General features: G+C 43.4%; 2 protein-coding genes across 2 annotated transcripts; one reads left to right on the plus strand and one right to left on the minus strand.

The window, feature by feature from the left end:
• Positions 1-4214: 4214 nt before the first annotated feature.
• On the minus strand, positions 4215-72608 carry PLRG1 (pleiotropic regulator 1). Its single transcript, XM_040331991.1, has 15 exons — positions 72487-72608; positions 49611-49717; positions 45376-45509; positions 43176-43229; positions 42459-42552; positions 36345-36435; positions 33611-33709; positions 31713-31805; positions 26017-26166; positions 23626-23727; positions 23407-23509; positions 14461-14569; positions 8596-8735; positions 8292-8485; positions 4215-4797 (listed from the first exon to the last, which is right to left on the minus strand). The coding sequence occupies exons 1-15, from the start codon at positions 72514-72516 to the stop codon at positions 4738-4740; spliced, it is 1560 nt and encodes a 519-aa protein (XP_040187925.1). The 5' UTR covers positions 72517-72608; the 3' UTR covers positions 4215-4737.
• Positions 72609-123857: 51249 nt separating this feature from the next.
• On the plus strand, positions 123858-139675 carry FGB (fibrinogen beta chain). The gene is made up of 9 exons (XM_040332001.1): positions 123858-123970; positions 124102-124119; positions 129217-129417; positions 130469-130652; positions 131931-132158; positions 133406-133519; positions 135147-135269; positions 137442-137727; positions 139203-139675. Exons 1-9 carry the CDS (start codon positions 123884-123886, stop codon positions 139426-139428), a joined length of 1467 nt encoding a protein of 488 aa, XP_040187935.1. The 5' UTR covers positions 123858-123883; the 3' UTR covers positions 139429-139675.
• Positions 139676-144179: the final 4504 nt, after the last annotated feature.

Below are 144179 nucleotides of genomic sequence, written 5' to 3' on the forward strand. Positions count from 1 at the left end.
CTTGTATCAATTGATATTTATGGATGCATTGGGAGTGGACTAGCAGTGGGAGTGCACTGCGTCACCCAATGCCGAGATCTCCTGGCTGGTATTCACTTCGGGTGGCATGTTAGCGTGGCTCTGCTAGGGGATATGAGAGAAGGCAAAGTCTTACCATTTGTATTTGGGAGTAGGTTTTTATTGCAATAAAACTTTATTTACAGAATTACACTATTGGGTTCTCTTTTTTTTGTATACCCTCCCAATGAGAGCTCTTGTGTAAGATGGCTTAAGAGAATAAAGAGCAACCTGTAAAGATCAGCTCATCATCCACGAGGAGTTAAAAAGAGAAGCATATATTTATTTTTTTATTTGCCCATTATACTTACCTACCGTAGGAGGATGCAGCATTGGAACAATGCTGCACCTGTCACCTGTTCCCTCTGCACCGAGAACAGAGGCACCGAACACAGATCCACGAGTGGAGAGCTGCTGTCCGTCAGTAGCTCTCCTCTCTGCTCCTCCATACTCATTGGAGCACTGAGCTGTGGAGGGGCGGGGGAGCGCCGTCTCAGTCTCTCAGCAACTTGCTGAGAGGCTGAGACAAGCATCAGTTCAGGCACCCAGCAGATCCAGACTTCATTATGGTGATGATGCTGTTCACACTGCTCTCTGCTGAAAACTAGTCACAGAAGTGCGAAACAAATTGAACTCCTGTGACCCGTATGAGAAGCCAAGTCAAAATGAGCTCAGGCTGGACTTCTCCTTTAAAGTGATTGTAAGCGATCACCTTGTAAAGCAACCCATTCAGTATAAAATTAAAATGAAAGGCAAAATATTTGTGTATAGATATAAAAGAACAAATACCTTTTTTGCTCTTTTCATAAATGATCACATTCCCTCTGTTTTTAGCAGCATAAGAGCTGGGGGTAGGGGAGAGAAGAAGCAAGAGCACACTGACCTTCCCAGTAAAAGGCTGGGGGGGCCATGCCAGGACAAGTCTGACCGTTGGAGGAGAGCAGGCCAAGTAAAAGTCTGCGTGCGCTTGTTGGCCAAGGTCTGCATGCGTCGCCAACTACTGGATCTAGATTATCGACCTCTCACCCAGTCCGGCCGTTGATTAAAGATCTCCACAGTAAAACTAGGTGGGAACTAGGTCCTTACTCCTGAAACACTAGACAGAAATAGCTGGTTTTCCTATAGCAAAGAGGGTGGTTTATACCAGCTAGGACTGTACATAGGCAGTGCGAAATTACTTTTTTGCCCAGTGTACTACTTCTGTAGGTGGGGTTATAAACCCTATGGTCGAGAATTAGAAGAAGCTGCGTCCATCAATGAACAAAACAAATACGTTTATTTAATGAACTTTGTGTCGTATCACAAGGATTTTATTATACAATTGGTTAAGAACATAAGCACATTACAATATTGGCTTTATTACTTATATCAATTGATATTTATGGATGTATTTATGGATTCATTTGCATAGGTTTTTGCACATTTCATTTATTATCTTGTAGCACTGCAATTTGTATTTGTTTAATTTTATTGTGTGAATTGCTGGAATTCTTATTTCAGCTGTTGAAGTTTAAAATTAGTTTACTATTGAAGCACAGAATACTGACTTCACCCACTTTGAATGGGCATACCACCGAGAGGGTCTTCATGGACTGGACTACCATAATAGATCGCCACTGTCCTGGACGTGCATCGCAATTTGCGGTCAACGCCACAAATTACGCCAATGAAGAGCGCCAAACAAGTCCAGAGTCTGCAGCAACATAACAAGCTAGTTTGCAATCTATCTTCTGGCAGGATCCAGGTACGGGTCCCAGAAAAATGCATAGGGTACCAACCCAGAAACTGAGCCATTAGTCTGGATGGGTGGCGTGCAATTGCCTACCCCGAAGATGGAATGTACACAGGAAAATCCCAAGTAAAAAACAGTAATCTCCCTCAATAGGACATTAGAAAAAAAAAACTGAGGATTGCTGGGAGTGGTAGAGGTTATATGGGGGTTCTTAGAGCCCCGTTTTACTAGTGTCCAATCACCTGATGGTGAAAGCATATAACCCAGTTGATCAAGACATAACTATGTCCCATGCTGTACGTGAATAAAAAGGACATGCATAATTTTCTCTAATGTAGAACACCACAATTCACAAAAGTGAATTACTCTGCATTGCATGCATGTTCCAGCAACACACCCTATGGGTCTAAATACTTATTATACCTATAATTGCTATTCATTTTTCTTAAAGCAATCTGAATAACTCACTAGTGAAGTATGGCTTTAACACATGGGTCTTCAAACTATGGCCCTCCAGTTGTTCAGGAACTACAATTCCCATCATGCCTAGTCATGTCTGTGAATGTCAGAGTTTTACAATGCCTCATGGGATGTGTAGTTCCGCAACAGCTGGAGGGCCGTAGTTTGAGGATCCCTGCTTTAACATATTATATTAGCTACTCCAAGCTCTTAAAAACTGTCTAAGAAATGATGCAGAAGCAGACAATTTATTCCAGGATAACAGTAATGAAGACCACGTGCCAGCTTTGCAAAGTCTTGATTGTGCGGCTTTCACTGGCATCCGCTGCCACACATTCTTCCACTTGGCTGATGGAAGCATAATTGGACTTGTGATATTCCCATTGATGTGCATGCTTCACAGACCTCAGTCTTAATCCATCCAAGTGCCTAAGCTGTAAATATCCTTTCTGGACTACTGAGCAGAATTAACAAAAAAAAAAATCAACTGTTTTGTTTAATGTTTTAAAGTCTAACCGCCTTTAGTGTTGCATCATTTTCCATTTAGGTTTTGGCCAGGAGAACAGGAATCATTGATTGTTTCCTGAAGATATAGTCTCGAATAAGGAACCCTGGCACTCTTCTACCAGCTACTGTCTCTTGTATTCAGATGTCTCAAGGTTTTAACCACTTAAGACCCAGACCATTATGCAGGTTAAGGACCTTGCCCCTTTTTGCGATTCGGCACCGCGTCGCTTGAACTGACAATTGCACGGTCGTGCGACTTGGCTCTCAAACAAAATTGGCATTCCTTTTTTCCCCACAAATAAAGCTTTCTTTTGGTGGTATTTGATCACCTCTGCGTTTATTTTTTGCGCTATAAACAAAAATAGAGCGACAATTTTGAAAACAAATGCAATATTTTTTACTTTTTGCTATAATAAATATCCCCAAAAAAGATATAAAAAAAAAACAAGTTTTCCTCAATTTAGGCCGATATGTATTCTTCCATCTATTTTTGGTTAAAAAAAATAAACGCAATAAGCGTTTAACGATTGGTTTGCGCAAAATGTATAGCATTTACAAAATAGGGAATAGTTTTATGGCATTTTTATTAATATTTTTTTTTTTTTTACTAGTAATGGCGGCGATCAGCAATTTTTTTTCATGACTGCGACATTATGGCGGACACATCGGACACTTGACACATTTTTGGGACCGTTGTCATTTTCACAGGGAAAAGTGCTATACAAATGCACTGATTACTGTGAAAATGACACTGGCAGTGAAGGGGTTAACCACTAGGGGGCGCTAAAGGGTTAAGTGTGCCCTAAGGGAGTGATTCTTACTGTAGGCGTGACGTCACTGATTGTCATTCCCTATATCAGGGAACAGACGATCAGTGCCACTGCCACACAGAAGAACGGGGAAAGTGTGTTTACACACACACACACACACCTCTCCCCGTTCTTCAGGTCCTGTGGCCGATCACGGAACACCGGCGGCGATCAAGTCCGTGGGTCCCGCGGGAGCGGTCACAAAGTTTTGGACCGGGTCACAAGCGCGCCGGTGACCCCGCGGCTGGGCTCTTAAAGGCAACATACAGGTACATGCCTGTGCCCAGTCGTGCCCTTCTGCCGACTTATATCGGCGTGAAGAGGTCCTTAAGTGGTTAAAGGGGACCTTTCATTTTCCGTGAACGCTAACAAAATATAAAAACCCACATACAAGCGAAGAGAGTGCGGGACTCCTGCTAATACCCATTCTACAAGCATCAGTCTGACTTTCAACCTACAGTCATTTTTCATACAACATTTTCTCGCTGTCTGATATAATACACTCACAAACATTCATTATATCAGATTGTAGGAGCTGCTAGAATATACAAACCTTCCACTTAGGAATCAACAAACTGGATTTGAAAATCATCTTGTTACCTACAAAAAAAATAAATAAAAAAACTGCTTATGTCAGCACCAAACCAAAGTTGTGTTCATGTCTCTATTTTATTGGGATAGAGAGGGAAATATAAAACATTTACGGAGAAAACTTCTGGGTGGCAGCAACCAAAGATTGGTCTTCATCTTTTGAAAAATAAAAAAAGTAATCTCTTCACCTGCTGGTGTATGAATTTTGTACAATAGAGGAATATTTGAATATGCCGAAAAAGCACTGTTACAAAGCTGGTTTACTTTGTATGCTAGAGAGCTTTCTTTGTTAATAAGTTCTCTTTAATGAGCTCAGATCTTCAAAATCCAGAAAGGAGGACACAAGCATTTCTTTCTATGTTGGGACATCTCGGACTTTTACACGTTTTCTTCATGGAAAAAAATTGTGACGGCTTCCAGGGATCACAGAACAAATAGCCATAACAGGATGTATTTTAATATAATGATGAAAGACAAAAGCCGCAGCCAAAATTATGCTGAATGTTTGAAACAGAATCCATGCTTGTCAAACTGCGATAAACAAAAAAAGTAAAACGTAAAAAAAAAAACAGATGCAGTTTATTAAAATCTTTTCCTTTTCATAATTTCAGGTTTCCAGTTCACTGGATGAGTTTCTTCAGTCTGAAAGAGGGAGAAACAAATTGTCAGGTTGAGTTTTCACAATGATTAATTTAGAAAAACTTTTTAATAGTGTTAAAGGAAAAAGCATTGTGGCATATGAACGGGTTTACAGACACTAAGTGGACCCATTCATAAAATCCACGTCTCATGAACAGAATACTTAGAATTACCAAAATATTTTAAGTACATGCATCTCTTGTTTGCCATGAATGAGAAAACAATGGTCCTGAGCAATCTGGCTCAGGACCATTAAATGGTTCTGATATCTCTCTGATATCAGGAGAATTAAGTGCATTTAACATCCTTTGAGACTATAATCATTTTTTTTCAACCAGACAAACCCTGTCTGGTAGACTTCCACTGCAGTAAGAAGTTCACAAGGTAAACACTGTGCAGCACTACTAAGCAGAAGGCAGCAACTGCAAATGTAAGGAGAAGTGTACCTGTCTCCTAGATATAGGCAGACTATATGACCAAAAACATTGGGACACTCATCCAAATTTAGAGTTCATGTGCATTCAGTAAAGGGTACTGCTAACTCAACAGCTCTCAAAATACATTTTAGACAACTGTATGCTGCTATCCTTGTGGCAACAGTTTGGGGAAGGCCCCTTTAGGTTCCAGCATGACTGTGCAAAAATCTAGGTTCAGAAAAATATGGTGTAACACGTTTGGTGTTGAGAAACCTGAGTGGCCTGCACAGAGCCTTAGCTCAAAACTAAGGATGCTGCGCTAATCACAGGCAGTGAGACATTTCCCGATCTCTGCAGCCGCGCATCGGGACAATGTCTCACTGCCTGTGATTAGCGCAGCGCCGACTTCCTGGCGGGTTCTGCACATGGGCTTTGTGAACACGCCGGAGCTCATCCTTACTTAAAACATACTCAACACGGTTGTGTGTCCTACATCAGTGCCTGGTGCTCTTTTCCTAAAAGAACACCCTTTCCTACATACACTCCCCAAAAGACAAACAGCAGAGAGAGTGAGCGCAACTACATATTAATATACATGGTAGAGAGATTAGGAACCATGAATATATTGTTCAGAATTCTGGTGAAACCTAACCTGGTAAAGTAAGAACAGTAAATTTTAGGCCCACTGACTACCAGGTTCATGGTGGTAACTGTCAAGATCTGGATCGAAAGGCTTATTTTTCCGGGGCAGCTATCACATTGGATTTTTTTAATATTACATTATGAATCGCAAGCTAAAAGAGGAGGTTTAGTGCCGATTATAACATGCTAGGATTTTGTGTTCATATCGTGCAACAGGCTGCACAGGAAATAATGCCATGTAATATCTTACATTTAAAAGGTGCTTTCTGGCATTAAATGCTTCTAAGTAAGAACCACAAAAGTTCGAGGGAATCATTTATTCATCTGGTTATAAAGCGGTTTCAATAATTTATCTGACTACTCAAATGAAAAACTTCCTCAATGTGATCTTTCTATCGGATGACAGCAGCACCCCATGAATCTAATTAAAAAGAAAGACTGCTGAGCAGAGTCCCATTAGAGACCTGCAGACACACTATGGACAAAAGTATGAAAGAAAAATGAAGACATTCAGAAAAAAAAAATTCAACACATGCCCTGATAACCAAAGATCTACAGATCTCTCCCCACAGTAAATGCCCCAAATACTTTCACACTCCAGTGCAGATCAAATGCGGTTAGATGCTTGTTTCTGTCTAGGGTACCAGTAAAAGGGACTTTGACTTAATGCCTCACTCCCATAGACTTCTTTCATGCTATAAGACTGGTTCCTGTAGCCTCTTCTCTAAAGTGCTCCAGTGGTCACATGTAGTTTGACCAATAGCCCTGCATTGTAAGGATCCAGAGGGACTGCTCATGAACCGGAGAATTAGGACAACAAGGACATCGGACATTTGAGAGCAAAGGATTATAGAAGTTTTTTTTTTTTTTTTTACTGGGCATTAATGAGCATCTAATTCATTGCATTGGAGGGCTTTTTCCTGGAGTTTGGGTTTAATAAAGCCTCATGCAGAAACTACAAATCTACTTTATGTGCTATCCCAATGCAAAACAGACCCCTTAGGTTGGACACAAGCACTGAAACATCAGGAAGTTCAGGAGTGATTGCTTCCTTTTGTTAGATGGGAATCCCGCCTTTTGCAATAGAAATGCTGAATACAACCTTTACGATTTGGCTATTAAAGTAACAAATATGTCATACTTTCCTACAGTGGTTTTGCACAGAGCCGCCCTGATCCTAATTTTCTCATGTCTCCTGCCGATACTCTGGGCCCCGCCCCTTTGCCGAGTGCCCCCATAGCAAGCTGCTTGCCGTAGGGGAACGTGTGTGTCAGCTCTCTGTGTCCATAAGAGATGGATCGCAGTTCATCCCTTGCCTCACTGGCTGTGATTGAGCCAATGGCTCCCGCTGCTGCAACTCAGCCAATCAGGAGGGAGAGACTCACATCGCTGGTTTGGACAAGTATTGGAGGGAGATGCATAGAATGCATGAAGGTAAATAACCTTCAGCTATTACAACCACATAGATTCTATGCATGAAATGAAAAAAAAAAACCACACCTTTTGTGTGCAACAGCCCCCCTAATACCAGAGCCCCATCTCGATCCAGCGATGTTGCACGTGAGCCTTGGCTGTCCGGGACTCTCCCTCCTGATTGCGCCATTGGCTATCGCTGCTGTCAAAGTCAGTGAGCCAATGAGGAGAGCGAGGGGGTGGGGCGCCAAGTGGCAGCTCCGTGTATGACTGGACACACAGCAGCAGCTAGGGTGCCCCCCCTCAGCTGGAGATATACAAAAGTAATCTCTATATACTTGGACACTCAATGCTTTGGACCTGAAACATTAGTCATGTCTATATCATAGTGTAACACTGAGGCACCCAGCTCATTTACGTTCATACAGGGCTCGACAAACCCCGGGCGCCAGGTCGTATTTGCGACTAGAATTAGCGACCTGGTGCGGCACAGCTGTGGTATCCCGTCTCAAAAACGTGCTAAAAGCCAAATTGAAAAACTGTATTCACATAGCCTTGATAATCCATACTCGCAGGCTTATGGTATAACTAGCTCACCTTAAAGTAAAGCTACTGGCACGTATAAAATGCAGGCAGTTAGCAGTGTCTGCACATACAGCTTTTACTGTTTGTTCAAAGACCAAATGTCGGGCTGTTCGAGCGTCCCCGTTCCCCGATAACCCTAACAATCCTTTTTGCCCATCAAGCAGGAAGTGCTAGAGCTTTGCCTAGTCAGAATGGGCAGGTACCGCTAGATGCCTGCAGTTATTTATTAGGTAAAGGAATGTACAAGTTTGTGTTAACTCTACAAGTCCTGTAATGATTGGAGGCCTACAAGATGCATGCTAGTTTTGGTGCAAGATGACAGATGCAGTAAAATGGGACTTGGTTTCTCTTCATATAATAAAAGCTTATAAAAACACAAAACTAAAAGTAAATGGGCTAAAGATGCTCAGCCGATGGTCTTATAGCAAAATGAACACATACCGCAGTGTCATCCTCTCTGTAGACTTTGATAGTTTTGTCAGCTTCAGCAGTGATCAATCTGCTCTCGGACTGGTCAAATGTGCATGCAAATATACCAGATTCACTGTCTAGAGAGCCTGGCTGGACAGCAGCATGAATTCTTTGGAAATTATAACCCGTCCTCCAGTCCCATAAGTGCATTGTTCCATTATCAGCTGTAGGGCAGAAATGAGAGGTGTCATACACAAACCACACCTAGCTCAGTCAATGAGCGTTGCTAAAATGTATTTTCTCTAAAGGAAAATCAGCAGAAATACTTTCTTACCTCCTGACACCAACACACCATCAGAGTTCACTGCCAAAGTGTTGATTATAGCATTGTGGCCAGAAAGGTTCTGGATAAAGTTTCCATCAGGGAATTTCCACTGCTTAATATTATCCGGTGACCCAGATGCAAATGTGTACCTAGAATAAAAGCCAAGATGGTGAAGCGTACAAACGTAACAGATAATTTTGGAACTGACTGTGCGGCACAAAACACAGTTGTGCTGACTTTAGCGACAAGCTGAGAACTGCAGCAGTGGCACTTATTGTATCACGTAACTAGATTCTGTGAACATAAATCTATTTTGGGCTCCTCTGAAGGCCAGTTGTCAGGATACTCAGGAAAAAACGTTTCAGTAAAGAACACTATTACTGGTCTTTCAGCTATCTTTCTTCTGCTTTTTGCCTTTCAGTCACACTTCATTACAGCCCAGGCAAACAAAATATTTCATTATCGACTACCAAGTACTCGATTCTCTCAAGCTCTGAGGTTACTGACCACAAATCTTGTTCCTTGGAAAAAAAGAAACCAACACCATAATGTTTCACTACGCTTTCAGAGGGTCACTGAATACAAGCTGGTGTAACAGAGCACTACACCCTGAACATTCCCAAGAACATCTGTATAATGGGAGAATATGGGATGCTTGACTTCTGATCTTAGCGGAGAGTTGGATGATGCATCGTTAGAACAATAAGGAATAGGGTGGGACTTTAAATGAGGCATGCACCCCAGGAGAGTGACAATAACAGTGGGATTTGGACAGGTACGTGATCCAGCAGAACCGAGCAAATAACATGAAAGCATTGCACGGATACAAAAAACAGTCAGTTATTTAATAGTATAAAAATTATATATACAGTAGATACAATAGTAGCATGGTAGATCTGTTACAATAATCAAAGAAAATTGCATACATTTCAACAGTTCATGGTAACAATGGTAGGAATAAATAAGTATAATAGGTTCATGCTGGAAACGATATCAAAAGAGGCCAAATCACTGGAAAGTATCTCCATGATAAATGAATATTGATACGTTGGTACACTCCACTGGTATAAAGAGGAAATTAATTGGTAAAAGATATCATATATAAACCAGAGGGGCTTCTAATGGCTCCTAACAGTAAAAGTTAATGCATAGTATAAACATTAAATGAGATCAAATTCGTTGGAATAACTCCACAGTAATAGTGACCACAATCGATCATATAGTCGATGTGTATGATAATGATTAGTACATTGGCAACGGGCATGGGGGGGGGGGCATCTGGTGGCTCCTCCATAGTAATAACACCCATAGTTGAGAAGTATATAAAATACAATCGATCTGTAGAACGTTGGTAAAGGTGTAATGGCAACGAATGAGAGGGGGGGGCGTCTATTGGCTCAACGCGTTTCGTGGCAAGTGCCACTCTTCAGGAGCAGAGTATGAGGTAGATGTCTGTAAATATCAAAAACCATGATTTAAAAAAAGGGTATATATAATAGATCCAGTTATGGAGAGAAGGGGAAAAAAGGGATCATAGTAGTAACTAATCCCCAAAGTACTTACGGGTGTGTCAAAACCGAAGGTACAGACTAGGAGGGCAGAAACGTAGCCGGGAAGGTAAAAGCCCACGGGAGCTGAGGTGGGCCAACCCCACCACAAGGATGTAAAACGATCCAGTAAAAAGCTCAGCTCCCGTGGGCTTTTATCCTTCCCGGCTACGTTTCTGCCCTCCTAGTCTGTACCTTCGGTTTTGACACACCCGTAAGTACTTTGGGGATTAGTTACTACTATGATCCCTTTTTTCCCCTTCTCTCCATAACTGGATCTATTATATATACCCTTTTTTTAAATCATGGTTTTTGATATTTACAGACATCTACCTCATACTCTGCTCCTGAAGAGTGGCACTAGCCACGAAACGCGTTGAGCCAATAGACGCCCCCCCTCTCATTCGTTGCCATTACACCTTTACCAACGTTCTACAGATCGATTGTATTTTATATACTTCTCAACTATGGGTGTTATTACTATGGAGGAGCCACCAGATGCCCCCCCCCCCCATGCCCGTTGCCAATGTACTAATCATTATCATACACATCGACTATATGATCGATTGTGGTCACTATTACTGTGGAGTTATTCCAACGAATTTGATCTCATTTAATGTTTATACTATGCATTAACTTTTACTGTTAGGAGCCATTAGAAGCCCCTCTGGTTTATATATGATATCTTTTACCAATTAATTTCCTCTTTATACCAGTGGAGTGTACCAACGTATCAATATTCATTTATCATGGAGATACTTTCCAGTGATTTGGCCTCTTTTGATATCGTTTCCAGCATGAACCTATTATACTTATTTATTCCTACCATTGTTACCATGAACTGTTGAAATGTATGCAATTTTCTTTGATTATTGTAACAGATCTACCATGCTACTATTGTATCTACTGTATATATAATTTTTATACTATTAAATAACTGACTGTTTTTTGTATCCGTGCAATGCTTTCATGTTATTTGCTCGGTTCTGCTGGATCACGTACCTGTCCAAATCCCACTGTTATTGTCACTCTCCTGGGGTGCATGCCTCATTTAAAGTCCCACCCTATTCCTTATTGTTCAAAATATCGGGGATGGAAGCGCTTGGCTCTATGCCTTGCGCCTCATTTAAAGTCCCACCCATTTAGTTTGATGCATCGTTAGAGTTAAATTTGGCTCTTTATGACAGGCTTTTAGGCTCATTCACACCATGCAGAGATCAGTTTTTCTGCATGCGCTCTGCAAGGGCATAACAAAAATCATTGTTCTCTATGTGCCCTGTTCACACCACAACACTGGTATTACGTGTGGATTTTTTCTGCGCAGGAATCTGCAACATGTATGCAGTTTTCTGCACTGAAAAAAAAAAAAACTGACATGACATCAACATTGGTGAGAATAGGGCACATAACTGATGCTTATGAAAACGGATGTCAGCGTGCATGAAAACTGATGTCAGCGTGCATGAAAACTGATGTCAGCGTGCATGAAAACTGATGTCAGCGTGCATGAAAACTGATGTCAGCGTGCATGAAAACTGATGTCAGCGTGCATGAAAACTGATGTCAGCGTGCATGAAAACTGATGTCAGCGTGCATGAAAACTGATGTCAGCGTGCATGAAAACTGATGTCAGCGTGCATTAAAACTGATGTCAGCGTGCATGAAAACTGATGTCAGCGTGCATGAAAACTGATGTCAGCGTGCATGAAAACTGATGTCAGCGTGCATGAAAACTGATGTCAGCGTGCATGAAAATGGATTTGAAGCTGTCGTCTCTGTGTGAAATCTGCACAGCTTCCCATCAGTTTTCATGCATGTAAGGTGTGAACGAGCCCAATGATGAACATGGAAAAGGCACATGATCAGCAGCTAAGAGCAGATTTGTTTTCGATAGAAAGCTTAATATTTTTGTATGCACAACATAAAACAAAAAAGCAACAAACATAATTGCAAAGGCCCTGATTTTCAGGCAGGGCTTGACAAATCCCAAGCGTCAGGTCGCCATGGCAACTAGAAATTACGTCCCAGCGTCCAGGTTCACATATCTGTGTACTTAAATCGCAATGTCATTCCAGTTTGTGTGATTTTAGTACTGGTGCGATTTTGGCTCTCTGCCCTCAATCCAGAATCGCATGTGTGGGAACCAAAGAGGCTCTTTTTACATCTGGGCATTTTGGGATTGCAAGAGAAGTGATTGCCGCACCACATTTTAGGAGCCCTTGAAAATAATGGCACCTGAACCTGCATTTTGCGATTGTAGAGCGTTTGAAATTGTGGGCAGAATCGCAGTGATTCTGCTGCAATCCCAAAATGCCCAGGTGTGACCGCGGCCTAATGGATCGGCGCTCCCCCATGACAGGTTTTTGTCATTCTTTCCAAACAGCCTATAACCCTGACGTAACGGCGTTACACTGGGGTTTTTGGATGGCCACTTTGCTGCAAGTGGGTTAGGGGGTGCAAATTACTTGCCTTGCCCCAGGTGCCAATAACCCGCACTAGGCTAAAAAAAAAACTGTTTAACTTTTCAAGCTGGCTCCTAGATTTAAAAGCAAATTTGTAAAGCCCTGATTTAAAAAAGCATTTTCTGACATTGTATAAAGAAAAGATAAACCGCTATGGGACCTGTATGTGTGCTCTTGAAAAGTCAGCAAGGAAAGGTTTAGTGCATAAGAACATGAGGTTATACCTCAATTCTAATTTATATAAGACTTTAGTGGTTGCTGTGATAACACCAAGGGGTGCTTCTAATTAAACTGAGCAGTTGCCGATAGTTCCCTAGATTCTGTGGAAGTCCCACTGAATCACAACACATCAAGCAGAGTTGGTCCTTGGCATCAGCATGCTACTAGGAGTTTTAGCAAAGCCAAATGCCAGATGGGGGAGAGAATGCACAGGTGCCATTACAAGTTTTGTTTATGTGAGTAATATTTTGAGGTCAATAAACTTTGTTTTGTACAGGGAGAATTGGAGATGATTTTGAGGAATTTCTGTATGTAGTAAAGGCAGCATTATCAAGCAGGGTATAGTGCCCTAAAAGGAGGGTTGTGTGCATTGGCTGGCATTCCACAATGACAGTGTGATGGAGGGCCTGGTTATAATGTCTATATGATGTGTTTATTGACTTACTATATGTTTGGGGGTCAAAATCCTGATGGTGAGAAAATCTCTTAAAATGTGTGTGGTGATCACAGGGTGACGCTGAATATTTAATGCTTTGATTTCTGTAGACACTTTAATGTACTTTTAAGAGCTTATAATCGCATATTATTGGAGCACATATGTTTGTGACATTTTAGTGCCATTTACATTTTTTTTCCTCCATTAATTTTGCACCACAAATGTTATAGCGATTTGTTTGATGTAAATGTTTTTTAGTTGAGAGATTTACAATATTTTTGGTGCATATATACTGTATGGTCATATTTTGATTTCATTACTATAAGTGGAATGCTACACTGTTTTATTATATAAAAAGGAGAGATTTTTTTTTTTTAAATAAAATAAAATGCTGAAAGGGGTTGTAAAGGTAAAAAAATAAAAAATTCCCCAAATAGCTTCCTTTACCTTAGTGCAGTCCTCCTTCACTTACCTCATCCTTCCATTTTGCTTTTAAATGTCCTTATTTCTTCTGAGAAATCCTCACTTCCTGTTCTTCTGTCTGTAACTCTACACAGTAATGCGAGGCTTTCTCCCTGGTGTGGATAAAGCCTCCTGTGGGGGGAGGGGGCGAGCAGGAGTGTCAGGACGCCCACTAACACACAGCTCCTTTCTATATCTGCAAAGTAGAGAGTGTCCTGACCCTCCTGCTCGCCCCCTCCCCCCTCAAGAGGCTTTCTCCACACCATGGAGAAAGTGTTGCATTACTGTGTGTAGTTACAGACAGAAGAACAGGAAGTGAGGATTTCTCAGAAGAAATAAGGACATTTAAAAGCAAAATGGAAGGATGAGGTAAGTGAAGGAGGACTGCACCAAGGTAAAGGAAGGTACTTAGGGAATTTTTTTTTTACCTTTACAACCCCTTGAACAAAATAAAACGCTTACTGCGATAACTTAATTTCATCATGTATGTACAAAAGCCCTAGAGAAGCACATTCAATCATATGTAGGCAGTAGATATATTATTGTCAACTGGAATGGGAAAGGAGGGCAGAGATCATTTTAAAGGGGAGAAGAAGAGTATCTTCTAAAGAAATCCCCACAATAGAATGAATATGTAAGCTGACAATGAAGGTGTTTTAGTTAGAGCAATGAGTAAAGCGAATTTTAAAAATGATATTGTGAAGTATGATATGTTGTACAAGATTAGATACTAAAGAAATACACTTACTGTCGTGGATGTAATACAACAGCTCTGACAGACTTTTTGTGGTTTGTCAATGTGACACGAGTCTTTCCAGCCACCATATCCCAAAGCCGAATGGTGGTATCGTGGCTTCCTGAAAAGGCAAAATTAAAAATGCAATTAGGAACCAAATAAAAATAAAAAGATTAATACTAAATTCAGTTTAAACGGTATATACACTTCCTAAAAAAAAAAAATTGAAAAAAAACCCAGTAAATCACATGACGAAGTAAAACAAAAAAACAAACAAACATGACCAAAAAAAAATAATCAGTAGTAGAGATAGTTTTAAATATACAGATACATTTGCATGCATATTTCCATTACTAACAAAAACGGTCCCTTTCCCACATCCCAGCAACAACATCTTATACGCAATCAGAGATTTAGACCCCTTTCACACCAAGGTGATTTTAATGCGTTTTAGCGCTAGAAATAGCATCTAAACAGCGCCTGAAAATCGCCTCCCATTCATTTCAGTGCATCTTTTCACACTGGGGCGGTGCGCCTGCAGGACGTTAGGAAAAGTTCTGCCAGCAGCATCCTTGGGGCAGTTTGGCAACGCTGTATACAGCACTCGCAAAACACACTGCCCACTGGACTGAACGGGCAGTGGTTCGGAAACGCCGCAACACGATTTTTAACCTCTTTTTGGTTTTAAAAATCGCCCCGCTAGCGGGCAAAAAGTGGTGCAAAAGCGCCGCTTAAAGAGCGGTAAAGCAGCCTTAGGAAAATGATCAAACAGCTCCTCAGAACTGCTGTGTGTTCAAAGCTCCAAAGCAGCCTGTGATGACCATAGAGGTGCTCAGCCATAAATGAACAGCCATACAGCATTTAATTCATGTCAGACTGTCAGCACTGCCCTAGGCAATGAACATCCGGCTTAAAAGATCCGGCACCTTTATTCATAAAGGAATACGTTTGCGTGTAAACTTTGATTAGATCCAGATAAAACCAGCAGACTCACTAAAGACAGCAGTGGAAAAAAGCAATAATAATATGGAATTTTCAGTACCTTATAGCAGCCACATTTTATGTTACCATAGTTTGATCAGCAAAAAGTAAAATCTGGTTGCTATGGGTTGCTGTATCTAGTATATCACTGAACCTCACTATTTCTTACTAAAGTCCACTGGATCGCTTGCATGAAAGCCATGCTGCAGAAAGCATAAAAACAACCCCTCCAAACCACTTCACGTCTGCCATACATTTAGGAACAGCAGAGTACGAACCATGTATTTGTGGAGCGCTGTATTTTAAGCCCGACTTCTCTCTTGTACATCTCATCTGTATGCTGTATCTATGTGACGTGTATATCAACACCTTCACCTCCCCTGTACTGCACATCAACCCCCTAATTCCAGCATCCCACTGTACATGACTTGTACATTAACCCCTTCATCACCTCTTTCCTCTGTATGACTTATACACTTTAATACCAGTATGTTTTTTTCATTTGTCGCAAAAAAAGAACACCTTAGGGCATGGGTGTCAAACTGGCGGCCCTCCAGCTGTTGCAAAACTAAAAGTCCCATCATCCCTCTGCCTGTGGGAGTCATGCTTGCAACGGTCAGCACTGCAATGCCTCGAGACTTGTAGTCATGCAACAGCTGGAGGACCGCCAGTTTGAAACCTGTGCCTTAGGGCTATGTACTTTGCAAAAAGAGGTCATGTTGGGGGTTTTTGAATGGTATTGACATTTTTATTTGACACAGTTCAGAAATTATGAAAACATTTTTTTTATATATTAATTATTTCCCCTTTATGCTGAAAACAAACAAAAAAAAAAAAAACAACTAGTGGTTAATACAACCAATAGTACCACCCAAAGAAAGCTATCTGTATCCAATTCAATTTGATGTCATTTCATGAGACAATGTTGCATGACAGAGCAATTGTCCAACTATTACAGTACTGAAAACAGATAATGAAATGGGTGGAACGCATTGGTACTCATGTGGTTAAAGAAAGGCGTAATATAATGAGAAGACCGAGAACTCTAACAAACCTATCCTGGTAACAGGAGCTACAAAAATATGTACAGCAGATGCAAAGACCAAACATGACGTGCCAGCAAACTTCACAGAGTAACACCTTCACAGGCGCACAGCACCAGAAACTACAGAGGCACTTGCACACAAATAAGCCATCAGCTTGAATTAACAATTTCTCTTACAAGAGTACATATTGTACGATGTATCTTTCATCAAGGTCAGCCTGCTTCCTTTATTTTATATCATTAGATTTGTGTTTCAGTAGAGGCATTAGCTTTGCCATAACCAATGGCAAAACTATGTGACTGTAATTTAGAAAGGCTATACTCAATCACTTTAGTAGGAAAACTCTTTCCTTACAACGGTTTTTCAAAAATGTGTTTTGTTTTTAGATATACATGAAAAAGATCAGCTGGGTTTAATGTATATGCACATGAAAGCAGACAGATATACATATTATATATGCATATACTGCTTTGCAATGCTATACAACAGTTGGGCTTACTGTTCCTTCTCATAATACAAGTCTTTGGAGTCCATATACGCAATGGTACTGAAAAACTATAAAGCCACATTGGTAAGCTTTACAAAATGTTCATAGCACACTGTTGGCTTTGGAACTGATACAACTTTGCGGGACAGGCGGACAAGTTAAACATCCGACTTACAAATGGCTCCTACTTACAAACGGAGGGAGACAACAGGAAGCAAGAGGAAATATACCCCTAGAAAGGGAAATTTTCTCCTGTAAGAATTATGGGAAAAAGGCGTCTCCACCAAGCCTATCACCAAGGCTCATTTTCACAACAACCCAAAATTTTCTAAATCCAATTGTCATTGGGACAGAAAGTGGTGTAAAATCTTCTGACCAGGGGCAGAGACAGAAAAACAAATGTTACAGGGGTGATAACCCTTCCCTATGCGATCTAAAAGATTTTTTGGGATAGAGCTGCACTTAATTTTTTTTTACCTGTTCCGACTTGCAAACAGATTCAACTTAAGAACACACCTACAGACCCTATCTTGTTTGTAACCCGGGGGCCGCCTAAACACTGTATAAAATACAAAACATGCACAATCGAGTATAATGAAGGTTCATCTATAACAAAATAAAAACGACTTTCAGCTACCACATGACTGCATAAAGAAAAATGAACATGTACAGACAAAAGTCAGACTACTGTGCCTCTGACTGATCCTAGCTTTTTCTCCTAGAAAGTTCTCAGTACAGCAACATGCTGCCTGTACCAGCAACTCTTCTACCCCGAGCGTCTCCCTCCTCTGAAGTTAGCTTCAAAACAAGTTTAACTTAGCCCCTTGCAAACAGATCTTTCTCCAATGCTGGTTAGACAGATGCTTTTTATAGTTAAACTATCCTATTCGATGTAATGATGAAGGCTAAGCAAGGCAGGGAATAGGCAAAACTCCTATAGGCCACAGCTGGAGAGAAAGTAGAACCACCTAGTGGTTATGTGCATTTGAAGAGCAAACGAAAAATGGATACCTTCCAGAACCAAGGGATAAGACCTAGAGAAGGAAAAGCAGAATGGCTGCTTTAGCCTGGAAATTGGCAAGTTGGCAATCTAGTTGTGGCATTAACAGGTAAGGGCGTGTCAGGGCCCAGGACAAGACCTGAGGGTTAAAGCCAGGGAGGACATGTCATAGCAAAACAGAAAGTCACAAAATCATTGTAGTATGGATCAGGCATAGCCTAAAAAGTCATGTGGAGGAAGGATGTCAGGAAGGAGACCTTGGCACCTAGACAATAAAAGGTTGGGGTAAACCATCCTAGTATGACAAAGGCAGAGGTTGGCAATAAAGGTTATTTGTGTACCTCCTGAAAAAGGGTAGAATAAAGAAATGTCAGTAGACTACTCCTTCAACTCCACAATGAGGGTGAACCACTAGCATGAGAAGTGCTTTTTAGCAGCTGTGGAGAGCTTAGCGTGGGAATGTTTACCACGGACAGTAGGACCCAAATTAGATAACAATTGCTTCTGAATAGATTCCGAATGGGTCTAATCAGTAAAAGTATGGGATACAATGTCTAAAAGAAATTGTGAACTCTGCTAATGGGTTCTGAACCCAGAAAAGAACTTATGGTGGAAATGTTCAAGATGACCGCCAATTTCAAATAGTTAAACATTATAATAATGATACCCATTAAGCTGTATAAAAAGACAATAAAGTTAGGGGAAAACACGAGAAGTGCAAGTCGCCCTACACCGTGCCCTATGAATCGCTTGTCACATAGTGCTGCAATATGTTTTGTAGGACACGGATGTAATCTATACTACAGAGCCATCAAGATATGAATACCAGGAAAAGGTATACAAGGTTACAGGTTCAATCATCACGGCACCGTGCTTGAAGCACATTATTTCTATTACATTGTAGTATTAACTACTAGCCGACCAGCCCACCGTCATTATAACGGGCGGCAGGTCGGCTCTCCTAGGCGAGAGCCCGTAGCTATACGTCCTCTCGTTTAGCCGCCACTAGGCGCTGCTCGCCCCCGACTCCCGTGCGTGTGCCCCGCGGGCGCTATCGCCGCCCGGGCACATGCGATCGCTCGGTACAGAGCAGGGAACGGGAGCTGTGTGTGTAAACACACAGCTCCCGGTCCTGTCAGCGGGGGAAATGCTGATCTTCCGTTCATACAATGTATGAACCGAGGATCAGTGTTTCCCCTAGTGAGGCCACCCCCCCCCCACAGCAAGAACACACAGAGGGAACATACTTAACCCCTTCCCCGCCCCCCTAGTGTTAACCCCTTCCCTGCCAGTGGCATTTTTATAGTAATCCAATGCATTTTTATAGCACTGATCGCTATAAAAATGCCAATGGCCCCAAAAATGTGTCAAAAGTGTCCGAAGTGTCCGCCATAATGTCGCAGTACCGAAAAAAAAAATCGCTGATCGCCGCCATTACTAGTAAAAAAAATATATTAAGAAAAATTACATAAAAATACCCCCTATTTTGTAAACGCTATAACTTTTGCGCAAACCAAACGCTTATTGCGATTTTTTTTACGAAAAATAGGTAGAAGAATACGTATCGGCCTAAACTGAGGAAAAAAAATGTTTTTTTATATATTTTTGGGGGATATTTATTACAGCAAAAGGTAAAAAATATTTTTTTTTTTCAAAATTGTCGCTCTATTTTTGTTTATAGCGCAAAAAATAAAAACCGCAGAGGTGACCAAATACCATCAAAAGAAAGCTCTATTTGTGGGGGAAAAAAGGACGCCAATTTTGTTTGGGAGCCACGTCGCACGACCGCGCAATTGTCAGTTAAAGCGACGCAGTCCAGAATCACAAAAAGTACTCTGGTCTTTGGGCAGCAATATGGTCCAGGGGGTAAGTGGTTAATGAAATAGTTCAACTTGCCATAATACAGAATCTGTGGGAGCCCTAGGCATGTCAGTTGCCACGCTGCCTGCCACCAGATGCGGAATGTCAGTTGCCACGCTGCCTGCCACCAGATGCGGAATGTCAGTTGCCACGCTGCCTGCCACCAGATGCGGAATGTCAGTTGCCACGCTGCCTGCCACCAGATGCGGAATGTCAGTTGCCACGCTGCCTGCCACCAGATGCGGAATGTCAGTTGCCACGCTGCCTGCCACCAGATGCGGAATGTCAGTTGCCACCAGATGCGGACTGATACTTTTTCTAATGCTGCCTGCTACCAGATGTGAATTGTCACTTGCCATGCTGCCTGCCACCAGATGCGGAATGTCACTTGCCACGTCGCCGGCCACCAGATGTGTATTGTCACTTCCAGAAGATATGGATTGTCACTTGCAACGTTGCCTGCCACCAGATGTGGAATGTCACTTGTCATGATGCCTGCCACCAGATGTGAATTGTCACTGCATTGGTGTCAGCACTGGTCCATTTAGCACAGAGGCAGGACTCTGCAGTGGTGGGTTCTGAGTGAAAGCAGGAGAGCGGTGAGAAATTACGTCATCTCTATGCTCCCAGCCACACCTACGACATTGAGGCTGACGGAACAATGGCTGTGAAGGAGGAAGAGCGGTGATGCGGTAGGGGAGAGAGATGTCATCTCTGCTTGCCCAACCGCCCGCTTCTCATATGCTGGTCCCCCGCCTGTCTCATGCCACCGGACTGGCGCTTTTATGCCGGCCACCCACAGAAAGGCCTCAGCCTGGTGGTTGACGAGTCCTGATCCAGAGTAATGCTTTCCCAAAAAGTTCAGAAACAGCGAGGCAAGGTTCAAAATGTGGCTTCATAAGTTAGATTTAAAATTTGACTCTTCCTTGGTGGCTACTCAATAGATGGACAGACTGCAAATAACAGCTAAATCCCCCATTCAAACCTCTGCTGCCTGACAAGTGTTCTCTGCTTGGGTGACCTTCGAAAGCTGCCTACTTTGTACTGCCTAAAGGCAGGTAAGTATTGTTTTCAGATGCTACTTCACTTGTTGATCTACTCTGGTTGTGCTACTGAATTCCTTCTGATAAGTACCTGGTAGTTCTTGTATGCTGGCATGAGTCACTGCCACACTGAAAAGTCATATTTTAAAGAATTATGGATTGCATTTGTGATGTTACTTGGTTAGAAATAGTCAAGTCAAAGTAAGTATCACAAAGAAATATACAAATATAAGAAACTAAAGGTGACCTTTCCAGACTACCCATTACTTATTTTTTTTTTTTTTTAACCCCCCCCCCCCCCCCTTTTTGTTTTATTATATCCACATACAGAAAGAACAAATTCCATAAATGCTGACATGATTACATTTAAAAGTATATTTTGCAACCCCTCCGTGAATCCTCTTCCTTCACTTCCTCGTCAACCGTCTGATTTTTCTCTGCCTTTCTCCCAATTCCCCCCATCTTATTCTCTGACGGCCTCCACGTATCTCATTGTTTTCTTGAACAACTTTCAGTCTTTCCATCTATTTATCATTCCTTCCATTCGCTCCTCTCCCCTTGCTAGCCAATCCTTTATTGTGGGGGTTTCTATTGCTTGCCAATGTCTTGGTTTCCGACTTTTGGCTGCATTGATCAGATGAGGGATCAGAGATTCTTTATATCGTTTTATTGAACTTTCTGTCCCGTGAAACAGGCACGTCCACGGATCTTCTGGTATTTCTCTATTAGTAATTTCGTAATTACTTTTGTTAGCTGTAAAATCTCTCTCCAGTAGCTTTTTATTTTTGGACAATCCAACCAAATGTATGCCATTGTTCCCAAAACTTTACATCGCCTCCAACAGTGTGGCGATTTCCCTACTTGATATTTACTTATTTTGTCTGGGTTTATATACCACCGTGTAAGGCATTTGTAGTTCATCTCAGCTGCGTTGGTGTCTACTGCAGAGCTATGCACCAGTCTCAATATTTTTTCTAATTTTTGTTTCCTTGTGCTCAATTCTTTTTCCCATTTTTTTATGTATGGCGGGACCTCAAGTTCTTCCGTCTCCATCAGACTATTATAAATCCGTGATATACCATTTTTTGTGTTTGTTGCCATACTCAAGCTCTCAAGAGGCCTTAAGTCTTCCGCTGATCTTAATGGTTGTGGCAACGTTGTGACAAAGTGCTTCAACTGGAGGTTTTTTCCCTAAGGATGGTGTTAATCCTATTTCCAAATATTTAAATTCTGTCTTCCATGTGAATTTAAATTTTTGCTGTAAGCAACGTTCTTCCTGTTTATTTACGTTTAAAATTTCCGATTTAGAGAGGTTTATATTTAAGTTTGTTAATTCTCCGTAATGTTTCATTGTAATCCTAGGGTTAGAGATATAGAATAGTACATCATCAGCGTAAGCTGCTATTTTATGTTCCTCCCCTCCTATCTTAATCCCTCCTATGTCAGATATGTTCCTTATTGGTGCCAGGAGGGGTTCTAGTGATAGTACAAACAGCAGGGGAGATATGGGGCACCCTGTCTCGTTCTATTAAACATTTTGAAAGGGTGGGGGGATAGATTTCCATTGACCTTCACGTTTGCAGCATGGTGCTTATATAATACTTTGATCCATTGGACTATGCTTGGGCCCAGCCCCATAGCTTCCAGGGTACTTGAAAGAAAATCCCCAGTCCACCCTGTCAAATGCTTTTTCTGCATCAATCGACAGGTGTAGACCTGGGGTATTTTCCTCTCTGATTTTCTGAAGCTAGAGCAATGTTCTGACTCCATTGTCTCTCCCTTCTCAACCAGGGATGAGCCACACTTGGTCCGCTCGTGCCAAGTCGGTCATCAGGTCCTTCATCCTGGTAGCCAATACTTTTGCAAATAATTTCATGTCAGTGTTCAATAGGGATATTGGTCTCTAAATTGAACATAAGGTATCATATTTTCCCTTCTTTGGAATGATTGTGATTTTGGGGGATATTTATTATAGCAAAAAGTAAAAAATATTGATTTTTTTTTCAAAATTGTCGCTCTATTTTTGTTTATAGTGCAAAAAATAAAAACCGCAGAGGTGATCAAATACCACCAAAAGAAAGCTCTATTTGTGGGGAAAAAAGGACGCCAATTTTGTTTGGGAGCCACGTCGCACGACCGCGCAATTATCAGTTAAAGCGACGCAGTGCCGAATCGCAAAAAGGGGCCTGGTCCTTTACCTGCATTTTGGTCTGGGGCTTAAGTGGTTAAGGTAATCTGGCACTTTAAGAACTCTTATCTTTTCCAGTCTTGTTGACCCTTTTGTTTTATTGAGCATAATGACCCTTAATCATTTTGGAACACTTTCGCTATTTCTGTTGTTGAAATTACCATCTCTCCCAATTCTAGTCTGTATTTTTTCTATATAGTTTAATGTTTTTTTTCTTCAATATTTTCGCCAGGTGTTTCCCCGCTTTGTTTCTCCATACATATCTCTCTTTGCGATCAGACTACCCATTATAACTCCAATGCATAAGAATCTTCTCTTTACCAAATAAAACAAAGGTTTTTGCCATGACTTACCTGTGATGATCTGTGGTTCTGCTGCCTGACACCTTACTGTTGCAACAGCATTTGTGTGTCCAACAAGGGTGTGAACCCCAGCTTTTGTTCTTATGTCCCATATCTGTCCAATGAAAGAAAAAATAGTAAGTTCATAATGTGCAGCGAGACAATAAAAGACATATCTGCAGTAACCACAAAGTTTTCATGTAATACAAAAGATAAACAACCACTACTTACACGAGCAGTTGAGTCTCTGCTACAAGTCACAAGCACATCAATGGTTGGATGCAAATCTAAACCATACACTGCACTCAGATGACCGTGGTAATGCCTTATGACCTAATATGAACAAAATACAATACATGTTAATATATAAAATGCATGCAATTGTAAAGATCTGTAGGGTAAATTGTTTATTATATTAAAGCAGGTTTTCAAGTTACAAAAACAAAGGGTACAGCCAACATGTCACAGTAACCTATCGTACATAGCAGGGTAGTAGGGCCCCAATTTTACACAAGCATGCCATCTGTCCATTTTGCAGGCCATCTGTTTGATTGCCAATTTACCCCATACAAGGCGGCAAAAACACAATATAATTTGTATTGTTTTTCACATAAAAATGTTTACATTACTTTACAGAATCATTTGCCATTCATATCTTAAAAATACAAAACATTCTCAGATACAATAATACATGTATAGGTACATAGAAGGATCCAGCCTCTAAACATGTGCCTAAAAATAGATCTATCTACACCCCAGCACATGCTCTTTATTTTCCGAGGGCCTCTAGGAGACCGAGGGGAACAGAAAAGAAGAGGTCCCGAGCAAAGGACCCACCCCCCCTCTGGATATGCCGCTGAGCATGTGCACTCAACTTCTTTGGTCAACCACGGCAAGGCCTGTTCTGAGTGGAACAAGTCCTGTTAAAGAGAAAGTAAACCCTGGTGGGTTTTACTTCCTCTTTATTTCCCTGCAAAGGTATTGCATATTAGCCCATTTTGTGTCAATTACCGGAAACTGAAGCCTGCAACGTTATCGCTGTCCCCTCCGGCACAAGCGTCACCCCCTTTCCTTCCGGGGCTGCGAAACTCCAGCTCTGTGGCTGGCTGGAGTCGTGTGACGTCACTTCCGTGCATACGCATGGGAGCCGCCAGTCACGGCATGATTCCTTTAGAAAGGGCACGATCGTGCCCTTTCTAAAGCATGCATGCGCCGATTAGATTACACACTCGTACATTACATTATCTCCTAAACCGTGAAGGTTTAGGAGATAATTTACAGCTCCACCAAGGGGACACAGCCATCACAATTTTTCTCGATGCATGCTCGCAGGGAGCGTGCAAAGGGAAGGACGTCTATTGACAGCAACTCACCAATTAAGGCTCCTGCTGTAGCAGTCATTCGGCTATAGTGTGGGCGCAAACTGGTTTAAGGCTTGCCATTGTGGGAAACGCTAGATGGTGTGCTGCTATTTACAGTATGTATGGTTGATGCATCTCCTCGCATAGAAAAATAACTGTCTTACCCAGTTTCACGTTTCAATCTATAACAAGTTCATCTATCAGTTCAAACATGAAGAGACACCACAATTAATCACAATTTCGCTTTTCTGCTGTGCTTAAATGACATGAAAGCCAAGAGCTCTACACCTCAAAAACATGCAATATTGCCCTATATTAAATTATAGTAATTACTGCCTCACTTCATGATTGATTCAATAAAAACAAATGTTTAAAAATAAATTTCTCTTAAATAATTGACAAAACAGAGAAAGGAATATTGAGTTGTCTTGTCTTGATACACAGAAGCTAGGAACTTCTAGAATAATATTCGCATGATGTCCTATCATTGATATCAACCAAATGGTATGGTTCACGAGAATATCATGACAACCAATCATAGAGGTCACACGGGTTTGCTTACAAAACCGCTAGATTCAGCTGTCACTATGCATCACAAGTCAGCAGCTACAAATACTGGATACTTACCTGTCCAAGGCGCCCGCGATGTCGGCACCCAAGGCCGACCCATCGCTCGGTCCTCGGATGCTGCCGCCTCTATCTCCAGTAAGGGAATCAGAAGGGAAGCCTTACGGCTTAACTTTGTGGTTCCCTACGTCGCTTGCGCAATCCGCATGGTCCCTACTGTCCTCTGGGACCCGTGTGTCCCGGAAGACAGCGGGGGGGGTGACGTAGACCACCTGCAGATTCTGCGAGTGGGTGCAAGTATCTGTATTATACAGGTATGTGCACCCCTCTGAAAGGTGCCAAATGTTACACCGGAGAGGGGGAGGGTTCCGAAAAATGGAGGTTCCGTTTTTGTGTGGACCTCCGATTTAATGTCAAGTCAACCGATTAATACAGACACCACTTTCCTTTTGTATAGTCACATTTTCTGTAAATTTTCCCCCTCCCCGTGACACCCTAATAAGACAGAAAGGCATTGTCAGCAGCTCCAACTCCTACAACCTCTATTAAATAAATTTGTTTTTCTCTTTTTGTGTTACTATTGAAAATATGTGTCCCGACCTTTTCGATCCAATACAAAAATTAACTTTACTTGTGACAACTAAATATATATATATATTACACATACATACACACACATTATATATAAACACACCTTATTGTATTCCAGATCCCAGCATTTCACCTGCTTGTCCTCACCACAAGAAAACAAATATGGACTCCTGTTGCTTACAATCACTCCCCGGACAGTGCTTATGTGTCCAGTCAAGGACAGCTTTAATTTACCGCTTGCCAGATCCCAGATCTCAAGAAAAGACAGAAGAGACATTAGGCTATATGCAGCACATTCTTAATATTTTATGATAAAAAATACTTTCCGTAAACAAAGAATCTTATTAAAACTATGGCTTGAAGCTCACTTTAGAATTATTCAATGTGCTAACAATATATTTCCCCCGGGACTTCTATTACTGGACGGAGTTGTGCTGTTCAATTCAGGCACAGAAAGCAATGCAAACTTCAAGTAGAAAAAAAAAAATAAAGAAATAGTTTGGTCATATGTCTTATGTTTAAAATTTCAATTCATGATTGATAAAAAATATATTACGGTGGAAATGTCACATTTCTAAAGTGCCCTGTATCACGAGGCTAGATTTCTTAAGATTTGTTATTTCTCTCTGCTAGAAGAAAGTCAGAAACTGGAATTCCAAAACTATACTTTAGAGCCAGGACACTTTATCCTTGTTTTAACATGTGCAGCAACCTGGAGTCGTGAAAGTCAAGTTTGGAAGACCAAACACTTTATTACATGAAGCTGTACAATGCTCTATGTCCTTTTCTGTTCTGAATGATAATCTTTATGATGTAGGAAAATGCAGAGATTCAGTCTGCAAGCCAAGGTAGACATATGCATCAGAACGTGTGACATGACCTTTTTGGAACCAGCCTTGACAATGCAATATACAACTTTTAGAACGATTCTGCAAGGTTTTTCATTGTTCCCCTCCTGAGGTTATATATACATTTATCGTACATAACGGGACACAGAGCAACCATAATAATGACCATAACGGTTTAGGTGAACCTTATGATGTGAATGGACACTGGCAGACAGTCAAAAAGGAAGTCCTCCCCTATATAACCCCTTCTACACAGGAAGTACCTCAGTTTTTTCGCCAGTGACTTTAAGGCGGTGGTCACTGATGCGATACATGTGCTCTTCGAGCATTCCTGGAGGTCTGGGAAGGTTCTACTGAGAATCAAGGACTTAAAAATCGGATCCAATCAAAAAAGCTGTCAGCCAAAATGGATGGTACCCAACCCTTATGGGAAGGAGAGAAGATTCCTTGAGGTTTGCCTGTAATGCAGCCTTACGGCGCTGGACCCTGTGTAATGGAGCCCTGTGCAGTGTTTGTTCTGACCAAGGCGCTTTCCTGCAGGGTGCTATACAGGTCCAGGGGAGTGGACCCCCTCCTGTTATGCTCAGAGTCCTGCAGCAGGAGCTGCAAGTTTCCTTTTTTTTTTTGCAGTTTCTAAAAAACTTGAACTGCATACATGTTTTTTTTTTTTTTGCATTAAATTGCATAAATATGTGCTTATTACATTAAACTGTATATATATGCATTTATTTCCATTATACTGCATACATAAATGCATAAACAGCAAGAATACTTGTATACCTGCATGTTTGCATACCTAGGTACCTGCATACTTACAGGGTTGTATAGCGGTAGACCAACATTGTCTAGGCCTGCATACTTGTGGAATGGCGTATGAGTTTCTCTGAACGGCAAGACGCCACCAGAACCATTGATCTATGAGTAATATTTCATCAACAGACACTTCTCGGGAGAAACCCTGGAGTACTGATATACTGTTTGTTTAATCTTTTAAACAGGATTTATTTTTGTCTTTTTATGTGTAATAAATTACATTTTTATCTAAACAATTGTATGTTCCTATATGAGTACTGAGACAGTCCACCACAAAAAGTGTGGGTTTGAGCTTGTGTTTGGGGAGTCTCAGCAAACAGCCTTATGCTCTTACCTCCCCCTGTTCTCCTGGAGTGTCAAAGTTTCCGGCTCTTTCACGCAAGGAGCAGTTCTTGGTCTCACATCATGATAAGGTGATGTTGCGTCCTTATTCATTTTTTGCCTTTTTGAGTGATGTCTAGTTTTCACTTGAATCAAGACAATGTCTTGCCTTTTTTTCTGATCCTCAGTTGGCAGGAGCAAGATCACTGCATACTCGAGGTATTTCAGGCAGTCAGAATTACTTGGTCAGGTCAGGAATCCTGGTTTGTGCTGACGGTAGAGCCCAGGATGTGCAGGAGGCATCCAAGTTAACTATTTTCATTGGATTTATCAGTTAATTATTCAAGCCTATGGCTTGAAAGGGCAAAGTTCCCACCCTTTTTTGTGGTAAGACTGCTTGCTACCAGGTGTGTAGGGGCATCTTGGGCCATCCGCCATCAGGTGTCAGTGGCTCAAGATTTTAAGGTCATTACATGGTCTTTTGTTTATACATTCACAGAATTTTACCAGATAAATATTCAAGCTAGAAAAGAGTAAATGGATGACAGTCAGGAAGGGTAGAGGGGAAAGTGCCAGGGAGGACGATCCTGGGCTGGAACATCCCAATAAGTAGGCCTGTTGAGTGACATTGGTGAAACCAGTCAGGGACCAGCACTGCTGGAGCTGAGGGACTCCCCTAGCTGCCAGAGGAAGAACTCCTCCACTGAGAGTGGGGGGAAAGGAAAGACAGATTCTAGTGGTAGGGGACTCTTAGAAGGACAGAGAGGGCAATCTGTAACAAAGACCTGAAGCGCCAAACTGTAAGTTGTCTACCAGGCGCTCGGGTTCGGCACATCACGGATCTGGTGCACAGATTACTGTGAGGGGCTGCGGAAGACCCGGCTGACATTGTGCACGTTGGCACCAATGAAAGTCAAAGGAAGATGGAGAGGTCGAGATGGTCAGCGCGGAACATATTCCAGAGGGTAGTATTGGGGGCATTAGTGGTAGGTTGACTAAAGCACATAAATCCAAGGTTAGTATAGTAACAAGTCATATTTGAAACCTTGGAACACCCAAGAAGACAGTATGCCGGTCTAAACTACGTGGCATGTTCACCAATGGATAAGATGGGAGAACTAGAGATACTGTTGTACGAGGAGGATTTCGATTTTGTGGGATTTTCAGAGACTTAGTTCAACAGCTCTCATGATTGGCTGGCAACCATTCAAGGGTATTCCCTTTATCACAGGACTAGAGAGGGTAAAAAAGGGGGAGGGGTATGCCTGTATATCAAGAATAATGTACAAGTGAATGTGAGAGATTAAATCACTAAGGGAGCTAGGGAGGAGGTGAAATCCTCATGGGTAGATCTCCAAAGGGATGAAACCAAGGGGTTAGTAATACTGGAAGTATGCCATTGGCCACCTAACCTGGGGGGAGGAGGGGGAGACGGACCTCATATCACAATTTGGATTGGCGGCAAGGATGGGAAGTGTCATCATAATGGGGGATTTTAACTATCCAGACATAGATTGGGCGTAAGGAACTGCACATTCGTCTAAAGCTCGCCAGTTCATAAATATCTTGCAGGACAATTTCATGGGTCAGATGGTAGACGCGCCAACTAGAAACAAAGTGTTACTAGACCTACTGATTACCAGCAATACAGACCTGATCATGGATGTGGAAATACGGGGCAATTTAAGAAACAGCGATCACAGGTCAATTAGCTTCAGTATAAATCACACAAATATGAAACATAAGGGGATTACAAAGACACTCAATTTCAAGACAGCCAACTTCCCTAAACTGCGAACCTTGCTAGAAGATATAAATTGGGATCAAATCTTAGGAACAAAGAACACACCCAAAAACGTAATTTTTAACATTAGATTGAGGCTCATTTTGTCAAGGGGAATCGGGTGTTTTTTTTTAAATCGAAGCAGTACTTACCGTTTTAGGGATAGATCTTCTCCGCCGCTTCCGGGTATGGGCTGCGGGACTAGGCGTCCCTATTTGATTGACAGGCTTCCTACAGGCTTCAGACAGTCGCATACATCGCGTCACGATTTTCCGAAAGTAGCCGAACGTCGGTGCGCAGGCGCCGTATAGAGCCGCACCGACGTTCGGCTTCTCGTGACGCGATGTATGTGACCGTCGGAAGCCTGTCAATCAAATAGGAACGCCCAGTCCCGAAGACCATACCCGGAAGCAGCGGAGAAGATCTCTCTCTAAAACGGTAAGTACTGCTTCGATTTAAAAAAAAAAACACCCGATTCCCCTTGACAAAATGAGCCTCAGTCTAATGTTAAAAATAGTTTTTCGGGTGAACTCCCGCTTTAAGCTGTCAGATTGGATGGAGAGCATCTATGAACAGCAATTTTCAAGTCTTGCCACAGATTCCCAATTGGATTTAGGTCTGTCTGGACTTTGACTGGACCAGTCTAACACATATGGTAATGGTTTGATCTTCTAAACCATTCTATTGTAGCTCTAGCTATATAATTAGGGTCATTGCCCTGCTGGAAGGTGAACCTGAGCCCCAGTCTCAAGTCTTTCGCAGACAGGTTTTCTTTAAAGATTTCCCTGTATTTGGCTCCATCCATCTTCCCATCAACTCTGACCAGCTTCCCTGACCCTGCTGAAGAAGCATCCCCACAACATGATGCTGCCACCATGTTTCGCTGTGGAGATGGTGTTTTGAGGGTTATGTGCAGTGTTAGTTTTCCGCCACACGTAGCGTTTTGCTTTTAGGCCAAAAAGTTACATTTTGGTCTCATCTGACCAGAGCACCTTCATCCACATGTTTGCTGTGATCCCCACATGGCTTCTCGCAAACTGCAAAAGAGACTTCTTATGGCTTTCTTTCAACAATGGCTTTCTTCTTGCCATGCCTACATAAAGGCCCGATTTGTGGACATATTCTCCTATCTGAGCTGTGGATCTCTGCAGCTCCTACAGAATTACCATGGGCCTCTTGGCAGCTTTTCTAAATAAATGCTCTCCTTGCCTGGCCTGTCAGTTTAGGTGGATGGCCATGTCTTGGTAGGTTTGCAGTTGTGCCATACTCTTTCCATTTTCAATTTGATGGATTGAAGAGTGCTCCGTGAGGTGTTCAAAGCTTGGGATATCTTGTTATAACATAACCCTGCTTTAAAGTTCTCCACATCTTTATCCCTGACCTGTCTGGTGTGTTCCTTGGCCTTCACAATGCCGTTTGTTCAATAAGGTTCTCCAAAAAACCTCTGAGAGCCCCACAGAACAGCTGTATTTATACTGAGATAAAATTACAAACAGGTGGACTTTATTTACCAATTAGGTGACTTCTGAAGGCAATTGGTTTTATTAGATTTTAGTTAGGAATAGCAGGGTAAAGGGGGCTGAATACAAATGCACACCACTTTTCAGATATTTATTTGTAAAAAATGATGAACCTTTTATCATTTTCTTTCCACTTTATAAATATGTGTCACTTTGTGTTGGTCTATCACATAAAATCCTAATAAAATACGCTTACATTTTTGGTAACTTGACAAAATGTGGAAACTTTCAAGGGGTATGAATATTTTTTCAATGCACTGTACATGTATTTTTTAATGACAGTGTTATGACCAAACACTGATTCAGTTTAATCTAGAATGTTTCTTTAACAGAAATTTACTTGTGGAAGGCATAGATTCTCACCTAGCATGGAAAAAGAAAATAACTTTACGGCACTAAAAACAGCTGAAACCGGCATCCAGAAAATTACAAGTACTCAATGGTAGCACTAGAAATTATACCCTTCAGCACAATGAGTCATAAAAGATCCACTTCAATACTGCAGTCCTCTTACCTTAATTGTCCGGTCAGCTGAGCCTGTGACAAACCATTGGTTTCCAGGTTCAACAGCTATGGATCTCACCCATCCTAAGTGACCACTGATAACCTGTACAAAAAGCACACATATTTGGTTACATCAAAGCTGATACATACATTTATTGTTGTGTTTCACAAATGGTAATCTGTGTATTAGGAAATGTGATCAGCCTTGTTTTGCTTAACTACTCATATAAGCTTGGAACCTTATATGGAATGTCTGCCGTTTCCAATTAAAAGTGCGGTAATGGCAAATAAAAAAACAAAAACACACATACTCACTTACCCATGTCCCCCACTGGCTCTACCCCGAGAACTGAGTGATCAAACACCGCTGATCACTCAGTTCTCCCCCTCTGCTGTGAGTAGAGAGCAGTGACTATCAGTCACCGCTTTAGCACGCTGTCAGCAGGTCACAGGACTGCAGAGAGAACTGCACTTCTGTGATCCATAGGAGAAGTATAGCCAAAAAAGCTTTGGCTATAACTTTTCCTTAAATCCATGTTTGCCCTGAGAGCAAGTACAAAGTTATTGTTCCAACAAGCAGAAAGCACAGTATGTATATGATGCAATGAACAAATATACCTGCTCCCAGGTATATACTATATATTTTTGCTATATAGAAAAACAATGTTTAGAAAATGTTAAAGTCAACACCATCACCACAGCTAAAAAAACAAAACAGAGGTTTATTACCCATTGAGGGACTGTGGGCCAACTAGGCATTCAGAACTGCAAATGCTGCCAAACTATAAATTAATTTAACTTGCATAAAGTCAGCTCACATTAGTGCGGGATATGTATACGATAAACAAATCATCTGTCCTTACTCATGATGGCCACAGCAGAACATGCTAAGGGGTGTTTTTTAGGGCGAGTTCTCAGCAAAATAAAAGTGTGGAGACAAGGATGGATGGGGGAGTTTGCTTTGAATGTTAAAATTAAATAGCATTTTGGGTTTGTGGTGCTCAGATGCAGTATAGTTCCGCTTTAAGTTAGATTTAAAGGAAGTACAACAAAGCAAGTTATAATGAGTATTCTTCCCAGTTCTGGTCACCAGTCCTAAGAAGGGATGCGCTGGAGCGAGTCCAAAGAAGAGCATTAAAATAAGGGGACTAAAGAACCTCAATTACGAGGAACGACTACAAGCACTACATCTATTCTCGTTGGAGAAGAGACACTTGTATAGGAAAAAAACTATTCAGTCTCAGGGAGTGTAAGGACACGGGCCACACAATGAGATTGGAGAAGCAGTTTAAACTTCAGCTGCGCAGGTTTTTTTTACTGTCAGGGCGATAAGGATGTGACACTCTCTTCCACAATTGGTGGTGCCAGCAGGGAGCATTGATATTTTTAAGAAACTCTTGGATGTGCATCCTAAAGAACACAACATACAGGGATATGGGAAATTATTGACACAGACACACGTACACCTACACAGGTTGAACTGGATGGACTATTGTCTTTATTCAACCTTACCTACTATGTAATGCTCATCAATTGTAAAAAGACATCTCCATTAATGCATTTAACTAGAAAGGTTTATAATATATTGTTATGAACATCTAAATACATTTAATTACCATATTATCTTCAAGAACAAACTAAAAATGATAGTGAAGATGTTTATTATTACCACTTTAATGTAAGATGTCTTTATCTTGGAGAACTATAGAAAGGTTATAAGAAGTAAAAGGTTGCCAATATTTGTAGATTTATGGCTTATGATCAATATTTACAATTCTAAAAAACAGTGTGAAGACATAGTTACAGTATATCGCAGATAAGGTACCATCAAGTTCAACTTCTTTGTGCATGAGTGCGAGTTTTATGTGTTTTAAAAACAACCCCTACAAGACATATGCCAATACTCACTCTGTACAGTTTCCATGGTGGGTGCCACTGTGGTTTTGGCATGGTCGGGGCTTTCTTTGCTAATGCAGAGTTTTTTGTTCCACCAGATTCCATGGAAGCCTAAAAACAGAAGAAAACCCATACAATTTAAATATCACAAGAAAATATGAAGGATGGCACTTCTTGAATCATCAATCTGGAACAAGTAATGTAGATCAGGGATGTCAGGGGAAGACAAATTATATAAAATTATAGAAATTTGGCAGCCTCCTTTAAACAAAAATAGCTACTAAAATTTTAAAATTACGAAAGCAGACTCTTAAAGGGTCACTAAAGGCAAAAAAATGTTTTGCTGAAATGACTGTTTACAGGGTATAGAGACATAAAAGTTAACTGATTCCTTTTAAAAATGATTAAAAATAGATTAAAATTCAATCATATAATGTGCCTCTAGTTTCACTTTCGGTTTTAAACTGGTTTCATGTTTGTGTGAAGTAAAGAGACCCACAGAACAAAAACAAACAAATCCAGGGCAGTGTTTTGTTTTTAAAATGAATCGGATTGGTTCTGAGGAGTTTTAGACACACAGTAATGACAGCTTAGACCACCGTGAAAAGCTCCCAGTACTGTGGTTATAAGGAGCCAGACAAGCAGGAAGTGTGGAGATCACAGCAGAATTACAGCAACTTCAAAGCAAAAACGAACAATAAGGACATGAAACCAGGACTGCAGTAAGGTAAAGGAAGCTATTTAGCTAAAAAAAAAAAAAATTCCTTTAGTGATCCTTTAAGCCTAGCACACACGGGTCAAAAGTTGGGGCGGCACCAGGCAGTTCAATAGAAACCGGCTGACATTCGTCCCGTGTGTGCGGTAGTGGGTCCGGCCAGCTTGTGTCAAATGGGCATGACGATAAGGTCTGAGAGCGCCGACAGGTGTGTTCTGGTGGTTCCTGTTAGAACACAATAGCTCAGTGGGGAGGGCGCCGCACTAACATTGGATTGTCAGTCCCCCCGCGCGTTTACCCTACTGGGTTGAATGTAAAGTAGAATTTTTGTGTGCTGTAAAAATCCTTTTATGGGAAGGCCACTAAGGGACACAGTGCTGATGAGGTTAAGTAGGAATTTGTAGATAAGCATCTTACGCAGTTGAGACGTTGGAGGGCAGGGCATCCTTGATACGATATCAAGAGTAGATCTAATACTTTAAAGGCAGATCGGGTACTTCTTGCAGGTACACAATCACATGTGTACGGACAGGAAAACCATGCAAGTGATAAGCCAGAAAGCCTCCAGAAAACTTTTATAACTGAAGCTTAAAGCAAAGGTCATTTGCTCCATGCATTCTTTAAGCAAGAAATCATCCACAACAGTGGTAACATCTTTAAGGAATTTTGCTCAGTCACCGCTAGGCACAATAGGGTAACAGCCATGATGAATGAGGAAAAGAGCTCTAGAGAGGACTCCCAAATGCTTATTGGATTAAAGACAATTGCATACTCTACCGGTATGGTAATAGCTTTAAGACTGAACAATGCCAGATCCACAGTAGAGTAGACTGACTTTTACAAAATCTTTCCCGAATGGTTTTAGCCTTAGGGTCTCTAAAAGGACCCAACAATGAAAACCGCACAAGAAGCAACAAGCTGATTCTCTAGTTTCAGAAGGACAGAGGAACCGGCACCCCCTCAATAGAGTAAAAGGATCCAAATGAAAGGTTAAACTCCAGAAATAGGGGGCATTCCAGAAAGTAGACATTGGCACTATCAGGAGGTGCACTGCAATAACACCCGGGGCCGTTAGTAGAGTGTGAGCTCAGGACACACATTGAGTTGTGCCCCCCCCCCCCCCCCACAGTGACCACAACTTCTAAATCATCTTTTTTACATTAAAATATAGCCTCTATATACCTTTTTGGCTGATCTGTATACCACGGTCAGTGATAAACTGCACAGTTTATCCAGTGCCGAGAGTTCAGGTAGGAAGAGATTTTCACTACAGCCTGTATCTTAAGTTCCACAGTGAGTATGACAAGCATGCTATGCTGCATATACAGACTTATTTTACTGTTGTGGGTTTAGTAACACTAAGTATTTCTGCCTGTTTTCACAGATCACAGCCAACTTGTGTCCAGCCAGTGGGTGTTGCCTTAAAGGGGTTGTAAAGGTTCATTTTTTATTTTCTAAATAGGTTACTTTAAGCTAGTGCATTGTTGGTTGACTTACCTTTTCCTTCAATTTCCCTTCGAAAAAAAGTTTTCCTCTTTGTTTTCTTTGTCTGAATTTCTCACTTCCTGTTCCTCCTCAGTAAGCTGTTCTAAATGACTTTCCACCGCTCGGATGATGGTGGAAAGCTTACTGAGGAGAAACAGGAAGTGAGAAATTCAAACAAATATAAAAAACACATTTAGAAGGGAAATGGAAGGAAAAGGTTAGTGAACCAACAATGCACTAGCTTAAAAGGAACCTATTTAGAAAATAAAAGATGAACCTTTACAACCCCTTTAATTCAGGTTATTTGTATCAATTAAAAATAAGAAAGAAAAAAAAAAAACCACAATACTGATAAATCCTGCATGTACTGATTACTGTAAAAGAGAAGTTACCAGTTCAGTAGTCAGACACCCAAGGGCTGCTGATGCTGAAACTTCGTTCTTCTGAGATCCATCACTGACACCCAATGGTCATGTGTACATATCCCAACATTATTTCTCTGTCACATAGTGTTTACCAAGCTAATGCCATCTAGACTGTCTTTACCATTGATAGGCCTGGGGGCTGTGAGCGTTCAGGAATTCCAGCATGTCTGTAGATATCTCCAACACTAGCAGCTGTGCGTTGTGCATCTAACCTGTTTATAGACACAACAAAGATTTCCATCAAAATAAATAACAAAATTGTATAAAAAAAGATTCAGTAATCTGTAGAAACAAAAACAAACCACCTATTGCAAATGGGAAAGGCACCTGTATTAATAATCAAATGGGGGAAAATAAAATACTATAAGCCACACATCACTGCAAGACCCAGTATGTGCAAGATGACCGCCTCCGGCTGGCAAGGCCATGCTGCCCTCCCAACGCATTCACTCAATCCCCAGAGCTTATTGAGGATTTGTAGGAATTTCTCCCCCCCATTTGACTTTTGGAACTGGGAGGAGCTCCATCCTTGTCTGCACTCCCAGCAGTTTGTCATAGGACGCCCCATTCGAGTCTTATGCGTCACCTGTCATTTTGGTTTTAGTTAACAGTGTATTATTAACCACTTAAGCCCCGGACCATATTGCTGCCTAAAGACCCAAGGGGTTTTTACAGTTCGGGACTGCGTCGCTTTAACAGACAATTGCGCGGTAGTGCGACGTGGCTCCCAAACAAAATTGGCGTCCTTTTTTCCCCACAAATAGAGCTTTCTTTTGGTGGTATTTGATCACCTCTGCGGTTTTTATTTTTTGTGCTATAAACAAAAATAGAGCAACAATTTTGAAAAAAATTCAATATTTTTTACTTTTTGCTGTAATAAATATCCCCCAAAAACATATAATTTTTTTTTTTTCCTCAGTTTAGGCCGATACGTATTCTTCTACCTATTTTTGGTAAAAAAAAAAAAAACGCAATAATCGTTTATCGGTTGGTTTGCGCAAAATTTATAGCGTTTACAAAATAGGGGATAGTTTTTTTGCATTTTTATTTTTTTTACTACTAATGGCGGCGATCAGCGATTTTTTTCGTGACTGCGACATTATGGCGGACACTTCGGACAATTTTGACACATTTTTGGGACCATTGTCATTTTCACAGCAAAAAATGCATTTAAATTGCATTCTTTATTGTGAAAATGACAGTTGCAGTTTGGGAGTTAAACACAGGGGGCGCTGTAACATTTAGTGTTCACTTTGTGTGTGTTTACTAGTGTAGGGGGGTGTGGCTGTAGGAATGACATCATCAATCGGGTCTTCCCTATAAAGGGAATCACCCGATCGATGCGCCGCCACAGTGAAGCACGGGGAAGCCGTGTTTACACACGGCTCTCCCCGTTCTTCAGCTCTGGGGAGCGATCGCGACTAAAAACAAATAGCCGCGCCGTCGTCCCGGATCGCTCCCCGAGCGGACCCGACCTCCGCATGTACCGGGGGGGGGGGGGGGGGTCCCGATCGGACCCCCCACCCACGTCTAGCAGAGGACGTACAGGTACGTACATGTGCCTGTCCGTGCCATTCTGCTGACGTATATGTACATGAGGAGGTCGGGAAGTGGTTAAAAGGGTTGTAAAGGCAGAAGTTTTTTTTATCTTTATGCATCAAGATAAAAAGCCTTCTGTGTGCAGTAGCCCCCCTAATACTTATTGGCTAGTAAAACAATAAGCAACATGGAAAAATAGGATTTTTGACTTACCGTAAAATCAGTTTCTCCAAGTTCATTGACAGATAGCGCTTCCTTATTCAGAACCATAGGGTTATATCGCCCCCTACAGGAGTAGGACACTAGGCAGAAAAAAATGGGTAGTCCTACGTGATATATACTCCCCTCTCTGCTATAGGCCTTCAAGTTTAGCAACAAGCAGTGTCAGAAGCATCAAAACTCCCTGGATGTTTGGGTGCTGCATCTGTCAATGAACTGGAGAAATGGATTTTACGGTAAGTCAAAAATCCTATTTTCTCATTTGTTCATTGACAGACACAGCGCTTCCTTATTCAGAACCATATGGACGTCCCAAAGCAGTGCCAAACACGAGGAGCGGGACAACAAAAAATCCCAAGACTACCACAAGAGCCTACCAAGTAACAGGCGCTCAACACAGTTTAAGCTGGAGCCCAACCTGAACGATACCCCTTCAAGAGGGAATAGACCTAAACAGCAGCCCACAAAAGCTTGCCGCCCAAAGAAGCAGGTGCCAACACATCCCCTTCGTAGAAGGTTGGAAGGTGTACACTGACGACCAAGTGGCCTCCTTGCAAACTTGCGCAATGGACGCCTGATGACAGAAGGCCCAAGAGGCACTAAGCGCCCAAAAAGAACGCACTGTAACAGGGAAAGGAGGAAACCGATCCCTGACAGAATAGGCCAGAGGCATCTGTCTGATCCATCCAAAAATGGTCACAGAAGAAGTAGACAACCCCTTTCTTGATTAAAGTGAGTCTGACCTCCAAAAGACTTGGTGGCTGCCAAATACACCGGAATCCCCCAAACCACATCCAGGGCAAACGAGGCACATTTCTTAGGATGTGGAGACCAGGGACAAAAGGAAGGCAACACTATGTCCTTCCGTAAATGAAAATCTGAGGAAGGCACAATGGAAAAAAGGCAAACCACCACCTTAACGCGGGTAAGGTGAATGACAAGATAACGCCACAAATTCCGACCCCCTATGAGCAGAGGTGATAGCCCCCAAAAGGCCACCTTCCGAGACAGAGTAAGCAGTGGAATCTCCAGAATAGTTAGAGAGAGGCTTCTGAAGAACCAAAATCATTAAGTTCAGATCCCATGGCGGTAGAAGACACTGCACCAGTAAAAACAGACGTCTAACCCCTTGAAAAAAAAGGCACGCACCAGGGAGTGTGAGACCAGGGGACGCAGACGGAGCCGAGGTCGATACCTAGCCCTTAACTGTATTTAAGGCCCATTTCTGCTCAACCCCTCATGAAGGGAGGTCGGAATAGGAGCCACCGAGAAAGAACGATGATGAATACCCGGTGACTCACACCAGGATATATGCGCTTTCCACAACTGGAGTTAGAACCTCCTAGGAGGTAGACTTCCTAGCCATCAGCAGTGTCAGAACTGCAGCATCTGGCTCATCACAGCCAGGTCGTTAAAACCAGCGACTCTAAAGCAGGAGAGAATGGCCCTAGGGACAGTAAATCCTCCCTGAGAGGCAGTCGCCAAGGAACGACAGCGACCAAGCACACCCGGTCGGCGTGCCCAGACCGACAAGACCCACCCGAAGCCTATAGAATGACTGGAATCCCCACAGCTGTGATCCTGCACAAAAGCCGAAGCTGGAGAGAAGGAAAGGCATAGAGCAAATGTCACTGGCCACCATGGACCACCAGAGCGATTGAAGTGCCAGCCAGAAACCTTGGTACCAGGACGCAAACAGATCTACGTCAGGTGAGCCCCATCGGAGACATATCCGATGAAACACCCCGTGGTCCAACCCTAGCCAACTGAGGCAGCCGTCTGTCAGTCGGAGAGGGCCGGAACAAGACGTTCTGCCCACCAGAAAATACTGGCAACTGCTGAGGGACATAAACCACTGCCGTTGCATGCAGGTCCACAGGGGGGCCCAGACAACAGTAAATGAAAAACACAGCATGCAACTTCTGGAGTTTGTCCAGGAGAAGAAACACTCTGGCAGAACTCCAATAGTATAGAAGCCGACTAAACTGTCAAGGGCTGTATAGGAACTACATTGCCCCTCGGGGTAGTCGAGAACTCGCAGACGATCGACCAGGCAGCCCAGGACCACAATCCCCCACTAACGTAAACCACGCCAGATCTGGGGCCAACAACTCATGAACACCTGAGAAGTGGTGGCAAGACCAAAATGTCAACACTACGCGCTGATAATGCTCAGCACCACAGAAAAATGGAGGAAGTGCAGGAGTCTGGCACATAATGAGATGTGTAATTAAAGCATTTGTGATGCCGATAGAAGCCAGAAAGTCCCCATCATGAAGGGGTGCACCCGCGGTGCAGACGGACTCCCCCCTTAACTTCTGTACCCACCCAAGGCAGGTCAGGGCCATGAGGACTAGAATTGAATGTACCATGCTCTCTATCTTTTGGACTGTGAAAAGGGTGAATAAAATTTCTGAAACTGTTCACAACACGGGAACCATCACATTCTGAAGCAGCAGGGCTTGCACAGGCCTACGAGGAGAACATAAAACGGTCCAGCGACAGATGCACACATTGGAAGAAAAAAAAACTGTTTGGGGAACAAGGCGGAAAGCCATCTTGTAACTGGCCAACATCAAGACGCCTCATGTCATCCATGGTAGCCCCTCACAATACATGTCTAAGCACTACTGCGGAAACAGAGCTCTGCAACCAGGGGAACTGCAGTCAAGAGGCATAGTAGACAAACTGCTGCTTTTGCAGACCTGTTGGTCTAGGCACTGCAAACACAGGGGAATTCTGCTCCCCCTCCAGGTACCCAGAGATTCCTCTATTGGAATCATGGTTGCCTTGAGCAGCCTAGAGACAGAGGGGTCCACTACTGGTGGAACAGTCCACATCTGAAGGAGGGACTCCCCAAAGGGGTTCCTCACAGCAAGCATTGTTGGAAGCACAAAAAGCACTTTGGACACTCCCAGTCTTCATGGACAAATTTGGCAAAAGAAGAGTGCGAAGGAAGCACTTTCGCCACTCATGACGGCTTATAGGTGTCAAAGGGGAACCGGCCCTCCGCCGCAACCACCGCTGCATCCCCCATCTGCGGAGGAATTATCCTTACTCCCTGACAGGACAGGGGGTGTGGCCACCAACCCCGCAAGGTGGGCCACGTCCCTGGCGGCAAAGCCATCGGGGCCCCCCACAGAGGGCACAGACCGGGGCCCCCCATAGGGGGAACAGACCGGGGGGCCCTCTGGCAGAAGGCGGCCACAAGGCCCAGCAGGCCGCAAAAGCAGCAGACTAAATTTTCGTCCACCTGCCGCAAGTGTGCCGCCTGCGGAGGGACCGGACCAATCTGAGCCCCAACCTGGAGGGAGGACACCCAGAAAATAGAAGCGGTGCCCTCTGCCGCCGGGCTCTGGGCCCCCTACCCGGCACCCGGTCGGTAGGCCGCATAGTCGCGGCCTAAATTTTTAGCTGCCCGCAGTGAGGGCGCGGCCCGCGGGTGGCCTGGACAAATCCGAGTCGCTGAATAGAGGGATAACACCCCAAAACGGATAACGGCGCCCTCCGCCGCCAACCCTGGGGCCGCCCGCCAGCACTTGGTTGGTAGGCAACAAAGCCGTATCCTAAATAACGGGAGCACTGCCCGAACGCGGAAGTCCGGTCACTCGCCTCCCGGCCCAACAATGCAGCAGATGGGCCCAATGGATATCCCCCCAGTAGCAACCCTGAGGGTGGAAGTGGGGGGGGGGCAGTGTGTCCAAAAGCATCTAGGCAAGAAGTCTCACCCCGGAAGGAGGTGGGTGGAGAACCCCGGAGGGAGAGACCACCCCAGTGAGTACCCACACCAATCCAGGGAGGGAGAGGAGGGGGGCCCCTTACTTATCTCTCCAGACAGATCCTCCTCGCCACCGAAGTGGGGGAACTGTCGGCCATGAGGAATGCTGCGACACAGGCCAAGACCCGGTCATATGCGACCTCGCGAGACGCTTAACTCGCAGGGCCAGCCCACGTCCAGTGGGGCTATGTCACGGCTGACCTACGCGTAGCTGACAGACGGGGGTGACCACTGGATCAAGTGTTCAGTCAGTCGCCCAGCAGTTGATAGATCTCACCGGATAAAAATCCAGGAAAAGGAGAAAAAAAAAACAACAAAAATCCCAGGACTAGAGATCCCAACAGGGAACTAGGTCCTGACAAGGCAGAAAAAAAACTGAAGGCCTACAGCAGAGAGCGGGGTGTATATATATAATTTATATTTATATAATCTATCACGTAGGACTGCCCATAGGTGTAGCCAAGTCTTTTTTCTGCCTAATGTCGTACTCCTGTAGGGGGGCGATATAACCCTATGCTTCTGAATAAGGAAGCACTGTGTCTGTCAATGAACGAATGAGAAATTACATATACAGCAATGAGAAGTAATCTAAATACAGTCATCAAAAATATTGTTTCAGTCCTTTACTATACCTCACTGCAATATATCTAATGAGATAAAGTAGTAGAAATTCCTCAGGATAGCTTAATAAATATGTACCTTGATTGTGAAGGTGGAAGTGCCAGAGCCAGAGATTGTGCGGCCGATTCGCTAGGCATTCTCTGGATCTGAGTATCAGCTGTCAAAGCAAGACCTAGGAAAAGTGGGGATAACAAATTTACATGTAAAAAAGCAGTCTGAAGATGGCTTTGCACTCCATATGTGGAACACATTTTGGCTCTTACTGGTCTGTGTATCCATGACTTTGGAAGTGGAGTATGTACAGTATATGGCAGGGCTTTGTGTTTTTAATTATAGCTCCTGAGCATGAGAAGAAGCATACCCATAATAAAAAGCAGCTGTTGCTAGAATTAGATTTTGTAAATCTCCTCTTTTCACTAAATGAGTTAATTGAACACTTCCCACTGATATGCCATGCCAAAAGCAGGTGTAAACAGAGGCAGGCAGATCAAGCACAGTAGCAAGTATTAGACATTAATCACAGGCATACTGTAAACATCAGAGTATTATACTTCTAGTAAACAAACTTAACACCTTCTCACCCGGCCAATAACAAATTGACAGTCGAGCGGTGGTTCAGTTTTCCTGACTGGTACTCATATGATGAAGAAGTATTATGGATCACCATGCCAAGCAATCAGAAGGAGAGGTCAGCAATGGCAGTGGATTGATGCCCTTATAGTACAGGTATCCTTTAAAGAGAGCTAGAGAAATCCTTATGTTTTGTAACACATTTAAATAAAATAAATTAATTACCTGGGCCTGATGGATACGGGTGTGTTCCAGTTATCATGTATTCAGAATCAAGGCCTAATGAAATATAAAAAGAATGAATCAGAGGACAAATATGAATTTCAAATTTCCTTCCAATATATAATATTTAACGACTTGTTGTCCAGGCCAATTTTGACCCTTTTCAACTACATGTTAAAATCAGCATTTTTTTTTTTTTTGCAAAAAAAAAAAAACTTTGACTCTCCCTCCACCTAAAAAAAAATTATATATTTTCAGTAAGCAGAGGCCCTGGAGAATAAAATGGTGGTTTTCGCACGATATTTGCGCAGCCATTTATGAAATGTAAATTTTAAGGAAAAAAAATACACTTGAACGCATTTTAGTGTCTGGGGGAGAAAGTCAGCTGACAGGCGCAAGTCAGTAGAGCCCTTTGGCAGCTAGGTAAGTGCCATGCGGGTTTCACCCAAATAGTGTAGCTTTCCTTCTACCCTGGGTACCCCATGCTATATATTCTAGTTAGCTACTGTATAAAACTTTAACACCTACCTCCTATATAGATTACCAGTAGCTGATATCTATGGAAAGTCACTATAATATATAGCAACTCCTCTGCCAAAAAAATAAGACCTTCTAATATTTAACTGCCATATGCATCATTGCAAGCTTAAAGCGGTTGTATACCCGTGATTAATTTATTTTTTTCACCTGAAAGGCAAAAGCCATAATGAGCTAGTATGCACCGCATATTAGCTCATTATGAAATACTTACCTCGGAACGAGGTGAAGAGAACTTACCTGGTCCACGCCGAGCGAGATGTCATCTTGACTCGGCGTGTCTTCCGGGTATCGCCGCTCCAGCGCTGTGATTGGCTGGAGCGGGGATGTCGTCACTCCAGCGCATGCGCGTGGGAGACTTCAAACCGGCAAGGGACGGCGGCTGCCGGCCCTTTAGCCGAGGATCCCCGCTGCACATGCGCCACTGCAATCAGCGGCGGGAATATCTCCTAAACAACCACTCAGGGGTTTCTAGTGTGTGTATATATATATATATATATATATATATATATATATATATATATATATATATATATATATATATATATATATATATATATATATATATATATATATATATATATATATATACATACACACACATACACACACACACATATATATATATAATATTAGATTGTGACCACCCAAAGGTTTGCAGGAAAGTCTTACTACCTAGCTCACCATCTCAGTCTTCAATGCATCTGCACCATCCCTACTACTCAGATTAGAAGCCCCGTGGAGCTAGGTAGTTGTCCTGCAACTTCCACTCAACTGGTGTGGTTTTCCTTTCAGCCTGGATACTTACAGCCTGTCTGGCTCCCTTTACGTGTCTCCACTGCACCTCTCCAGACATGGGGTCACCTCCGACAATGGAGAGTTCCTCCCCCCTCACTCTACTGACTTGCATCCATCAGCTGACTTCCTCCCCCAGACAGTTTTAACCTAGCGACATGGCCTTCATCTCTCTGTAGCTGAGAACTCAGGTGATGATAGGACAGTCAAAACTAGAAGCGACGGGCCCCCCTACCCCACAGCTGTGGAAGGACAGCCCCCGCAGCAGTGCAGCTGCTTTATGGGGGCGCCAGACCGATTTGCCTCCTCGGCCAGTCCAGCCCATAAGACTAGCACTACACAAAGTGTAGCGCAAGCCAGGATGGACTCTTTGATGCCGCCCCCCCCCCCCCCCCCCCCTACAAAGTGTTGGTCTAGGATACAGCGTTGGCAGCGGAAGCCATTTGCTCCTGTTGCAGTCAACAAAATCCAGTGAGAAGAGAGTAGGGGGCAGGGCCAAGCCACGCTGTGTCTATGGATGCCCACACCTGTGCCCCTATAGCAAGCAGCTTGCTATTGGGGCACACTCAGGAAGGGGAGGAGTGCACAATGCTTGCAGGGGACCCCAGAAGAGGTGGCAAGGGGACCATTGTATAAAGCAGGCAAGTACATTCTAGGGGGGGGGGGGTCTTTACAACCACAATAAATGTCCCAAAGCCCAACATGTGTAGAAGGGGGCACTCGAGATGATGGGTTTAATGTGAAGAAAAAAAAGTTTACAGAAAAAAAGTCAGTAGCTGTTCTTTTTTGACAAGTACAATTGTTCAAATAGGTGCATTTACAAATACAACCACAAAGAACAAGACATTAAGATAGTTAGTGTCCAATGAACCTTGATTAGAAGTATAGTGCTCATATGAATCGCCAATGGCAAGCTGGACCTTCTCCCGGGTTTCTTTAAGTGTGGGCATGTGTAGCACAGGGCCGTATTCAGTCCGTAATTTCACAGACATCTTTAGTTTGTGACTAGTAGGAAGAAAACAAAAAATCTCAATCAGCAGAAAACATAACATTTATTAATCAATTTACTTTTGCTTTGACAGTTTCCCAAGAAAAGAAGAGGAAAAATCTGGAACAGGGAAACAGACACCAATACAAAGTTGTATTGGTAATTAGCAATTCTACCCCACTTCCTATCTGATGAAACTATAGTCACCATGATAGGAGGAGGGGGGTTGGTCATGCATTTTAGACTATATGACAACTCACTAAATACAAAATCAATAACCCAAATATACTTCTCTCTGAAATGCATTTTCAGTAATGCTGCTACATATACTTTTTTGATATTTTTTTTCAATCTAAACAAATTATTGTTAGCAGATTCAATTACAGTAATAAAACTATATAATTAAAAAACAAATACAGATACCTTTTGTGTTTTTGAAAGCGTTCACCTCAAAATACTTGATTAGGCACACAAAAGATTTTGCCTACATTTTTATTTTCAACTACTACCCCTAGGCAATACAGTACGACATACTACTCCAAAATGTTGTATGCTATTATAAAATCGTACAGTAAATTGTTCAATGCTGCCAAAAGAACGAGACTGTTGCTCCAGCAGAGATACAAGGACAGATATACACTATGCCATTTTTTATCTGATAACAGATCTAGCTACTTATTTCTAATTATAAAGCAGAGCAGGAAGAAGAGAAAAAGCAGTTTGAAGTAAACAAAAGTTCCTCAAGGTGTCCAGATATAGAGAAATAGTCAAAAATGTATGTCCCCATCTCTTCTCAGGAAGAGGAGATAGTGGGAAAAGGGGGATTTTAAGGTTCCAAAACAAAACGGATGTAGCACATCAATGCAATATGTCCAAAAGTCACACATTTTATGTATACAATATAAACAGTGCTTTAAACATAATACAAAAGTGCATAAAATACACGCATATAGCATTAAATCATAAAATGAACACAATTTGTTGTGTTTTTTTTTTTACTGCTATATGTATTCTATGCAGTTTTGTATTATGTTTAACCACTTCAATACCGGGCATTTTCACCCCCTTCCTGCCTAGGCCAATTTTCAGCACTGTAACATTTTGAATGACAATTGGGCCGTCATGCAACACTGTACCCAAACAACATTTTTATCATTCCCCCCCCCCCCCCTACCCTACAAATAGAGCTTTCTTTTGGTGGTATTTGAGCCCCTCTGGGTTTTTATTTTTTGCGCTATAACTAAAAGAGGGCAACAATTTGGAATATTTTTTACTTTATGCTATAATAAATATTCCATTATTTTTTTTTTAAACCAAATTATTTCCTCAGTTTAGGCCGATATGTAGTCTTCTACATAAAAAAAAAAAAAGAAATATATATACCAAAAAGCAATTGGCATATATTAATTGGTTTGTTTAAAAGTTATAGCGCCTACAAAATAGCTTATTGATTTATGGCATTATTATAATTTTTTTGTTTTACTAGTAATGGCGGTGATTTTTATCCTGACTGTGACATTGCAGCGGACAGATCAAACACTTTTGACACTATTTTGGGATCAGTGACATTTATACAGCGATCGGTGCTATAAAAATGCACTGATAACTGTATGTCACTGGCAGGGAAGGAGTTTACACTAGGGGGTGATCAAGGGGTTAAATGTGTTACCTAGGGAGTGATTCCAACTATTGAGGGATGAGACTGATCGGTGTTCCTATATACTAGGAACACACGATCGGTCTCCTCTCCCCTGACAGGATGCGGATCTGTGCGTTTGCACACACAGATCCACGTTCCTGCTCTGTCACAAGCAATCGCGGACATCGTGGCCCGCTGGGTATACGCATTGGCTCCTCGGTGACTAAAAGTGGCGATTAAATGCCACCAAAAGAAAGCTCTATTTGTGTGAAAAAAGGATAAAAATGTAATCAGTACAGTGTTGCATGACCGTGCAATTGTCATTCAAAGTGTGACAGCACTGAAAGCTGAAAAGTGGCTTGGCCAGGAAGGGGGTAAAAGTGCCCGGTAGGCAAGTGGTTAAAAGCAGGAGTTCACCCTTAACAAAAAATAAAAAAAATTCACATCTTTTTGCAGATAAAAAAAACTGCACTTATTTACATTTTTTTACTTGGAGCCTGTAAAGCATTGCACCCGCTTCAGATTGCGCTCCTGCAGACTTGTCTGTGTATATGTCTTCTCGTACCTCATATGGGCAGGCAGATACACACTGACCAAAAGAATAAACTACCAAAGCGCTCAAAGGCTGTTGGTACTTGTAGTTTCCAATTCACAGAGCACTGTGAATGAATGACGTGGCTGGGCCCCACACGACCACATTATTTTCAGACAGTGACTGCTCGCCGTCACTGGGGCGGGGGTAGAAATGAAGTTCCAGCTGCAGGAACATGTTACATATTTCACACTATATAAGGGTGGAACATGTAACATATTCCAAAAGGTAAACTTCTCCTTTAAGCTTTGACAATAAATCCTGACAGCCAATTGGTTTCTATACAGAACTGCACCAGATTTTGCACTCTCCAGTTCTAGTAAATCAAACCCAAAGGCCCCTTTCACATGTGCGGACCGTTCGTCCGTTTTTTACAAGTCCGTTTACGGACTTGTAATGCATCCCTATGGGATTGCAGACGTTAGCGGATGATGCAAACCCTATTTTTCTTCCGTCCGATTGGATGAATACGGACAGACGGTCCGTATTCATCCGATTCCCCATAGGGGAGAGCGGAGGAAAGACAGGGCAGTCTCTGCACAGTGTAAGGGGACCGCCCTGTCCGCCGACAGTCACAAAATATTCCAACTGCACACCTTCCAGGAAAATGGCCAATAAGTAAAAGGGTGCTGAAACGATCACCAGCTGGGAACCGGAAAGCAAATCATGTACACATATTCGCCAGCACACCAAGGATCATTGAAAAAACGTCCAAAAATTTAATGCATAATAGTGATCCAAAAAGCCAACAGCTCAGCGGGGATTACGAATGATCCCCGCTGAGCCGACGGACACACACGGAGCGGACACAAAAACGGTCCGCTCCGTGTGAAAGGACCCAAAGTCTCTAATCAAGAAATTCTTCCTTCTTGTTCAACAATTGAGCTTCACCTTTCCACCTTGAACTTCCTCAATGGACAGAAAATCAGCAAACTTACTTTTGTCCACTTAGCAGGGAGCCGACCTAAAAACAGTAAAACTGATCCAGGAAACATTAATGCTAAACTAGGTAGTAGCAGTGAGATCTTACTAACTAGCAACAGTGTGTGAATGGCAAAAAGAACTTGCCACAATGAAACATTCTTTGGCAGGTAAAACACTAAGCATAAATGAATTTCAACTATGTTTGTAGCAGTTTGCCTAGTGTTCAATTTTCAGTCTACTTCTAGGTGTGTAGCTTTAATAGCAGTGAAATGCAGGTGTGATGTGACATTATACATAAAAAAAAGATAATTGTCAAAAGTGACTTGAACCCATGACAAAAGCAGTGAGAATTGCAGATTGTTAGCATTAAAGCTCATTTAAAACCATTATAATTAAAAGTACATTTTGCATTGGTACAAAGGTAATGCCAATTGCCTAAATTTGGCATCAGCCAATTGTGAATTGTTCCCTATCCATTTTACTGAACAGTGATTTCCCGAAAATCATCAGCATCCACTTCCTGTTCTGAACCTACACAGCAGGTATAAATAATATCCTGTTTACTGCTCTACATTACTTGTTGCATATACATGACAGGAGGTCCGACGAGTCCCTGTTCTCCGTTTCAGGAAGTATTTGGCCCTGAAAACGGAGCCAAAGACGCACAGGACCCCTGTGTAAGCCGCTCGACAGCCGCCATGGAAAGGTGTGAACTGGCTCCATAGAGAGCCAGTCAATCTCCTGATGCGAACCTGCATCCAATTCGCATAGGAGTGAAACCAACCTAAAGGGGTCTTCAAACTATCAAATGTTAATTACTAGTGCAGTCATTACCTCTGTTTCCGTGACTATTACAGATGCAATGCATTTTCTTCGCAGGCTGACCAGATATTTACTTACTAAAAACAAATAAAAAGGACATAATTCACTGAAAAAAAAAAAAAAATACAGCTAAAAACGTACCCTTCTTCATCTATAGCGACAGATTTAGAATTGTCAGCCACAAACATGTCATGAGTCCTCTTCAGAGATCGGAACACTAGAGTGTGGACCGAGTGCTTCTGCACGTCCTGAGGAAAAAAAATAGCACAAACATTAAAGTGTCATTAAACCCAAATCATCAAAAACTGTCAATACGTGCTATATTACATTGTCTTCACACTCGCTCATCCACTAGAGCAGGGGTCTCCAAACTACAGCCCTCCAGTTCAGGAACTACAATTCCCATCATGCCTAGGCTTGTCTGTGAATGTCAGAGTTTTACAATGCAACAGCTGGAGGGACGTAGTTTGGAGATCCCTGCACTAGAGCATTTGTTTTCTGCAGATGCAAAAATCTTGATTGATCTTGCCGTTTACAATCCCTCCCTCATTGTTTGCAGCCTGAGAATGTGTAGACTAGCTGTTGACATCTACTGAGCATGCTCCAGTTTCCTGTTCCCTTCCTCCTTTTTCTTATCTGTGCAGCCCATGTGACTATAGCGTCACACATGTGGGCGTATACACAGTGGCAAATGACACTACCCTCTCTCCTCCTCCATGTCCTGGTATTGCTAAACACTATGGGCATGAGATATAAGATGGTGATTGATGGAGGCTTCCACTTCTCTGTTAATTCCAACACATACACACAGGCTGGAGGGGCGTGACATCCTGTGATTGGCAGAACCTCCTCCAGATATTCTTACAGTGTGAACAAAGTGAAAGATATTGTCAGTCAACTTAAACTCTGCCTACACCATGTTATTGCAAAAAAAACAAAAAGAAAAAAAAACATTTGCTTTGAAATATTCAATATCACCAGGCTAAAACAAAGGAGAAAAGAAGCCTAAAAAAAAAGCTAATGCAGCCACATCTAATGATTGGCAAGCTGCAATATATTACATTTTTGTTTTTATTAATACCACTTTAATCATCCTCTGACCCTCTACTGGATCATGCAGGACTACTGATCAATAGTGAGGGGGCGTCCCCCTGTCAGAACACAGCAGCTCAGTGGGGAAGATCACTGAACTAATCTTGCATGATTAGTACAGGAGATCCCGACCGGAGCTGTAACACTGTAGTGTGTACCAGGCTTAAAGGCAAACTCCACTTACATGGGAAAAAATAATAAAGCTATAGCATATACAATTGCGACACTAGTCATGTTGTAATTGAAGGTCATTAAAAAATACCTTTCCTTTTCAATCTGCAGAGCTTTCATTTTCTGTAAAGTGCAATGCAATATGGCTACCTGGAGTTATGTACAAATAATGTTTACAGAACGCCCCTCAGAAACATAATTTCCTGCTTGTGTGATTGGCTCATTGATTTTGCCAGAAGTCTACACTAAGATAAAAGACAGATTTTGACATCCCCTGCAACACAAATTACATTTTTAGTAAGATATTCCCAATAGGAAATCGTGTCTAAAGGGATACAGACTGCAACTTTCCTCAGAGCCCCGATTCTGCAGCAGCTGAGAATTATGAAACCACTCCCATTTAAGCACCCTTTCACACTGAGGCAGTGGGTGTGTCTGCGGTAAAGCGCCACTATTTTTAGCGGCGCTTTACCATGAATTTTGCGGCGCTATTCTGCAGCTAGCGGGGAGCTTTTACCCCTGCTAGCGGCCGAGAAAGGGTTAAAACCACTGCAAAGTGCCACTGCTGCGGTATAGCCACGGTGCCCATTGATTTCAGCGGTGGAGAAGCGCTATACACACACGGCTTCTTCACCGTTCCAAAGATGCTGCTAGCAGGACTTTATTTACCGTCCTACCAGCGTACCGCTCCAGTGTGAAAGCCCTCGGGGATTTCACATTGGAGAGACAGCAGCGGCTCTTTCAGGGCGCTTTTCAGGTGCTATTTTTAGCGTTCTAGCGCCTGCAAAGCACTACAATGTGAAAGGGGTCTTAGACTCACACAGCACAGAGGAACAAACAGGGATTTCCTCAGAATAACAAAAAGGTAGAAATCTGCAACAAAGTTTGTTAAAGGGTCACTAAAGGAAAAAAAAATGTTTTGCTGAAATGACTGTTTACAGGGTATAGAGAAATAAAAGTTAACTGATTCCTTTTAAAAATGATCACAAATAGATAAAAAATCAATCATATAATGTGCCTGTAGGTTAGTTTCGCTTTTAACCACTTCCTTACTGGGCACGTATACCCCTTCCTGACCAGGTGAAATTTCAGCCTCTGGCACTGCGTCGCTTTAAGGCTGCATTCACATCTGAGCGACAAAACGCCCGACGCCGGACGCTTCTGCCGCTAGAGGGGAGAATCCCCATTGCTGTCTATGGAGATGGTTCACATCTCATAGACGCGGAACGCCTGAAAAAAAGTCCCGGACCCTTTTTTTCAAGCGACATAGGCGTTTTCCCATTGACAGCAATGGGAAGACTTAGAAAAAAAAAATCGAAGGTTTCACACTAGCGGCAAAATACGCCGCTACCGCCGATCGCGGCTGTCGCTCAGGTGTGAATGCAGCCTAACTGACAATTGCGCGGTCGTGCGACGTGGCTCCCAAACAAAATTGGCGTCCTTTTTTCCCCACAAATAGAGCTTTCTTTTGGTGGTATTTGATCACCTCTGCGGTTTTTATTTTTTGCGCCATAAACAAAAAAAGCAACAATTTTGAAAAAAAGTCAATATTTTTTACTTGTTACTATAATAAATATCCCATTTTAAAAAAAATATATATATATTTTTTTTTTCTCAGTTTAGGTCGATACAAATTCTTCTACATATTTTTGGTAAAAAAAAAAAAAAAAATATCGCAATAAGCGACTGGTTTGCGCAAAAGTTATAGCGCTTACAAAATAGGGGACAGAATTATTATTCATTTTTATTATAATTTTTTTTTTACTAGTAATGGCGGCGATCTGCCATTTTTATTGGGACTGCGATCAGTGCTATAAAAATGCACCGATTACTGTATAAATGTGACTGGCAGTGAAGGGGTTAACACTAGGGGGGCATGGAAGGGGTTAAATGTATTCCCTGGGTGTGTTCTAACTGTGGGGGGAGGGGGGTGACTGGGGGAGGTGACCGATGCTGTGTCCCTCTGTACAAGAGACACAGATCGGTCTCCTCTCTCCCTGACAGGACATGGAGCTCTGTGTTTACACACAGAGCTCCACGTCTTGTCCCTGTAGCCGCCGATCGCCAGTGCCTGGCGGACATCGCGGCAGCCAGGCACGCGCATCGGTATCTCAGGAATGCAGCGGGCACGCGCGCCCTCTAGTGGCCTGGAAGAGCGGAGGACGCATATATGCGTCCTGTATGAAATTTTGAACCAACCTGCGGCCGCACATATTCGTACGGCCGTCGGGAAGTGGTTAAACTGGTGTCATGTTCCTGTGAACTAGAGAGACAGACAGAACAAAAACAAACAAATCCAGGGCAGTGTTTTGTTTTAAATATGAATCTGATTGGTTCTGTTAAGTTTTAGACACACATTAATGACAGCTTAGACCACAGTGAAAAGCTCCCAGTACTGTGGTTATAAGGAAACAGACAACCAGGAAGTGTGGAGATCACAGCAGAATTACAGCTACTTCAAAGCAAAAACGAACAATAAGGACATGAAACCAATACTGCAGTAATGTAAAGGAAGCTATTTAGCTAAAAAAAAAAAAATCCTTTAGTGATCCTTTAAGATCCTCTTAAAGCGGGGGTTCACCCTTAGAGGGCACTTTTCCCCCTTAGATTCCTGCTCGTTTTTACTAGGGGAATCGGCTATTTGTTTTAAAATATGTGCAGTACTTACCCGTTTACGAGATGCATCCTCTCCGTCGCTTCCGGGTATGGGCTGCGGGACTGGGCGTTCCTTCTTGATTGACAGTCTTCCGAGAGGCTTCCGACGGTCGCATCCATCGCGTCACGATTTTCCGAAAGAAGCCGAACGTCGGTGCGCAGGCGCAGTATAGAGCCGCACCGATGTTCGGCTTCTTTCGGCTACGAGTGACGCGATGGATGCGACCGTCGGAAGCCTCTCGGAAGACTGTCAATCAAGAAGGAACGCCCGCTCCCGAAGACCCATACCCGGAAGCGACGGAAGAAGATGCAGCTCGAAAACGGGTAAGTACTGCTCATATTTTAATACAAATAGCCGATTCCCCTAGACCGAACGAGCAGGAAGCTAAGGGGAGAAAAAACTCCCGCTTTAAGCAAGCACAAGAAGGAAAAGTAAACACAAGTAGACTGTTTTTGGTTTAGCCTGTCAATGAACAGTCAACCTAAAACAGCATGTTGACCTTGGAATTCATGTCTATAGTGACCAGAACCCTTATAAAGTCCCCATCCCAATCAATGTCAGCTGACTCTGCCTGCACACTTCCCTACCCCACACTCTTCTCACCATTTATATAAGCAGCAGGAGAGCCACTTGAGGGAGGATAGATCATACCTACACATCATAAATCCTATTATGCAAGTTTACATCTGTATGTGACTACACAAGTGTCCATCCGCTAGTCATGAGTGGTTTGGTGTAGATGGGTGTACAGCCAGGGTATGTAAAGAGGATTTATAAGGAGTAAAAAAACTATGAAATAGGAAAAGTAACTTTACTGAAGCAGAAGCATCCAGTTAGAAACAAATGCTACAGGCAGGATGGTAAATACTACTCCTAAACTCTCCTAGAAGGAAGGTGCATAACCCTACTGTCAAAGGATGCTGTGTCCGTCTATGAACGGAAGAGAAATACTACTTTGTACGAATTCAGTTAGCATGCTGGTATCTGGTAAGTAAGAAAGCCAACAGAGAAGGAGATGAGATCCTGTACATTATTAGCAGTTTTGCTGGATGGTGAAGCAATCCACATGCTGCACAGTTCAAATGTTTTACAAGGAAATAATTAGGCCTACGGCGGTCCCACGGCCCCTAAAGTAGGAGCTTATTTACACTTTTAATAACTGATGCAATCTGCATTTCATGCAAATTATATTCAGGCTGCAAATTCATTTTGTTTACAGCAGTAGAGAAATTTGAAACCGTAGCAGTGTGCATAACCAAATATAACAAATGTTTGCTACTTCCCAGATTTCCAGTATATGAGTTTTATTATTCTTATTGCCTGCAGTGATCTCCCACTTCTCTCCTCTCCTGGATTACCCACTTTCATCTAAATCCTGCTTTCCTTACTTTTCATGCTAAAATACAGTCACTCTAGCTGCTCTCTCCTATCCAAAATTCTAAAACTGAAAGCAATTGTAAAGGCTCATTCCCCCCCCCCCCCCTATAAAAATAACATGTAATAAATACTTACCTGCTCTGTGCAGTGTATTTGCACAGAGCAGCCCAGACCCACCTCTTCTGTGATCAATCCTGGCCCCTCCCTCCTGTTTAGTGCCCCCACATAAAGCAGCTTGCTATGGGGGCACCCAAACTGAGATACAGCTCCCTATGTCCATTCAGGCACGGAGTCCCAACTCAGCACCACCCCCTCTCTCCCCGGATTGGCTAGCTGACTTTGACAGCAGTCGGAAGCCAATGGCGCTGCTGCTGTGTCTCAGCCAATCAGGAAAGAGAATCTCAGCTGAGACATTCGTGGATATCGCTGCACAGAGAGGGACCTCAGGTAAGTATTAAGGGGGCTGCTGCACACAGAAGGCTTTTTACCTTAATGCATAGATGCCGTCTACCCCCAGGGATATAGTCCCAAGGGAGGGGGCGAGCACGCCAACTAAACCCCTGCCAGGACAGTTTGGATGATGGGGACAAGCTTACTGAGGAAAAACAGGAAGTGAGAAATTCAGACAAAGAAAAAAAACATTTAGAAGGGAAATCGAAGGAAATGGTAAGTTAACTAGGGCTGCAACCAACGATTATTTTCAGAATCGATTAGTTAGCCGATTATTGTTTCGATTAATCTGATAATAGCCTTAAATAAATATATATATATTAGCAATTTAATTTTTTTTGGGGCCAATTTGGTGTTGGACAGATTACAAAACACAAATTGACGCAAAAACACATTACATGCTTTTCTGCAGCTTCTCCATTGAAGTATATTGAACCAAAAAAAAAAAAAAATAGTACCGTTTTGCGTTAAAAAGTCAATTCCAAATACGCAGCAGCTGAAAAAAAAATCATGGATGTGAACGTGTCCCATAGGAAAACATGTAAATGAACTGTAGTTTTTTTTTTGCAAAAACCAGAGGTGTGAACCCAGGCCTGAGATGTTTAGTAACATAATGAGGTTAAAAAAACTAAAATAAGTACAAAAAGAGCAAATAATCGCTACTGTAAGGGGTTAATTTTTTTACTGCGGGACAGTGAAAGTAATATTTACAGTAGCAATTAGTTTTTTTGTACTATAAAGGGCCAATTTTAGTTTTTTTAACCCCATTATGTTACTGCCCGATTAATCGATTATGAAAATTGTAATCGATTAATTTCATAATCGATTAGTTGTCGATTAATTGTTTCGGCCCTAAAGTGAACTAACAATGCACTAGCTTAAAGGAATCCATTTAGAAAATAAAAAAACAACCTTTACAACCCCTTTAACCACTTGACCACCGGGCCTATTCTGGCACTTCTCTCCTTCATGTGAAAATCACAATTTTTTTGCTAGAAAATTAATCAGAACCCCCAAACATTATATATTTTTTTTTAGCAGACATCCTAGGGAATAAAATGGCAGTCATTGCAATACTTTTTGTCACACCGTATTTGCGCAGCGGTCTTACAAGCGCACTTTTTTTGGATAAAAATCACTTTTTTGGATTAAAAAATAAGACAATACATTTTGCCCAATTTTTTTATATATTGTGAAAGATAATGTTACGCCGAGTAAAATGATACCCAACATGTCACGCTTAAAAATTGCGCCCGCTCGTGGCATGGCGTCAAACTTTTACCCTTAAAAAATTCTACAGGTTGCATTTTTTGAGTTGCAGAGTAGGTCTAGGGCTAGAATTATTGCTCTCACTCTAACGATCGCGGCGATACCTCACTTGTGTGGTTTGAATACCGTTTTCATATGGGGGCGCTACTCGCGTATGCGTTTGCTTCTGCGCGCGAGCTCGTCGGGATGGGGCGCTTTAAAAAAAAAATTTTTTGGTTTTCTTATTTATTTTTATTTAGTTTTATAATTTTTTACACTGAAATAAAAAAAAAAAAATTGATCACTTTTATTCCTATTACAAGGAATGTAAACATCCCTTGTAATAGAAAAAAGCATGACAGGTCCTCTTAAATATGAGATCTGGGGTCAAAAAGACCTCAGATCTCATAATTAGACTTAAATGCAAAAAAAAAAAAAATGTTTCTTTAAGAGGCTGGGCGGGACTGACGTTTTGACGTCACTTCCGCCCAGCAGAGCTATGAGGACGGGTGAAGGAGATTTCTCCTTCAGTCCCGTCCCCGCTCAGCTGCCGGACACATGCGATCCCCTCCGCCGCTACCGACGGCTCCGGTAAGCGGCGGAGGGCGCGGGAGAGCAGCGGGAGGGGGGGGGCCCCTCTCCCGCCACCGATAACGGCGATCTCGCGGCGAATCCGCCGCGGAGACCGCCGTTATCGTGCACACCACCGCCCCCTGAAAAGATGAATATCTCGGTTGTGGCAGCAGCTGCTGCCGTTATCGAGATATTCAACTTTAAAAACAGGACGTCTTTTTGACATGGGGCGGTGGTCAAGAGGTTAAAGGAACACTAAAGGCAAACTTTTTTTTTTTTTTTTAAAACAACCATGTTATACTTACCTCCACTGTGCAGCTCGTTTTGCACAGAGTGTCCCCTAACCCTGTCTTCTGGGGTCCCTCGGCGGCTGTCTCGGCTCCTCCTCGCAAAAGCTTTCCACCTTCATGCAAGCGAGCATGGTGGAAAGCTTTGGCGAGCGCGCTCCCGTGATACAGCGGCGGGCATAGCCGCCGACTGCATCACTCGGCGCCGCCCCCCGGCGCGCCGCGTCATCCGCTGTGATTGCGGGAAAGGGCTGCGCTGTTTTCAATCCGTCCAGCCTAGCCAATCATCGGCCAGGCTGGGAACCGAAGAGGGTCACGTGGACGCGCACTGGACTTTCGAGGGGTCAGGTAAGTAAAACGGGGGTTCGCATTAAGGTGAAAAAACATTTACCTTTACAACCCCTTTAACCTTCAGCTTAAATATCATTTGTTTTGTAAATTTGTTTATAGGTCATTCTATGAACTTTTTGATCACCCTTCATTATCAGACTGAAGAAAAGATGCAAAAAAAAAAAAAAACACACGCTCCTTTTTATGCCCTGCACAAAAATAAACACTGCGTACACTGAATCTACAACCAACAAGTAAAGTGCGATAAATATAACAAATTAGCGGATATAAATCTGTTATCAGAAACTATAAATCATTTTCCCCTGGAAAATATATGAGAATCATGGCTTAAGGCATTTATTTTGCATAATAATGATACTGGATAATGATGTGTATAGTATAGCAGCTCCGCTGTACAAATATTGCTCGTACGCAGAAACGTCTTACTAAAATGCTGTAGGCTTTCCAAAGCAGACAGTACTGGGATTAGAACAAAAGAATGGAGGTAATATTTCATCGGATGATAAATATTCTGTTATGCAATGCTCTCAGTCTCGGATTATGTATTATCTTTAAACATGCTGTGCGTGTGATCACTAATCATCTTAAATGAATCTTGTCACGTCTACAAATCTTTTTCATTAAAATAAGCCAACTAAAAAACAAAAAGGATGAAAAATAATAAAAAAAAACGTAATGTTCCAAACTCAACATAATTTAGGCCCCATGCACGTTACAAAAACGCCAGTAGCTTTAGCTGTAAAATGCTGCATTAAAAACGCAAGTTTTGCCACAAAAGCTTTTACTGAAAAACTTTCAAAACATAGTAGTTCTGTTTTTTTACCCCCCAGGTGACAACAGCCCTGCCAAAAATCACTGATAAAAGTCTGTGTGTCATTGGACACATAGGATAACATGATGGGAAGTTTACTGACTGCAGAAAAAAAAAACAGCAGCTGTAAAAAACGTCCAGTGTCCGTGAGGCCTTTACTAACATGATGGGAAGAAAAACAGGGCAGTGTCAATTCCATTTCATAACACCCCAAAGGGTAAAATATCCTATCTGCTAAGGTGACCATGTAGTGGCTTTACCAGGTGGAGCAGGGAAACAAGGAGCTTACTATACTATAACCAAGCACTGTCATATGATTAGTGGGGTCCAACATTTAAAGGGTCACTAAAGGAAAAATTATTTTTCCTTTAAAATAACAAACATGTTATACTTACCTCCACTGTGCAGTTCGTTTTGCACAGAGCGGCCCTGATCCACGTCTTCTGGGGTCCCTTGGCGGCTGTCTCTATCCCCCCCGCAATTACTCGCCACAGTCATGCGAGAGCTCGCATGGTGGTCAGTAATTGCGTGCGCGCTCCCGTGATACAGCGAGCGGCCATAGCAGCTCACTGTATCACTCGGCCCCGCCCCTCGGCGCGTCACTGGATGTGATTGACAGCAGCGCTGGGGGGGGGGGGGGGGGGGGTCGCAACACCAGATGTTTTTTCACCTTAAAGCATAGAATGCATTAAGGTGAACATTTTTTTTTAATTTAAAACTCCTTTAAGGCAAGGACACATCTGTTATGCACAGTGGTTGTGGTGTTCTTTGCACTGCATGAAGCAAGTATTACAGGGCACGATGAAGATCGTTTTTACTTTTTAATACAAAAGACTGTTTTAATCTCTATGAACTCAGACACAATTTAGAAGTTATATACAGTGTAAATTAATTAATTAGGAATGTATTCACTCTGTTTGCATGGTCTATGTATAGACATTTACATGCGTGAAGGCGATTGCTGTTTGAAGCCCTTATGCACATTTTAGTATTGATTTTATCCTAGAGTGACACATGTGCATTGTAGTATTTGCAAAAGTCCCAGGATAATAAATGGTAGGTTTTTACATTTTTTTATGTCTCACAATATTTGTGCAGTGGTTTACCAAATGTAGATTTTCGGGAAGAAAAAAAAAATGCACACTAAAATTTATTTTACCGAGTAGAATATCCAATTTTGTGGTAAAATAAAAAAAAGATTATGCTACGCTGCGCAAATAGATACCCAACATGTCACACTTTAAAATTGCACATGCCTGTGGAATGGCAACAATCTACGGTAGATTAAAGCAGCGTTCCACCCAAAAGTGGAAGCTCCGCTTAGCTGCTTCCTCCCCCCCTCCGGTGGCACATTTGACACCCTTTGGGGGGTGAGAGGATACCTGTCAAACACAGGAACCCAATCCCACCTTCACGTAAGGGCACCGCGGCGACCCATGTCTCCAGACCTAAATCCTATTGAGCATCTGTGGGGCATCCTCAAATGGAAAGTGGAGGAGCGCAAGGTCTCTAACATCCACCAGAGTGGAAGAGGACTCCAGTAGCAACCTGTGAAGCTCTGGTGAACTCCATGCCCAAGAGGATTAAGAAATATAGAGAAATATAATGGTGGCCACACAAAATATTGACCCTTTGGTACCAATTTGGACATTTTCACTTAAGGGTGTACTAACTTTTATTGCCAGCTGTTTAGACATTAATGGCTGTGTGTTGTTAGGGGACAGCAAATTTACACCGTTATACAAGCTGTACACTCACTACTTTACATTGTAGCAAAGTGTCATTTCTTCAGTGTTGTCACATGAAAAGATATAATAAAATATTTACAAAAATGTGAGGGGTGTACTCACTTTTATGAGATTCTGTATATACAAGTACAGTGGACAGGAAGTGGTTAAGGGGAAATTCTGATCTAAAGGGGGTGGGGGAAGGTAGGACACCAAAAAGTGGAGAAACAAAAAGCCAAATCTGACACATTCCATGCAAAACAAAAAATGGACTGCACAAAATTATTGGCACCCTCAATTTAATATTTGTAGCAAATCAAATAACTGAAATCAAATCGCTTCCTGTAACCATCAATGAGTTTCTTACGTGCCGCTACTGGAATTTGACCACTCTTTCGCCAACTGCTCCTGTTCTCTCAGATTGGAAGGGTTCCTTTTCCCAACTGCTGCTTTGAGATCTTTCCAAAGGTGCGTAACAGGATTAAAGATCTGGATTCATTGCTGGTTAGTTCGGTACGCTCCAGCGCTTTGTCGTAAACCATTTTTGGGTGCTTTTTGACGTGTGCTTTGCCCCATGGTCTTGCCGTTAGACCCATGACTTTTGACGGAGGCCCAACTTTCTGACACTGGGCCCTACTTTGCACCACAGAATTCTTTGGTAGTCTTTGCATTTCTTAATGCCATGCACATGGTCAAGACAACCAGTGCCTGAAAACATCAGTGAACCTCCACCATGTTTTACTGTAGGGACTGTATTCCTTTCTTTAAATAGCCAATTCTCTTTTTCAGAAAACAGTATAATAATGGACGTTACCGAAAAGCTGTAATTTTGTTTAGTCTGTGCACAGCACATTCTCCCAAAAGAATTTTGGCTTCCTCAAGTAAGTTTTGGCAAATCTCTTTGATAATTTTTTCCTTTTGTCCATGTCGAGGGACATTAGCTACAGTGCTATGGGCTGTAAACTTCTTGACAACGTTACGCACAATGGACATAGGAACACCAAGATCTCTGGAGATGGACTTGTAACCTTGAGATAGCCTATGCTTTTCCACAATTTCTGTTCTCAAATCCTCAGACAATTCTTTCCTGATCGTTCTCTTCTCCATGCGGCACACAGACGCATAACAGAAAGGTTGAGTCAATTTTTACCATTTTAACTGGTTGCCAGTGTGTTTTTTCCCCGAAAAATTGCATTTGAAAGACTGCTGTACAAATACAGCGGTCTGTGGAAACCACTTCGCCATGCACGGCAGTATGCAACTAAGGAAAAACACACCACTCATCCCTGTGTCCGAGGGACCCTGGAACTATCTGCAGCGGCTTGGGAACCATATCCAGTGTCCAGCATTGGAACCCATGATCGATCCGTGTGTGGAATATCAAAAGGATTCTTCCAAGGGCAGGTTCGTCCAGCTGTGAGCTCAATATTACCATCGATCCAGTAAGCAGCCATTCACTTATCGTTAAATGGATAGCATTGTATGACATCTATCAGCGTACCAGTAATGCTCTGTTTGATAGGACAACATCTTCTTAGCAACAATCTCCATTATTGGCATTTTGTTTTTGCTTTTGTCTTTGGACATTAATCACTATATATACAATTTTTTTTTTCTTTTCACCCCTTTTTTGGACTATCACCATATCATGTTCATAGCATTGTGATAATTCACTCATGCACATATATCATTTATTTGTATTTTTCTGGTATTTTTAGACATTTGTTAGATCAGTCACTTATATTTATTCAACATTTATTCACACCTCAAATTTTCCACTCGCCTACTCGCATTTTGCGAGTGAAAAATGAGGTCTGGCGAGGAGCTGGGCTGCCTGGGAGGGGGGGGGGGGGCGAGCACCGATGGTGAACGGGGTGAATCGCGAGCCATTCTCCCAGTGATCACCCCGATGGCATAGAGGAAGCGAAGAGCCGTGGGATCGCAGAGCGGTATAGCAAGCTGTTACAACTTACATTGAAATTTCCTCCGCTCTGCTCGCTCCCACAGCCCCGCCTCCGCCTGACCCTGCGCCTATGATAAACACCACATCTCGGCATTGGACCCGCATTCTGTCTATTACAGGCGCGGGGTCAGGAGGAGGCAGGGCAGTGGGAGCGAGCAGAGTGGAAAAAATTTCAATGTAAGTTGAAACAGCGTGCAATACCCCATGTACTATGGTGGATAGTTATCCTGTATACTGGTGGTCTGTTTCCTTGTATACTGCCAGTCAGTTCTGTTGTATACTAGTGGTCACTCCCCTTATTTAATAGTGGTCAGTTCTCCTGTATACTGGTGAGCAGTCCTGCTGTATACTGGTGGTTAGTCCCCCGTTTACTGGTAGTCAGTCCCCCTTGTACGATGGTGGTTAGTGAATTGGGGCTCCCACTTTCTCTGGTGACAATCTTTTTCAGCTGTTGGTTGACTGGTAGCCAGCTTCTCCCCATATCTCCTCATGGTAACTCTACAAGCAAGCTCCTCTGCTTCTTCGTGGTTTTCACCCATAACTGCAGCTCAGCTCAGGTAATATCAATCTAAAGGTGTTACAGCCCTGAGACAGCCTGTGCACCCAAAACTAAAAAAAGGCTATCTGGACCTGCGGCTCTGAGCCTTTGTATCATTGCGCAGTCCTTGCCCACTTACATTGCTTTGCAAGCTTACATCGATCCAGGGTAAATTGATGCAATTTTGCAAAATAGTGTGTGTGGTCCAGGCAGATGCATTCATGGAACTGCTGGAGGAATTCTTTTTTTTTTTACAATAGTTTTTATTAAGGTTTTTGCATGTTTACAACCATCCACACACAAAAGTGGCTCCGTTGCAAATCGGCACAGAAGCCCTGTGTGTCTTTTAGTCCGTTTCAGCATGAACTAGGACCTGGAACGGTGAACCAGGATGCACAGAACTAGGGATGAGCTCCGGCATGTTCGCACACCCCACGTGCAGAGTCCGCCAGGAAGTCTGCACGGCGCTGTGCTAATCACAGGCAGGGAGACATTGTCCCGATGCTCTGTTGCAGAGATCTGGAAATGTCTCCCTGCCTGTGGTTAGCGCAGCGCCGTGCAGACTTCCTGGCAGACTCTGCACATGGACTGTGCGAACATGCCGGAGCTCATCCCTACACAGAACCCCTGCTGGGAGCCACATCGCCATTAGGTGTGAACCCAGCTTAAAGCTTTGGCAATAAAACCTGGAAGCTTATTGGTTTCTATGCAAAGCTGCACCAGACTTTGAACTCTCCAGGTTTAGTAAATCTCCCCAAATGTATGGTCAGTTTTAGGCTTTACATACACTTTAAAGCGAATGGTTCAACATAGTTATAGGCGACTAGCATTTTCTGCATTTGTTTTTCTTATAACAAATTTACTACATTCACATTCGGAACATAATACATTTGGAAGTAAGAAATGCTGCAAGAAAAAAAAGATCTGTGCCTACAATCACAAGGTATGCATTTATTAGAACAGTATGATTTCTAGCCAGCTATTTGTAAGTGTTCAGCTCCTCCAGACAGTCAGATAGGAACATGATCTGAATTACTACGCATTATCTATCTGAAGGCTTACTATGCATACCAAATACACAGCAAACTACCGTTATCTTCTTTCCTAGGGCAGCATTCACCAAGTGATCAATGCACTAAGAAGTTTCAGATCATGTGCAGAATAAAATCATGACAAACCGCCAGTAATGCAGTAGAATAAAATGATGCAAGCCTAGGGAATAGAAGATTGATAGAAGTTGGATATATATCACAGGAAACATGACAGAAAATAAAACCACAGAAATTACTCTCAAAATGCTGCTGCATGGAAGGGGAGGAGGGGATTCAATCCTAATTTTAGCCTAAATTCAGTGGTGGCTGGTGCTAAATTTATATTGGTGGGGGGCGCAAACAAAGGGCTCTTTCACACGGAGCGCCCGTTCAGGTCGGCCTGCCAGGTTTTTAGGCGGACCTGAACGGGCACTCAGTGCTCCTCTATGGAGCCGCGGATGTCAGCGGTGACATGCCCACTGACATTCGACCCGCCAAAGTGTGACAGAGAAAAAAACTACTTTTCCATCCGTCTGGCGGATCGGATGAACACGGACAGACGGTCCGTGTTCATCCGAGCCCCCCATAGAGGAGAGCGGAGATGACAGGGTGGTCCCTGCACAGTGTGCGGGGACCACCCTGTCACCCGCTGGCTCAGCGGGGATCAACGGAGCGATCCCTGCTGAGCAAGCGGAGGTTTACGGGGTGGATCATTACTGATCCGGCCCGTGTGAAAGGGGCCAAACTGAAAAAAAGAGAAAAAACAACATCAAGCGCAACGGCTGTGACCATCAATTGCTGCCAGTGTGCCCATCAGTTTTTTTTAAAGGTGAACTTGTCCTTTATTCTCCAAAAAGTAATCCATACACATCCACTACTTAAAGAGATCATAAAGGCAGAAGATTTTTTTTTATCTTAATGCATTCTATGTATTAAGCTAAAAAGCCTTCTGTGTGCAGCAGCCCCCCTAACACTAAGCTAAGGTCCCTCTCTCTGTGCAGCAATGTTGAGTGTCTCAGCCGTCCAAGAGTCTCCCTCCTGATTGGCTGAGACACAGCAGCAGTACAATTGGCTGCTGCTGTCAAAGTCAGCAAGCCAATCAGGGGATAGGGAGGGGGCTCCGTGTCTGAATGGACACGGGGAGCTGTGACTCTGCTTGGGTGCCCCCATAGTAAGCTGCCTGCTGTGGGGACACTGAACAGGAGGGAAAGGCCAGGATCCCAGAAGAGGGATCCTGGCTGCTCTGTGCAAATCAACTGCAACAGAGCAGGTAAGTATAACATATTTATTATTTTTATAGGAAAAATAAGAGACTTTACATTACAATCACTTTAAAGAACCTCACCCAAACCTAATCTCATCTTGACCTGCCCCCCCCCCCTCTCCTTTCTTCCAACTGAATAAAAAGTTTCTTTATTCATATTGTTAAAGATTTATCGCACTGCAAAGCAGCACTTCTCCCCTGGGCAAGAACGACCTCTGCTGCCCCACCCCCTCCCAGATTCTGTGCATGTGTGCTGCAGAGCGTCCGTTAATGAAAACCCTGAAGCACATCTGCGCACGTGTATCTTACTCCCACACATGCAGAAAGATGGGTATTACAGGAGTCCAAAATTTGCTACCTTTTACATGGGTGGGAAATATTCTGCACATGCGCAAACATGGCAAAGGGCTCTTTCAGGACCCGATAGCTGGGCAGAGCTCTTTGGATTATATCTGTGCATTCGCCATAATGACTGCACTGGAGGGGTGGAAGGAGCCACCCAAACTGGGCTAAGATTGGCCCTGTAAATTTATTTGAATAATTGTTTCTTAGGCCCCTTTCACATTGGAGCGGGAGCCACGGTGGCGGTATAGCGCCGCAAAGAATAGCGGCGCTATACCGCGGGAATCGGCCGATAGCGGTGCGGTATTAACCCCCGCTAGCGGCCAATAAAGGGTTAATACCGCCCGCAATGCGCCTCTACAGAGGCGCATTGCCGCGGTTTCCAATTGTTTTAAATGGGAAGGAGTGGTATACATGCCGCTCCTCTCACCGCTCCAAAGATGCTGCTAACAGGAGATTTTTTTCTCTCCCGCCAGTGCATTGCCTCAGTGTGAAAGCCCTCTGGCTATTTTTAGCGCTGTACCGCCTGAAAATCTCCTCAGTGTGAAAGGGGTCTTACTGTGTTTCTGTCTCCTAGTAACATCCTCCATAAGCTCAGAAACCCCTTTTTTCCCTCTCTTATTTCCATTTGATTGCAACAAGCACTGCAAGTTAGTAGCGCTCATGTGAACTGCTCTATGCACATTAGAAATCCCATAGTCTATAGTCAATGCAGAGAACAAAAATTATAAATATACTGTGCTCCTCCAATGTGTAGTATCTATAGTGGCTCCCCGCACAACAAAAGGAAAAATTGTGGATAATGTGAAAATAAAGTGCAGCGCCTGAAAGTGTAAAGCACTCTCCATATACTGGGAAATGCTATAAACGTGAGGACAAGTGTTGTCCAATCATACAAACATGTGTGATTATGAAACTGGTAATAATGTGTAGTCCACAATGGTAACTAGTGCTAGTGACCATAAAATACAATTTAGTGTATATGAATAATGTCCATCCGAATACATTGAAGGCGTCAGAGTCTATGCAAGAGATGGAGCCTTTTTCTTTCCAATGTCATTGTGTCTGGAATCCCATTCAGAGATATTACCAATCATCAGAGTAAGAAAAGGTTGAATACCCTTACTGGCTGTGATGGACCCAGAAACACCATACGGTGGTGGGTCAAATGCGCATAGTCAGCCCAATCCTCTGGGGTACATCTTGCATAGACTCTGATGCCTTCACTGTATTCGGATGGACATTATTCATATACACTAAATTGTATTTTATGGTCACTAGCACTAGTTACCATTGTGGACTACACATTATTACCAGTTTCATAATCACACATGTTGTTTGTATGATTGGACAACACTTGTCCTCACGTTTATAGCATTTCCCAGTATATGGAGAGTGCTTTACACTTTCAGGCGCTGCACTTTATTTTCACAATGCTGAGAACAAGCAAGAGAGGGTGGTAACATTGCTACATACAGTGGGACAATGAAGACATTTGGAAGAGGCAAAAGAAAGTGTTTTCTTGAGTTAAAGCGGTAGCAAATGCCGATATTTATCTTGTATCTACAGGTAAGCCTATACAAAAGGCTTACCTGTAGGTACGGTAAACATTTTCTAAAAATGCATCATATTTACATGTGTAGCAGGTGGTACTTCATCGGCATATGAGCACTGCGCTCTCAATGGATCACATGCCATCCACAGAGATCTGTGCTGCGGCTGTGACATCGTTTTAGGCAAGTCGATCATAATATATATATATATATATAAACACGCCACCCACAGAGCGCGCATACGCCAGTGACCTAACCGGTGCTACTAAAGTAAATATATCCTAACGGTGCACATTTATGGTGTGATATTTACTGTACCTATAGGTTTGTCTTATTATAGGCTTACCTGTAGGTATGAATTCAAATAAAAGCCTTTACTACCACTTTAACCACTTCCATACCAGGCACTTACGCACCTTCCCGCCCAAGCCAATTTTCAGCTTTCAGCACTGTCGCACTTTGAATGGCAATTGCGCGGTCATGCTACACTGTACCCAAACAAAATTGGCGTCCTTTTTTCCCCACAAATAGAGCTTTTTTTGGTGGTATTTGATCACCTCTGCAGGTTTTTTTTTTTGTGCAACAACTAAAAAAGACTGAAAATTTGGGGGGAAAAACGTTTTTATTTTTTTCTGTAATTTTTTTTGTAAATAAGTAAGTTTTCTCTTTCAATTACGGGCACTGATATGGCGGCACTGATGGGCACAGATGAGATGGCACTGATGGACATCGATGAGGTAGTACTGACGGGCACAGATGAGGTGGCACTGATTGGCGGCGCTGGTATGCGGCACTCATGGGCGGCACTCATCGACACTGTGGGGCGGCACTGATGGGCACTCATGGGCGGCACTGATCGACACTGTGGGGCGGCACTGATTTACTTATGTTGCCAGTCAGTGCCCATTTGTGGGCACTGATTGGCATCTTTTTTTTTGTCCATGTGGCGATCCGAGGGGGGGCTGCGCTGATAAACAATCAGCACGAACCCCCCCTGTCAGGAGAGCCGCCGATCGGCTCTCCTCTACTCGCGTCTGTCAGACCCGAGTGAGGAAGAGCCATCAACGGCTCTTCCTGTTTACATCGTGATCAGCCGTGATTGGACACGGCTGATCACGTGGTAAAGAGTCTCCGTGAGAGACTCTTTACCGAGATCGGTGTTGCGGGGTGTCAGACTGACACCCTGCAACAACGATCGCCGCGATGTGCGCCCTGAGGACGTCATAAGACGTCCAGTCAGGATTCTACAACCACTTTGCCGACGTCAATATGTCATCGGCGGGCGGCAAGTGGTTAATAGAGTCAACCGAGCTGTGACAGACACTCAATCAAAAGTGCCTGACCTTTGCACCCCCCCACTCCATTCATAAAAGTTGTAGCTTCTATGAATGAAAAGCACACTATGAATGGAAGACAGGTAGATGAATGAAAGGTCTTCCTCTTCCATTTATAGATCAGAATGTTGTGCAAAGTAGGCAGTAGAAGTTCACAACTTTATAGAACACATACAAAGGCCTCCTAATGACAAGCAGCACAGAGGAGTTCCTGTGACTGAAGTCTAGTGCAGGTGACATCTTCCCTTTCGTTGTGCGTGCTGCATTTATTTCCATAGCACAAATGGCCTGATGGAACAAACTCAGGACACAAAGGCTAGGCAGAGCCTGTAGACGCATTAACGCTAGTGCCATAATGGTGGCGCCCAGGGGTTGGATGAGCCACTGAAATACATCACAAGATATAATTTGCTGCTCAGTTATTGCAGTATTCAGGAGAAGTGACCGCACAAACTCTGCTGCCAGGGAGACACAAACTTAGGTTTAGACATAAACTTACAAGGATAGTGTCCCATCTTAGCTCCCTGATATTCTTTTCTTTCTCAGCAATGGCAGCCTGTGAACTCCAAGTGGCTGTAAAGGCTAAAGCCTGATACACACAGGCCGAATATCGGCATCCGAACAGTGCTGCCAGTCTCCCTGTCAGAACACAGGAGAGCACAGCAGAGAGATCACTGTACTAGCATTGTATCGTTATTACAGTAATTTCCTCACAAGTTCCCCTATTTCAGTCCTCTGGGTTGAATAAAAAAAACTTTAAGTGTTTACCAGGCCTAAAGGTTTTTCTTTTTTTAACCCTAATGCATTGTCTGCATTAACCACTTCAGCCCCGGACCATTTTGCTGGTCAATGACCGGGCCACTTTTTGTGATTCGGCACTGCGTCGCTTTAACTGACAATTGCGCGGTCGTGCGACGTGGCTCCCAAACAAAATTGGCGTCCTTTCTTTCCCCACAAATAGAGTTTCCTTTGGTGGCAATTGCTGCAATATTTTATGTCACACTGTATTTTTGCCCAGCGGTCTTTCAAATGCAATTTTTTGAGAAAAAAAATACACTTCAACTAATTTAAAATAAAAACGAAACAGCAAAGTTAGACAAATTTTTGTGGTTTTAATGTGATAGATGAGGGCCCGCCGCGAGAATCTTGATCTATCTTCTAAGCAAAAAAATTGCGATTATCATTTTAGCCAGAATCGTGCAGCTCTACCAGATGGCATTCTGTGCGCTTTTTTTCTGCACTAAAAATGCATGCAGTGTTTTCCATGTATTCCAATATCTCTAGTAGGGATGAGCTCCGGCGTGTTCGCACAGTCCACGTGTGGAGCCCGCCAGGAAGTCGGCACTATGCTGCGCTAATCACAGGCAGCGAGACATTTCCCGATCTCTGCAGCCACGCATCGGGACAATGTCTCCCTGCCTGCGATTAGCGCATCGCCATGCAGACTTCCTGGCGGGCTCTGCACGTGGACTGTGCGAACACGCCGGAGCTCATCCCTTGTCTCTAGTTCACAACAGTGCAGTCAGTTTCCAGCACAGACCTGTACTAGAACCTAGAAAACTGTATCAAAAACACACTGGAACTGGGTGTGGTGTGAACTGTAAGCAAAAACTGATCCGGAGTGCATTTTTGTGGTGTGAACTGGCCCTGAAAATGCATGCACAGTATTTTCCATGCATTCCAATGGCTCTAGTTCACACCACTGCAGTCAGTTCCAGTTAGTTTCTGATGCAGCAACTGGCCAGAAACTGACATGGTGGGGTGTGAACAAGAGCCATTGGAATACATGGAAAACACTGTGCATTAGAGCTGCATGATTCTGGCCAAAATGAGAATCACGATTTTTTGGCTTAGAAGATAGATCACGATTCTCGCGGCGCAACATCATCTTTCACATTAAAACCCAAAATATTGGGCTAACTTTTCTGGGTTTTTTTATTACATTTTTTCATTGAAGTGTATTTTTCCCCAAAAAATTGCATTTGAATTTTGAAAGACCACTGGGCAAATACAGTGCAACATAAAATATTGCAGCAATTGCCATTTTAATCCCTAGGGTCTCTGCTAAAAAATATAATATATATATATATATATATATATATATATATATATATATATATATATATATACACACACATATACACACACATATACATACATACACACAATGTTTGGGTGTTCCAAGTAATTTTCTAGCCAAAATAATTTTTATTGCAAGTTAAAAGTGGTGTTCCAGGCATTTTTCATGTTTATTAAAAGTCAGCAGCTACAAAAAGTGTAGCTGCTGGCTTTTAATAAACATACACTTACCTGTTCCACGTTCCAGCGATGCGCCCGCCAGAGCTCCGGTCCTCTCTCACCCTCTCCGGCCGGCGTCCTCATTGCTACTGTGGGCACCCGACCGTGACAGCTTTCGGCTTCATGGCTGGGCACTCACTGCGCATGCGCTGCGCTTTCTAATTGGACAGGCGATCGCCTGGGACCTGTCACGTGTCCCAGGCGATGCCAACAGGGAGGGGCCGTCAAAAGGCGATATGACGTATCGCCTTAGTGGCCCCTTCGGAGGAAGGAGGCAGGATGTCCCACTCCTCCTGAAGCCCCCATGGCATTTAAGGGGGCGAGGAGTGGATTTTCCACTTTTGGGTGGAACTCCGCTTTAAGAAACAAGTGTCAGAAAAAGATTTGGACTTTAAGTGGTTAAACTTCCTGCATTTAGGGCCAGTTGACACTGCTGCAAATTCTATTGCGAATTTGATCCGTTGCGAATGCTCAAATTCGCAAGTCATTTTACCAACATAGTTTTCCATGAGTGCTGTTCACATCAATGCGTTGCGAATCTAAGCTGCATCAAAAAAGGGTCCTGTGCGATGCAAATTCTGCTCTATAGACTGGCATTCCCTGAAATTGCAGCCGTGAATCGTGGCAAAAATCACAGTAAAATCACGTGATTTTGAAGTCGCAGTAGTGTTAGCCGGCCCTTACACACAGAAGTTTGATCCAAGAAGGAAGTTAGTTACAATGATTCATGTTGTTACAAACTTGGCAGACTGCCCGATTTTTTCTTTACACACACACAAGTTTATCCCCTTGATCTAAACTTGGCAGACTGCCCAGATTTTTTCTTTTGACAGCTGAGTGAGCAGAAAAGTCTCTCCGCTTGTTATATGAAAGAATCAGCAAACTCTGCATTGGAGATCTTTAGGGGGGTTGAATCAAGATCACGATTTTTTAACAATTAATTGTGCAGCTCTACTGTGCATGCATTTTTAGTAGTGAAAAAAACGCACAGAACTGCATCTGGTGTGAGCTGACCCTCCACCGGTGACTTATAGCGGGACTGCGATATTGCAGCGGACATTCTGACACTTGGGGGTAACCAATGACACTAATACAGAGATCAGTGCTAAAAATATGCACCGTCACTGTACTAATGACACTAGCTGGGAAGGGGTTACCATCAATGGCGATCAAAGGGTTAAATGTGTGCCTAGGCGGTGTCTGTGTGTACTATGTGTGATGCTTTTACTAAGGAAAGTGATCGATTTTATTACCTGCTTTGCAGGAACACAGAAATCCACCCCTTCCCACGTCAGGACGAAGCTGCACATCCATTTGCCGGAAACCGCGGATTGGCTTCTGCTCTGACAAATCACAGCAGAAGCGCCAAACCCACTATCCAGAATCACTTACATATACACTGTAGGTGATTCCGCACAGGGCGGCCACCCTGTAGCAGAAGAGGAATCAGGCAGGTTCTTTACTGCACAAGGAACATGCTAGGTCTCCTCTGCAATACAACACACTGACCTGCCTGCTGACAGTCTTCCTTTGAATGTACACTGAGCTGTGCTGATCCTGAGTGCAGAGATGGCTGACCCTGCCAGCCAATGAACACAGACGTATCCCAGCACCAGGCACACCGATGAATGACAGGTAAGTATTGCTGACTTGAATTCTTTATGCTCTGGAAATGAAAGCTAGAAGCTGACTGGTTGCCATGCTCGGCTGCTCCAGTTCTGATACCTTCCTATTTGGAAATGATTATTTACCATTCATACAATCCACGAACCTCACCTAATGCACATCGTGTGTGTGTTTACCTCCGTCACACAACACACGTGGGAAGTGGTATCCCCCCTCCCATCCATCCATCTGGACATGTCACCTCATTTATTACACACGTCCCCACACACACAGGGGCATGATAGCAGTGCTGACACACACCCAGACACAGCGCTCTGCCACTCACCTCCACTACGCCCCATTCCCGCTGAGACATCCTGGCCAAGCACTACAGGATCAACGAGAGGAAGCTGCACCGCCGTAGCAACACAAACCACACCGGATGTGACGTTCCCGAACCGGAAATGGGGAAAAAAAACAATAGAGTTGGCCATAGCGGCTTCTCCACAGCGACCTCGATGGTTTGGAGGCGAATGTGCATGTGCGACACGCTGTATGCTAGGGACTTGTGTTTTTGGAGAGGAGCCGCAGTCACTGGTGTTCAGATATAAGAGATCAGCCAAAAGAAATACATGTGCTATAAAAATATGGCGTCTGCTTGTGAAAATAGTTTCCTGTCTGTCATACTAATCCAATATCTGTTGGTGTGTTTTTTTAAGGGGACAAAAGGTGAAACATTATATATATATATATATATTGTATATTATTTTAGCAGAGACCCTAGAGAATAAAATGGCGATCCTTGCAATATTTTACATCACGGTATTTGTGCAGCTAGCTTTATAATGCATTTATTTGGGGAAAAACACACTTTCATGAATTAAAAAAAAAAAAACGGTAAAGTTAGCCCATTTTTCTTTTGTTTTCTTTGTTTGCATAATGTGAACGATGATGTTAGGCCGAGTAAAAAGATACCAAACATGTCACGCTTTTAAATTGCACGCACTCGTGGAATGGCGACAAACTACAGTACCTAAAAATCTCCATAGTCGACTCTTTAACAAAATTTGATGGTTACCTGGTTTGAGTTAGGCCCCTTTCACACGTGCGGACCGTATGTCCGTTTGCAGATGAGAAAGGGACATACATTGGTCCCTATGTGATTGCGGGTGTCAGCGGATAAACATCCGCTGACACCCGTAATCACCCTCCTCCGCAAAGATCTGATTTTGCAGACGGAAGAAAACCCTATTTTTTCTTCCGTCTGCGGATCGGGTGAACACGGACATACGGTCCGCGTTCATCCGATCCCTCTATAGGGGAGAGCGGAGAAAAGATAGGGCAGTCCTTGCTCAGCGATCCCCGCTGAGCTTACGGAGCACGCGGAGACGGATCATTACTGATCCGCCCCGTGTGAAAGGGGCCTTACAGAGGAGGTCTTTTGCTAGACTTATAGCTCTCATTCTGACGATCACATGTGTGATTTGAACACCGTTTACATTTGCTGGCGCGACTTACGTATGTATTTTCTTTGCTGCACGAGCGCGCAGTGACGGGGCCCTTAAAAAAAAAAATATTTAATTTATTCAATTTTTTTATTTTTTTAACATTGTCCCTTAAAATGGAGTTTCACCCTGTTTTTTTTCACCAAAAAACAAAAACATTTTTTTTTATTTTTTATTTTTTTTATACTCACCAGAAAGGGCTGTTGCTATGCGGAAGTAGCTCTTCTGCCTCTTCCTCCACCGCGGTGGATCATCTGCCTCGTCCTCCATTGTGGTGTCTTCTGGTGAATGGGGCGTGCTGCCTTCTGGTAACTGTGCTGTATCCCAGGAGGCAGCAGCCCATTCACAAAGGGCCGCACATGCACAGTAGGAAACGGGCAGTGAAGACGTAAGGCTTCACTGCCTGTTTCCCTTAGTGAGGATGGAGGCGCCAGGACCGAGCAATCGCCGTCGGGGGGCCAACATCGCGGAAGACTAGGACAGGTAAGTGTCCTTATTAAAAGTCAGCAGCTACAGCTGCTGACTTAAAAAAAAAAAAACGCAGGTGGAATCCCGCTTTAATTGCTGTCACAAGGAATGTCAACATCCCTTGTGACAGTAGTAGGTATAGGGTGACCACATTTCCAAATTACCATTCAGGGACACCACCCCCCCCCCCCTCCCAAAAATCAGCTTGTGCTGTAACGAATCACAGCACAGTGATTGGACACAAGAGACGGAATTTCTGATTTCTCCAATCACAAGATGGGGGCGGGATTGTGCTCCTCCAGGCATTCCCGGCCAGGACAAGTACTGTCAGTGAGTAAAGTGGTGATGTGGCAGCCTTTTTTTTGGGGGGCATCAGATTGGCCTGGGGGGGGGGGGGGGTGGCTGTGTCAGTTTTATTCCGGGACACTGTATTGTCCTGGAATGAATCTGCCCGGGACAGACCTGCAAAATGCGGGACTGTCCCGGGCAATCCGGGACACGTGGTCACCCTAAGTAGGTAGTGACAGGTACTCTTTATGGAGGGATCGGGGTCTAAAATACCCCAAATCCCTTCTTTGCACTTAAAAGTATTCAGAACGGCAAAATCTGCGATCTGAATATTGTATTTTTTTTAAATCGGCGCCATTGGCAGCCGAGGAAATTGGAAGTAAGTTCAGGGACAGGGCTAGTGCAAGGCAACATGGGCACTTGCCTTACGTCGCGCCAGGGAACAGGGCGGAAAATTGACCGGTCGCCCGCCCGATCATCGAGATAGTAGAGACGAGTTTGTGTCTGTGGCTGGGCTGCCACTGCGGGCGGCATCTGAAGGACGAGTCCTACCCCCCTGGTCCCCGCAGCGGCGCTGACCTGTACAGTCACTCTGACTGTCACTCAGTCTCAGTGTGTGTGTCCTTGGTCCCTGGTTGTCCTGGCTGCGCGCTCAGCCGCATGATACGAAGGAGCGAGGTCGAGGGCTGCAGGATGCTGAGCAACGGATGGACCGGATCCACACCAGCAGGCAGTGCAGCTTGCGGCATCATCCTGGAGGCAACCCGACGGCGACCTGTTGAGAGAGTCGGGACGGGAGCCACCCAGTGCACAGATTGTTCAGAAACAGGTAAGGGGGACCGACCTGTTTTAAAGTTTCCTGTTTAAAAAAAAAAAAAATGGCACACTGCACTGCTGGGATTTGTAGTCCTCTGTAACTGCTGGTATTCTGCATTGCGTTTTATATAATGTATTGCTGGGATTTGTAGTCCTCTGTAACTGCTGGTATTCTGCATTGCGTTTTATATGATGTATTGCTGGGACTTGTTTGTTGTTCCTCTATAGCTGCTGGTATTCTCCACTGCGCTGTATAATGTATTATTGCTGGGATTTGTAGTTCCTCTATAACTGGTCAGTGGTAATCTGCATTGCATTTTATATAATGTATTGCTGGGATTTGTAGTCCTCTGTAACTGCTGGTATTCTGCATTGCGTTGTATATAATGTACTATTGCTGGAATTTGTAGTTCCTCTATAACTGATCAGTGGTAATCTGCGTTGTGCAGTATAATCATTATACAGCGCAATGCAGAATACCAACAGTTATAGAGGACTACAAATCCCAGCAATAGTACATTATACAGTGCAATGGAGAATACCACCAGCTATAGAGGACTACAAATCCCAGCAATAGTACATTATACAGTGCAATGGAGAATACCACCAGCTATAGAGGACTACAAATCCCAGCAATAGTACATTATACAGTGCAATGGAGAATACCACCAGCTATAGAGGACTACAAATCCCAGCAATAGTACATTATATACAACGCAATGCAGAATACAGCAGTTACAGAGGAGTACAAATCCCAGCAATAGTACATTATATACAACGCAATGCAGAATACAGCAGTTACAGAGGAGTACAAATCCCAGCAATAGTACATTATATACAACGCAATGCAGAATACAGCAGTTACAGAGGAGTACAAATCCCAGCAATAGTACATTATACAGCGCAATGCAGATTAACGCCATCAGATCCCAGCAGTAATACATTATAGTATAGTGTACTATTGCTGGCATGTGTACAGTGCACGTATGTGCGTGCCGGGGGGGGGGGGGGGGGGCAAGGCGGCAAATGCACCTTCGCCTGAGTTGGCAAAAATCCTTGCACCGGCCCTGAGTAAGTTTGCGACACCGCTTACGATAAAAAACAAATTCGGCTTTGTTCGGGTCTCAGCCTAGACGGCAGACACTCCGGCTGGTGGCTTGGGTCTCCCGGTTGGATTAGGGTTGCCAAACCCGAATACTTTAGCAGCGCACAGCAATTTTTTTTATAGTATAAACTATAGATATACTTTGCGATTAAATAACATTTCTAATCATATGGAGTTAATCACAAGAGTCTCCCTTTACATCAGAGTCCACAGAGTCCCCCTTTACATCTGAAGCCACAGAGTTCCCCCTTTACATCAGAGTCCACAGAGTTCCCCTTTTACATCAGAGTCCACAGAGTTCCCCTTTTACATCAGAGTCCACAGAGTTCCCCTTTTACATCAGAGTCCACAGAGTTCACCCTTTTACATCAGAGTCCACAGAGTTCACCCTTTTACATCAGAGTCCACAGAGTTCACCCTTTACATCAGAGTCCACAGAGTTCCCTTTTTACATCAGAGTCCACAGAGTTCCCTTTTTACATCAGAGTCCACAGAGTTCACCCTTTACATCAGAGTCCACAGAGTTCCCCCTTTACATCAGAGTCCACAGAGTTCCCCCTTTACATCAGAGTCCACAGAGATCCCCCTTTACATCAGAGTCCACAGAGATCCTCCTTTACATCAGAGTCCACAGAGATTCCCCTTTACATCAGAGTCCACAGAGTTCCCCCTTTACATCACAGTCCACAGAGTTCCCCCTTTACATCAGAGTCCACGGAGATCCCCCTTTACATCAGAGTCCACAGAGTTCCTCCTTTACATCAGAGTCCACAGAGATCCCCCTTTACATCAGAGTCTACAGAGATCCCCCTTTACATCAGAGTCCACAGAGATCCCCCTTTACATCAGAGTCCACAGAGATCCTCCTTTACATCACAGTCCACAGAGTTCCCCCTTTACATCAGAGTCCACGGAGATCCCCCTTTACATCACAGTCCACAGAGTTCCCCCTTTACATCACAGTCCACAGAGTTCCCCCTTTACATCGCAGTCCACAGAGATCCCCCTTTACATCACAGTCCACAGAGATCCTCCTTTACAGCAGAGTCCACAGAGTTCCCCCTTTACATCAGAGTCCACAGAGATCCCCCTTTACATCAGAGTCCACAGAGTTCCCCCTTTACATCAGAGTCCACAAAGATCCCCCTTTACATCACAGTCCACAGAGATCCCCCTTTACACCACAGTCCACAGAGATTCCCCTTTACATCACAGTCCACAGAGTTCCCCCTTTACATCACAGTCCACAGAGATCCCCCTTTACATCACAGTCCACAGAGATCCCCCTTTACATCACAGTCCCCCTTTTACATCTGAATCCACAGAGTCCCCCTTTTACATCTGAATCCACAGAGTCCCCCTTTTACATCTGAATCCACAGAGTCCCCCTTTACATCTGAACTTGCATATTTCCCTTACACTGTAGATTCTGATGTAAGAGATAACTCTGGGGACTCTGACATAAGGGATGCTCTGGAAACCCTAATTTAAGGGGGAACACTGAGAACTCTGATGTATGGAGAGGACTCTGATATAAGGGGGAACATGCCTCTGGTGTAAAGAGGAACTCTGATGTAAGGGGGGCTCAGAGAACCCTGATTTACTTAAGTGTACTCAGTCAGAGGCAGGAGAGAGAACAGGGGGAGGGAGACTTCAGTCACAGAAAGGGATGGACGGTGAGCTCACTCTCCCCTTGGCATCAGCACCTCTCATATAGATGTATCTGAGGTTGCTGGGCTTCAAATTTCCGGCCCTGACTTTCCTTTTCTGAGGTACAGCACCAGAGATGGAAGTGTGGGCAGAAACAGAGGGGTAGGGGCGGGAGGAAGAGGTGCAGATCGATCCCTCTCCCATCTGTATGTGGGGGGGGGGGTGTTAGTGCTGAGCAGTGTGAAAGAGAGTGTAACAGACACTTCCGTCTTAGGCAACTGCAGCCAGCAACCCTGCTGGGAAGTCATAGTCCAGTGTGAATAATGTGTCCGGGTTTCAGACAGTCTGAAACCCGGACACATGATTCCAAACTGTCCGGGTGAATCCCGGACAGGTGGCGACCCTAGGTGGGACAGGAGGCCCGGGAAGAGCAGCGGGAGGAGGGGATGTCCCCTCCCGCTCCTTTAGGATAGGCTTTTAGCCACTTTGGTTGTTATCACTAAAAAGCCAACCGATGGCTCTAAAAAACGATATCGGGGTGATGCCTGCAGCTGCAAGCATGACCCCGGTATAACCCCTTCAATCCATGAATGCAAATTTGCATATGGTCAGTGCAAAGGGGTTAACATTAATTTTGGAAAGCCATTCTTTGACTGCAATTTGCTGTAAGGCATTGTGGGAACACATAGATTCCTTTGCACGTTACTACAGCAGCCGATGTTCTGTCAAAAGAGCCAACTCGTCAAAATCTCTAATTAGGTCACTTCCAGTGAGTCTCCAGGAGCACTAATTGCAGATTTCGATGACTTGGCTGTCTAATATGACACTGTCAGCGTATACACTACGGTACACACAGGGCCATTTGAAGGAATTTGGGGGCCCCAAGCAAAATGTACTACGAACCGGGGGGGGGGTGCTGCTGAGTTTTTCCAAGTTGAGAAGTGGGGGGTTAATTCAAGTTGAGAAACAACTTTGTAAGATGAGAAGCGGGGGAGGGGGAGGGGTGTTTAGGCGGCTACTGAAGATTACTTCTTGGTTCTTGATTCTTCCGACAGACACATCTGCCTTCCTTCTCCCCTGCAGCGAGCGAGTTGAACGGGAGGGGCCCCAAGCCAGCACGGGGCCCCAAGCAATTGCTTGGCTTGCCTGACCTGTCGCAACAGGCCTGGGTACACAATATAAAGAGTAAACATTGTTAGTACACCCATGCTAATATCCAACAAAATGGCGAAGGCAGCGACAACGTTTTTCCTTTTTTCCTCTTTACCCAGTGTTTTGTCAAAACAGCCAAGTTGTTGTGAACTGTAGTTTATACGCTGTCAGTGTTCTGTAAAAGTTCTGCCAATTTGTCGAAATCTCCAATTACAGATGCTGGAGAGTCACTGGAAGTGACGTGGTTGGAGATTTTGACAAGTTGGCTTTTTTGACAGAACACCGGAACAGCACACTACTACAGCAATGGTGCCATGAATGGCACACCAATGTACTGTGCCAACAAAGGTGTGCTGCGCCATGGTGTACTGCTAGGCAATGCATGTCATTTGCAGTTCTGGGAGCTTTCAAAAGAAAGTGCAGATCCAATTTTTGGACTGAGCTGCGTGATGTTAAACAAATGCACTACACATCCATGGTGAGGTTTGAACCTAGCCTAAATGTTTTTACCCTGATCTATTACATTCCACCCAGATCAATGTATTTCTGTAGTGGGAAAGGTCAGGTGTTTGCTATCAGATGCAAACAAGGAGTCTGTACAAATCAATACCAGGCTGACACTAATCTGTGTTTAGAGACAGATGTTCTCCCATGGGTGCTGACAGTTTGTCTCCGGGGACAAATCTATCCCTGACCACAGGTAAACACTTAGGGCCAGATTCTCAAAAGAGATACGACGTCGTATCTCCAGATACGCCGTCGTATCTCTGAGTCTGGGCGGCCGTATCTATGCGCCTGATTCTTAGAATCAGTTACGCATAGATTTCTTTTAGATCGGCGTACGTCTGTTAAGTCTGTTACGACGTCGGATCTTAACTGCACATTTACGCTGGCCGCTAGGGGCGTGTACGCTGGTTTACGCCTAGAAATATGTAAATCAGCTAGATACGCGAATTCACGAACGTACGCCCGGCCGACGCAGTACAGATACGCCGTTTACGTTAGGCTTCTCCCGGCGTAAAGTTACCCCTGCTATATGGTGGCGTACCAATGTTAAGTATGGACGTCGTTCCCGCGTCGAATTTTGAATATTTGACGTCGTTTGCGTAAGTCGTCCGTGAATGGGGCTGGACGTAATTTAGGTTCACGTCAAAACCAATACGTCCTTGCGGCGTATTTGGAGCAATGCACACTGGGATATGTCTGAAGACAGCGCATGCGTCGTTCGTGAAAAACGTCAATCATGTTGGGTCATGGTTATTTTACATAACACACGCCCCCCCCTGTTCCAAATTTGAATTAGGCGGGCTTACGCCGGCCTATTTACACTACGCCGCCGCAACTTACGGAGCAAGTGCTTTGAGAATACAGCACTTGCCCGTCTAAGTTGTGGAGGCGTAGCGTAAATCAGATACGTTACGCCCACGCAAAGATACACCGATCTACGAGAATCTGGCCCTTAGGCTCTATTCACACTTGTACGACTTGTCCCTCTGTAAATTCAGACCCACTGTTGCATGTAAAGAATTCAGGTACAACTTTCACGCAACTTTTGAGGGTTGACATTGAAATCTATGGCCCTCAAGTTGCATGAAAGTTGGACCAAAGTAGGGCATGAACTTCTTTAAAGTCGCTACGACTTTAAGTCGCACATATATGGATGGAATGGTGTCTTTATTCAACCTCAGCAGCTAAATATAAGAATGGTTTTCATTGGAAAACATGGGGTACGGCTTGTCATGCCACCTTGATGTCCAAAGTCATATAAAAAGTCAGAAAAGTGTTAATGGGGTGTTAATGTGCATGTCTGTACAGGCTTTCTGTTCATGGCTTATTAAAAACACCTGGATGCACCAGGAAGTGAAACGCTCTGGCTTCACTGCCCGGTTCCCTACGGCGCATGCGCGATTCGCGCTGCGCCGTCTGACTGGCTCCCGCTGTATTCTGGGAGCCGGGTGTTACCAGAACACAACGGGGGGGGGGGACTGACGTTCTGCCCGCAGTCTGCCCGCAGACTGTGTGGCTGGAAGTGGGTGCAAATACCTGTCTTTAGACAGGTATCTGCACCCCCCTGAAAGGTGTCAAATGTGACACCGGAGGGGGGGAAGGGTTCCGATCAGCGGGAGTTCCACTTTAGGGTGGAGCTCCGCTTTAAGGATATTTTGGAAACTTACAAGCAAAAGATACCCAAGCTTAACCGCAAGAGTAGGAAATACTTGCTGACATTTGGTGCTCAGGCTGGGGGTGTCCAACTCCCCTGGTAGACATACAAAATAAAGATTTAAGCCAGCAACTCGATAACGCCTTTTAATTTTCTTTTTTTGGCTACATCATGTAAAACAAGATCATTGATAATGTGTTTCGGCTATTACAGCCTTCCTCATAGCTGTAATAGCCGAAACGCGTTGATTGATCCTGTTTTATATGATGTATGTGTAGCGCCTTGCTCCCATTGAGGGGTTGCGCTATGTGTTAAATTATAGTTGTCTGAGCAATAGTTTGGCTCAGAAAGATTATGCTAAATTGACGGTTCTGTTTCAGTTCAGCTGGGTTGTATGATTTTCCCCTTGACGGTGGGTGTCGGTGTCACCGCAGGTCAAGGTTGGAAAGGCAACAGGCTGGATACATTGGGTACCTCTTTCCAGAAGTGGCCCAGGGGGTGTGGTCAACCCGCTGTGCATTCTGGGGGAGGGTACTTAAGGGACGGACACCGTTTTTTAGCGGGGTCTTCTGATCCTGACCTGATGGCCCTCCTGGCCTCAGGTGATCTGCGAGCTGCTTATGGCCTCTGGCCGGCTGGCCCAAGGCTTTGTAACTGAGAGTAGGCCCGGAGGTTGCCGGGGCCTACTAGTCCAGGGATGGTCAAGGGTGCTGAACTACTGGGATTCAATTGAAGGACTTATCCTGTCAGTTTTGCCTCACTGTGCTGAGGTTGGATGAAAGATTCTTGGCACCGTGAGTCGTGTACAATATTGAAATTTCTACAAAGTGCGTGAGTAGTCACACGATCTTGTGGCAGAAGATCGTGGGACGGGCCTACAAACTTATCAAGTCTGTGGCAGAGACTTTAGCGAGCTTCGCACCAGCTGCTAGGCCAGTGAGAGTAGGCCTATCTGGTGGTTGCTGGAATCCAGCGGGGAACCAAGTGAATCCTCTGGATCTAAGTTTGTACCCGTGATCCGCAAAGCAAAGGTACCTGAGTCTCCCCATCCCTCTACCCCTCTGTTGGAGAACTGTTGTTCAATAAAACCCTTGAAAGAGACTTTGTGTTGGTGCAGACATTCCTTATGGAGAACCCCTGACACGAGTGCATGGAACAGTAAGGTAACGGCAGGCCCAAATCTAAACCAGCAGCTCCTTCGGGGGTAGTGCTACATATAAAACAGGCAGGGAAAGGGTTAAACACTAGGGGGCGATCAAGGAGTTAAGTGTGTTCCCTCAGCGTGTTCTAACTGTAGGGTGGGTGGGCTACCTCTGACATGACAGAGATCACTGCTCCTGATGACAGGGAAAAGAAGATCTCTGTCATGTCACTAGGCAGAACATGGAAATGCCTTGTTTACATCGATCGTTCCCCGTTCTGCCTCTCCTTGCCGCAATCCCAGTCCGCCGGCAGACATCAAGTCCCACACGCGTGTGCCCGCTATCCTGATTTTGCGGACTGACGTACAGGTACGTCAGTTTGCACAGGAGTGCCATCCTGCCATCGCATATTGGCGTGAGCCGGCCGGCAAGAGGTTAATAATGAATGGCATCGCGAGCGCAAAACACGCGCTTGCACATGTTCACGAAGCACTATAGAAAGAGAAATAAACTTTATTTTTTTGCATACAGTCTAGAAACAATTTTAGTGCCTGATGCAACAAAGTGTATTGATCTATCATGTTATTCCCGTTGCACTTTCAGCTCTGAGATAATTGGGGTTTAACCACTTGCCGCCCGCCAATGACATATTGACGTCGGCAAAGTGGTTGTAGAATCCTGACTGGACGTCATATGATGTCCTCAGGATTCTGAGCCGCTGCGCGCCCCCGGGGGCGCGCATCGCGGCGATCGTTGTTGCAGGGTGTCAGTCTGACACCCCGCAACACCGATCTCTGTAAAGAGTCTCTCACGGAGACAGAGATAGGTGTGCCCATCAGTGCCACCTATGTGTGCCCATCAGTGCCGCCTATGAGTGCCCATCAGTTCCGCATACCAGCGCCGCCAATCAGTGCCACCTCATCTGTGCCTGTCAGTACTACCTCATAGATGTCCATCAGTGCCATCCCATCTGTGCCCATCAGTGCCGCCATATCAGTGCCCGTAATTGAAAGAGAAAACTTACTTATTTACAAAAAATTAACAGAAAAAAATAAAAACGTAATTTTTTTTCAAAATTTTCAGTCTTTTTTTAGTTGTTGCGCAAAAATAAATAAATAAATAAATAAATCGCAGAGGTGATCAAATACCACCAAAAGAAAGCTCTACTTGTGGGGAAAAAAGGACGCCAATTTTGTTTGGGTACAGTGTAGCGTGACCGCGCAATTGCCATTCAAAGTGCGACAGTGCTGAAAGCTGAAAATTGGCTTGGGCGGGAAGGTGCGTAAGTGCCCTGTATGGAAGTGGTTAAAGAGTTCTGGCCACGAATTTTTCATTATTCGGACATTCGGATGCATACGAATTCCCGAATTGCAATATTAACCACTTAACCCCCGGACCATATTGCTGCCCAAAGACCAGAAGACTTTTTGCGATTCGGGACTGCGCCGCTTTAACTGACAATTGCGCGGTCGTGCGACGTGGCTCCCAAACAAAATTGGCGTCCTTTTTTTCCCACAAATAGAGCTTTCTTTTGGTGGTATTTGATCACCTCTGCGGTTTTTATTTTTTGCGCTATAAACAAAAATAGAGCGACAATTTTGAAAAAAATGAATATTTTTTACTTTTTGCTGTAATAAATATCCCCCAAAAATATATAAAAAAACTTTTTTTTTCCTCAGTTTAGGGCGATACGTATTCGTCTACATATTTTTCGTAAAAAAAAATCGCAATAAGCGTTTATTGATTGGTTTGCGCAAAAGTTATAGCGTTTACAAAATAGGGGGTATTTTTATGGCATTTTTATTAATATATTTTTTTAATAGTAATGGCGGCGATCAGCGATTTTTTTTTCGGTACTGCGACATTATGGCGGACACTTCGGACACTTTTGACACATTTTTGGGACCATTGGCATTTTTATAGCGATCCGTGCTATAAAAATGCATTGGATTACTATAAAAATGCCACTGGCAGTGAAGGGGTTAACACTAGGGGGCGGGGAAGGGGTTAAGTATGTCCCTTGTGTGTTCTTACTGTGGGGGGGGGGGGGTGGCCGTACTAGGGGAAACACTGATCATCTGTTCATACATTGTATGAACAGAAAATCAGCATTTCCCCCGCTGACAGGACCGAGAGCTGTGTGTTTACACACACAGCTCCCGGTCTCCGCTCTGTAACGAGCGATCGCGTGTGCCCGGCGGCGATCGCGCCCGCCGGGCACACGCACGGGAGTCGGGGGCGAGCGGGGGCGCGCGCACGCGCCCCCTAGTGGCGGCTCAAAGAGCCGCCATATAGCTACGGGCTCTCGCCCAGGAGAGCCGACCTGCCGCCGTATAATGACGGTGCGCGGTCGGCTAGTGGTTAAAGAATTTACCGAATCCGAACGAACGTTTTCGATTCCGAATCGAAAACCCGTGGACGAAATTCGATCGGAATTCGAATATTTTTTTTTTTTGAATTCCGATCGAATTTCGTCCGCGGGTTTTCGATTTGGAATTCAAAATTTTTTTTTTTTTTCGAATTCCGATCGAATTTGGAAATTATATTCAAAGAGAGAATTTTCGAATTCGACCGGATTTTTCGAAATTCGGTCGAAAACGAACGAGTTCCGAAAACGAATTTAACACATGTAACGAACATAACTTAACGAAATTAATTAAATAACGAATTAAAACGAAACGAAACGAAATTTTCCCTTTTGCACATGCCTACAGAAGTCTGGTTTCTGTGTTTTTACAAGTGACAGCTCTGCACTCTGTATGGAATGCAATCCTGGTATTTAATGCCCCTTTAAGACCCTCCTACTGTTTTCATGATATTCAAAATGTGATTTGGATGGTGTATGTAGGGGGAGGGGTTTTGTGGGGCCGTGGTTAAGTTCCAGCACCTATTGTTTGAGAAAAAAAAGCCCTGCTTATGTGTGTGTGAGTGCGTATGAGATTGAGTGTATACATAAGCACACATGGTCCAGAAATGTAACTTAACAATAATAACTTCATGTTTCTGCATTGCTAATGTGTTATAACCCACAAAATATACAAAGGACAGAATAAAAGCTGACAACAGCAAAAAAAAAAAAAAAAAAATGAAAACCTGCAAGTTTTACAAAGTGCTATAGACAGCATCTTTTTTATTGTATTCTTCTGTGTGAAGTTATTATAACCTTGAAGCTAGAACACATGGAAAGTAAGTTGAAGGTGAACCCGAGTCAACTCTATCAGTAAACCTCTAATCTTTTTTTTTTTTTTTGTCAAATTAGTTTATTGGGTTTAAAGTAAAGAGAAAACGTAGATACAATTGACAATAAAAGATTACAGAAAAATAAAAATGGTATCATGTAATAAGAGAGTATTTGAAACATAGACAAATCCAATAAATATTTGTAGATCCTATGAGGAATATTAAAGGAATCATTAAAGCAGGTTATAGTCAAACCAATCATGTTAGTCTATTGCATTTGAACTCATATAAAATATTATAGAATATTGTGATATAAATGGAACCGGATATAATTATGATATGAACTATAGCTATGGAGCAATTGTAATTTTAGCAATGAATCGGTTCAAAAACTGGCCGAAATAGGGGGAGAAGGATCTTATTCATGGTAAGTATTAAAACAATAGGAGCAAAATTAGATATCGTATTTACATATTCACATTTACCATTTTATATAATGAGATAGCTTGAGCTATATATTTGAAGAAGTGAGAGATAAAAGAAAGAAAAAGGACAGAATGTGGAGTATAAAAAGTGGAAAGTGATGAAAACAATAGGATAGGAAAGGCAGTACAGGATAGAGGAAAGGCTCCGGGATCGTTACATAATAGAGATAGTAATAATATAGAGGGACTGTATCCAGAATGTTACTGGCTTACAATATCCTACCAAGGTCTCAATAGAGAATCATCTGGGTTAGATGAGATAGTATAGGTCACCCATGGGTTCCATATTGTTTCATATATGTCTATGGAATCATTGGTTATGGCTTCTGATTTTGAGTGGAGCATGGCTTGATGTACTCTATTTCTGGTTTCAGAAACTAGAAGCGTAGCTGTTTTCCAAGCTTTGGAGATGGTTTGCTTTGCGGCTGTGGTGATTTGTAGGAACAGTTTAAATTGAGCATAGGAAATACAATCCGGTTTTAAATTTAGGAGTGCGGTAGTCGGATCAGGAGTAATGGATTTCTTGAAAACTGCTGAAATCATGAGGAATATTTCTTTCCAGTAATTTTTTGTAACAGGGCACTCCCAGAAAATATGTAAATGTGTTCCCGGATCACCACAGCCGCGAAAACAAAGCGGGGAATAACGGGGAGCAAATTTTGCTATTCTAACAGGAACCAAATACCAGTACATGAGAACTTTATAATTTGTTTCCATAGCAAGTATATTTTGGGAGGACGTTTTAGTATTTGACCATACTTTATTCCAGGTAGATATATCTATATTGAAACCAAGGTCGTTCATCCATTTTTCAGCATATGAAGGTAATTTTACGGTAAGCTTAGTACTTAGTTGGCTATATAGTATTGAAATGAGTCCTCTTGAATGAGGATCTCGTTTACATATTCGTTCAAACTGCGTCATGTCACTCAATTTATTTATACCTTGTAAATATGGTGCAAAGAAATTTTTAATTTGTAAATAGCGAAAAATTTCTGATGCCGGAAGTTTATGACTTTCACGTATTTCTGGAAATGTTTTAAATGAGGCAGGTTTTAAAAAGTCACAACATTGTGTTAGACCCGCTGAAATCCATCTTGTGAAGGTTCTAGGAAATGTGAGGGCTGGGTAAAACTTTGAGTTTCTCATAAAAGATATGAGGGGTACATGTGGGGATTGTAAACCCTGGGTCATTTTAAATCTTTCCCAAATAGTGATTGTATGTTTTGTAATCTTATTGTCGATTATTTTGTGGTTAGAGGAGGTGGACCATATGAGATTTGGTATAGAGATTGGGTCGCTATCAATGGTTTCAATTACTACCCATAGTGGAATTTCGTGGCTTACATGGTATTTGGGAATGTTTGCTATTTGCGCAGCATGAAAATAAGTGGCAAAGTTTGGGAAACCTAAACCTCCTTTAAGTTTAGGGAGGTATAGGGTGTGTGGAGAGAAGTAAACCTCTAATCTTATCCAGTTTTAAAAAAAATCAACATTGTGTAGCGCTCACCCCCGAAGGAGCCGCTGAATTATCGGGTCTTCTGTCTCACCTCTGTGACACACCACAAACAATGAATCCACAGCACACCAGCACACCTTGTGAAGTTTTATAACAGATTTAATGACTGTGGGATAGAGCAAAAGCCCTTAATGTCTCCCCACTCTAATATTATACAACTAATAACAGAATGAGATAATACGTTTAGATTGAATGCGATGAACAGTAATATATCTATATACTTAGCAGTATCGACCCCACCCTAAACTACTGGCCAGTAGTACTGTCCTAGGCTAGCCAACGTTGGGGCCCTGGATGTATGACAGTTGTAGGAAATACACTTGTTGCAATGGCCAAAGGCCGCTCACCACTTTCAGTGTCTCTTAGGAAAGGAGGATGGCTGTCTGCGGAAGCGAGTGTCCCTCTCGACTCAGACCGACGTCTGTGAAATGGATGCAGTCTTTTAAAGCCTCTGGCAGGACATCTCAGATAGTCTAGGGGCCGTCTGGGGAATCTGGCAATAACCTCCGTCAGCTTCACTCACTCAATTGGGCAGGCTGGGTTACTCCGGTGGCTGGATCGGCCCTGCGACCAGGCCTCAGTTCGATCGCTCCAAACACAGTCTCTCCCTGTTTCAGTAGACGAACATCAGTCTCTCCAAACACTACTGCATAGAGCCTGTGTCTCAGTGGCAAACACACAGCTCTGATACAAGCTGTCTTAAATCCCCTGCAATGCAGATCTGTCTTTCTCCCTTCACTCCTTCCTCCTCACTCTCCTCTCTCCCGGAACTTCCTGTCTCACAGCCTCCTGGGAAATGCAGTTCTCCAGCACCTTGGTGTAGAAATGTATCTCTATGTCTGTTCTGTACTGCAGCCTCCAAATCTGTGCTCTCTGGCTCCACCTGCTGCAATATATATATATATATCTACATCCTCTTAAATGGCTGAAAATCACAACAGGGCTACATTCTCCCCCTACTTAAAGTCTTTGGGGTCCCCCCCAAAGGGTAAACTGTATTTGTAAGTTCTACAGACAATATATACAGTATGAAAGGCACATATAAAGTTTATACTAGACCATCTGAATACCTTTACTGCGCATAGATAGATGCAGTCTATGACAACGTCTAGCAAGTGGAGGGGGCAGAGGAACACTCCACCAAGGTGTGCTGATGGTCGGGATTGGACACAAGTCCTTTGATACCTCTGTGGTTAGGGTGGACACTTTGGGTGATCTGCGTACAGTAGTGATAGCTTCCTCTGTGCTGTTCCCTGGTGAGTCATAAGTGAGTCTCTGAGGAGGTCGCACCAGTCGTTTGGACCTTGATTCTAGAAACCCGGATGGGCCTTCATCTGCTGAGTCCTCTTCTACTTGCTGTGTTAACTGAGGGAATTCAGTTTCCTTTTCAACTGGCTGAACAGGGGCATCTTCTAGCACTGAGGTTTCCGGCAAGAGACTTTCCACTTGAGAGGGTACAGAATTATCCTCGTTTGCTTGAGGCACAAATTCAGGGGCATCTGGTCTCAGATTGCTCAAATCCGGCTCAGGAGTCATAATAGTTGGATGAACATCCATAGGTTCAGATGGCCACATCCAACTCGGACACACATCTTCCTCATCGCTGTTGTCCTCACTTTCTCTTGTAGAAGGTGGCTGTTGGGACCGAGTAACAGGTGCTTGACGGGAAGTGGATGGAATGGGTGAAGGAGACTCATCTCTATCTGGTACCCGCACAGCTTCATTCAGAGGTAGGAGATGATTCCGATGCCAATTCTTCAGTGGCCCGGTCTTTCCCTCTGGTCGAATCTGGTACACTGGCAGGCCAGGCAATTGTTTACAGACGATGTAGATCTGAGAACTCCATCTATCAGCTAGTTTGTGTCTGGCCAAAGCACCCAAATTTCTTAATAGAACTCGATCACCTGGCTGTAAATCCTGTACCCGAACCCTCAAGTCATAGTTCCGTTTGTTTCTTTGTTCTCTACTCCCGGATGTCAAACGGGCCTTCTCAAATGCAGAAGCCAGGTTTCTCCTCAGTCTATCCACATAACCCTGGTGAGAGGCAATAGACGTCTGGTCAAGGGAGAGGCCAAAAGCTAAATCTACTGGCAATCGGGCTTCTCTTCCAAACATGAGGCGGTACGGTGAGTATCCTGTAACATCACTTTCTGTGCTATTGTAAGCATGTACAATGGTAGAGATATGCCGACTCCAGTGCTGTTTTTCCCTGATCGACAGTGTTCCCAACATATTGAGTAGAGTCCGATTGAATCTCTCCGGTTGTGCATCACCCTGGGGGTGATAGGGGGAGGTTCTTGACTTCTGAATCCCCAATAGATCCAAGAGCTGCCTGATGATTTGACTTTCAAAGTCTCTGCCTTGATCAGAATGGATCCTCTGAGGTAGACCATAATGAACAAAGAACTTTTCTACTAGGACTTTGGCTACAGTAGGAGCACGTTGATCTTTGGTTGGAAAAGCTTGAGCATAACGGGTAAAGTGGTCTGTCACCACTAGGATATTTCCCTGTCCACTAGTGTCAGGCTCTAAGCACAGGAAGTCAATACACACCAGGTCCATAGGCCCTTGACTCTGCAGATGGCTCATTGGAGCAGTCCTAGAAGGTAAAGTTTTCCTCTGGATACATCTTAGACAGGAATGGCAGTAGCTTTCAACTTCGGATCTCATGCAGGGCCAATAGAATCTGTCTCGGACCAGTTTAAAAGTTCTCTCTGCTCCTAAGTGACCATGGTCATCATGCAAAGCTTTCAGCACATTTTCTCTATGCTTCTCTGGGAGGAACAACTGCTGCTTTTCTTCTAAGTCATCCGAGGGGCCCCTTCGGTAGACTACCCCGTCTAGCAGTTTCAACCGTTCCCACTCTTTGTGGACCAGACGAGCCTCTTTTGGTGAATCAGTTAGTAGGAGCCCTCTTTGACCTGCTTTCATTGCTCTCAGAGTTAATCCGATCAAAGGATCTTCAGCCTGATCTACTCTCAGGTCCTTCTTCGTGAAAGTAGGCAGGCCTTCACTCCTCAGCTGTGTAGGGTTACAATACATTTTAGGGACACCGGCAGCCATGACTCCTATGGCCTCTGCTCCAATCATTCCTTTGGTTCGGCACTCCACCCCTTGGCATAGGGCTTGAACTCCATCTGGAGTCAAATGAGTCCACTCTGTTTCTGGGACCCCTGTGCTATAGGGTCTCCTGGATAAGGCATCCGCGTCTTGGTTATTGACCCCAGGGCGATATTTGAGGCTGAAGCGGAATCCTGACAGGGCAGCCAACCACCGGTGCCCAGTGGCATCCAGTTTGGCCGTAGTGAGAATGTAAGTGAGTGGGTTGTTGTCAGTTCTGACCACGAAATTGGCCCCGTACAGGTAGTCTTTTAGTTTGTCCACCACTGTCCACTTCAAGGCCAGGAACTCCAACTTGTGAGTGGGGTAATTCTTCTCAGAAGGGGTGAGACCCCGACTCACATATGCCACCGGTCTCAGGAGGCCATCATATTCCTGGTATAGTACTCCTCCTAGCCCTTCTCTGCTAGCATCCACATGTAGTTCATAAGGCTTGGCAGGATCAGCGTAGGCAAGGACAGGAGCCTGTGTTAGACTTCCTTTCAATTGGAGGAAAGCTCTTTCACATTGGTCGGTCCATTCCTCCTGGATTGATTCACGAGGCTTCCTAGTTCCGTGGGCTGATGAACCCGGCTCAAAGGGCATTGATTCATCTCCTGCTCCTTCCATTCTTAGAAGCGTGTTCAGAGGCTGAGCTATCTTGGCAAACCCCTCTACGAACCTCCTATAGTATGAGCAGAATCCTAGGAAGGACCGGAGTTCAGTAATATTACGAGGTCTCGGCCATGAAGCCACAGCTTCCAACTTCTTAGGATCAGTTGATATGCCTTCTGCTGAAACAACATGTCCCAGGTACGTGACTGAAGGCAGACAGAACTGACACTTCTCTAAGGAAAGTTTCAATCCTTCTTCATGCAGCCGCTTCAAGACCTTTTCCAACCGCTGCTCATGTTCTTCCAGTGTTCTTCCGAAGACTATTAGGTCATCCAGATACACTAGTACCTCGATCAGGTGCATGTCTCCCACCGTCTTTTCCATTAGTCGTTGGAAAGTTGCTGGGGCTCCTGTGAGGCCTTGGGGCATTCTATTAAACTCAAAGAATCCCAGTGGACAGATGAAAGCAGTCTTCTCTTTATCTTCAGGATGCATGGGTATCTGGTGATATCCACTTCGCAGGTCAAGTACACTAAACCACTTTGCTCCGGACAGACACTGTAAGGCATCTTCTATTCGAGGAGTAGTGTATTGGTCGGGAATGGTTCTTTGGTTGAGTGTGCGGTAGTCTATGCACAAACGGATGGAACCGTTTTTTCTTGCGAACTACAACGATGGGTGAGGCATAAGGACTCCTGGATTCTTGGATTATCCTGGTCCTTTTCAATTCAGCCAGCTGTTCCCTTAGGTCATCTAGATCTCCCAATGGGACTCGCCGTGACCTTTCTCGAAAGGGCTTGTCATCTTGGAGGCGAACGCGGTGCTGAGTGCTCCTAGCACACCCCACATCAAACTCATCCTTGGAGAATAAATCTTGCCACTTGAGGAGCTGAGACTGAATTCGCTTCTTCCACTCAGGCGAGATAGGGGCATCTTTAGGATAGAATCGTTCAGCTGGGATCTCTCTGTCTACTCCCTCTATCAATTCAGTGGGTGAGAGGGGTGTGGCAGTGGCCACTTGTCCAATCGGCATCCGTGCCTTCAAGGTCACTGGGGAGTCTGACACATTGCATACGCTTACAGAGACTCTCCCACGGGCCCGCTGTAGAGCTCTGGTGGATATTATCTCAGGCACCAATTCCACTCCAGATCTCTTCATATTTCTGGGATCAGTTTCCAGGACCACATAGGGGCCTGGTTGTGACCAATTCAACTTGACTGAGGCCCGGAAACTAGTCATTTCTCCTGGCTGTAAGACCTTCTCTGCTCTTTCTAATCTCCAAAGCCGTCCCACTTCTGCAGGGGCCCTCTGTTCTTGAATAATACGCTGGTAGATTGGCCGCAACATCGGGTGCATCTCCTCTGAAGTAGAACTCTCTTCCGTCACTAATGGAGTTATAAGGCGTCTCACCAAGTCAGTATTTGTTCCCACAATCATAGAACTTCGATTAGCTCCTGGTGGGCGGGGACATACAATGGCTAAGGCGTCACAGACCCCTGGTTGTCCAACAGTTGCCGAACTGAACTCCAGCTTCACTTGTAGACACCCATCATATGGAAGCTTCTGAGTCCCAATACCCCAGATTTCGAGATCCTCTAACTCCATCAGGGGTAGATGCTTCAAATGCTTCTGGTAGAAGTCCCGGTAAATCAGTGTTACTTGAGCACCTGAATCGAGGAGAGCCTTCGTGTAAACCCCTTCTACTTGAACTGGGATAATGGGTGAAGGGCCTATCAACTGGTCAGGGAACTTCTTCGGAGTAGTAGAAGGCATAGACCCAGTCGGCTGCACTCTAGCCCTCTTCCTCGCTTGTGGTGGTTGTTTTCTTCCCCCTTCCGGGTGTTTAGGTTGTGGGTGTGCCTTGCCTCCCTCTGACACAGGACCAGACGCCAGGGGAGGGGATCTTTTTGTCGTAGCAGGTGAGGCTCTGGGCAAAGACTTGGGCCTCTTATTGGTATCCTGGGAATCAGAGCAGTCTTCAGTAGTTGGGCACCCAGTTTGCTCCCTCACTGGGGCCCTCTGTAGTTTCCCCGACGGTCGATAACTTCCTCTTGCATTCGATGGGCTCGGACAGGTATTTCGGTAATGACCCACTCCTCCGCAATTATAGCAGATGTTTGACGGTTTCTTGATAGGCACCACCTGAGTAGTAGATTCAGGAACTGGTTCTGAAGTGACTTTTTCAAGGGGCGACTTGACACCTGCAGACAATAGGGTTAGCATTTGCATCAGCTGGGAAACTTGAGCCTTTAATTGCTCCACTTCTGAATTCCCATTCGACACATTGAGCGTTCGAACCTCAGCAGCAAATGAAAATCCTGAGCCCTTCTTTTTCTCCTCTAGGATAGCCTCTTCCTCCCTTACCATCTTAATGAGATCAGAGTATTGCAAAGAGGTACCCCCTTGTAAGGTCTTCAACTGGATCCAGATGGGATCGGAACTCAGAGCGCCTCTCAGGATCTGTTTCATTCTAACTTGATCCATATCCCTGGCTTCTATTCCTTTCTTTAGTACAATCTGGTATAGCATTTTGTTTAGTCGTCGAATATACTCGGAAAGCTGCTCATTTTCCCGTTGAAACATGTGTTCAAATAGGAAGATTAGATCTGTAGCTTTCTCTGTGCGCCCAAACTCATCTTGTAGCATGCGAAGATAGTCATATGCTGTACAAGACTCCTGACTGAATTTCAAATTTCGGATGGCTTCTGCTGCAACGCCTTTCAGACTTTCAGTAATGCGTTGTTTCTTTTGAGCCTCTGGAACATCCCATTCTTCCAGTGCTTGCATAGCCTGTTCCATCCAGGTTTCATACTCTTCTTCTCCAGGAGGTACAGGCTGCACTCCAGAAAAAATTCTCAACTTCCTGTAGCCATAGTTCACAGATGGCGAGGACATTTTTCTAACGCTCTCTACCAGTTTTCCTATGTCCATGAAGAAGGAAGCTGGGGGGTAGTTAGTGGTTGGTACAGAAGTGGTAGTTACTTCCACTGTGTCTGACATGGCCTGGCTTGGTCCCTCCAGACAACTTGCTGAGGTGAGTAGAGGGAATAACCGTGCTTTAACTTCTCCGGCTAGCTGGATGCTATCACCCTGGAAGCAGGTTGGGACTCCTTTCTTCCATTCTAGTAGGGCATAGGTATGGGAGACTTTTTGATCTATTTTCGTGTCTATTACAAACACTTTCTGGTCAGGTGCTAGTGTAGTTACTGCTTGACGGATCTGTTCCTCTGTCCATTTGTCAGCAGGAATGTCCATTACTATACTCAGCCCTAATTGGCCATTTTGTTCTTTGCACCACTCTGCTGCGGTGTTTGGATCCATTGCTGGCTCGTTTGTGCGGTTATCACTTTGCGAGAGGTATCAGAAGAAATCCCGGACGAGCACCCCACGTGTAGCGCTCACCCCCGAAGGAGCCGCTGAATTATCGGGTCTTCTGTCTCACCTCTGTGACACACCACAAACAATGAATCCACAGCACACCAGCACACCTTGTGAAGTTTTATAACAGATTTAATGACTGTGGGATAGAGCAAAAGCCCTTAATGTCTCCCCACTCTAATATTATACAACTAATAACAGAATGAGATAATACGTTTAGATTGAATGCGATGAACAGTAATATATCTATATACTTAGCAGTATCGACCCCACCCTAAACTACTGGCCAGTAGTACTGTCCTAGGCTAGCCAACGTTGGGGCCCTGGATGTATGACAGTTGTAGGAAATACACTTGTTGCAATGGCCAAAGGCCGCTCACCACTTTCAGTGTCTCTTAGGAAAGGAGGATGGCTGTCTGCGGAAGCGAGTGTCCCTCTCGACTCAGACCGACGTCTGTGAAATGGATGCAGTCTTTTAAAGCCTCTGGCAGGACATCTCAGATAGTCTAGGGGCCGTCTGGGGAATCTGGCAATAACCTCCGTCAGCTTCACTCACTCAATTGGGCAGGCTGGGTTACTCCGGTGGCTGGATCGGCCCTGCGACCAGGCCTCAGTTCGATCGCTCCAAACACAGTCTCTCCCTGTTTCAGTAGACGAACATCAGTCTCTCCAAACACTACTGCATAGAGCCTGTGTCTCAGTGGCAAACACACAGCTCTGATACAAGCTGTCTTAAATCCCCTGCAATGCAGATCTGTCTTTCTCCCTTCACTCCTTCCTCCTCACTCTCCTCTCTCCCGGAACTTCCTGTCTCACAGCCTCCTGGGAAATGCAGTTCTCCAGCACCTTGGTGTAGAAATGTATCTCTATGTCTGTTCTGTACTGCAGCCTCCAAATCTGTGCTCTCTGGCTCCACCTGCTGCAATATATATATATATATCTGCATCCTCTTAAATGGCTGAAAATCACAACAGGGCTACAATTGTTTAACATATACAGTGGGGATCGAAAGTTTGGGCACCCCAGGTAAAAATTTGTATTAACCACTTTAGCCCCGGGCCTGTTTTTCAGATTCGGTGTTTACGAGACTAAAACATTTTTTGTTGCTAGAAAATTACTTAAAACCCCCAAACATTATATATATATTTTTTCTAACACCCTAGAGAATAAAATGGCAGTCATTGCAATACTTTTTGTCACACCGTATTTGCGCAGCGGTCTTACAAGCGCACTTTTTTTGGAAAAAATTCACTTTTTTAAATTAAAAAATAAGACAACAATAAATTTGGCCCAATTTTTTTATATATTGTGAAAGATATTGTTACGCCGAGTAAAATGATACCCAACATGTCACGCTTAAAAATTGCGCCCGCTCGTGGCATGGCGTCAAACTTTTACCCATAAAAATCTCGATATGCGACGTTTAAAAAATTCTACAGGTTGCATTTTTTGAGTTACAGAGTAGGCCTAAGGCTAAAATTATTGCTCTCGCTCTAACGATCGTGGCGATACCTCACTTGTGTGGTTTGAACACAGTTTTCATATGCGGGCGCTACTCGTGTATACGTTCGCTTCTACGTGCGAGCTCGTCGGGGCGGGGCGCTTTAAAAATTTTTTTGGGGGTTTTCGCATTTATTTTTATTTATTTTACAATTTTTAACACTGAAATTAAAAAAAAAAAATTATCACTTTTATTCCTATTACAAGGAATGTAAACATCCCTTGTAATAGAAAAAAGCATGACAGGTCCTCTTAAATATAAGATCTGGGGTCAAAAAGACCTCAGATCTCATATTTAGGCTTAAATGCAAAAAAAAATTAAAAAAAATTTGGAAATGTAATTTTTTCAAATGACAAAAAAAAAAATGTTGCTTTAAGAGGCTGGGCGGGACTGACATTTTGACGTCACTTCCGCCCAGCAGAGCTATGGGGACGGGCGAAGGAGATTTTTCCTTCAGTCTCGTCCCCAGTCACCAGCCGAACTGTCCCGATCGCCTCCGCCGCTACCGACGGCTACGGTAAGCGGCGGAGGGCGCGGGAGAGCGGCGGGAGGGGGGGGGCCCTCTCCCGCCACCGATAACGGCGATCTCGCGGCGAATCCGCCGCGGGGACCGCCGTTATCGTGTACCAGAACCGCCCACTGAAGAGATGAATATCTCGATTGTGGCAGCAGCTGCTGCCGTTACCAAGATATTCATCTTTAAAGTGATGACGTATAACGACGGTGGGCGGTCGGTAACTAGTTAATGTGCATAACGAAGCCAAGGAAAGATAGAAAAATCTCCAAAAGGCATCAAATTACAGATTAGACATTCTTATAATATGTCAAAAAAAAAGTTAGATTTTATTTCCATCATTTACACTTTCAAAATTACAGAAAACAAAAACATGGCATCTGCAAAAGTTTGGGCACCCTGCAGAGTTAACATCTTGTACTGCCCCCTTTGGCAAGTATCACAGCTTGTAAACGCTTTTTGTAGCCAGCCAAGAGTCTTTCAATTCTTGTTTGAGGTATCTTTGCCCATTCTTCCTTACAAAAGTCTTCCAGTTCTTTGAGATTTCTGGGCTGTCTGTCACGCACTGCTCTTTTAAGGTCTATCCATAGATTTTCAATTATGTTGAGGTCAGGAGATTGTGAAGGCCATGGCAAAACCTTCAGTTTACGCCTCTTGATGTAATCCCCCGTGGATTTTGAGGTGTGTTTAGGATCATTATCCATTTGTAGAAGCCATCCTCTCTTTAACTTCAGCTTTTTCACAGATGGCATCAAGTTACCATCCAAAATTTGCTGAGATTTTATTGAATCCATTTTTCCTTCTACTCGTGAAATGTTCCCTGTGCCACTGGCTGCAATACAACCCCAAAGCATGATTGATCCACCCCCATGCTTCACAGTTGGACAGAGGTTCTTTTCATTAAATTCTGTGCCCATTCTTATCCAAACGTACCTTTGCTCATTCCGGCCAAAAAGTTCTATTTTAACCTCATCGGTCCACAGAACTTGTTTCCAAAATGCATCAGGCTTGTCTATATGTTAATTTGCAAAGTTCAAACGCATTTATTTTTGTGGTGCGGACGTAGAAGAGGTTTTCTTCTGATGACTCTTCCATGAAGACCATATTTGTACAAGTATCTCTTTATAGTGGAATAGTGTACCATTTCTTAATTACATTCCGAACAGAGGATATTGACATCTGAAAACGCTTTGCTATCTTCTTATAGCCTTCTCCAGCTTTGTGAGCGTCAACTATTTTCAGTTTCAGTTTTCTAGTTTTCTAGACAACTGCTTAGAAGAACCCATGGTGCTGATTGTTGGGGCAAGGTCAGATGAGTCTGGGCATTTAAAACCTTTGAGATTGACATCACCTGGTCTTCCCAGATGATGATTGAGAACAATCCATGACACTGGCAGGTCTCAGCTCTGCAAAGGGGGCAGTGCATGCTATAAATTCTGCAGGGTTCCCAAACTTTTGCAGACGCCATTTTTTTATTTTCTGTAATTTTGAAAGTGTAAATGATGGAAATAAAATCTAACTTTTTTTGACATATTATAAGAATATCTAATCTGTAATTTGATGCCTTTTGGAGATTTTTCCATCTTTCCTTGGCTTCTTTATGCACATTAATACAAATTTTTACCTGGGGTGCCCAAACTTTCGATCCCCACTGTAGGTTCGCTTCAATGCATTGAAATTGTAACCTTTATATACAGGGAGCACACCACCATCCTACTATTTCATCATTTATCTTTGCCTGGTGCAGTACTTCTCAGCGAGGTTTTTGGTGCAATTAACAAGTAAAAAGAAATAAATAGCTTAGCCTGTCACTATAGCCTTGTTCGCACAAGTTGTACTAAAGCGTAAGCCCATCGGGAGATGTGTTTACCTAAATGGGGTGCACGGGTGTTCCATGCAACCTTGTGCAGGCAGTCCCATTGTTGTCAGTTTGGGATGCAACGGCTACATGGACACATAGGGGCAGATCCACAAAGCGTTTACGCTGGCGTATCTATTGATACGCCGCGTAACTTCTAGTTTGCTCCGGCGTATCTTTGTTTTGTATCCACAAAACAAGATACGCCTGAAGCTGGGCTAGATCCGACTGGCGTACGTCCTAGTACGCCGTCGGATCGTAGGTGCATATTTACACTGGCCGCTAGGTGGCGTTTCCGTCGATTTCCGAGTCGAGTATGCAAATTAGCTATATACGGCGATCCACGAACGTACGTCCGGCCGGCGCATTTTTTTACGTCGTTTCTGTAATGCTTTTTTCGGCGTATAGTTACCCCTGCTATATGAGGCGTACTCAATGTTAAGTATGGTGTCGTTCCCGCGTCGAATTTTGAAAATTTTACGTTGTTTGGGTAAGTTGTTCGCGAATAGGGCTTTGCGTAGAATGACGTTCACGTCGTAAGCATTGGCTTGTTGCGGGTTAATTTCGAGCATGCGCACTGGGATACCCACACGGACAGCGCATGCGCCGTTCAGAAAAAAAATTATTTTACGTCAGGTCAAGACGTATTACCATAAAACACGCCCCCATCTCATCCATTTGAATTGCTCGCCCTTACGCCGACACAGTTACACTACGCCGCCGTAATTTACGGCGCAAATTCTTTGAGAATGCAGGAAATACGCTGTAAGTTACGGCGGCGTAGTGTATCTGAGATACACTACGCCGGCCGTAAAGAAGCGCCGCGCTTCGTGGATCTGGCACATAGGCTGCTTCCTATTTGATATCCGTGTGGGGTGCATGTTCCCCAATGGCTAGATATTATCTCTCAGTACAGTATGTGTAAGCTGAGACATTGAGAGGGCCTCAGCTAAGCTGATACCTCCCTGAAGCCGGACCAAGCCTGTATAGCACTGTGACCATATCAGGGCCGTCTTTAATGTTGATTGGACCCTGGGCAAAAATGTTCACCCCCCCATGCAATTTTGCTCTCCACCCTCTCTGAGACATACAATAAATATCAGCAAGACTTAAAATCATTTTTTGTTATTGGTTGCAACTTGCCAGAGGTTTCAGCATATCATTACCACTTACTGACTGATTGCTAGAGGTTACAGCACACATTACGGCTCAACGATTAGTTGCACATGATTTCTTCTTGTTGATTGGCTGCTAGAGATTACTGTACAGTAATACTGCTCACTGATTGGTTGCTAGAGGTTACAGCACATCCTCTCTTCACTGCAGAGGGGTATGATATGCATATAAATGCTGCCTTTATTTACATATGAATGCCGCAGGCCTCAGCTATTTATATATGAATGTTCCCGTTATTTACATATGAATGACGGTTATTTACATGTAAGCACAGGGTCTGCAGGTGAGTCGTATGTACACAACAATAGGGCAGAGCTGGGCAGCATTAGTAGCAGCACTTCACACTGAGATATCAGGACATAGCACATGACTAAAATTTCAAGGAACAAGGGAATTTAAACTGGGAAAGTTGGCAAGTATGAGCAATGGTGTCTCTAGGGGGGGGGCAGAGGGGGCCCTGACCCCCCCCCCAATCTATTAAAATAAATTATTATGTATAAGTATATATGGTATAGAAAAAAGGGGGAAAAAAAAGAAGTAAAAATGCCAACAGCACAACCAAAGGACTGGCGGATGTGAGTACATACCGACCAGCCAAGCAGAGCTTGGTGTGCTAGTGTAAAGCTTAACAAAACAGCAGATTCTTATACCTTAGTTCGTGGATTATAACAAGATGCATGGATCCTGGCTGTGCAGCAGTAAGTAAATGACACAGCCAGGTTTAAATAGAACAGCGGATGCTTGTCAGCCTATCAGACTGGCCCAAATTTGGTGCCAGGTGAGAGGCAAAGACAAAATTGCAGGTATATGCAAGGGGCCAATGAACTAGGTCCCCCCAGCATTAACTGTGCACCAGGTGTGCACATTGCGTTCTATGCCCGCGCAATCCCCCGATCCTCGGCAGCGTTTATTTTTTCATCATTTATGGCTACACGCATCATACTTGGGCTGGGCCTCCCCAGAGATTCATCATCCAACCAGTTCATCCATATGTGTAAATATCATCATATGATGTAAGTACTATGTATATATATATTTTTTCTAGTCACCAAATAGACCACCAAAGATGGGGCACTATTCCTCCCACTAACACCAACAATGGGGTACTATTCCTCCCACTACCAATGATGCTGCACTATTGCTCCCACTAACACTAATGATGGGGGTACTATTCCTCCCATTGACACCAATGATGTGGCAATATTCCTCCCACTGACACAAATGACGGGGCACTATTCCTCCCACTGACACCAATAATGGGGGCACTATTTCTCCCACTGACACCAATGATGGGGGGTACCCCAATTATGGGGCACTATTCCTCCCACTGACACCATGGATAGGGAAATATTCCTTCCACTGACACCAAAGATGGGGGTACCCCAATGATGGGGCACCATTCCTTCCACTGACACCAATGATGGGGGCATTATTTCTCCCACTGACACCAATGATGGGGGCACTTTTCCTCCCAATGACACCAATGATGGGGGCACTTTTCCTCCCACTGACACAAATGATGGGGGCACTTTTCCTCCCACTGACACCCATGACACCAATGATGGGGCACTATTCCTCCCATTGACACCAATGATGGGGTATGATTGCTTCCACTACCAACAATGGGGTACTATTCTTTGCACTGACACCAATGATTGGGCATTATTCCTCCCACTGACACCAATGATTGGGCATTATTCCTCCCACTGACACACAAGTCTGAAGGACAGTACACTGGCCCTTTGTTTAGAAAGTTTGGAGACCACTGTGCAATACACATGCAATAAATCCTTTACTGGCAACAACCCGGAATAATAAAATGTAAATGGTCTGTGGATGAGTCTCTTACTACTTTTTAAATATGTTGTTCCTGTTGATCTATAATAATTAGCCTTAAATCTTTGAAATTTGTCCTCTACTTCTGTTTTTTTAGAAAACAGCATAAACTATGTAAAATATAAGGTAAATACTGACAAATGACCTGCATGTAAATGTGCCTGAATTTGACTATTTTTTACAAATCTCTCTCTGTACTGGAAAATTTATTTACATTTACACCATTTATTGTTCAGCTGAAATGATATAGTTCAGCACTAGGTGGCACTAGTTACCTACATGAGCACAATTCATTGCAAAAACAAGCTAAAAGCTGACTGCATACTTTCTAGAGATGACTAATTCTATAATTATTGCATAATGACATAAATAATGGAAAGAACAAAATAGGGTTACAGCACCACATCTTTATGTACCGTTATGCTGTTTCTTTGCAGGGTTATATACAGTTGAGTTGATGAGGAAAACATAAATCACTACTGGTAAACAGTAACCAGCCTTATTCAATAAATAGTTTGAATTTAGTTCAGTAACCCATACCAGCTAATTAGACTTCACTCTGCTAAAGTTAGATCAATCAGTACATGATGCATTATTGCAGTTAGAAATTAGTCTTAATGATTAGGAATTCTTTATCGAATAAGGATGAATATGTTTTTCCCTGTAATATATTACATTATTATGTATTATTATAATTATGTATTATTATAATATGTTCATCAAAAAATAATACTGAAAATTTGGAATTTAAATATTACCTTTTATTGGTTAAATTAAATTATTAAAGAAATGTATAAAGCATGGTAAAGGGATCTATGTTATCCCACAACCTCGCATCTTTATTGACTTAACTTAGCCAAATAAGACATCACATACAGGAGATTTATAGTGACAGCATATACTTTATTTTTATAACATCAGTATTGTAATAGCATCACAAACAATAGTTATCTTTGACAATCCAATATAAACTTGCTTGGAAAATCTTTCGTATTGTGAGTACTACCTGTCATCTGGTCATCTCTTTCCAAAGCTTCCTGGATTCCCTTGCAGATTCTCCTTTGCTATTTACTTTCAAGGACTACATATCCCACAGTACCCTACTGCCTGCAAACAGTGATTACTGTGCTGACTCTGCCTCCTGAAACTCATTCTCTTAGCCTCTCTGTAATGTAGAAGGCAGGCTCTGTGAAATGTGTGACACTGAAGTCCCTATTCACAGGGCATAGTTAATACATGTCACAGAATTCAAGGAAATAAATGTGTGGGGATCTTCACAAAGTAAATTTACAAACTTGAAGACTGTTCATTTAAATATGAGTAGGCTAAAAATAATTACAATACAATGTGCAATGAATATGTGAATTTACATTTTGACCGAAGATATGCTTTAAATGCCAAACGTTCTACACCTTCCCATTATGTTATGGTCTTTTATACATTCTCTATGTGTCACACTATGTGTAATTTTCATAACAAAGAACTCTGTGGGAATTAATGCAATACAATGTAAATGCACACAAGTTGGCATTAAACTGCACCTAGAAACCATTTAATAGAAACAGTTTGGTCATTGATTAACAATGTCCCAGATCATGCAGTTAACTAATTCACTAAAAATGAATAACATAACTGTATATATTGAAAAAAACATTTTAGGTAACATCTGAAACCAACCAGTAGGCCAGTGGCTTAACTAAAAGCAAATGGAATGCCATGGCATGGCTGCAAGTGTGACATTTGTGACTAGTTCTGCCACTCTGTCTATTCAGAGAAGAAAGACACATTACTGGACCCTTCCTTGCTCTTTATCCTGACACATCCCCCCGCTGCAGCTGGCAGGAGAGGGGAAGGGGGAAGCCAGCAGAGCTGCGAGGGACAGAGACGCAGAGCCAGGAGAGAGCACAGGGGGGCCAGGAAAGAGCTCAGGGGCCCGGGGCAGTAGAAAGAAGCTAGATAGGAGGAGCCGTGGGGGTAGCTGCATATAGAGGAACACATCTCTCCATTTTCCTCCTGCAGCAGTTGAATGTCTGCCGGAGGAAAATGGATATCTATATGATTCCATCTACACAGCTGCTTCTACACATGGGCCCCCTGGAGCATGGAAGCCGGTCGCAATTGTGATCCCTGCAACCCCTGTAGGTACGCCCCTGTAGTGAGCTGTTATTGTCTCAAACACTATAATTTACTGTAACTTGAGTTATTCTTAATCCACTGCAATCATGTCAGGAAAGGTTCCATCCGCTGGTAATATCTATCATTTGGCATGCAGTACTGAAGTCCACCAGCAGGTGTCTTCTGGCAGTTTAGAACTGTCAGGGGAACTTCTCCCTGCTGGTGTTATGTCATCCTTGGGCCGCAGTACTGGCGTCCACCAGCGCATGGATCCTGGCAGTGTGGAGCAGACAGCACCTTTTGCGCTCAGGTGTGACTTGAGGCCAATTTCAGGCATTCCTATAAATACCCGGCAAGTGCAAACATACCTTGCCCTGGTATCATCCTCATGCCCTGATCTGTACCTGCTGCCTGATTATCTGAACCTGTTCCTGAGTTAAAGATCCTGTCTCCCTGTCCTGACCATCCATCCTCTCCCTGTCCTGTGTTCCTTACCACATCTGCTGATCTCCCTGTGCTATTGTTTATGATTCTGGCATTTCCCATTTATTGTACATATCTGTCTGTTGTTATTTGTGGGTCTCTGTCTGTTGGTTGGTTTGTTGCACTGTGTCATATTGGAGGTGGTTGTATCTATATTATTCACTTACCTAAATAAATCATGATATTTTCACTCATATGTGTTTGGTGTTCCTCTGTTGCTAGCCACACAGTTCTGGTCACACCTGGTACATGACAAATCAGAATCAACAAAAGATCTCACAGGTACGTTAGGAGTGTACTTGTTTCCATGTCTTCCTAGTTTTTATATCACCAGTTATATTCAGCTTCCAAGACAGGTTTGCATGTTATTGGGGGCTATTATTTTCTTTTTTTGCATATACAATCATCCAAGGATTGTTTGAATGTTATTGGTGACTATTATTTCCTCTTTTGCATAAACAATCAGGCATTATCAGATCTGCAAATTACAGAAAGAAGGGCAGACGAAAAGATTTTTCCCAGCACACTTCAGCTCTCCTGCAAAAAAACAAAAAACAAAAAAAACAGTGTGTACGACAAGCTTGCTTTGCGTACACACTGTCAAGACAAAATCTGTTCGTTCTCAAACGCTGTGACCTACAACACATACAACGGCAGGGGAAGTTCGATTCCACTTGCACAACTCATGTGTTTGCGTGTTAAATAAAAGTTTGGTAAGAGACAATTTGCACTTTTCAGTCTGTTACAGCTTTAAAAATGTGTTATCTCCATTACAAATGCTACTTTTACTCCCGTCTCATACTTTAATCTGAGCAAGCGCAGGTTTCTTAACATACACGCTCGAGTTTCTCGTGGGAAACCAGCCCGACGAGGAACACGACGAGCCAATTTGAGACTCCCGTCGAGGAAATAGAGAACTTGCTCTCTTTTTTGCTCGTCGAGTTCCTCGACAGTTTCCTCGATTAAAAAATGTACACACGACCGGTTTCCTCTGCAATAAAAGCTCTCCCACCAAGTTTCTTGATGGATTCTGCCGAGGAAACTGGTCGTGTGTACGAGGCCTCATTGATCGTGTGTTCCCTAATATAGGGAAACACGATCAATGACGTCACATGTCCAGCCCCGACCCCTATAGTTAGAAAAACATATGAGGTCACACATAACCCCTACAGCGCCCCCTAGTGGTTAACGCATAAACTGCACTGTCATTTTCACAGTAATCAGTGCATTTTTATAGCATTTTTTGCTGTGAAAATGACAATGGTCCCAAAAATGTGTCAAAATTGTCTGATGTGTCTGCCATAATGTCGCAGTCACGAAAACAAATCGATGATCGCCGCCATTAGTAAAAAATAATAATAATAATAAAAATGCAATAAAACTATCTCCTATTTTGTAAACGCTATAAATTTTGCGCAAACCAATCGATAAACGCTTATTGCGATTTTTTTTTACCAAAAATAGGTAGAAGAATACGTATCGGCCTAAACTGAGGAAAAAAAACTTTTTTTATATATATTTTTGGGGGATATTTATTATAGCAAAAAGTAAAAAATATTGCATTTTTTTCAAAATTGTCGCTCTATTTTTGTTTATAGCGCAAACAATAAAAACTGCAGAGGTGATCAAATACCACCAAAAGAAAGCTCTATTTGTGGGAAAAAAAGGACGCCAATTTTGTTTGGGAGTCACATCGCACGACCGCGCAATTGTCAGTTAACGCGGGGCAGTGCCGAATCACAAAAACTGGCCAGGTCCTTTACCTGCATAAAGGTCCGGGTCTTAAGTGGTTAAGAGCCTCCATGTTGAAGCATATATAGCAATGGATATGTTGGAATTACGCATGACTAAAGGGTTCTTTATTGCCATTGCAAAAATATTTGTGCTCCAGTTCACAATTGTTCACCTGAATAGTTCACAGTCACAATTTTGTTTGGTTGGTTCATTGATTTATTATTCTAACTAGAAGTGAAACCTTATTTTATTGAGTTTATGTTTGTTTCACTCCCTCGAAATGACTTACTAGGGCAGAGGCTGTTTACTTTGCCAAATAAATGTTAGTAAATACAGTAAGAGTGTAACGTTGAATATCCAATCCTGTGCTAGCGGAAAGTCTGTGTTTTTCATTTCCCTTACACATGATTGGGTATAGAAGTTCACTCTATTTACAAACATTCACAATGCAAAGTTAACATTCGGATGTGGAAAATGGGTTGCTTATTATTCTGTTTTACAAATCCACATTTGATTTTTGCTGCCTTTTTTCGGTCAATCTGCCACTTCTTCTAGGGTTACGAACTTAGATAATGTTTGCTGAAGTAATCTTTGTACCAACATGTGTCCTTCATATTGTGAACCTAGCAAAGTGCATCAACCTTGTGACCAAACAGAAGGATAAAAGCAAATATTGTACCCATTTAGTCAGTAAATTTAAAATAATTAAATGGACAGAATACATAAGCCTATTTTACTTATACTGTTATTATACAGCCCTGGCCAAAAGTTTTGAGAATAAAACAAATATTAATTTTCACAAAGTCTGCTGCCTCAGTTTTTATGATGGAAATTCGGATATACTCCAGAATGTTCTAAAGAGTCATCAGGTGAATTTCAATTCATTGAAAAGTCCCTCTTTGCCTTGAACATGAACTTAATCCCATAAAAAAAACATTTACACTGCATTTGGGAAGAAGAGTATTCATGCTCAAGGCGACAAATAGCTTTTCTAAAAGATAGGTACTCATTCCAATGGATGACCAAAACAATATATATCTAGGCATCAAACTGTCCTCGCCGACATCAGACATGTATACAGCCAATTTTCCTGCCCTAATAGCAGGGATGGACTGGCCATTGAGACTACAGGGAGTTTCCCGGTGGGCCGATGGCTTAGTGGGCCGGCTTCAGTGACAGCGGACCGCCGCCCCCCTCCACTCCTCTGTCTCTCCCTCCCTGCAGCGCTCACCTCCTCTCCCTCCCCGCAGTTCTCACCTGGGGGGGGAACAGAGAAGCAGGGGGAGGACCAGAGGAGCAGGGGGGATGACAGAGGAGCATGGGGGGGACCAGAAGGAGCACAGGGGAGGGGACAGACAGCTGACTCAACAGCTATGGCCTGGGAGTTTCTCACTTCTGCCTAATCTTGTCCCGTGGTGGGGCACCAAACTGATTCTTTGCCCAGGTGAAATAATGTCTAGCTTCCATACTGGTACTGCCTATAAGAGTACCAGTACCAGCCGTTTTACTAATAAAGTAGAATGGCTAGTGGTTAGTGAAGGGGGAGAGGGGGCTTGGGTGGCTGGGGGGAAGGGCGGGAGTTGTCCGGCCGCCATAGGATAGACCTATCAAAGTGGGCCAGTCTGGATGAAGTCCAGGGCCAAATTTTTGTCCCAGTCCAGCCCTGCCTAATAGACACTGTCAAACAGGATTTGCGCCACATTGCCTCTAAGGCCTCGTACACACGGGCGAAACACATCGTTTTGCTCGTCGAGTTCCTTGTGAAGCCGTCGAGAAACTCGACAAGCCAATTTTCTCCATTCCCGTCAAGGAAATAGAGAACATGCTCTCTTTTTGGCTCGTTGAGTTTCTCGACAGTTTCCTCGACGAAAATATACACACGACCGGTTTCCTCGGCAAAAAAATATCTCCCAGCAAGTTTCTTGCTGGTTTTTGCCGAGAAACTCGGTCGTGTGTACGAGGCCTTATGAACTCTCCTGGTTAGGCAAGATAGCTACCCTAAAAATTACTCTCTTACCTAAATTAATATACTATTTTAGAAGAATTCCCATATGTTTACCAGAATCTTTTTTCAGCCTGATTGATAAGCTGTTCAGGCAGATTATTTGGAAAAGTAAAATGTCTAAAATACCCTACTCAATTATTCAAAAGCATAGATCTAATGGGGGGGACATGATTCCCAAATATACGTAACTGCTACAGAGCTGCTATCCTAGATCAAATGAAGGCCTGGTTCGAGCCAGAATCCACTAAGCTATGGGTTCAAATAAAAAAATCAATTTTACAAAATAGAGATCTTCCTTCATTATTATTAGCCACATTGACAAACATACCCTTTGTCTATCCTCTGCTCCCCTCCATAAGACCCCTTTCACATTGAGGCGTTTTTCATGCGGTACAGCGCTAAAAATAGCGCTGCTTTACCGCATGAAAAAATCATGCCCTGCAGGCTTCAATGTGAAAGCCCGAAGGCTTTCACACTGAAGTGGTGCGGTAGCAAGACCGCTCCAAAAGTCCTGCTAGCCGCATCTTTGGAGCGGTATAGGAGCGGGGTGTTTACTGCTCCTATACCACGCTTTCCCATTGAAATCAATGGGAAACCGCGGTAATACCGCAGCAATACCGCCTCTAATGCGGGCGGTATTAACCCTTTTTCGGCCGCTAGTGGGGGTTAAAACCTCACCGCTAGCGCCTGAATATCGCGGTAAATACGACGGTATAGCGGCGCTAAAAATAGCGCAGCTATACCGTCACCGCACCTCCGCTGCCCAATGTGAAAGCAGCCTTATGGCGACACTTTCCGCTTGGGAAAAACTCCATCTGAACATGAATCCTTAATCTAAAGCCTTGTACACACGACCGAGAAACTCGACGGGCGAAACACATCGTTTTCCTCGTCGAGTTCCTTGTTAGGCTGTCAAGAAACTCCACAAGCCAATTTTCTCCATTCCCGTCAAGGAAATAGAGAACATGCTCTCTTTTTGGCTCGTTGAGTTTCTCGACAGTTTCCTCTACGAAAATGTACACACGACTGGTTTCCTCGGCAAAAAAATATCTCCCAGCAAGTTTCTTGCTTGTTTTTGCCGGGAAACTAGGTCGTGTGTACGAGGCCTAAGTTACGTCAAGAAATCGCTAATCTTAGGCCCCGTACACACGACCAGTTTCCTCGGCAGAATTCAGCTTCCGACCGAGTTTCTGGCTGAATTCTGCCGAGGAAACTGGTCGTGTGTACACTTTCGGCCGAGGAAGCCGACGAGGAGCTCGACGAGGAAATAGAGAACATGTTCTCTATTTCCTCGTTGTTCTATGGGAGCTCTCATCCCGCCGAGCTCCTCGGCGGCTTCAGGGCTGAACTGGCCGAGGAACTCGATGTGTTTGGCACGTCGAGTTCCTCGGCCGTGTGTACGAGGCTTTAGAGTTTATGAATACCTGATTCCAAATCTTAACATACAGTTATGGCTGAAAGAGGGCATACTTACTTATGGTGATTTACTCCTCAAAAACCCTACCTCTCACTTATGCTTACCCTCACACCCAAAATGGTGGAAGACAGGTCACAAGCTACTATAAAAAGGAAGTGAAAGTGATGCTCAGCGTGTTCCAGATGAAGTCACGCGACAAAACCAGTAGAACACGCTACGAACGTCACATCATTTCCAGGCATCAGACTTTTGTCAGCATTATATGCCATACTGTTTTTGTCTACATGCGAGTACCCATTTTTCATTTATTTAAATAAAGTATAAAACAATACTACACTATCTGGGGCTCCTTTCTCTCCTATGTATGGGATATTACTGGACTGACATCATCAGCGCAGGGGGACGAGTAATGGCCAGAGGGCTACACAGTGGCCTATAATGTGAAGGCACCAGACCCTAAGAAGGGGTGAAAAAGTTGGTGAGTGCGGGGTGTATAAGAGCACGGATTGCAGTAATCACGGCATACAAGAGCACAAAGCACCTTTAGAATCACTCAGCACTTGGCAATTGGATTTGTTTACTTCCAATAAGGACAGTATATTGCACTGAAAAACAACGTTTTTTTTTCTCTTCAGCATATCTTTTAAAGGATTAATATAGGTACCCTAATGGTACAGGATTTTCATGTTTTGCAGATTTTCTTTACCTAGCAGTGTTTACATAGGTACAACAGCACTTTAATTTGCACAGCACTGTGATATATATTTTATGTCATTTTTTTTATTTATTTATTTTATTTATTTTCATAGCTGCATTTATGATATATACTGTGGAATCATTCTAGTAGTTTACATAGGCACTTGGCACTTTGGATCGTTTATCACTTTGTGGATATTTTGCACACTGCACCTTACACTAGAAGCCTCTTTTATGGAGCATTTAGCTCCGTAGGACCAGCGCCAGCTCTACTTTCTTCTTCTTCTCAACACCTGCCCATACATACTCTGCAATACCCTGCAATACTCTGCAATACTCTGTCATACCCAGCGATACTCAGCCATACCCAGCCATGTTCGGCCATACCCAGCCATAACTTTGTGTTAAAAAAAAAGCGTTTTAACCACTTCCCGCCGGCTGGCAGTCATATGACGTCAATGACATGTGCGGGGATATCTGAATGATGCATGCAGCTACAGGCATCATTCAGATATCAGCTTTTTCAGCTGGCGATCCCCTACACCATAAGAACGATCATGGCGGCTGTTCTGCCGCTTGTTCGTTCTTACGGGAGGCGAGAGGGGACGCCACCCTGCGGTGCTTCTACGACTCAATGCTAGGATCGAAGCCAGGATCGTTTTTTTATTTCAGGCTTCCCAGCCTAGAGGTGAGATGTGGGGTCTTATTGACCCCATATCTTACTGTAAAGAGGACCTGTCGTGCCATATTCCTATTACAAGGGATGTTTACATTCCTTGTAATAGGAATAAAAGTGATCAAAAAAATAATTTTTGGGGAAAAAAGTGTCAAACTAAAATAAAGTAAAATGAACAGTGCCCCTGTCCCTGTGTGCTTGCATGCAGAAGCGAACGCATACGTAAGTCCCGCCCGCATATGAAAACGGTGTTCAAACCACACATGTGAGGTATTGCTGCGAACGTTAGAGCGAGAGCAATAATTTTGGCCCTAGAACTCCTCTGTAACTCATGTAACCAGTAAAAAAAATTAAAGTCGCCTATGGGGATTTTTAGGTAGCGAAGTTTGGCGCCATTCCACAAGCGTGTGCAATTTTGAAGGGTGACATGTTAGGTATCTATTTACTCGGCGTAACTTCATCTTTCACATTATGCAAAAACATTGGGCTAACTTTACCATTTTGTTTTTCAAAGCACAAAACATTTTTTTCCCAAAAAAGTGCGTTAGAAAAATTGCTGTGCAAATACAGTGCGAGATAAAAAGTTGCAACAACCGCCATTGTATTCTCTAGGGTCTTTGCTAAAAAAAATATATAATGTTTTGGGGTTCTATGTAATTTTCTAGCAAAAAAATTATGATTTTTACATGTAGGAGAGAAATGTCAGAATTGGCCTGGGTGCTCCAGAACGCCTGAGGCCTCGTACACACGGCCGAGGAACTCGACGTGCCAAACACATCGAGTTCCTCGGCCAGTTCAGCCCTGAAGCCGCCGAGGAGCTCGGCGGGCCGAGAGCTCCCATAGAACAACGAGGAAATAGAGAACATGTTCTCTATTTCCTCGCCGAGCTCCTCGTCGGCTTCCTCGGCCGAAAGTGTACACACGGCCGGGTTTCTCGGCAGAATTCAGCCAGAAACTCGGTCGGAAGCTGAATTCTCCTGAGGAAACTGGTCGTGTGTACGGGGCCTAAAGGTGCTCCCTGCATGTTGGGCCTCTGTATGTGGCCACGCTGCGTAAAAGTCTCACACATGTGGTATCGCCATACTCGAGAGTAATAGCAGAATGTGTTTTGGGGTGTAATTTGTGGTATTCATATGCTGTGTGTGATAAATAACTTGCTAATATGACAATTTTGTGAGAAAAAAAATCTTGATTTTACAAAGAATTGTGGGAAAAAATGATAACTTCGAAAAACTCACCATGCCTCTTTCTAAATACCTTTGAATGTCTTCTTTACCCAAGGTCATTTGGGGGGTATTTGTACTTTTCTGGCATGTTAGGGTCTCAAGAAATGGTGATCAATTTTCAGATATTGGCACCATAGCTTGTAGACTCTATAACTTTCACAAAGACCAAATAATATTCACTGATTTGTACTTATTTTTACCAAAGATATGTAGCAGTATAAATTTTGGCCATAATTTGGCCAAAATTTATGAAGAAAAATTACTAATTTGCTAAATTTTATAACAGAATATTTTTTTACAGAATTTTCAGTCTTTTTTCTTTTATAGCGCAAAAAATTAAAAAAATCAAACTGTGATTAAATATCACCAAAAGAAAGCTCTATTTGTGTGAAAAAAAAGGACAAATGTTTTATATGCGTACAATGTTGTACGTTTTGTCATTCAAAACGTGAGAGGACCAAAAGCTGAAAATTGGTCTGGTTAGGAAGGGGGTTTAAGTGCCCAGTGGTTAATTAAAGTGGTTGTAAAGGCAGAAGGTTTTTTATCTTAATGCTGTGTGCAGCAGCCCCCTCAGCCCCCTAATACTTACCTGAGCTCATCTCTATCCAGCGATGTTGCACAAGAGACTCGGCTGGCCAGGACTCTTCCAGCTGCCATTGGCTCCTGCTGCTGTCAATCAAAGTTAGTGAGCCAATAAGGACAGAGAGGGGTCAGGGCCAAGTCACAGCTCTCTGTCTGAATGAACACACAGAGCAGCAGCTTGACTTGCCCCCATAGCAAGCTGCTTACTATGGGGTCACTCTGAAGGGACCAGAAGTGCCAAATAGGGACCTGATAAAAGAAGGATCTGGGTTGCATTTAAAAAAAAACAAAAAAAATAGGCTTTAGTATCACTTTAAGCTTTGAGGGAAAAAAACAAAAAAACCTGGAAGCTGATTGGACTTTATGCAGAGCTGCACCTGATTTTGCACTCTGGTTCTAGTAAATCAACCCCATGGTGGCTGACCTAGAACAAGTATGTAGATGATTAAAGATCAGTTTATTACTAAAATCACAGTGTATACAGTATATGGGCATATCTGTTCTGCGGTGGTTACTGGGCTGCTTTAAAACTGATCCACAGATGCAGAGCAGTGCACCTGCGGGTTACCTGCACTGAGCCATAGATTTCTGTTACTACCTGCGAGTTTGTTGAGCTTTCTGAAAGTGCACCACACCTACAGACAATAGAAGTCTATTGTAAAGTGCAGGAAAGACAAATTTACACTGCGATGCACCCGCGGTGCGAGTAAACCACAGTGCATCAGTGTGAGCGCATGTCGCTTGGTTGACTCCCTGGGGGAGACACACCCAGTGGTGTAACGGTTGAAATCAATGTCGTTGATTGTGTTATGTGTAATACAGGGCTCAAAATGTCAAGTCTTGAGCCACTAGCCAGGCCTCAGGGGTTACTCGCCACCAGTTTCCCTGCCCAACCCCTACCATGCCCCATCCCTAATTCTGCCGCTAATCATGCCCTCATAAATTATCTCCTGGAATTACACAGTTTTATGCAGAATTAAGTTACAAAAATAAATTAACAACTTTATCAGTTCCCCTCAGCACAGTCTCACCTTGCCCACCATTGCAGGCTCACCGTGCATTGCAGTCTCACCGTGCCCACAATTGCGTGCTCACCGTGCATTGCAGCCTCACCGTGCCCACCATTGCAGGCTCACCGTGCATTGCAGCCTCACCGTGCCCACCATTGCGGGATCCCCGTGCATTGCAGCCTCATTGTGCCCCACATTGCAGCCTCACCATGCCCCACATTGCAGCCTCACCATGCCCCACATTGCAGCCTCACCATGCCCCACATTGCAGCCTCACTGTGCCCAAACTAAAACAAATTTGTCTAGAGATAGAGACAAATATGTTGTGGGTCATTATTGGCACCAGGAACCACATGAAACAATTGTTATGTAAAAACAATTATTTTACATCTTTATTGTTCCAACAGTTAAAACAACAATATAAAATATCTGTAGACTATACATAGAATAAGATCATAATAGCCTGAAAAAAAAATATACAGAATATTAATCATGCTACTGTCCAAGTTGTATTGATTCTGCCCGACTCTGGCAGCTGGCCAACGCCAACCAGCACCATGGCACCTCATGACTCCAATCTGGGGAAAACTAGGTCCCTTGTTTGCAGCCAGGTGGAACTCTGCTTGAGAAACACTGCTATAAAGAACCCCTTATTTCATACCAGAACATGGGGATATGCCGTGGTCCCATGATGACAAGGTCCCAACAGGGGAAGGAACAGAGGATCGGGAGCTGTTCTCCCAGTGATCGCCCCGTGGCAGAGAGCATGGAGGTAGAGGCGAGCCGCGGTATCACGGAGCGGTTCAGCACGCTGTAACAGCATTACATTGAACTTTCCTCCAATGTGCTGGCTCTGATACACAGCCCCGCCTCCTCCTAACCCCACGCCTGTAATGACTATTACAGCATTACATTGAACATTTTGGTTGCAGCATGAAAGTTTTAGTTTACCTGCTGTTTAGCTGTGTCACAGAGAAAGCAGAGAGTCCTGCTGGAGACATTCTTCTGCCTGCGTCAGACACAGCTAACCCTCCTGTCCCTGCGCCTGTAATGACTATTACAGGCGCGGGGTTAGGAGGAGGCAGGGCTGTGTATCAGAGCGAGCAGAGCGGAGGAAAGTTCAATGTAATGCTGTTACAGCGTGCTGAACCGCTCGGTGATACCATGGCTCGCCTCTACCTCCATGCTCTATGCCACGGGGTGATCACTGGGAGAACAGCTCCCGATCAACCCCGCCCGCCGGCGGTGCTTGTCCCCCCACTCCCAGGCAGTCCAGCTCCTCGCCAGACCTAATTTTCCACTCGCAAAATGCGAATAGGCGAGTGGAAAATTTGAGGTCTGGTGTAATAGATGTATGAACCCGATTCTGTAACATTTGTGGCATACTGACTATAATGTTGTGGTCCATGCGGGCTGGCTTCTCTGTTATAAATAAACAATTAAACAAAAAAAAAGAGTTTAGTGGGCTGTGTCCATGTCCACTCTGCATATGCAGAGCGGACGCGGACCTGCCATCTGCCTGCTCCGCTTATTGTAGCCCGCGACCGGTTAGCAAGTCGCTTATGTGGCCCTCGTGCTTCAAAAGGTTGGGCATCCCTGACGTAGGGGGTTCTTTACTGTAAGAGTGGAAAGGATGTGGAATCCCCTTCAACAGGCGGTGGTCTGATCGGGGAGCATCAATGGTTTCAATAAACTGTTTGATAAGCACCTGAACGACCACAACATACAGGGATATACAATGTAATACAGACATATAATCGCACACACAGGTTGGACTTGATGGACTTGTGTATTTTTTCAACCTCACCTACTAACTATGTAACATGACAGTCAGACAACTAGCATTTGCAGAATAAGAAGGCCTCCATGTTTCTCTGGGGACAGGGTTTCATTTAAAAAAAATATATATATGCTTAAATGTTCTTATGCTGAATCTTGTTACTATGAAAACTGAGACATCAGAATATATTAATGTCCATGGGTTCAAATGTTATCAGCTTGTTATTTCCAAACCCCCTGAGGACCTTTACACCGGCTCAGTTTGGTTAGTAAATTTGCTTTGGTAAATAATAGTTGGCGTAACAGTCTCTGTTCTAGATATAAGATAATCCTCTACCTGATATCCTGTGTGTTTGTGTATCAGTGTCTGTTTTCCTTTGCTTGGTTGTTGGCCAATATGTTCATTTCTCATATCCACATGGCACTAAAGGTTTATGACTTTTTGCCCCTGAGTAGGCGACAGACTTCTAGGGGCACCTTTGTGTTTCCTGTTATCTTCCCAGGTGTTGTCAGAATGTGAACTTTAGTACCCATTCACAGTGACGAGTTGCAGAGATTAACCACTTAAGACCCGGACCATTATGCAGGTTAAGGACCTGGCCCCTTTTTGTGATTCGGCAGCTTTAACTGACAATTGCGCGGTCGTACGACGTGGCTCCCAAACAAAATTGGCGTCCTTTTTTTCCCACAAATAGAGATTTCTTTTGGTGGTATTTGATCACCTCTGCCGTTTAAATTTGTTGTGCTATAAACAAAAATAGGGCGACAATTTTGAAAAAAATTCAATATTTTAAACTTTTTGCTATAATAAATATCCCCAAAAAATATATAAAAAACATTTTTTTCCTCAGTTTAAGCTGATACGTATTCTTCTACTTATTTTTGGTAAAAAAAATTGCAATAAGCGTTTATTGATTGGTTTGCGCAAAAGTTATAGCGTTTACAAAATAGGGGATAGTTTTATGGCATTTTTATTAATAATTTTTTTACTATTAATGGTGGGATCAGCGATTTTTTTCGTGACTGCGACATTATGGCGGACACATCGGACGCTTTTGACACATTTTGGGACCATTGTCATTTTCACAGCGAAAAGTGCTATACAAATGCACCGATTACTGTGAAAATTACAGTGAAGGGGTTAACCACTAGGGGGCGCTAAGGGGTTAAGTGTGCCCTAAGGGAGTGATTCTTACTGTAGGGGGGCATGGCTGGACGTGTGACATCACTGATCGTCGTTGCCTATAACAGGGAACAGACGAGCAGTGAGAAACCACAAGTTCTTAAGCTCCTGTGACCCAATCGCAGGACACCGACGGCGCTCGGGTCCCGCGGCGCGGTCACGGAGCTTCAGGCCCGGGTCGCGAGCGCGCCGGCGCGCGCGACCCACGGCTGGGCACTTAAAGGGCAACGTACCTCTACGTGCCTGTGCCCAGCCGTGCCATTCTGCCGACGTATATCGATGTTAGGCGGTCCTTAAGTGGTTAACAATAAATAAAGATATAAAGACCTATGAGAGGGTCAAATATATGCTGTGCAAGCATCACAGGTTTGAAAAACTTGGATTAGACAGCAAAAATTATATATCGAAAATGATATATCACCTAACATCCAAACTGTCTGAATTTTTCAGTCGTTTAGCACTCTGCTTTTATCACTTGGATATACCAAGCTTTATTGTCAATGTAAGCATAGCTCCTAACTGTCCCTGAGTTGGAACAACGTCCCTCTGTCCCTCTTTCCTTCTCATTTGTCCCTCATTTTGGTCTGATCTATATAATTGAATATAAAATGCACTTTTAATCTTTCAAAAAGTGTTTCCCAGTGCTAAACCTTTCATCCCAATTCTAAATTGCTGCATTTTTCAATTTTAAAAGCCAATATAAAAGAATAGTAGGGGTAAAGAAAAGCACTTAGGGATTTAATTAACCTTTTTTTGGTAATATCCCCTTTTAGGGGGGGGGGGGGAAGGGGCGTGTCATATGCCTACATATGTTTACTAGTAGGTGTCCCTCATTCCCATTTCAAAATGTTGAAAGGTATGTGTAAGCAAGAGCATCCTCTGGCCCATCAGACACTTTTCACAGTAGGAGAGATTTACTAAAACCAGTGCACTCAGAATCTAGTGCAGCTGTGCATGGTAACCAATCAGCTTCTAACTTCAGCTTGTTCAATTAAAGTAAAAATCCACCCTAGAGGCCCTTTCACATGTACGGATCCCGTACATGTCTCATCCGCTTGCTCATTGGGGATCGCTCCGTTGATCCCCGCTGAGCCGGCAGATGAGAGGGCGGTCCCTGCATAACTATAAATGCACTCTAGGGTGTTAGAAAAAAATATATATAATGTTTGGGGGTTCTAAATATTTTTTTAGCAGAAAAAAACGTTTTTAACTTCAACACCAAATCTCAGAAAGAGGCTCAGTCCTTAAGTGGTTTAAGCAGAGTTCCACTCAAAATATAAAAGAGGTCTCTGCGGCGGATTCGCTGAAAGATCATTTTTATCGGCGGCGGGAGAGGGGCCCTTTGCCGCTTACCGGAGCCGTCGGCAGCGGCGGAGGCAATCCAGTCCTGTGCCTGTCTGGGTATGGAGACGAGTGAGGGGAAGATGGCCCCACCCATCTCCCCACTTCTGGGAGACCTCACCGTGGACCTCGCAGATCGCCCCCCCTCCTCTTTCCCCCTATTCAGAAAGCACAACGCGCTTGGCGTATGCACAGTAGGGAATGGACTGTGAAGCTGCAAGGCTTCACTGCCGGTTTCCTTTAGAAGGAATAGCGGCGGCAGCAGCAGCCAAATGAAAAATTGGCTGGGGTGCCGACATTGCAGGATCCCTAGACAGGTAAGTGTACATATATTAAAAGTTAGCAGCTACAGTATTTGTATCTGCTGACTTAATAATTTAACTGCTTGTGGAAGTTCCACATCCTTACCGCTCTGACAGTAAAGAACCCTCTACACAGTTTAAGGTTAAACCTTTTCTCTTCCAGTTTTAGTGAATGGTCACGTGTCTTTTTAAATTCCCTTTAACCAAAAAGTTTGTTCCCTATGCTAGGGTCACCAGTACGGTATTTGAACATCGATACCATATCCCTTCTCAAGAGTCTATTCTCCAGAGAAAATAAGTTCAATGGTTGTAGTCTTTTCCCATAGATGAGATCCTCCAGTCCCTGAATTAGCTTTGTTGCACCTTCTTTGATTCATGGCTGTGGCAAACATTTAGGCTGCATTCACACCTAAGCGACAGCCGCGTTCGCGTGTAGCGGCAGATTTGCCGTGAGTACAAATGTTTCAATTTTTTATTTTTTTTTCCTAAAGTATTCCCATTGCTGTCTATGGGAAAACGCGCCTGTCGCGTGAAAAAAAGGGTCCGGGACTTTTTTTCAGGCGACAGGTGTTGCGCGTCTATGAGATGTGAACCATCTCCATAGACGGCAATGGGAATTCTCCCCTCTAGCGGCAGAAGCGTCCCGCGTCGGGCGTTTTGTCGCTTAGGTGTGAATGCAGCCTAAAGTATAACTAAAGGCATTAGAACCCCTGTCAATTTGTATTGATGTCTGTGCCCCTGTTAAAGAGATTCAACCTCTCTATATATCCTGTTTAGTATTATCATTGAAGTAAAGAAAATCCCAAATTTCGGGTTGTCCCCAGAAAAGTAAGAGAGAGGAAATCTTCCTATAGGCACACTAGTTCTGGTGACCTGGGGGGTCCCCAAGGGATTCCCCTAATCTGTAGGGATTTCCTTCCACTTCCGGTTTGGCTATGGGACAGAAAGCAAAGGAAAATTTATGAAATGGGACAAGAAAAATTCTGACAGAGGTTATAAATCTCCCTTGCTCTATCCAAAATGAAAAAACAGTTTTGCCTAAAATTCTATTTTAAGCCACATTTCGCATTTGATGTGCAATACCATTACCAGACGTAATCTTTCTATGCCTATAGGGCTACATAACAATTGCTCACAATTGTACACGGTTGCAAAATGGTGGTTCATTCTCTTTACAGTTAAAACAGGTGGTTTGGTAGCTACATATCACCTCCTCACAGCCTGTCAAAGCCCTCTGAAAAGCGATCCACTAAAGATTCCTTTTCAGAGGGGCAGCAAGGGGTGGCACATATATAGTACCGTGCAAAACTTTTAGGCAGGTGTAAAGAATTGCTGTAAAGTAAGAATGGTTTCAAAATATGTTTTAATTATGTATTTTCTTTACAAATTTACAAAATGCAAAGTGCGGGAACAGGAAAAAAATCCAAATCAAATCATTTGGTGTGACTGAACTTTGGCTTCAAATCAGCATCAATTTTTCAAGGTACACTTGCACACATTTTTTAAAGGAACTTGGTAGGTAGGTTGTGCCAAACATCTTGGAGAACAAACCATAGATCTTCTGTGGATGTAGGCTCCCTTGAATCTTTCTGCCTCTTCATGTAATCCCAGACCAAATCGATGATGTTGATATCAGGGCTCTTTGGGGGCCAAACCATCACTTCCAGGGCTCCTTGTTCATATTTAGGCTAACATAAGCTGTATGTTTGGGGTTGTTGTCCTGCTGCAGAATACATTTGGGAACAATCACATGCCTCCCTGATGGTATGGCACGTTGTATAAGTATCTGCCTTTATTTCTCAGAATTTAGTTCACCATTGATCAGACAATGTCGAGGACCGTAGACGCAGTGGTCGGCCAAGGAAGTTTCATGCAGCAGATGAAAGACACATCATGGTTCCCTTCCACATCGGAAGATGTTCAGCAGTGCCATCAGCAGAGAACTGGTGGAAACCAGTGAGACGCAGATACACACATAGGGGGTAATCCACAAAGAAGCGGTGCAACATAATTTTTCCTATTTAAGTTACACAGCCGCAAAATTTCTACCTAAATGCCCGATCCACAAAGCACTTACCTAGAAATTTTGAGCGGTGTAACTTAAATCCGGCCGGCGCAAGGCGTTCCTCTTCTCCAGGGGGCGATTCCCATTTAAATGAGGCGCGCTCCCGCGCTGGCCGTACTGCGCATGCTCGTGACGTCATTTTCCCGACGTGCATAGCGCGAAATTACGTTACGCCGGGCTTTGTGGATCACGACGGGACAATAAAGTTGCGTCGGGTAAAAAAAAGATACGGCGCCAAAAAAAATATTTAAAATTAAAAAAAAATCGCGTCGCTAGCAAGAAAGGTCTGTTTTTACAAGGTGTAAACAGTTTACACCTTGTAAAAGCAGCCCTAATTTTGCGTTTGCAAAATAAAACTTATGGAGAAAAAACGAAGCTGAAAAGCTTTGTGGATCTCCGTAAGTCCTAATTTGCATACCCGAGGCGGCATTTCGACACAAAATTCCCCCAGCGGCGGATGCGGTACTGCATCCTAAGATCCGACAGTGTAATTCGGATCTTCGTCCTAACTATGGGAAACTGATTCTGTGGATCAGTTCCATAGTTAGGACCAGGGATACGACGGAGTAACAGCAGTTACTCCGTCGTATCTCTTTTGAGGATTTGGCCCATCTACTACCAAAAAGCCATACCTCCAACATGGAAACAAGGCTAATGCCCTGTACCCATGATCGGATATCTGATGGAATCTAATCCGATGGATTTTTTCGTCGGATATCCGATGAAGCTGACTTTCATCAGTCTTGCCTACACACCATCAGTCAAAAATCCGACCGTGTCCAACGCAGTGACGTAAAACACTACGACGTGCTGAGAAAAATGAAGTTCAATGCTTCCGAGCATGCGTCGACTTGATTCTGAGCATGCATGGATTTTTCTCCGATGGAGTTCCACACAGATGATTTTTTTATTAGTTTTTTATCCATAGGAAATGTTTAAAACTAAAAATCTATTTTTTTTCACCGATGGAAAACAAACTGATGGGGCCCACACACGATCAGTTTGTCCGATGAAAACGGTCCATCGGTCCGTTTTCATCAGACAAACCAATGGTGTGTACAGGGCTTAAGAGACTCAACTATGCATGAAAACATATAGCCAGATTCAGGTAGCTGTGCCTAACTTTAGGCGGGCGTAGCGCATCTCATATACGCTACGCCGACGTAAGTTAGAGAGGCAAGTACAGTATTCGCAAAGAACTTGCGTCCTACGGCGGCGAAGTGTAAATGGGCCGGCGTAAGCGCGCGTAATTCAAAGTAGGCTGTAGTGGGCCTGGTGTATGGTAATGAATCGTGACCCCACGTAAATGAAGCGCCTAACGAACGGCGCATGCGCCGTCCGTGGACGTATCCCAGTGCGCATGCTCAAAATCACGTCGCAAATAGTCAATGCTTTCGACGTGAACGTAACCTACGCCCAGCCCCATTCTGAATCGGCTTACGCAAACAACGTAATGACGTGAAATTCGACGGCTGTCCCGACGTCCATACTTAACATTGGCTGCGCCATCTTTTTGGTGGTTTATCTTTACGCCTGAAAAACGCCTTACGTAAACGGTGTATCTTACTGCGACGGGCGTACGTACGTACGTACGTACGTACGTACGTTCGTGAATAGGCGTATCTTGCTCATTTACATATTCTCGGCGTAAATCGATGTACAAGCCCCTAGCGGCCAGCGTAAATATGCAGCTAAGATACGACGGCGTAGGAGACTTACGCCGGTCGTATCTTAGCAACAGACAAGCGTATCTCAGTTTGAGCATACGCTTAAAGATACGACGGCGCGGATTCGGACTTACGACGGCGTATCTACTGATACGCCGTCGTAAGTCTTTGTGAATCTGGCTAATAGTAACTGGGGTGCATAAAAATGACAGCAGGTGCTCTGGACTGGTGAGTCAAAATATGAAATATTTGGCTGTAGCAGGAGGCAGTTTGTTTGGCGAAGGGCTGGGGAGAGGTACTATAATGAGTGTCTGCAGGCAACCGTGAAGCATGGTGTAGGTTCCTTTCAAGTTTGGGGTTGCATTTCTGCAAATGGAGTTGGAGATTTGGTCAGGGCCAATGCTGTCCTCCATGCTGAGAAATGCAGGCAGATCCATCATGCCATACCATCAGCAAGGCATGTGATTTGCCTCAAAAACATTTTTTTCAGCAGGGCAACAACCCCAAACATACAGCATCCCAAAAATACAGAACTATTTTCAGCGTAAAGAAGAACAGTGGCCCAGATTCAAGAAGCAATTGCGCCTGTGTAACCATAAGTTACACGGCGCAATTGCTTACTTGCTCCGGTGTAACGAGTGCTCCTGATTCAGGAACCTCGTTACACCGACTGCAGGCTAAAATCTGCGCGGCATAAGGCTCTTATGCCACGCAGATTTTAGGCTGCATTCTTGCGTGGGCCGCTAGGGGGCGCTCCCATTGTGATCAGCGTGTAGTATGCAAATTGCATACTACCACTGATTCACAAACTTGCGCAAGCCAGGTACAGAGTTTCCGTACGGCAACTTTCGCGCAAGGCTGCCCCTTCTAATAGTAGGGGCAGCCAATGCTAAAGTATAGCCGCCGCTCCCGCGACGTGAAATTTGAATTTCACGTCGTTTGCGTAAGTGATTCGTGAATGGCGCTGGACGCCATTCACGTTCACTTTGAAGCAAATGACGTCCTTGCGACGTCATTTGCCGCAATGCACATCGGGAAAGTTTCCCGACGGAGCATGCGCTGTATGCTCGGCGCGGGAGCGCGCCTAATTTAAATGATTCCCGCCCCCGGCGGGATCATTTACATTGCGCGCACTTACGCCGGGCAATTTTCCCCGGGCGCCTCGCAATTTACGGAGCTACTGCTCCGTGAATCGAGGGCAGTGCAAAATTTTTGCGGGGGCGCAGGGCAAAATCGTTGCCCTGCTCCCCCGCAAATATCGCGCAAATGTACCTGAATCTGGGCCAAGGAGTCCTGGAAGTGATAGTTTGGCCCCCACAGAGTCCTGATCTCAACATCATTGAGTCTGTCTGGAATTACATGAAGAGAAAAAAGGATTTGAGGCAGCCTACATCCACAGAAGATCTGTGTTTAGTTCTCCAAGACGTTTAGAACAACCTACCTGCCGAGTTCCTAAAAAACTGTGTGCAAGTGTACCTAAAAAGATTAATGCGGGTTTGAAGGCTAAGGGTGGCCAGACCAAATGTTGATTTGATTTGGATTTCTGTTCATTTACTTTCCATTTTAATAATTGCAAAAAAAAAAAAAAGCAATAACACTCCTATTTCTGAAAACATTCTAAATTTACATCATTGATCCCATCTGCCTAAAACTATTGCACAATATTATGAATATTTTATATATATATATATATATATATATATATATATATATATATATATATATATATGATTTTGTGTCTCCATCTTTAAAAGATATTATTTGACTCTTTCAGAATGTTTCAGAACGTAATGTCCATAAACTTTTTCTTAAGCAATGATTCAGTTCCACTGGCTCAATCCACCTCCGCTTCTAACCTCAGAATTCCAGTAAACAGGGCAAGAGAACAGATTATCTATTAACAGATTTTTGTGCAATGGTCATCCTATCATAAAACAGACAGACAATCACATGATATGGCTATTGAGCTATAAGAGGAAAAGTTCAGATTCAAAGTGACTATTACAACTAAGCATGGCTAAATTATTGAGGGTGGTCGTGTTACTAGTCCTCTGCGCCTCCGCAGTGTGGTGCCTTAGCGATTACGATGACGATGAAGGGGTAATTGTATAATGATAAAATATAGTGTTTTTTTGTTAAAGATAATGTTTGATAATGATCAATATTGTAATACAAAACAATATCTAATGGTTTATCATTTAATTCTTCTTTTTTTGTTTGTTCTCTTGCAGGAAGCCCCATCAAAAACGGTAATTATGCAAGAATTGTTTTACTGCTAATGCTTTTGTTTTATTATGTGAATTATAAATATAGGCTGTCATTTGATTAAAAAAAAAAGTAATTTTCACTCTAGCTTGTGTTTCATAAAAATAGTAAAAAAAAAAAAAAAAAAATGATTTCTTGAAATTATGGAAGGATAATTAAATTATGATTTTAGTAAATTGACTTAAAGGGGTTGTAAAGGTAAAAAATGTTTTCCCTAAATAGCTTTCTTTACCTTAGTGCAGTCCTCCTTCACTTACCTCATCCTTCCATTTTGCTTTTAAATGTCCTTATTTCTTCTGAGAAATCCTCACTTCCTATTCTTCTGTCTGTAACTCCACACAGTAATGCGAGGCTTTCTCCCTGGTGTAGAAAAAGCCTCTTGAGGGGGCGAGCAGGAGGGTCAGGACACTCTCTATTTTTCAGATAGAGAAAGGAGATGTGTGTTAGTGGGCTTCCTGACACTCCTGCTCGCCCCCTCAAGAGGCTTTCTCCACACCAGGGAGAAAGCCTTGCATTACTGTGTGGAGTTACAGACAGAAGAATAGGAAGTGAGGATTTCTCAGAAGAAATAAGGACATTTAAAAGCAAAATGGAAGGATGGGGTAAGTGAAGGAGGACTGCACTAAGGTAAAGGAAGCTATTTAGGGATTTTGGGCCAGATTCACAAAAGAGATACGACGGCGTATCTCCTGATACGCCGTCGTATCTCCTGATACGCCGTCGTATCTCTGAGAGTATCTATGCGGCTGATTCATAGAATCAGTTACGCATAGATAGCCCTAAGATCCGACAGGTGTAATTGACTTATACCGTCTGATCTTAGGATGCAATAATTCGGCCGCAGCTGGGTGGAGTTTGCGTAGTTTTCCAGCGTCGGGTATGCAAATTAGCTTTTACGGCGATCCACGAAGGTACGCGTGTTCGTTACGTCGTCGCTAGTCGGTTTTTCCCGTCGCAAAGTTAGTCATGCTTTTTCATGGCTTAACTTTAGAACAGCCATGTTAAAGTATGGCCGTCGTTCCCGCGTTGATCTTCAATTTTTTTTTTTTTTTTGCGTAAGTTGTCCGGGAATACGAAAGTACGTTACGCACGTCACCGTTCAAAAAACACGTCGGGTCGCTGTAATTTCACTCAATGCACGACGGAAAATTTCGTAACGGAGCATGCGCAGAACGTTCGGCGCAGGAGCGCACCTAATTTAAATGGTACACGCCCCATTTGAATTAGGCAGGCTTGCGCCGGACGGCTTTACGTTACACGCCGTAAGTTTACACACAAGTGCTTGGTGAATCAGGCACTTGCGCTGAAAACTTGCGGCGGTGTAACATAAAGACGATACGTTACGCTGCCGCAGTTCTTTATGAATCTGGCCCATTATTTTTTACCTTTACAACCCCTTTAAGTTGCATGACATGAACCAAATCTAAATTTACAGTAATTAGTTATACAAATCTAGCAGCTGTAGTTAAAAAGTCAGCAGCATCAACTAATTAAAAATGCATAAAGATATAAACATATACTGCACTTACAAAATACAATGTATACTGCACTTGATCCCCTGACACCTGGCAGTTTCAATGCAATTCATATACTGCATTTATTTTTTTATTTAAGTGCAACACCCCCTCCCCACCATACAGTGTACTTACATTTATCTCTAATTATAACATTTATGTAACACATTAACAATATGGCAGCAACATTCTTTAAATAAATTAGTGAATTTGATCCAAATGTATTTAGCCCTGGTTCACACTGGGTACGATTTGGAACGATTTGAGATGCGATTTGACAAAATCGCAAAATCGCGGCCGCGAAATCGCGGTCAAATCGCGCATTTTACCGCGATTTTGAATTCGCAGCAGTGTGAACCTAGGCTTAAAGACTTATATTTTAATATTGCACAAATGTTTTAATTGTAAGTATACTGTAGGGTGGGTTTCAGTTAAAGTAAGCTCTGTAGTTTGAGTTCTAAGTATAATATAGTTTGAGAAAGCCTGTGAGGTCTTTCCTCATCTGCCCTTTAAAGGCATCTAGTGCACAGTGGAGTTCATTTACTAAAACTGGAGTGCAAAATCTGCTGCAGCTGTGCATGGTAGCCAATCAGCTTCTAACTTCAGCTTGTTCAACTAAGCTTTGATAATAAAACCTGGAAGCTGATTGGCTACCATGCACAGCTGCACCAGATTTTACACTCTCCAGTTTTAGTAAATCAACTCCAGTGTGAGTAGGTGGAATGCCACTAACCTGTAGCAATTAATAAGCAATCATCACTCTAAGGCCTCGTACACACGGCCGAGGAACTCGACGTGCCAAACACATCGAGTTCCTCGGCCAGTTCAGCACTGAAGCCGCCGAGGAGCTCGGCGGGGCGAGAGCTCCCATAGAACAACGAGGAAATAGAGAACATGTTCTCTATTTCCTCGCCGAGCTCCTCGTCGGCTTCCTCAGCCGAAAGTGTACACACGGCCGGGTTTCTCGGCAGAATTCAGCCAGAAACTCGGTCGGAAGCTGAATTCTGCCGAGGAAACTGGTCGTGTGTACGGGGCCTAACATAAAGATGGAGAAAAGGTGAAATCTGATTAGTTACTGTGATGATCATCGTCATTTAACTTGCAATGCCTAATTAAAGCCCACTTGTGTATCCACACTATTAATATACTTATTCAAATTGTATTCTTCAACTGTCATTTTTGGGTTCCAGAATGGTAGCTGTTTGCCTACATAGAACTGTTTCTACTTGAAGGATAACTTTAGGCAAAACTTTTGCTATTTTAGGATAGAGTGGGGAAAGATTAGAACCCCTGTCAGGTTTTTATTGTTGTCTGTGATCCTATCTGGAAACTGTAACATCATTTTAAGAGCCATTTCACACTGGGGCGGTGGGGGCGCCGCCATTTTTAGCGAAGCTTTGCCACCGTTTTTGAGGTGGTATTTGGCTGCTAGCGGGGTGCTTTTAACCCCCGCTAGCTGCCGAAAAAGGGCTAAAACCGCCGGCAAAGTGCTTTGCCGGCGGTTCGGCTGCGCTGCCTATTCATTTCAATGGGCAGGAGTGGTGGAGGAGTGGTATACACACCACCCCTTCAACGCTCCAAAGATGCTGCTAGCAGGACTTTTTTTTTTAAATCCTGCCAGCGCACCCTTGGGGCTTTCACACTGGAGTGAATTGAGCGGCTCATTCAGGGCGCTTTGCTGGCACTATTTTTAGCGCTGTAGCGCCCGCAACACGCCTCAGTGTGAAAGGGGTCTTAAGGGAGAATCCAACAAGTTATGGCTGTCACCAGGATAGGGGCAGAGGAGATATCCTCCAATGTGAGTTCTTGTTACAGTGATAGCTGTCAGGCCTCGTACACACGTCCGAGGAACTCGACGGGCAAAACTCATCGTTTTGCTCGTCGAGTTCTGTGTGAAGCCGCCAAGGATCTCGGCGAGCCAACTTTCCTCATTGAACAACGAGGAAATAGAGAACATGTTCTCTATTTGGCTCGACGAGGAACTCGTCGGCTTCCTCGGCCAAAAGTGTACACACGCCGGGTTTCTCGGCAAAATTCAGCTCCGATCGAGTTTCTGCCGAGAAACTCGGTCGTGTGTACGGGGCCTTAGGCCCCGTACACACGACCAGTTTCCTCGGCAGAATTCAGCTTCCGACCGAGTTTCTGGCTGAATTCTGCCGAGGAAACTGGCCGTGTGTACACTTTCGGCCGAGGAAGCCGACGAGGACCTCGGCGAGGAAATAGAGAACATGTTCTCTATTTCCTCGTTGTTCTATGGGAGCTCTCCTCCCGCCGAGGTCCTCGGCGGCTTCAGGGCTGAACTGGCCGAGGAACTCGACGTGTTTGGCACGTCGAGTTCCTCGGCCGTGTGTACGAGGCTTCAGAGTTCAGAATGTCCCTCATATTTGTGAGAAATTCACCCTCTGGGGACAGAAAGTAGAGCAATAGCTCCCTAAAGGATATACAAACCTGACAGAGGTCCTAAACCACAGGTGTCAAACACAAGGCTCACACCTCTCCTCCAGCCCTCCTCTAGTCCTCCTCCAGACCCTTACTTTCTGCTTTCAAGCAATGCATCCAGCTTCTTCCCAGCAGCAGCATAAGGAAAGGGGAGTGCAATGTGATGTAAGGGAGAGTGGGGGACTCAACTTCTGATGGTGGGGTGGCTCTTGACATCTTACATACTGGACCTTTTGAGGGCAATCATAATGTTGATACGGCCCACGATGAAATTAAGTTTGACACCCCTGTCCTAAACCATCCGACTCTATCCAAAACTATTAAAAAAAAAAAATCACATAAGCATACCACTCTACACAGCGCTGGATCATAATTGGGCTCAGGTAAATATAAGGGGGGCAGAGAAGGATTCTGCTACACATAACCTTTAGGCCTCGTACACACGGGCAAGAATCTCGTCAATAAAAAAACGTTTTTCCCGACGAGATTCTTGGCAAGAATGTCTTGCCGCCCGAGTGTACACACTAACCTTTCTTAAAAGAACAGCGGTTCTCTTGAAAGGCAAGAACGCGGTGACGTCAACGCGTACGACGAGAATGCGCTTGTCACATTCGATGCCGTCGCCATCATCTTGCTTCACCCTACCTATGCCGTGGAAGTTACCGCGAATGCGTCAAAGTCATTTCGAGCATGCGCGGGTCGTGTTTCCACGGCAACAGGTATTCTCGTCGGGAAACAGGCCGACAAGAATCTCGATGAGAAAATAGAGCGCAGGTTATTTATTTTTCTCGTCGAGATTCTGGACAGATTTCCCGATAATAAACCCGAAAGCCTCGTACACACGAATAGTTTTCTCGGAAAGAAAGCTCTGCCAGCAGTTTTCTTTAATGCGGAAGAGGCATGCTATCTCTTCTGCAATTAGGAAAGGGGATAAAAAGAATACTGCTCATCATTGCTTTTTTTTTTTGTTTAAATAAGACTAGAAAAGGAAAATACATTTATCAATTATCATGATATCTCTGTTTCAAGCACAGTGTATATTCTACATTGTGTGAGGGGGGTGGAGACAAAGTTTAGAAGGATTTTAGAATTTAACAGATTTAATTAATATATATTTGCATATTTTAGGTGGTGTCAGAAGTCGATGCCAGAGGACATCGCCCACTTCTACCTGGGCAAAAACCAGCTCCCACCCGAAGACCCCCTCCACCTCCTGTAAGTGGAAGTGGCTACAGAGCACGTCCCACCAAGCCTCCAGCAAAAGGACAGAAGAAGGAAGCCGTTGTATATCCCGATGAAGGAGGCTGTAAACATGCATATGAAGAATTGGTAAGACTATATTAAGCTTCAGGGAAATTTACAGGGAAATGTAAAGATGAAAAGCAAACCGTTATAGGATCCTGAAAGAGACAACAATCTTTATCTTTAAGTTGGGAATAGGGAACTATGTCTGATAACAAAACAACAAAGAGACAATATATCCCCTGACTGGACTTTTAAGGCACTCAAATTTGAACATTTGTAAGAAAAGTATTATTTATTATTAAAGTACATACCGTATATAATCGAGAATAAGCCAAGTTTTTCAGCACATTTTTTTGTGCTGAAAATGCCCCCCATTGGCTTAAACTCGAGTCACCTTTTTGCACCTGATCTCCCAGATTTTGGGGACCCGGTACCGGCCGGCCGTAAGTCCCCTGGACCCCAAACTTTTTCAAAACCGGGCACCCCTTCCATAGATTCCCATGTTAAATGGTAATTTCTCCAGTGAATTTGGGGACCCAGTACCAGCCAGTCGTAGGTCCTCTAGACCCGAAACTTGGCACACATGTAGCCCCATTTCTCATCTATAAGTGTGCAAAGTTTGTTGTCTGGGGGATCTACGGCTGGGGAGCACCACCTGTCACCCCTTCCATAGACTCCCAATGTTAAACGTCAGTCTAGTCATGGGCACAGTGAGGCATGGACACAGTGAGGCATGGACACAGTGAGGCATGCACATGGACACAGTGAGGCAAAGTGAGGCACAGTGAGGCATGCAGATGGACACCCTAGGCTTATACTCGAGTCAATACGTTTTCCCATTTTTTGTGGTAAAATTAGGTGCCTCGGCTTATATTCGGGTCAGCTTATACTCGAGTATATACGGTACATAGTGATAAAAGATAAAAATAGCACATGAATGGAATGTTTACAATACTGCATATGAGTTTAGGTCAAACAGTAACCACAACCAAAACACAATTTCTTGGTAAACCACCCTAACCACCATAACAATACAACAGTTCTACAGAATGAGCCACCATGGGGGAGCCTGTATTTAAGTGTCTTGGCAGCTTTTCCTTTATGTTTAATGGTCTGTTACATCATTGTTCTATAGGGAGAATTATGTCCAACTGGTTGTGAACTGAAGAAGGCAGTTATTAAACAAGAGAAGACTGTGAAAGATGGCCTGACTTCAATACGTCCCAGAGTAGAGTCACTTTCACACTCATCAACCAATATCTACAAGTATGCTTCCCTGCTTGGAGACAAGGTGAAGGAAAGACAGCAGCAAACTCAAGGTAACTCACATTACATGTAATTCTTTGTTAATTCTATTGTAAGATTTAAATACAAAGTAAATCTGTGTCTTTTTTTAAAATGTATGTTTTTGTAGTTCCCCTTTCTTGCATTTTATTGCATTGTAGATTTTTTCTCCATGCTTGTGTCAAAATTCTCTTAAATCCACAAATATGCTTTGAAAAATAATGAGAAATACAACAATGCTTACAAAATGCTCAAAAAGCTTTACATAAAAATCTTAGGATTTTTTACACAAGTCAATGGGAAATAAAATAGACAACCACAAACAGTACACAACACTGTATCCTGGCCTAGGATAGATAGAGTAAGGGATGGTTATAGCCCCTGTCAGTTCATTGTTTACCATCACTATCCCATTGCAGAGATTTCCCTTCAGGCCTCGTACATACGACCGAGAAACTCGACGGGCGAAACACATCGTTTTCCTCATAGAGTTCCTTGTTAGTCTAGTCGAGGAACTCGAAAAGCTTGCTTTGCGTACACACAGTCAAGCCAAAATCTCCTTGTTCTCAAACGTGGAGACATACAACACATACAACGGGCAGGGGAAGTTCGATTCCACTGGCTAAACTCTTGGGGCTGCTTTTGCTAATTTCATGTGTTTGCGTGTTAAATAAAAGTTTGGTAAGAGACGATTTGCACTTTTCAGTCTGTTACAGCTTTAAAAATGTGTTATCTCCATTACAAATGCTACTTTTACTCCCGTCTCATACGTTAATCTGAGCAAGCGTGGGTTTCTCGTTGAAAACCAACCCGTCGAGATCCTCGAAGAGCCAAATTAGACTCCCGTAGAGAAAATAGATACTTGCTCTCTTTTTGGCTCGTCGAGGTTCTCGACAGTTTCCTCGACAAAAATGTACACACGACCGCTTTCCTTGGCAAAAAAATATCTCCCAGCAAGGTTCTTGCTGGTTTTTGCCGAGAAACTCGGTCGTGTGTACGAGGCCTCACTTCCTGCCCCATAGCCAAACAGGAAGTGAGAGGAAATCTATGTTATTATGGGAATTCTTTGAACCCCCCCCAGGCCCTCAGAACTAGTGTTGAAAACTAGTGTAGAAAATTTCAGGGCGGGTCTTAAACAGCAAGGGATGGGTCATATTTAAATTAGCAGGTGCACAATTTTAGTCAGGCCTAGGGCAGCACAAAACCCAAATACACTACTGCACTAACATTTGAGATTGTGCTGCCGTTTTTTTGGTAAATCATGATCACATGGCTATATGTGATAGTTTAACTGTGACATCTTTCTTTATCAGATAATCAGAATGTTGTAAATGAATACAGTGAAGATCTGGAGGAGCAGTATACTTATATCAAAGAAAATCTGGATAACAACATCCCATCCAACCTCCGTATTCTCCGCCAGGTGTTGGAAAACCTTCGATCCAAAATCCAGAAACTGGAAGCCACCATATCCACCCAGGTCGACAACTGCAAGTCTCCATGTGTTTCATCATGCAATGTTCCAGTGGTATCTGGCAAAGGTACTCTTCATCCTATTTCTTCATGTAATGTTATCCTACTGAAGATAATCTAGCCAGATCAGTGAGGATAATGTAAAAGTAACAACATTTGATTTTTTTTTTTAAGTTTTAGATTTTATAACCAGTTATTCTTTTTCCTAAAGAATTTAAAGCATAACTGCAAGTCATACACATATTGATATGCTGTTTAAGCATATATCAAGGCAAAATAAAAATACCGGTACTTGTAGTACATGTCTGCAATACATACTCATTTTCCCATGTTTAGTGTTAACGATGCCTTTTGGTCTGCCAGACATGCACTCAGCACCTACTAAGCCGGACAAACATGGATTGAATCTCTGCCGGTTCAGCAGAGCAGGGACCGGCCATAACTCAATCCATGTATGGGCATCAATAAACTTCACTACGACCAGCCTGTCAGATTTTTGGGATGTGATTACTGCTTGAGGCTATAGCTGCCAGCAGTAATCATTGGTCTTGATTTGCTAAAACTGGAAAGTGCAAAATCTGGTGCAGCTCTGCATAGAAACCAATCAGCTTCCATGTTTTTTTATTAACCAAACAAGCTGAAGTTAGAAGCTGATTGACTGCCATGCACAGTTCCAACAGATTTTGCACTCTCCAGTTTTAGTACATCATCTCCTCCCACCAGCAGAACACACACAATATCACTGCAGGAGCCATTCCTCCATTTAACACTGACTGTGTTGATGGGAATATAGAGCAATTATGGTCGCAGGAAAGAAAATCTAATCGTCAATGGCTTGCCTAAATCCTGTTTTAGACTGGCAGCACACAGCTTTTTTTGTGGACTGAGTGTTGTCAGCTCTCCACAACACAAAAACTAATTATTCTGTAGTCCAAGATAACTAGGAGGGCTCTTTGAGATAACATAGGACATGTGGAGAAGATACAGGACAGCTCTGAAGTACTGACACTTTTTTTTTTGCACTTATCAAACAGATTTAACAAAATATTTCCAATGGTATATCATCCCTCTCACTGCCATAGACATTAGTAGTATGTCCTTGGCAGTACAACCCTGTAAACTGACTTCTGGCTTCAATAGAAGCTCAATTGATTACCCTAGCATAATAAATAAATAAAAAAATAAAATGCATGCGGTAGTGCCCATCTGCTCCACAATTGGCAACAAAAGAACAGGTGCCCTTTAAGTAAATAATCATCTTCCTTTGCTGTTCTGCCGTCAATCGCTAAAACTAAATGTACATGTATTATTGCAGAGTGCGAAGAAATCTTCAGGAAGGGTGGAGAGACATCAGAGATGTACATGATTCAACCAGATGGATTCTTCCGACCATTCAAGGTTTATTGTGACATGACCACACAAGATGGAGGTAAGAAGCTAAAAGTGCATTGGTTGTACTGTAATAGAACATATTCAATAGAAAGTTTGTAGATGGTTACTCTGCACATATAGCTGCAACCAGGGGAGGGCTGGGCCAGGGGGCAGGGTGACAATTGCCTCCCAGGCCGCCCTGACTTATGTCCGGCAGCTGCTGCCTGCTACCATTTTTTTTAATTCTGGTCTAGGAAGTTAGGCTGGGGGCATGGCCTCGGCGGGCGACCACTAGCTGTTGCATCCTGGGAGTTGTAGTCCACGCTCCAGCTCCCGGTGGGTGGAAAACAGAGCAGCGCAGAGGAAACTACAACTCCCGGAGACTGGATTCTTGGAAGCAGGGTGTGCCAGGGAGTTGGGATGCAGGGCTGGGTGCTGGCTGCAACTTGACCCCAGGACCAGGAGCATTACCCCACCCCCCCAGGAGGCCGTGGCGTGCAAGGACCTGCTAAGATCACTGTGGTGAGATACCATGACACCCATAGCTGACCCCCCCATACACCCCATGTAACCTGCCCCAGTGATCAGGCTGCATTGATGGGCACTGGAGTTGGCTGCACTGACGAGGCTGCATTGAAAAACCAGATGGGCCATGGATGGCGAGCTGATTCGGCAGTTCAATGGGCCAATTGACTGAACCTGCCCCCCAGGCCTAAGGCTGCCAGCCCTCCCCTGGCTGCAACAGATCACAAGGAAAACCAACAGATTAAGTACATGTAAAGCCTTTTGCCGCATACAGACGATCGGACATTCCGACAACAAAAGCGTGGATTTTTTTTCCCGACGGATGTTGGCTCAAACTTGTCTTGCATACACATGGTCACACAAATGTTGTCGGAAATTCCGAACGTCAAGGACGCGGTGACGTACAAGACGTACGACTAGCCGAGAAAATTAAGTTCAATAGACAGTGTGGCTTTTCTGCTTGATTCAGAGCAGTAGTGTAGAATTTTGGGCGTTGGAATTGTGTACATACGATCGGAATTTCTGACAACAAAACTTGTTGTCGGAAAATTTAAGAACCAGCTCTCAAATTTTTGTTGTCGGGAAAAAAAAAAACAACACCCCTTCTGCAGTGAGACACTCAAGAGAAAGCGCTTATGTGTTTTTTTGCCTGGAAGAACCACTAGATAAAGTTTGAAACAATAAAAGACTCACTTTAAAAAAAGAGGACATCAAAAGTTTTAGTAGAAGAGAGGCATGCATGTATTACGTTTAACTTTGGGATTTTGGCACACGGTAGGTAAATTGTCCTTTCTCAGTAGCACATACTCTCCATCCACTTCATCAGCCCTGTATAATGTCATCTTGAACCTACACAAGGTTTTGTCTCTTCCCTCCGAGTGGCTGAATAAAGAACCAAGGGAGTAAGGAGAAGGGATTATGGGCAGGGGGGGAAGATAACTGAACCCATTGTCTTGCAATGTATAGACAATGCATGGGTTCACTTTAAATCAATTGGATTTCTTGCTTATATCAGACTACTGCCTAATATCATTTTTTATCCTGCTCCTTGTATATCTCTACACATGTTTAGTTGATTAGGGCTTTTGGAAGCATGTCGAAAAGCCAGAAGTGTTTCATATACTGTATCCTCAATATCTTTAATGTGCGAAATCTCTCAGGGTGGACTCTGATCCAGAACAGACAAGATGGCAGTGTTGGCTTTGGTAGAGCATGGGATTCCTACAAGAATGGATTTGGAAATATTGCTCGTGATGGCGGCAAAAACATCTGTGACATGCCAGGTATGCTTTATTTATATATATTTCATGTTTTTAAAACAGTATAACAGGGGTGAAAACTGAATGTATCTATGTTATTCTAAATACACACCACATGGGATGAGTAAGTCAATCTGCCCAAACTGGGAATCGCAAATGAACACGTGGATTTGATGGAGACAACAATTTGTGAAAAATGTTATATTTTGTATTCTACTTGTGATGTAATTTGAATATTTGGATGGCAGAGCACACCTAGAAAGCAATGCACCTTGGCATCTTACTAAATACATCATTAGCGGTGGCGACCTATCCATTAGGGGCGTAGGGATGCCTCCTCCCCTAATCCATGCGCCCTGCTCCTAATCCAAATGCAGAGCGCCGGACACATAGTTTCAAAAGTTTTTTTTAAAGAAGCATGTGAATAGAGCCAGAAGCTCTAATTGGCTTCAAAAAAGGTTGGGCTCGGGGGGCAGAGCACTGCGCCCTGAGCCCACCCAGTTGTGTGACAATAGCGAATTAATATTCGCTATTGTCTTCATGATTTTCCTTCTGAGAGGAAAAGCGATCGTATTGGCCGCCGCACCAAGGGAATGAGGAGGGAAGCCACTGAGGAGGAATCCACCGCAAAGCCTGAGACGCATAGTAGTAGGAGACGCAGGAAAAAGCCGTAACTGCCCGCGACCTAGATGGGGTAAGTGCAGGGCCGGCCAAATGTAGATGGGGGGGATGGGTGGTGTGACAATGTCTTATTTGCCCCCCCCCCCCCAAAATATACAGCTGCAGCCGCCACTGATTGTTAACCTTAAATTGATTGTAAAGGAAATAAAAAAAAGAAGTCATACTTACCTGCTCTGTGCAGCGGTTTTGCACAGAGCACCCCTGGTCCCCCACCCACTCTCTGGGCCCCTCCCCTTGCTGAGTGCCCCCATAGCAAGCCGCTTGTTATTGGGTCACTCGTGCATGCTTGTTCCCGAGCCAGCTCTCTGTGTCCAGACACTGAGAGCATGGCTTAGCACCAGCCCCCTCTCCCGCCTCACTGGCTGTGATTGACAGCAGTGGAAGCCTATGGCTCCTGCTGCTGCATCTCAGCCAATTAAGAGGAAGAGACCCGGGACAGCTTTTGCTCTCGTGCACATTACTGGATCAGGGTGAGGCTTAGGTAAGTATTAGGAGGGACTAAGGCCCCGTACACACGGTCGGACAAAACCGATGAGAATGGTCCAACAGAGCGTTTTCATCGGTTCACCGCTTAAGCAGACTGATGGTCTAATGTGTGTACACACCATCAGTTCAAAATCTGATCGGGTCAGAACGCGGTGACGTAAAACACACGACGTGCTGAAAAAAACGAAGTTCAATGCTTCCAAGCATGCGTCGACTTGATTCTGAGTATGCGCGGGTTTTGAACGGATGCTTTTCTGTACTAACCATCAGTTTGGTCCGATCGGGCAGCAGTCCATCGGTTCGGTTTTGAAGCATGTTTTAAAATTTTGGACCGAAGGAAAACAGACCGATGGGCTATACACACGGTCGGTTTGGTCCGATGAAACTGAACTTCGGTTCATTCTCATCGGTTCGGTCCGACCGTGTGTACGGGCCCTAAGGGGGAGGTGCACACTAAAGGTTTTTACCTTCATGTATAGAATCCACAAAGGTAAAAAAACACTAAAGGGATTTTTTGGAATCAATGATTGTAGCTTTTGTACCGAGTGACTCTGGTCTTGTGGAGCTTAGCACTCTTTTTGTTTTTGGTGCTGCCCATAGAATTCTTATTGAGCATACTCTCTTTTATATGATAAATAATAAGAAGTTGCACATTAGTATACAAGGATATATATATATATATATATATATATATATATATATATATATATATATATATATATATATATATATATATATATAAAACTATATATACAAAAATTAAAGCTTGAGGCATTCCCCGGGTTATTCACAAATAAATATTGAGATGAAATATTGAGATGAAATAAGGCTAATTTACTAAAGCTGAGAATCTTCACTGAGTATTTTTTTAATGAACAGTCAGCTTCCTGGCTGCTATAGAACTTTTCAGAGCTATGAGTGACAAATATGTCTAAACCACATTAAGGTTAAGTTTGTTTTTTTAAGCTACACCAGAACACTGCATAGAGAAGTTTTTATAATCATACTAAGCCTTTATTGCTTTCTTAGGTGAATTCTGGGTGGGTAATGACAAGATTAGCCAACTTACAAATCTGGGACCCACTGAAGCTTTGATTGAAATGGAAGATTGGAATGGCCAAAAAGTATCTGCTCAGTACACCGCTTTTACTGTACAAAATGAGGCAAATAAATATCAGCTTTCCGTCAGTGGCTACAAAGGAAATGCAGGCAATGCACTTCTAGAAGGGGCATCACAACTGAAAGGAGAAAACAAAACCATGACAATACACAATGGCATGTACTTCAGCACATACGACAGAGACAACGATGGATGGTATGTATGAAGTTTATCTTTTTCTTTTCTAAATTGTGTATATTTATATACCGGTAGCACAGAGATGTAATGCATTGCTTTACAGACTACGTTGGACCAATCATATTAGCTTTTAGGCCCCTTTCAGACGGACGGATAGAATGGTGCTTTTAGCTGCGGATTTTCTATTTTTCTACCGCAGCTAAAAGCACACAATGTTTTCCTATGGCCCCATTCACACACAGCGTTTGTGTGCGATTACGTTACATGCGGTTTGGTGCGAATAGAAAAAATAGAATTGAATGCGTCCAGGTGCGATGTAGCGCAGCTATATGCACATAACCGCAGGTAATCGCAGTCTTTTTTGTCAACTGCGGATAGCAGCGTTTTAGAATTCAAGGGACCCAAACAAAAAAAAAGAAACAAATGGTTGCTATGGAAATGAATACCGCAGCTAAACGCAGCCGCAGTTAAACGCACGTAAACGCATGTAATCACAATGTGCAAATGCAGCTAATCGCAGTGCCTGGAGCCTTGAATTTCACAAAACATTTGTAGTGCTTTTAACTGCGGCAAAACAGCCGTCCGTCTGAAAGGGGCCTTACCTTGAGCTTACAATTTTTTTTTCTTTTGTTTACAAACTGTTTTATTGAGTACAAAGTGATGGTATTCAAAGCATTATATCATAGATTAAGGGTCCTTTCACACGTGCGGACCGTTTTTTAGATCAGTTTTTTATCATCAGTTGATCCGTTTTTCATCCGTTTTACATCCGTTTTTCATCAGTTGTCATCCGGTTTTCATCCGTTTTCATCAGTTTTTCATCCGTTTTTCATCTGTTTTTTCATCCGTTTTTTTTTTGTTAGAACTTTATTTTTATTACATATTTTGATGAAAAACGGATGTTAGCGAGTCGGATGTTAAACGTATCGTCCGCTAACATCCGTTTTTCGTCCGTTCCGTTTTTTTGACGGAAGAAAAATAGGGTTTTCTTCCGTTCAAAAAAACAGAGCTTAACGGAGACGGATGTTAATGGACGTTAGCGGATGCTCATCCGCTAACGTACGCTATCCCATTGGAAAACATTGCAGTCCGTAAATGAACGTATAAAAAAACGGACGAACGGTCCGCATGTGTGAAAGGACCCTTAGAGAAATACAATGTATGTTAATCAACGTTATTGTAATTCAAGGCAGAATAATATAGTGGGTGAACAGATTATCTCTCATAGTCAATAGGAGTGTTGCACAAATGATGTTCCTTTAGCACCCAAATGTAAGCAGAACCACATGCACTCTAGGGCCAGACTTTTCAGACAAAAAAAATGTACATGATTTTTTGGGGATTTGATATTGAAATAGAACAGGACTACATAGAGAACCAATGATGTGAAAAAAACTAGCAACAAAAAATATTGCAAGGCCACAATGATAAACAGTATTGGCAGTATTACTGGTATTACTGGTAGTAATCTATACTATTTGTATTATCTCTAGGTTGACTGCAGATCCCAACAAACAGTGCTCTAAAGAAGATGGTGGTGGATGGTGGTACAATAGATGCCACTCCGCTAACCCCAATGGCAGATATTACTGGCTTGGTCATTACACATTTGATATGACAAGGCATGGAACAGATGATGGTGTGGTATGGATGAACTTTAAGGGTTCTTGGTACTCAATGAAGAAGATGAGCATAAAGATCAGACCATACTTCAGTTAATAAGTGAGAAGAAGCTGTGCCAAAGCCTAAGCAATACCAACGGGCTTCAAAAACACAATCAACTTCAAGTGGCTTATATTGTTGTTAATAATGAACACAGCATTGATGTGGAAACCTAAAATGAACACAAGATACGACTGCTAACTCCAAGAGACATGCATAGCAAGTCTCTATGGTATATATTTATGAAAGTGCAATAGTCTGTTTAAGATACTATAGGGACAATTAAAAAAAAAAGTGGAGTGAAGAAAGCTGTGCAATCTTGGCGTAATCATTTACAATGACCAGTCAATTTCCTTGCTTCATCTGAAGCCTCGTACACATGGCCGAGGAACTCGACGTGCCAAACACATCGAGTTCCTCGGCCAGTTCAGCCCTGAAGCCGCCGAGGAGCTCGGCGGGACGAGAGCTCCCATAGAACAACGAGGAAATAGAGAACATGTTCTCTATTTCCTCGTCGAGCTCCTCGTCGGCTTCCTCGGCCGAAAGTGTACACACGACCAGTTTCCTCGGCAGAATTCAGCCAGAAACTCGGTCGGAAGCTGAATTCTGCCGAGGAAACTGGTCGTGTGTACGGGGCCTGAGAGGTGAAACCTGGCTAGTTGCTGCACCACGGCTGCTCCACTTTTTGCTAGTTTCTGTTAATCTGTCTCTGGAGTAATCAGTCAAAATAAAATAACACCCGCTATCCTAAATCCATCATTGTGACTAAACTTTATAAAATATACTGTTAAGTTAAAGCTGATAATGAACTTCATAATAATAAAACCACTGAAGAATTATTTGAATCTGTTAAATTTGTTTACATTTTATAAAATGTATTATCTAGTAAAGTTTTTTATTTTATTTTTATGAAAAGCAGCTATTTGCAAAAGCATGTATCTCAAAAATATCTTAAGTCTTTTTGTGCTCGTTACATACATATACATTATTTGGTGTTTTTATTTTTCATAAGTTCTGGGATAATTATCTGTGTTTCATGACAACACCAATCCGCATTCCAACTATGGTTTCCCAATACAGTTTTGAAAATTAACATATAGGGCTTGGCAGAAAGTTGCTACTTCACTTTTGTAAGCATATATAGTTACATGTATACAAATACATTGGTTTGTGATCACATCGTGGGAACAGTACCTCCCTGCAGCCAGCCTGAACCATTATCGGACCACTTCTGGTATGTTCTTTTTCCCAGTATGCTTTTCAACACCAGCATCAAAGCTCCTTGCCCTTCTTGTGAATCATACTCTTTGGCTAGTCAAAGATGCCCATCTTTTCAGTTAGAGAATATAACAGCTGTAGAAAGAACCAAAGGTTTTACAACTGTAGGATGAGTGAAGATGCCATTTTAAAATTGTCTTAACCATATTTCAACACCTCCAGAAGCAGAATATGGAATCTTTACTCTGTAACATCTGAGCTTCTATTAATACATACGTAGTTCTTTAAAAGGATAAGTTGCAGAAGCCCCTTCTGCCTCCTGATTCCCCATTGTGACAGCAGCCCGGGATCCTCTCCCCACACCCGCTGTCACATAAAAAAAAATCTCAGCCATGCAGGGCTCCATCCACCTGGTCACATCATTCATTCACAGATTTCTGTGAATGGGAGAACTCCAAGAAGTACCGCTGAAGGCTTGAAGTTCTCAATTAACTATCGGGACGCTGGTGAGTGCTATAGGTAGTTCATAGATGCCTCCTGTCATTGTGCAACTGCCTGCCCGTATGAGGTACTAGCAGACAGCTACCCTGACAGTCTGCAGGATTCAGGCATTTCACTAATGATCTGCTGATCGCTGTTGCAATACTTTTCAGGCTTCTAGTAAAAAAGATAATAAATGCACATTTTTTAACCTGATTAAAAGTGCATTTCTGATTTTTTTTTTTATAAAAGTGAACTTATCCTTTAACTTAAAGAGTTGTAAAGGCAGAAGATTTTTTATCTTAATGCATTTTATGATAAAAAACCTTTTGTGTGTAGCAGCCTCCCCAGAACCCCCTAATTACTTACCTGAGCCCCATCTCTCTCCAGCGATGTCCACGAATGTCTAAGCTGTCCGGGACACTCCTCCTGATTGGCTGAGACATAGCAGCATTGCCATTGGCTCCCACGGCTGTCAATCAAAGTCAGTTAGCCAATCAGGGGAGAGAGGGGGTGGGGCCAGGTCGGGGCTCTGTGTCTGAACAGACACATGGAGCTATGACTCGGCTCCAGTGCCACCATAGGAAGCTGGTGACTGTGCAGGCACTTGATAGGAGGGGCCAGGAGCAGCAAAGAGGGACCTGAGAAGAGGAGGATCGGAGCTGCTCTGTGCAAAACCAACTGCATATAGGAGGTAAGTATAACATATATTTTTTTTAAACAAGCCTTTACATTTACTTTAATTATCTGCCACATGTCCTATTTGCCCTCTTTATGTAGCTGTTCAAATATAAAGGCAAGCAATTAGACCACAGCAAATTCATCAGGTACATCTTACATCGACACTTGGCTCTTAGTTGAAGGGGAACATTTATTACAGGCCATACAAATTTACACATAGAGAACCTATACAGACCAGACCACTACTTCATTGAGGGGGGAACAAAGTTTTAGCTGGGTTGGGGAGGGAGGGCATCTTTTGGGGAGGGGTAGCTTCAGGGCAATCAGAGTGGATGGGTTTCTCTGGGTGTGCAAGAGGGAGGGGGGAGAACTTTGGGGTGACCTGGATGGGTCTATGAGGGGTCTCCAAATTTTTCTAAACAAAGGGGCCACTTCAAAGTCCTTGAGTTTTTTCAGGGGCCAGGACTGTGCCCAATGGGAGTGGAAAATGCCCCACCATCAGTGGGAGTAACCAATGCCTCAGGCCTCGTACTCACGACCAAGTTTCTCTGCAAAAACCAGCAAGAAACTTGCTGGGAGATATTTTTTTGCCGAGGAAACCGGTCGTGTGTACATTTTCGTCGAGGAAACTGTCCAGAAACTCGACAAAACAAAAAGAGAGCAAGTTCTCTATTTCCTCGACGGGAATGGAGAAACTTTCCTTGCCGAGTTCCTCGACAGCCTAACAAGGAACTCGACGAGGAAAACGATGTGTTTCGCCCGTCGAGTTCCTCGATCGTGTGTACGAGGCTTCAGGCTTGGTGGTCAGTGGAAGTAAAATAAATTACATAATGCCAATGATCAGTAGTATGAGGAATAGTACCTTGGTATTAATGGGAGAAATAGCGACCCATCATTGATGTTTATGGGAGGAATAATGTTAGTATGTTGGTGTTGATGTTAGTAGGAGAAACAGTGCCTCGTATCAGGGCAAGAATAGTGCTCTAAGGGCTGGATAAAGGCAAGCAAAGGGCTGCATCTGGACCATGGGCCACAGTTTTTAAACCATTGGTCTATGTTAGGAGTTAAAACTCAAAATCAAAGAAAAAATATATTAATTGTATGTACTGTGTAAACTGCCATGCAAAAAGAAGGCAATGTGATGACACATAGTAGTGTTAAAGTACACCTAAAAGCAAAAGTTGTGTTTCATTTTGAGTGGAGTATGAAATGGCAAAATCCTTGTCAGTTTACTTTCTATCTGCATCTCACCTTCACTTCCTGACTTGTAGAGACAACAGGAAGTGAGAATGAGAGAGTTATCAACAGTGTCGGTATTGGAAGATTTCCCCTCAATTCTGGTTTTGGTGGCAACACCCAGTGATGGTAGACACCAAAAAAAATAAAAAATGAAGCAATGGACAGCAATGAAAATCTGATAGGAATACAAACTCCTTACCACACAAAAAGCTAAATTAAAATGTTCAGCTTTAGATACATTTAATCAATTGGACATGACACAGCTTGACTCTTTAATTAATTGGACATGACACAGGGTTATTGGACATGAATTCAGCTGCATGTAGAAGAATCTCACCCTGCATTATACAGTAAAACCTTGGATTGCAAGCATACCGTAATTTGTTCCAGAAACATGCTTGTAATTCAAAGCGCTTGTATATCAAAGCAAATCTCCCCATAAGAAATAATGAAAACTCAAATTATTCGTTCCACAACCATTTATTCAAAGGACCTTCAGTTTTATAGCAAATGGCAGCCTCCAAAAAAGGATTAGAAGCAAAATCCAGCAGAAGCTACAGAGTATTAAAGAAAAGAGAAGCGCCCCTTAGTGTAGAAATATGTTGCTAATTGTTGTACCTTCATTAAATGTAACCATATTTCTACCCAGTTGTGAGTGACATATCACTACTTGTATATCAAGACATTGCTTGTATATCTAGTCAAAATTAGGGGCTGGCATAGACTATATATGCCTTAACAAACACTTTAATAAGCTATATAGGTAACACAATTAACATTCCACCGCCTCCACCCCCAACTTGTCAAAACCCCCCTTCCCTGCATTTTTAGGGGGGCGAGTTGGGGGTGGAAGAGGTGCGATGGTGTGCAACCAATGCATTGCGATGGGCACCATATTGTGGCAGGCAGGGCATTCACAGCTTTTTTAACATACTTTCAGATTTAAAAACAGTATATTGCCTCCCACAGCAGCCACAATGTAGTGCCCCAGGCACCTGCTCAGTGAGACTATTCTGTCCCACCCCCTTATCTACACCCCTGTATGCATCTATCCCCATCTCACTCTTTTGGGCAGATGTACTCTCTAATTATTTGCTCATTCTGCATTACAGGTTGTTCACTGGAGAAATGTAAAGCCTCGTACACACGGCCGAGGAACTCGACGTGCCAAACACATCGAGTTCCTCGGC

The sequence above is a fragment of the Rana temporaria genome, chromosome 1, assembly GCF_905171775.1.
Source record: "Rana temporaria chromosome 1, aRanTem1.1, whole genome shotgun sequence".
In the NCBI taxonomy this organism is placed as follows: Eukaryota; Metazoa; Chordata; class Amphibia; order Anura; family Ranidae; genus Rana; species Rana temporaria.

Excerpts from the sequence above, each read along its gene's own strand:
- PLRG1 (XM_040331991.1), bottom strand. The coding sequence starts at position 72,516 with ATGTCTCAGCGGGAATGGGGCGTAGTGGAG. Across the intron at positions 45,510-49,610 it reads GTCGCTATAGATGAAGAAGG|TCACAAACTAAAGATGTCTG; the intron begins GTACGTTTTTAG and ends TCTTCCTACTAG. Across the intron at positions 23,728-26,016 it reads GGGATCTGGAATACAATAAG|GTCATAAGGCATTACCACGG; the intron begins GTGTGTTTATAT and ends TGTTCATATTAG.
- FGB (XM_040332001.1), top strand. The coding sequence starts at position 123,884 with ATGGCTAAATTATTGAGGGTGGTCGTGTTACTAGTCCTCTGCGCCTCC. Across the intron at positions 133,520-135,146 it reads CATGACCACACAAGATGGAG|GGTGGACTCTGATCCAGAAC; the intron begins GTAAGAAGCTAA and ends GAAATCTCTCAG. Across the intron at positions 137,728-139,202 it reads GACAGAGACAACGATGGATG|GTTGACTGCAGATCCCAACA; the intron begins GTATGTATGAAG and ends TATTATCTCTAG.